The sequence below is a fragment of the Kogia breviceps genome, chromosome 14 (assembly GCF_026419965.1).
Source record: "Kogia breviceps isolate mKogBre1 chromosome 14, mKogBre1 haplotype 1, whole genome shotgun sequence".
NCBI classification, from domain to species: Eukaryota; Metazoa; Chordata; class Mammalia; order Artiodactyla; family Physeteridae; genus Kogia; species Kogia breviceps.
In genome coordinates this window covers 6,085,820-6,229,211 of record NC_081323.1, presented here as the reverse complement: position 1 = coordinate 6,229,211, position 143,392 = coordinate 6,085,820, and the positions used below count along the sequence as shown (strand labels likewise).

The 143,392-nt window shown below is 45.7% G+C and overlaps 4 protein-coding genes across 10 annotated transcripts; 3 read left to right on the top strand and 1 right to left on the bottom strand.

The window, feature by feature from the left end:
- Nucleotides 1-50,887: 50,887 nt before the first annotated feature.
- On the top strand, nt 50,888-72,369 carry FAM210B (family with sequence similarity 210 member B). 2 transcript variants are annotated; one of them, XM_059039194.2, is made up of 3 exons: nt 50,888-51,123; nt 58,749-58,924; nt 59,139-61,435. In XM_059039194.2, the coding sequence occupies exons 1-3, from the start codon at nt 50,938-50,940 to the stop codon at nt 59,353-59,355; spliced, it is 579 nt and encodes a 192-aa protein (XP_058895177.1). In that variant the 5' UTR covers nt 50,888-50,937; the 3' UTR covers nt 59,356-61,435. The 2 variants fall into 2 exon arrangements, with proteins under 2 accessions (XP_058895177.1, XP_066869657.1); XM_067013556.1 differs by lacking the exon at nt 59,139-61,435 and adding an exon at nt 72,045-72,369 and having other exon boundaries at nt 50,912-51,123.
- On the bottom strand, nt 62,670-81,400 carry AURKA (aurora kinase A). Of its 3 annotated transcripts, XM_059039186.2 has the most exons (9): nt 80,322-81,400; nt 76,544-76,587; nt 73,693-73,972; nt 71,833-71,887; nt 70,541-70,732; nt 69,607-69,745; nt 65,483-65,631; nt 63,459-63,633; nt 62,670-63,314 (listed from the first exon to the last, which is right to left on the bottom strand). In XM_059039186.2, the coding sequence occupies exons 2-9, from the start codon at nt 76,580-76,582 to the stop codon at nt 63,135-63,137; spliced, it is 1,209 nt and encodes a 402-aa protein (XP_058895169.1). In that variant the 5' UTR covers nt 76,583-76,587; nt 80,322-81,400; the 3' UTR covers nt 62,670-63,134. The 3 variants fall into 3 exon arrangements, with proteins under 3 accessions (XP_058895169.1, XP_066869654.1, XP_066869656.1); XM_067013553.1 differs by lacking the exon at nt 70,541-70,732 and having other exon boundaries at nt 62,671-63,314; nt 80,322-81,060; XM_067013555.1 differs by lacking the exons at nt 62,670-63,314; nt 65,483-65,631 and having other exon boundaries at nt 63,512-63,633; nt 80,322-81,060.
- Nucleotides 80,513-91,784, top strand: CSTF1 (cleavage stimulation factor subunit 1). Its single transcript, XM_059039184.2, has 6 exons — nt 80,513-80,875; nt 83,252-83,452; nt 85,173-85,450; nt 85,615-85,812; nt 86,576-86,966; nt 89,584-91,784. Exons 2-6 carry the CDS (start codon nt 83,284-83,286, stop codon nt 89,841-89,843), a joined length of 1,296 nt encoding a protein of 431 aa, XP_058895167.1. The 5' UTR covers nt 80,513-80,875; nt 83,252-83,283; the 3' UTR covers nt 89,844-91,784.
- Nucleotides 91,785-97,580: 5,796 nt separating this feature from the next.
- Nucleotides 97,581-140,003, top strand: CASS4 (Cas scaffold protein family member 4). 4 transcript variants are annotated; one of them, XM_059039170.2, is made up of 7 exons: nt 97,581-97,782; nt 120,312-120,734; nt 125,177-125,278; nt 130,386-130,469; nt 131,788-133,095; nt 134,318-134,395; nt 137,777-140,003. In XM_059039170.2, the coding sequence occupies exons 1-7, from the start codon at nt 97,747-97,749 to the stop codon at nt 138,185-138,187; spliced, it is 2,442 nt and encodes an 813-aa protein (XP_058895153.1). In that variant the 5' UTR covers nt 97,581-97,746; the 3' UTR covers nt 138,188-140,003. The 4 variants fall into 4 exon arrangements, with proteins under 4 accessions (XP_058895153.1, XP_058895155.1, XP_066868016.1 ...); XM_059039172.2 differs by lacking the exon at nt 131,788-133,095 and having other exon boundaries at nt 137,777-139,044; XM_067011915.1 differs by lacking the exon at nt 134,318-134,395 and having other exon boundaries at nt 137,777-138,988.
- Nucleotides 140,004-143,392: the final 3,389 nt, after the last annotated feature.

The following is a 143,392-nucleotide window of genomic DNA, read 5'->3' as shown; positions in this document are numbered from 1 at the left end:
CGCTCCGCGGCATGTGGGATCTTCCCGGACCGGGACACGAACCCGTGTCCCCTGCATCGGCAGGCGGACTCTCAACCACTGCGCCACCAGGGAAGCCCCTATTACTCCCATTTTAAAGAGAAGGAAAGACTTCCCTGGTGGTGCAGTGGCTAAGAATCAGCCTGTCAATGCAGGGAACACAGGTTCGAGCCCTGGTCCAGGAAGATGCCACGTGCCGCGGAGCAACTAAGCCCGTGCGCTCTAGAGCCCGCGAGCCACAACTACTGAAGCCCGCGCGCCTAGAGTCCGCGCTCCACAGCAGGAGAAGCCACCGCAATGAGAAGCCCGCGCACCGCAACGAAGAGTGGCCCCCGCTCGCCGCAGCCAGAGAAAGCCTGCGCGCAGCAACGGAGACCCAACGCAGCCAAAAATAAATAAATAAATTTATTTTTAAAAAATAAAGAAAAGGAGACAGAACCTGAGGAATATCTGAGGGACTTTAACAAAGTTATGGGGAATGTGAATGGCCAAAGCAGGGCTTGAACAGTGAACTAAAGCGACCACATACCCCAGTTTCTCTAGGACCATCTCAGTTTGGTCTCCTGCACCAGGGTAATTATCAATAGCCCCCTCTTTCACTCTGGAAATTGTCCCGTTTGAGGTATAAATACAGAATGAGGGAAGGCAAGGACAAACTATGTGGGGTGAACTGGAATTTGAGGTATTGATAGGAACTCATGATTTCTAAAGAGTGTGTGTGTGTGTGTGTGTGTGTGTGTGTGCATACATATGTGTGTGTCAGGATCAGGTGGTCACAAACCACACTCTCCAACACGAATTTCACAATGCAAGTCATCACCGCTATGTAGCCTCCAGGGCTCTGTGGGATATAACTGAGGCCCCTTTCTTGGCGGTGGCTAAGATGCCACCTTGTCTTGAACACTCGGCATCGGAACATAGTAAGACTTCACACACTCCTTTCAGTTAATCTAAAAACTATCAACAAGTGAGCTTTTTATTTTACTTTTTAAAACGACTTTATTGAGTTATGACTGACATTTGAAACACCATGCGTATGGAATGTATACCACTCTATGAGTTTGGGGATAAGTATGTGACCATGAAACCATCACTATCATCAAGGCCGATAACATTTCCATCACCTCCCAAAGTTCCCTCGCACCCCTTTAGCATTATTATTGTGTGTGTGCTAAGAACACTTAATCTAAGATCGACCCTGTAGCCAATTTTATATATACAATACATACTGTTAGCTCCAGGCACCGTGCTATACATTAGATCTCCAGAACTTATCCTGTATAACTGAAACTTTGTACCTTTTGACCAACATTTCTCCTCTTCCTCCTCCCCCCAGCCCCTGGCAAACGCCATTCTACCCTCTGCTTCTATGAGTTTGACTATTCTATATCCTACATATAAATAAGATCACATAGTACTTGTCTTTCTGTGTCTGGCTTCCAGGAGCATTCATATTGTTGTAAACGGTAGGAGTTCCTTCTTTTCTAAGGCTGAATGATTTTCCATTTTCAAATATCCTGTATAATAAATATATGTAATATATTATATTAATAACTTACATAATATGTAAATGTATAGATTATTTACATAATTATGTATGTATGTGTATCACATTTTCTTCATTTTCTTTACCCATTCGCCTTTCAGTGGACATTCAGGTTGTTTCCATACCTTGGCTACTGTGAATAAGGCTGCAGTGAACACGGGAGTGCAGATCTCTCTTTGAGATTTTGATTTCAATTCCTTTGGATAAATATCTAGAAGTGCGATTGCTGGATCATACGGTAGCTCTATTTATAATATTTCGAGGAACCTCTATAGTGTTTTCCGTAATGGCTATACCAATTTATATTCCCACCAACAGCACACGAGGGACCCTTTCCTCCACATCCCTGCCAACACTTGTTATTTGTTGCCTTTTTGATGACAGCCATTCTGACAGGTGTGAAGTGGCATCTCATTGTGGTTTTAATTTGTGGCAATTTTTGTATCAGACCATTCGCTGCAGCCTTTAAAAATGGGGTACATCTGTTTGTTGACATGCAAAGGGCAACAGTTTGGCTGGTTGTCAGGGACATGGGCTTTGAAATCACACAAATGTGGATTCAAATGCCAGCCAGGTCACTTGTAGGCTGTGTGCCTTGGGTAAATTAAGCCCAAATGCTTTTATCTGAAAAACGGCGATAAAAGTACTACACATCCATGTAACAGGGCCATTTTATGATACTACTTTTTTTTAAGTGTAAATATATAGGGAAAAAAGTTGAGAATCTGTTTTTACAAAATGCTTCTGTGTATTTTCCATATTGATTATACATTACTTTAGAAAAACCATAACTGTAAAATGTAAGAAAACTTGCACTTTTCGCTTTATACATTTGGGTAATAGTTGAATATTTTGACAAGCATGTACATGTTATTGCTTTTTTTACAATTTTATTGGAGTATAGTTGATTTACAATGTTGTGTTAGTTTCAGGTATACAGCAAAGCATATCTGACAGTTATACATATACATCTATATATATATCCACTATATTTTAGATTCTTTTCCCATATAGGCCATTACAGAGTATTGAGTAGAGTTCCCTGTGCTATACACAGGGAACTTTTTTTTTTTTTGCTTTTTAATTCCAAAAATATGAAGGGGCAATATTAAAAAATGTAATTAGCATCTTTGTCACTGGAGCTTCAGTGACTAAGGGCATTTGCAGCAAATGATGGCCTTGACCATCCTGCCTCTGCTAACTGAATTCTCTGAAAGGCTTCAACATCACTCAGGCATTTTTGTCCCTGAAATGCTCAGCTTTAACAAAATTCTAAGTAGAAGCATGACCATGAGTCACAATTACAGGAAGGTTTTATAAATATTATGTAAAAATTACCTAAGGCAACTTGGCTAAAACTTGAGCAAGTGGGAATGGATTCACCCAAAACAATTATTGGGCGAAGGGAAAAGAGCAGAAACCCTGACAGGTCCTTTTGTTTAAAATCTTCCCACGTTGCCTATATGTAGAATGTTTGGATAAATCTTCACTTTCTGATTAAATAAGCTTACATGTGTCACCACAGTCATGTTCAGTTCCAACAGCCCAGTGCCAAGACCTTTCCTGATTCTGACATATGGAGGTCGCCATTTTGAAGAATGGTTTTTCCCCTGCATCCAAGTGTATGTTTAAAGAAACTACATCAAGCACAATTTGGGGGCTTCTCTGGTGGCGCAGTGGTTGAGAGTCCGCCTGCCGATGCCGGGGACGCGGGTTCGTGCCCCGGTCCGGGAGGATCCCACGTGCCGCGGAGCGGCTGGGCCCGTGAGCCATGGCCGCTGAGCCTGCGCGTCCGGAGCCTGTGCTCCGCAACGGGAGAGGCCACAACAGTGAGAGGCCCGCGTACCGCAAAAAAAAAAAAAAGAGAGAGAGGTCTGAGATTTATAGATTCTAAGTGCCTGACTCATGCTGTACAGCCAGTTACTGGAAGAGCTGAGATCTCAACACAAGTCTGTTTGATGCTCAAGCCTGGGCCAGAAAGAGACTGTTTTCATTTCCAGGGTGACTCGCCCCTCTCCAAAAACTCAGATATGCAAAACACATTGTACATCTTTATTTGCTTACATTGATTTTTGAATCCAAGCCCTCATTCTGCTGGGCTGGTAAAAAATTCAGCCCTGCCTATTCTTAGTGTTTCACTAAAATCACTACCATTAACCACAATTACCTGCTCCTTCAGGGTGGCGCACAGGCACTAAGAACTTTCTAGCACCAATCAGGAAGCTGCCCAGAATCTGGCCACCTATCCAGAGTAGCTGCAGCCAAGGAGACCATTCCTGGTGTTCACTGCCTTCAGATTCCCTCACTCTGCTTCTTCCACGCCAAGGACCGCACCAGGCACCTCTGGTGACGCCCGTGGGCCCTGCCTGGGATGTGCTCCCCCTGTGGTAAAAGTGGCCACCCTCCCTAAGACCTGCTGAAAGGTCCTGCCATATTTGGGGGTTTTCCAGGGTGCACGGCTCAGGATCTCACTGAGACCCAAGGATTTCTTCCTCCTGCCCCAGCCTATGGCATTCCTTCTTATACCTGGGGAAATGCTCCCGTCTCTTTTAACACCTCTCCTATCAGCTTTCCTTCTTCTCTCCTCAAACCCCATTCTTCTTCATGGGCTTAGACCAGGAGCCATGAAGTCCAATGGCTTCAGGGCCCAGGAGGGCATGTAAATGAGTGAAATCAGCAGGGTATAAGGCAAAAGGGAGTGGTGAGAGCGTGGCAAACTGTGGGCCATGTGGTCCATCTAAAGAAGAGAGTTGCTATTCAGCACCAAGAGCTGCCATATGGGAATTTTAGGACCAGAGTTGCCTGATAATCTGATTTTCCTGGGGATCTCAGAAATCCAGATGTTTAGGTGAAATTGCCCAATTTTTAAAATACTATACAGGTCAACCAAAAATGCCTTCTAGGCCACAGTGGACCCTGTGAGGGCCAGTTACACCTGGTGGCAAGATGGCAGCAGCCTGTAGCCAGTTGGCTTCCAGATTCAAGTATGAATGAGAGTCTCCTTCCCAGAATTCCCATCCCAAGCCTCCTTGCATTTGATTGGCTCTGATTGGGTCACATGTCATCCCTGAACCAATCACTAAGGTCAAGAGATTATGATGTGGTGATTGACCTCCCTCTGGGTGGTGGGCCACTGGTTGAGTTATGAGCTACCCAAGCACATGGTGGGAGAGTGGAGGGAAGATTGTCAAAAGAAAACTGAAAACTGGAGAAATGGATGCTGAGAAGGCAGATGCTCACGACATAAGACACTTCTAAAAGCCCTCACTCAGTACCCTGTTTTGCACAGCTGCTTCAGAGGAGCTTAACAATTCTGAAGCCAGTGCAGAAAGACAACCCCCAATTACTGACATTTTTTAGCATAATAATTCAAATAGGGCCAGCTATGTAATTTGCAGGACCCAGTGGGGTGCCTTTTTCAAAGAGTAGGGGGGAAATGCTGTTAAAGGTACTAAAACATAAAGTTTTTTCCTTTTTTCCGTGGTCTCTCAACTTATCATGGTATCTTTTATTTGCTACGTAATGTCCTAAGGAAAAATTACAATTTTAAATTACGAGCATGAATTTCACTGTTTATACTATGCAATGCCAGTTTAAATGCAAATGAAAGGGCATTTAACTCCTCTGTAGACTTACCAGAATTACACAAGTTGTATTTTGTAGTTCATATGTGCATCTGCAATTCATCCTTACCAGAACAGCAGAAACACTGCGCAAAACTAGCTTGGCTGTTTTTATTTCACTTATTGATAAATGCACATTCTACCAACACTGTTACCTTCAGCTACTGATGGGTAAGGAAGACAGAAAGGAAAGGATCTCTGGGGTACCCTCATCCTTCTCTTTCCTCCTGTAGCATCATTTTCTTTTTCTTTTTCTTTTCTTTTTTATTTTTTTAGCACAACACGGGTCTTTTTTAAAATTTTTTAAACAAAGTGCTCAAATCCAGGAAAAATCTCACAGATGAACTAGAAAAGGAAAGTGATCATTAGAGCCTAACTGAGGAATACATCCTTGGAATTTGTCATTCTTTCTTTGGTAAACATTGTTTACCATATATATTCCCCCATCTGAAAAAGCCTGTAGATGCAGATGAAATACCATTTCTCTTTCTAGTTAAGTGCCTTAAACTTCCAGGTGTTGAAATTAGATAGGCTACAGACATCATATCAAACTAAATGGTAGCAAAATTGACACGATCAGCCCAAAGGTAAAACATGCAGCTTAATTCATCCAAAAATCCTTCCTTCCAGATGACTCAAAACCAGTCATGTGGGGCTTCCCTGGTGGCGCAGTGGTTGGGAATCCGCCTGCCGATGCAGGAGACACGGGTTCGTGCCCTGGTCCGGGAGGATCCCACATGCCGCGGAGCGGCTGGGCCCGTGAGCCATGGCCGCTGGGCCTGCGCGTCCGGAGCCTGTGCTCCGCAACGGGAGAGGCCACAACAGTGAGAGGCCCGCATACCGCAAAAAAAAAAAAAAAAAAAAACCAGTCATGACACTAAACCTATACTGCATTCTAATGCGGCAGCATATTTTTATCTAATTTTAAAATTCCTCCAGGTGGTAATTGTCTTGGTGTCATGAAGAAAAAAATTATAGTGAAAATCATAGGGTGCTTTTCAGTAATTCTTCAAAAACAAATGTGTCTCAAAGGAGAGAGATAACCAAGATTTCAAGATGTCGAGGAAACAAATAATATGTACACATATAGTTGCTTGCAAGCAAAAATGGAGACACTTAAGAAAACTGTATACGAAAAAATTAAGTTCAACACAGCTACAATCTAGCTCCTAATAGTATACCAAAGGAAATGTTCGTACATAATTTTTATTTTTAGAAAAAGTTTTAAAGGGTAGACCCATCTGGAGCCCATGAGAAAATTGTGTTAATTCTTCATAAAAAGAACAGTCGGCTCATACAGGGAAGTGAAAAAGGATAAGACAGGATCGCTTGGTCATTTGTGTTTCTTAGAACAACACTGTCTGCCTTTTCCGCCTTCAAAGCGGGTTCTGGTTTGAATAGAAAAATTGGCCTCTCAAGGCTGTCGGTGTCCCTGGCTATTCAGACGCACGCTGCTTATCTTGTACTCTGAGTCGTGCTGAATTCCCATGCACCGGGTCCGCTGGAATTCATAGGGCATCGTGGAAGCTGTGTGCGAATGGGGCAGCTAGGAACTGCAGCTGCTGTGCACATTATATGTGTCTCCTCTACTCACAGACGTGTGATTGCCCCATCAGACTTCACTTGCAAAACGAAAGCTCAAAGACGGAATTATTAAAGGGTTTCAAGATGGTGAGAGCAGGGCATTAAAGTCAGTGCAGAGCCCCTCTGGACAGCTGCCCATGAAGCTGGCCCTGGCTTCAGGAGATACAGCATCCCTCATGTTGACACAGACACTGTATTATTCCCGATATTTCAACCCCATCATCACCACCCAAAACAACAGACTCCCAAAAGGTAGTAGTTTAAAATAGGTTGGCAAAAATAGACAGGAAAATAAAAGCTCTGTAAAAGCTGACGCTAAGTCCAACAGCATTGCCTCTCCGTCTAATTATATGTTGTTCTGCTCCGAATGCTCCTTTTATACCCATCATGATCAAGTCGGTACAGACTGAGCTGTGCCGCCTGCTTGTTTTCTCACGGAAAAATGTCCAGAAATAAATCAAGCCACCCTGTGTACCGTTGCTAAAGAAGTTTGCTAAAGGAGCCTGGGTCCATGAATCAAGGCCCTGGGGGATCTATCACTGACCGGCTGTCCTCAAAGAAATGACTCACGCTGAGTGCATTTGGAACAAATTGTCTCTTATTTATAAAGCACCTATGGAGCCCTTGATCAATGCCAGCAACTCTTTTCAAATTCTCTTATTAATCCCCAGGACAACTCTAAAAGGTAAGAAACGACTATCGTGTCCACTGTATAGATGGGCAAACCGAGGTACGGAGAGATTCATTAACACCTGGCAACACAGCTAGTAGGCAGTTGTCCAAAAGGTCATTGCAATGGTCAGAAAGTCCAAGGTCTAAGAGAATCATTTAGTCCTGTTTTTCTCACCAGGCATAACACAACCCAGTCAAAGAAAATAAACCTCTACCCAGCTTGTCGGAAGCTAATGGAGGGTTCCTCTAGTCCCCTGGTTCCCAGCCCCGACTATATATTGTAATAACCTGGGCTGCTCTTAAATATCCAGATGCCCTGGCTTCACCCCAGACACAATGTCTGTGGGCGGAGCGGACCCAGGCATCAGTATTCTGTAATGCTGCCCCCTGGTTCCAGGGTGTTGCCACGGTTGAGACCCCGAGGGGCCTGGACCGCTCTCCCTGGTCGGTGGTGAATGATCGGGCGCCAGTGCATGAGAAGAGCCACCGTTTGGGAATGACTTATATTTTAATATAACCTGCCTACCTCCTCCTCTTCTTTTTTTTTTAAAGAAATTATTTATTGCACCAGTGATAGCTCTGACCCTAACACTGGCATGACCTAAGGCAAACAAGAGTCCAAATTGAGGTCCACATACCATAAGTCTCAGTATTTAAGTTATAAATCAAGGTAATACATTGTTAAATAAATACATTCTATCCTCCTACCTTGACAAATATATCCACCTAACAACAAAATGGAAAAACAAGACAAAACACACGTAAAGCAACAGTTCATCCAAACAATCGCGGACATGGACAAATTTGAAATAAATTTCATTTTCTACCAAAGACCAAAGACTGTGATTTGCTCTGGAGCAGGCCTGGGAACCTGCAAGTGCATTACAAAGAATTTCTCCCTCCCTCGCTGGGCTGCCATCTGGCCCCCTCAACTAATCACACGTGCAACCCATAGACACCATTTTCTTTTCCTCTCTTCGAGAAGGGAGGTCTTTCATCCACCACCAAGGCTCATCTGCTCTCCCAGCCCCACTGGTACCACCTGGGTACCTACAAAGGGCACCCCACATGGAAGCCGTAAGGTCTCTCCTGACTTCCTTCTGGCCGGGCCTAGAATCTGCTGCCCTCGAGATGCCCCAGCTCCCAACCCCACTGACAATACCCATGGCCCTGGCCACCCTTCACCCCTTCCTAGACTCAATCGTGTACCCCAAAGGGCCTTGGCCAACCCTCAGGCTGATGGGGTACCCACTGACGGCACCCGGGGAGGGTGGACCCAGGGCAGAGACACATGCAGGCCCCGTGAGAAGACCTGGGGACTTGTGTCCAGGGTACCCTGGGGATTCTCTGGTACCAAGGGTCCTGGCACCCCAGGGTGGTACAAAAGAGAGAGGGCTGGGGTGGACCTGCCCCCTCGTCCCCAGGGACTCCTTACCTCAGTGCAGCCAGAAGTCCCCTCCCTTAGAATGAAAGTATGTTGCTGAGGACAGGGACCATCCTTTTCCCCTATTTTGCACGTGAGCAACAGAGGCTGATAAATGTAAGGAACCCCCAAAAGTTTATACCCACGAGGTGGCGCCGGGATTTGAACTGAGTTCTAGCTCCAAAGCCCATGTTTCCAACCTATTCCTTTTCTCCCTCTCCCCACTGTCAGAGTGCACCCCCTTTACATGGGTTCTGCAAAGCCCAGCTACCCCGACAAATGTCCCAAGCCCCCCACTGACCATGACCTTCCCAGCTCTGACCCAACATGGTCTCTAACAGGGATCAAACTAGGATGTGAGCACCTCAAAATCCCTGGGGTCAGCCTTAGACGAGAGTTTTAAAAGAATCCATTTCCAAGCTCTCAAATGTCAAGGGTGGTCTTTCCAAACCTGGATCTGAACCCATTCCTGGTGCCCGCCCAGGAGGGCTCTGAGCAACCCGCTAACCCGCTTCCCCTACCTTGCCTGTCTTAACCCCTCTCCTCGCACTCTACAGCAAGAAAAGCCCACATCTCCCCACCCTGAACTTCACTCTGGTGCAGCACCCCGATGTCCAAACCATCAGGGGCGTCACACACAAAAAAAGAACATTCTTGATCCTGGAGCAAGTGTTGAGAAAACAAGGAACCAAAAAGCCTGGGGATAAATCCTTCCCCGAGTCCAGTAGCTTCCAGCTCTCTGCTTGCAACAATATTACAGCAGGACTTAATCGAGTTGTCAGCTCGCAGATCATTAAAAATAAATGTTCTGACAAACCAACGTGTGATTTTGGGCACATAACTCAGAAGAAGTTTAAATGATTGAGTGACATTTGCTGTAACAAAACCCTTTCATTTCCATCCATGCAGTGTGAACAAGTTTTCTCAGAACTTACATCTATAAAAAAGGAAAACTAAGAACAGAATTAATGCTGAACTCTGTATCATTATGGTAATAAGTAATTTCCTCCTTCTAAACAGCCTTTCTAAAAAGCCCTATCCATCTTATTAAGAGATGCAGTCCAATAAAATGTTAGGTTTTTTTTGTGGTTTTTTTTTGCGGTACGCGGGCCTCTCACTGTTGTGGCCTCTCCCGTTGGGGAGCACAGGCTCCGGACGCGCAGGCTCAGCGGCCATGGCTCACGGGCTTAGTTGCTCCGCGGCACGTGGGATCTTCCCGGACCGGGGCACGAACCCGTGTCCCCCTCATCGGCAGGTGGACTCCCAACCACTGCGCCACCAGGGAAGCCCAAAAATGTTAGTTTTTATGCACAATAATTATTTCTCATATTTTAAAAGGAAGTTGTGTTATGTGGACCAATTATATTAATATTAATTAAATTGCAAATTCAATCTAGAATTTTTTTAAGCCCTAAAATCCTTATGGTGCTAACAGACCATGATTTTCTTCAGTGTATATATATGTCTGCTTGCAGAGAACTATGATAATCAATAAACTTTCTGAAGCATAAAAAAAAAATTTCATTACAATAAAACTCTCTGTGGAAATGAAAAGAAAGATTGTAAATTCAAGGAGAAAAAGGGACAATGTAAAACCTTAAAGAATTGGTTCATCCATTTTTAAATAAATCATGGTGGGTATCAAATTGTTATGGTGTTTAGATTCCATTAGGCACAATTTTTTAAAACATGTAACATTTCTATTTTAGAACATCAATATTTATAATATGCCAGAAGGAATATTCTCTGCAACCATTTACACTTGCAAAGAAAATATGAATGTCAACCTCAAAATGTGCGAGGGGAATTCACCGTTTTTCAAAATGCTTTTGGGTGGCGTGCAAGAAAAAAACCACGGAAACCGCCGGCCTGTACCATTCGCTCGGTCGCCAGTGCCACCTCCTTGGCACATGGCTCGGTTTGAACGGCTACTTTGTGCTGCATTGTTTGCATCTCCTCACGGCAGCCTTGTTTCTCCAGCTCAACTCGAAGCGGAGTCGCAGGCTGTTTTGTGTCCCCAGTGTTGGCAAAGTATAGAATAAAGCTGAGCCTTGACGTCAGTGTCTCTTGATCGGCCTCTTTTAACTCACAGGTGAAGATGTGAGTTGCCTGTGGGCTATTGCACATGCCCCATGGTCACTTCATAAGCCCCTCTGGGTCTTAACTTCCTCATCTGTAAAACAGGGTCGAGGCCACACGCCTATGGTATTGATGTTACAGGATGTTTACAAGGCTCAAATAGAATCATCTTCCCTCCTAGCTTTAACTCCAATTTTTCAAATATTACCTTGCAGCCTATCTGCTTGTACTGAGCTTACAAACCCCCCTAAAACAGAAGAGCCAAAAGCCCTCCCCCCAAAAACTCAATGTCCCTAACGACCGCCACCCCAAACAGGGGAACCTATTCCATCTTCCCTCCCCAATGAGCCAGACACGGCCTAAAATTCCTTCACAAAACTCCCAGCTCTCTAAGCCACCGCCGACTGATCTGTGAGGCCAATTTCCCTCTGCTGTGTTTGACTATTGATTGTTGAGTGTCGGGTATATTGATTATTGAGCTTTCGATGTCACCTCCCTCCCGGGAATTCAGAGGTCTCATAGTCGAGCCCTTGGTCCTAGAGACCCACCCCCTCTCCAGCACTGGCCTGGAGAGCAAGGAAGGCGTGACGGTACCAGGAAAAAGGAAGCCACAGAAGTGATGCCTCCCCCTCCCCTCCAAAAGAGAAGCTGGGAAATGTCTCCACGTGATTACAGACACTATGCGGCGTCTCTGTTCCTTTTGTGACTCTTTCGTCAGTGCTATTCCAGAGCTGCCTTCCTGTGGTTTGTTTCAAGAATCTGACTAGGGCAGAATCGCTGGCCTGCCTGCTGCTGCTGTTATACAAGAGGCTGGGTTGGGTTTTCTTTTCTTTTCTTTTTTTATAGAATTTTTAAAGGTTACTTTCTATTCACAGTTATTACAAAATATTGGCTCTATTGCCCGTGTTGTACAATACATCCGTGAGCTTATCTTACACCCAATAGTTTGTGCCTTCCACTCTCCCACACCTCTATTGCTCCTCCGCCTTCCCTCTCCCCACTGGTAACCACTAGTTTGTTCTCTATATCTGTGAGTCTGCTTCTTTTTTGTTATACTCACTAGTTTGCTGTATTTTTTTAGATTCCACTTATAAGTGATATCATCAGTATCTGTCTTTCTCTGTCTGACTTATTTCACTTGGCATAATGCCCTCCAAGTCCACCCATGTTGTTGCAAATGACAAAACTTCGTTCTTTTTTATGGCTGAGTAGTATTCCAGTGTGTGTGTGTGTGTGTGTGTGTGTGTGTGTGTACACATATACATATACATATATATTTTATTTATTTATTTTTGTGTGTGTGGTACACGGGCCTCTCACTGTTGTGGCCTCTCCCATTGCGGAGCGCAGGCTCTGGACGCACAGGCTCAGCGGCCATGGCTCACAGGCCCAGCCGCTCTGTGGCATGTGGGATCTTCCCAGACTGGGGCGCGAACCCGTGTCCCCTGCGTCGGCAGGCGGATTCTCAACCACTGCACCACCAGGGAAGCCCCATATACATATTATATACATACCACATCTTCTTTATCCATTCATCTCCTGATGGACACTTAGGTTGCTTCCACATCTTGGCAATTGTAAATAATGCTCCTATGAATATTGGGGTGCATGTATCTTTTTGAATTCGTGTTTTTGGTTTTTTTCAAATATATACCGAGGAGTGGAACTGCTGGGTCTCATGGTAGCTCTATCTTTAGTTTTTTGAGAAATCTCCATACTCTTTTCCACAACAGCTGCACCAATTTACATTCCCACCAGCACAAGGGTTCCCTTGTCTCCACAGCCTCACCAACACTTGTTATTTGTGTTCTTTCTTATGATGGCCATTCTGACAGCTGTAAGGTGATATCTCATTGTGGTTTTGATTTGCATTTCCCTGACGATTAGCGATGTTGAGCAGCTCTCATGTGCCCATCGGCCATCTGCATTTCCTCTTTGGAAAAACGTCTATTCAGTTCTTCTGCCCATTTTTTAATCGAGTTGTTTGTTTTTTGGATGTTGATTGTAAGAGCTGTTTATATATGTTGACTAATCCCTTATCAGTCGTATCATTTGCAAATATTTTATACCATGCAGTCTCTTCAATAAATGGTGCTGGGAGAACTGGGCAACTACATGTAAAAGAATGAAATCAGAACATTCTCTAATGCCACACACAAACATAAACTCAAAATGGATTAAAGGCATAACTGTAAGACCAGATACTATGAAAATCCTAGAGGAAAACAGAGAGAGAACCCTCCTGACATAAATCACAGCAATATTTTCTTTGGATCCATCTCCTAAAGTAAACGAAATAGAAGCAAAAATAAACAAATGGGACTTAATTAAACTTAAAAGCTTTTGCACAGCAAAGGAAACCTTTGACAAAACGAAAAGACAGGAGGTTTTTTTTGTTTTGTTTTTGCGGTACGCGGGCCTCTCACCGTTGTGGCCTCTCCTGTTGTGGAGCACAGGCTCCGGATGCGCGCGGCACGTGCAGATCTTCCCGGACCGGGGCACGAACCCGCGTCCGCTGCATCGGCAGGCGGACTCTCTACCGCCGCGCCACCAGGGAAGCCCAGGAGGTTTGTTTCATTAATGAAAAGACGTCTCATCCTGGGAAGCCCCAGGAAGGTAGACAAGTGAGGCAGAGTGGCTCAGTCAATAAGCCAGGGAAGGGTCTTGGTAACTGTTCCAATTCACCCAGAAAATGAAGAACACACACCAACCTGTGTTTCAAGAAGGCAAAGCTGCTCTGGGTGTGGGACTGGTCCTCAAGTCCACAGCCGCCACCACAGGTGAAAGTCAAGACAGGATTGGGCTTGGACGCCAAACCTGCCACGTCTCAGTATAACCCCAGTTCTCTGTCCTGCTGGTGAAGAACAGGGCTGTACTGCCCTCCCCAAATGGTCTCACTATTTGCACAGAGTCCAGAAGGACTTGCACACTGGACTTTACTGTCATTCGAGACTTAGTCTAACCAATACAGAAACCTCAGGATAGAGGGAGGTTAAGGAGCCCCCAGGGCCAGTTGGGAAGCTGCCAATCTTTGTTAGGCTGAAGCTATAGAGCTGGTTACACTGCAGCAGGTCGCCTCTGAGGCTCAGACCATGAGCCTCCCCAGGCCACAGCCTTAGAAGGCATGGAAGGAAGCGGAGGGTTCCTACACTGGAGGGTGCTGGCTCCTCCATGCCAGGCACTGGTCTCGGGGCCAAGGGATAGAGCAGTGAACCACAGACAAAAGTCTTAGTGGGACTTCCCTGGCGGTCCAGTGGTTAAGACTCTGCACTTCCACTGCAGGGGACACGGGTTCGATCCCTGGTCGGGGAACTAAGATCTCACAGGCCACGCGGCCAAAAAAAAAATCCTAGCTGGGAACACAGATAATAAACAAGCTAAATAAAATATATTATATATCCAATAGCAAAAAGAGAAAAGGAGAAGAATACAGCAGAGAGGGTATATGGTTAGGGAGTGTGTGTGTTGCGATCTGACATCGTGAGGTCAGCAAAGACCGTGCTGAGAAGTTACTGAGTCAGACGTGAAGGAAATGAGGGCGGGAGCTATGCAGTTACCTGGGAAAAGAGCAATCTGGACAGAAAGAACATAAGTGTGAAGGTCCCAAATAAGACCCTTCATGCATTTCTTCTCGGTTACAAAACCTAACACAGCGTCATCAGTTGAGAGAATGATGATGAAAATTGAAAAAAATCTTCCTCTCTTAGGTCCTACAATGCATTTATTCATTGTTTTCCAGAAGATATGGTATCACAGTCACCATTCCAATGGTGAATATTTGCCTCACTACTAAGAAATGTACACCCACCGCACTGTGTCCAAGCCTTTCTGTGGATACAGTAACTTTTCATTGCCATTTGCCAACTTATGATGATTTCAAAGACCTTTTAAATGGCAATTAAACCTGCGGTAACAACAATGCCCATTGCTCAATGCCCGTCATTCAAGTGACAACAATATGAACAGTTATACAGACCATATATAATTTCACTATTTTATTCAAAGAAATCTGATATGTGCTATCCTTTCCTGACACATAAATTGAATAACTCGTTTTTTAGCAGCTGTTTTTTTCAAATTTAGTCTAGAAACAAATCGCATCAAGCTTGGTGCCAAAAGTCTATCTGATGAGGATCTTTCCACATCCAGACAATAACAACCGTGTCATATCTGTTGCCAGCAACCTTAAAACTCCAGCTCGAGACCACAAGACTCATGTTTTCAGAGCTTTTCTAATGAGATGTGACTGATTAGCATGAAGACTGAATAAAAGAGTAGTATACAAAAGCCAACCCTGGTCTCAACAGCAAAAACCTGGAAACAACCGAAATAATTGGCCACCACCTAGAGAATGGATGAGTGAACTGTGATGTACTCAACACGACGTGATACGAGACGAAAGTAAAAATCTACTCCTTAGAGCAACATGTCATGTCGTTACAGCACGAAGCATGGCGTAGGCAAGTGAAAGAAGTCCAGAGACACTACAAAAGGCATGATATCCTTTTATAAAGTTAAAAATTAGCAAAATAATTAATAAACAAATAAAAATGGGCCATGATTGGACCAATATAAGGGTGTTTCATGAACTAGCTCTAGAGCTGTAACAGTCTCTGGTAGTTGCTACCTCTATGATACCTTAATATTCCCCCTTTACTCTTCCAGGTACCTAGTTAGTTATTCTATACCTGGTTAGCTTTTTTGTTTATTTCTAATTGTCTCTGTTCAAATAACTGGTATGACTTCTGTCTCCCGACTCTGATTGGTACAGGCCCTCTCTGCCTGCCGTTTGAAATCTATGACACACTGAGGTGTCTTGATCAGTTGTGAGGTAGATTGTAACAGCTCCAAAGTTTGTGTTTGACTTATCATTTTTCCCAAATTCCATCAGATGCAAGATTTTCCTTATAAGAACATCTCCCCCGTGATGAAGAGCGGCCCCCGCTCGCCGCAACTGGAGAAAGCCCTCGCACAGAAACAAAGACCCAACACAGCCAAAGATAAATAAATAAATGAATAAATTTAAATTTAAAAAAAAAAGGAAAGAAAGAACATCTCCCCTTGGTGCTGGGTATCCACCTCCAGGAGAGTTCATATGGATGAGCACTCCCCAGTGCACTTGCCACCGGCTTTTGTGTCCCCAGGGGGGTGGGTCATGGCTACACACACACACACACACACTGACTCCAGGAGGCCCTCCAAGACCAGAAGATTACTGAGTTGTTTTTCAAAGAAAACAGAACAAATACATAAATCATGCAGCAAGCACACGTGCAGAGGAGAAAATTTTGACTCAACACCTGCAACCAAAGTTTCGTCTCTCCCATGGAACCAAAGGACCTGAATATGACCAGAACTTGAATGCCAGATCCCTCTCAGAAGCAAAGTGTCCCTTGTACAAGAAGATGCTGTCTTGCAGAAAAACAAATATCATATGATATTGCTTATATGTAGCATCTTAAAAAAAAAAAATGGGGGTACGGATGAACTTATTTACAAAACAGAAGTAGAGTCACGGATGTAGGAAACAAACTTATGGTTACCAGGGGATAAGGGTGGGGAGGGATGAATTGGGAGATTGAGACTGACATATACCCACTACTATCTATAAAATAGATAACAAATAAGAACCTGCTGTAGAGCACAGGGAACTCTACTCGATACTCTGTAATGGCCTATATGGGAATAGAATCTAAAAAAAAGTGGATGTATGTACAGGTATAACTGATTCACTTTGCTGTACACCTGAAACTAACACAACATTGTCAATCAATTATACTCCAATAAAAATTTTTTTTTAAAAACCAGAAGACACTATGTAGAAGCCCCTTTACTACCTTACCATAGATGGCTGGATTCCAAAGGCGTCCAACCGAAACCTGCACCACCAGCACTCCAGCATAACAACCCTCCTCCCGAACTCATGAATATTTGAACAAACCCTCGATCAGGGAGGTGAATTTGAGCCCTGCCTCCTGTCTTCTTTCCTGTCCACCTTGCAATAAAGCTCGCTCTTTGGGCTTCCCTGGTGGCGCAGTGGTTAAGAGTCCGCCTGCCGATGCAGGAGACACGGGTTCGTGCCCTGGTCCGGGAAGATCCCACATGCCGCGGAGCAACTAAGCCCGTGAGCCATGGCCGCTGAGCCTGCGCGTCCGGAGCCTGTGCTCCGCAATGGGAGAGGCCACAACAGTGAGAGGCCCGCGTACCGCAAAAAAAAAAAAAAAAAAAACTCCCATCCTCACTTGCATTCAAACACGCTTCCTCAGATAGGAAAAGGGGGAGTGACATGACAGCGAGAGTCCCTCAAACAAAACATAAACCCTGTGATGGAGCAGAGACCTTCATTCGCCACCGAAGATCCACATCCTCTTCCTTACTTCCCAGCCCCCTCGCAGTAGGTGACAGCAACGTGACCAGTTCTGGACAACAGGCTGGGAGCAGACGTGGCGTGTGGCACTCCACAACCAAAGCATGTAAGACCTTCCAGATGATGCAGCTGCAAGACCATGAAGCCCCTCTCAGCCTGAGTCACCAGGGACTGCAAGAAGCAAAGGCTCCCCACCAACCCGTGTCGGACACGTGGAGCTAGAGAAAAATCAACTTTCACGGTGTTAAGCCATCGAAACAGAGATTGCTTGTTCCCTCAGCGTAGCCTTGCCTGTCCTGACTGGTGCCACGATGTGGGATGTCCTGCTAGAGGCTCAGGCGCGTGGTCGACACCACTCCCTAACTATGAGTGCTAGGAATTGTTTTGCCAGCAATCTTGGGTTTTAGGAAACGTTTCTTTAGAAACATTTTGTGATTATGACAGATGTTCTACATGCAGAAAATAACATAACAGGGTGCCAACCACACACATTTGAAAAAAGTGCACATTTTGCCATATTAGCTTCAACTCTTTTAATTAGTGAAACATTACAGCTATAGCTAATGCCCCACTCCACACCCATCCCATTCGCCTCCCAGAGATAACCACCTACCTATGTGTCTGTGTATGTCCTTTGAGGAAAGTTCACTCTACGCATAAACAGAGTAAACTTGGCATAAACATAGCAATCTGATACCTGAGCTTTCTGCTTCAGGGGGAAAAAATGAGAAAACATTATGCTCTTATGCTTTTCTTTTACAAAAGAAGGATTGGTGACATTAACTACCCTTCCTTTTTTTCCATTGTTTTCCTTCTTTCTCCTGGTTTGCAAAACTATCTTAAGGTAAAAACATGTGACTGTTTTATTTTTAAACACTGGCCTCTTAAGTCAAGGGTATTCTATTAGTTTCCGTTTTCTCGAGGAGAAAAAATACCAGTTTCTGTTTTTGTTTTTGATTTTAGTGGAACCTCTATTTAGCTCTTGAATCCACTGCTTCGGTTCTAATCCCCACATGGCCTCCTATGAGCTGAGTAAACCTTGGCCAATTTCCCTAACGTTTCTGTGCTTCAGCCCCCTTGTGTATCACTCAAGGTCCAGGATGAAATAAATGGCACACTTGAGAGAGGCCACTGAAGAGAATTTAATAAAGGACCGACTGACGAAGGCAAAGGCATGGCAAAGAGAAATCAGTAAGAAATGGGAAGATTCCCCCAGAGCTGGTAGCAGAAAGCAGAAAGCCATCATTAGCCTGAACAGAGAGGCAAGGGAAAGCAGTGGGGTCCAGAATCTTCTGTGACCCTCGGCCGGAGGAGAGAACCACTGGCCAGGAGCTGTGGCCTTAGGTGAGGAGCTCAGCCTTTGCCCTCTTATGACATTATGACTTAACCTCCAGCCTCCTGAAGGCTGCCATTGGAGAAACACAACTAGAATCCAGAGGACAAAGGAGCATGGTGGACGCTGCCTCACGGGCCATGCCACCACAGCACCAAGCATGGTAAGGAAGACCTGAAGGGCACACAGAAAATCGAGCACAGCCCGCCTGTACAATTAGGACAATAATAGCACCTTTGTCATAGAGCTACTCTGATGATTACATGGAAAAACATATAAAGGACAGTTTCTGGCACATATAAATGCTCAACAAATGATACCTTATAGCAGAATTATTAACTAGCCCACACAATCACTATATATCTGAAGTACTGAATATGCCTACTGATATTAAATAACTAGAGAAGTGAATTCTTTCTGCAAACCTGGGGGATTTATTTGTTTATTTATATGTTTGTAGCAAGAAATTTGCCAAAGAAGTCATTTCCAAGCTGAATGTTTTCACCACACGCTCAAAAAGAAAATCTTCACTTACTTTCACTAGGTCTGTACTGTGATCTAATATCCATTGCCCTTCAGGGAAAGAACAGCTCTTACAATATGGAGATGATTTTTCTTCAAAGAAGTGGCCACTCCAGATTTGTTGAAAGTGATTCAATATTTGGTTCAACATTTGTCCCCGTGCCTGTGGCAAAATCTGGTTAGAAGAGAAGTTTTAGGTTTAACTATGGCCTGAGGAATGCAATGCTGGCAGGCGTTTCAGTATAAAGGATTCCTGCAGAAACTTTCACTTGGTCTTCTCCCCTTGAAAGCAAAGGGTGAGTTTTCAAAAACCAAAATACTGATCAAGATCTCAACCCTAAAATGCAAAATGGAAGACTGCCGTCAATATCAATATATAATATATATTATGCTATATTATCTAGAATACATAATCCAATATTAACTCAACATATAAAACATATCATCTAATATGTAACATATAATCCAATATTAAATATTGGAGGGTTGTCATATCTTGTGGCCCATGACTTTGCACCAGGTATAACCAGCGATTTGTGTAAGCCTGTAGCAACTCTAGGTATACAGCTTGAGCAATTCATTCATAGCACTCAAAACCTAGTTGCATAACTTTACTCTCCACTTGTCCTTGGGCAAACCACCTCGATTCTCTCCACCTCCCTCTGGATTGCGGGGGCAGGCAGAGTGCCCACTTCAACCTGTAGCTCTACCACTTATTAACTAAATGACCTTGAGCAAATTATTTAAATATGAAATGTGACAGAAAGAGGAGTTGAGAGGATTCTGAGGTTTTCGTCTTGAAAAAGTATACAGGATGGTGTTTGCCCTTTCCTGTGCCATTGAGTCAGCAGCCTGTTCTTTTTTATTAGTTTATAACGAAAAGTTCCAGGCCTCGATCTGGACTCTCATCTAATGCCAAAGCCCGTGCACTTTGCTCCTTTATCCCACATTCCCGTCATGTTGGCAAGTAAGCCTGGACATTGAGCCTGAGCTAATAAATCAGTCAACTGCAAGCTCTGAGGACACTCCCCACTCAGCATCAGTTTCTGGACTCAGCAAGACGGAAGTGATTTGCCAAGGGCCCCACAGCAAGTCAGAACTGGTGCTTTAGGCTTGGACAAACTTATCCTGCTTGCCCTGGGTGAAGCTTCATCTCTGAAGCAGCAATTACTAACCTTCTAGAGATCCTGGACCACTCTGAGAATCTGATGAAAATGATGCATCCCATCCCCTTAAAAAGCTAGGCATACACAGCTACACAGACAATTTCTGGAGGTTCACAGACCCTCCCTTTAAAGCTCATCTGTAAACCCACTCGGGAACACTGGGCTAAGAATCCCTGCCTTAGAAGCAAAGTTGAAAATAAGTAAATTATTACCAAGATACTTTTAATTATTTTGAATAGGTAATAGACACACCTGGGGAAGAATACTAAAATAAAAGAGTACAAATGAGTATTAGATCGTCTCTCTCCTAGTTCTATCTTTTAGCATCTCAATTCCCCTGACCGGATGCATCCACTCCTAACAGATTCTCCTACAGACATCCAGAGATGGAGTGTGTATGTGTGTGTGTGTGTGTCACCTATCTTTTCACACACAAAGTAGCATACTGTACACATTATTCTGCTTCTTGTTGCCTTAGCCTCCTATGCTTGCATAGCTGGCTCTTCCTGATGAACACTTAGGGATGTTTTCATCTTTTCCCATAAAGAAAATACCACCCTGGATACCCCTGAGCTTCCCTGTTTGTGCTCATTTCGGAGTATATCTGTAGCAAAAGCTCCCAGAAGTGGGACTGAGGGTCCAAGGACACCTGCGTTTTACATTTAATAGACTTTCCAAGTTGCCCTCCAAAGGGATTCTACCAATTCACACTCTCACCAACAAAATCACCAAGTATTTTAATAACACTGCCCCGTTTTCCCCAGGACTAGAAGTATTCATTTTTTTCAATTTAAAAAAAGAAATCCACTACATGAAGTGCTTTCTGGCTTCTCTTGACTAATCCAAGTTATTCCACAAATTATTCTCACAAACAATAACAAATAATCTAATCCATACGTTCACATTTAGCACAGGCCAAAACAGCAAAGGCAAGCCACAGATAAGCCTTCAGAACCCTTATCTATCAATGTGGGGCTATTTCTTGATAATAACCCTTTCATCCCATAACTAATGGATAGACAGACCGATGTCTGATCAGAATCAAAATTTGTTTCAATTCCAAAGGAACCTCATATGAACAATTCAGAACAGAGAGAAAAGTTTAAAAGATCAAAATCCCCAGGGAAATTTAAAATGCCAAGGCCAGAATCCATTCTCATTTCAATTAGTTCCAGCAAAGAACTACTGAATCAGAGTTTCCAATGCTGCTAAAGCAATTGCTCATTAAGGCAAATTGAGAGAAGGCTCAACCTTGCCATTTTCCCTTCATGACGAGCAGAACATCCCATGCGTTCCGAATTGGACACATGGTACCAAGTACGTATAAAAATGAACAAGAAATTTTATTCAAGTACAATATGGGGGAGAAAAATAAACTTGAAACTGGATATAGGGGTCAAGATTCTGTCCACGAGGTGCAAGGGACTGAAGCTCTAACTGGCTTCAGGAGAAAAAGTTAAAAACTCAGAAAGAGAATGTGCCCCCTCACCCTCTCTTAAGGCCCTCTGACATTGCACCGTTGCCCAATGGGGTTTATGACTTCCTGTCTTGCCCCAGGGTTACCTCCCTGGGATCCCTTGCCCCGGGTGCTGTCTCAACGGGACACACACTCAGCTACCTTCCGCAGCCTCCTCTTGACCCCCGTCGATGTGCATTGAGTCCCTCCAAGCTGAGCAAATATAGTCAGCTTCCTCTGCTGCCCCTGCCTTCAGGCTCCTCCAGGCCAGAGAGGGGCACGTGTCCAAATGCCCACATGGCAAAGCTCCCCCAAGCCCTCCCTTGTGTTCTGCTGCTGCAGCATTCCGGGGGTTGGGGGGAATGAGGGTGGTCTGCAGGTTTGAAAGCTCAGCAAGGATCCAGCCAGCGACGAGATGCCAGGATCCCTCGAGGATGCACCATTAGCAGATACGTCAGTGCCCTGCCCCCACCCCCCCAGCCTTTCCATTTCTGTGCTCTCTGGTACGACTTACAACTGCACACATGCAACTCTTTTCTCTGTTTGTGAAAGCCTGCTCAGCCTGCACGTGGCATGCTGGAAACTTATTAAAGAATTAACATCCCTGGGAAGCAGACTCCAGTCAACGACTGACAGGGGTTGGTGGATAAGTCCCCCTTCCCCCTCAGCCCTCGGGTGGATAACTCTGAAGTTGGTGGTCTGTACTATCTCGCGCACTGCCCACCACGGTAACTTGTTTGATGACACACCCTGTATTGACTGTCTTTTCCTCCCAGTTCTACCTCGCCACGCCCTACCAATGTTTTCTGAGATGACCTCTCAGATAAACTACTTGCACTTGAATCCGTGCCTCAGGCTCTGCCTCTAGTAGAGCCGATGTCGGGAAATCAAAACTTTCCCAGAAGACCCCACAGGCATAATTCTGCTTCTGTCCCACTGGCCAGAAGTGAGTCACATGACCACCAGCTGCAAAGCACTCTGAGAGAAGGTCGAGGTTTTTAGCTGGTGACACTGCATTGCAAACAAAATCAGTGTTGTCCTTCTGTGTTTGGCTTATTTCACCTGGCATAATGTCCTCTTGGCTGATCTATGTTGTTACCGGTGACAGGATTTCCTTCTTTTATGGCTGAATAATATTCCATTGTGTGTGGGGTGTGTGTGGGGGGGTGTATGTATATATATTCATCTGTTGATTCATGTCATCTGTTGATGGACATTTAAGTTGTTTCCATATCTTGGCTATTGTAAATAATGCTGCAATGAACATGGGAGTGCAGGCAGTGATTTCATTTCCTTTGGATGAAAATGCCCGTAAGTGGCATGACTGGATCATAGGGTAGTTAATTTTAATTTCATGAGAACCCCCATACTGTTTTCCATAATAACTGCATCAATTTACATTCCCACCAACAGCACAGTAGGGCTCCTTTTTTTCCACATCCCCATCAATACTTGTTATCTCTTATCTTTTTGGTAATAGCCATCCTACCAGGTGTGGGGTGATATCTCACTGTGGCTTGGAAGTGCATTTACCCATGATTAGCGGTACTGAGCACCGCTAAGCTTGTGGTGATCTGTTCCACCGCAATGGAAAGCTAGCCTTTGAGAAGCAGGAGAGGCTGCCTGATGGCTCTGTGCATCTCTGAGCTCCCAGTCAGCTGAGGAGGAGAGGCTACCTGTTGGTTAGAATGAGCCTGGGAGAAAGTGTCTGAGCCCAACAGGTAATGGACGCGAGCTGAAAGGCAGCCACCACAAACAGGATGAAAATGGAGACCACCGAGCCACACAGCTGGTCAGGTGACACAAGGAAAACTGTAAGCTCAGATGTACTGCGGAGGCTGGAATATCCAGATCCTCCCCTGTCTTTCTTTTGCCTCTAGTTTATTCTAAGGCAAGACTCCTTACCATGCCCACAAGCCCCTGCGAGGGCTTACCCTGCTGACCTCCCTGAACTCCTTCCTCTCCACACTGCCCCTTCACAGATGTACTATTATTTATTTGTTTGTTTGTTTGTTTGTTTATTTTTGCTGCATTGGGTCTTCATTGCTGCGCGCGGGCTTTCTCCAATTGCGGTGAGCCGGGGCTACTCTTGGTTGCGGTGCGCGGGCTTCTCATTGCCATGGCTTCCCTTGTTGCAGAGCACGGGCTCTAAGCACACAGGCTCAGTAGTTGTGGCACGCAGGCTCAGTAGCTGTGGCACACGGGCTCAGTCGCTCCGTGGCATGCGGGATCTTCCTGGACCAGGGCTCGAACCCGTGTCCCCTGCATCGGCAGGTGGATTCTCAGCCATTGCACCAAGAGGGAAGTCCCCACAGATACATTCTTATCTCATCAGCTTTATTTCAGTGCCTGCAACATACCAATCTCTTCCCACATCTAGGCCTTTGCAATGTATGTTCCCTCTTCCTGGGATGCTCTTCTCTTGGCTCTTGCTTTGAGTGGCTCCTCAGTTAGGTCCAGCAGAAATGTCACTTCTTTGATTAGAAGGCTTTCAAGAAGCCTTCTCTAAATGCTCCATCCAAAGGAGGTCCCTCCATCTCATACTCTATCTCTGCACCCTGTTTCTTTCCACTGCAGCACTCATGAGAATTTGCATTTAGATTATGTATTCGGTTGTTTGCTTTTTCACTATCTTTATCACTAGGAAGTACGCACCTGTGGCAGCTGAGATTGTGTCTGCCTATTTAATCTCTGCTTCCCCAGGACCTAGCAGGGTGCCAGGCCCCAGAAGACACTCGATCATTTTCAGTGGACAAATGGGCTTCCTACCTGAGCAGAAGTGCTCCCCTGCCATCCCTTTTCCCTCCTCTCATAAGACCAGCAAGTCCCAGAGCCTTCGAAGTTCTGCTTTCTGAATCCCAGACAGGCTCTTCCCAAGCCTTGGTGACCGTTCACCAAGGTGGAACTATTGATTAGCCCCATTTTACAGATGAAGAAAACGAGTCTCAGAGAAATGAAGCGATCACAGAGCACCTGAAATAGCAGACCCAAGACTTGGACCCACTTCCGTCGAACTCCAAAATGCATGTACCTCCCATGAGCGTCTGTCACCTCCAGTTTTCCAGAGAAGGCATCTCGAGAAATCTTAACATCCTGAGTGCTCACAGCAGCCAGTCCCTGCCAACGCAGGTGGAGGAGAAAAGGGTAAGAGAAATCTGGCTGAAGGGAATTTGAGGTATGTTCCAAGGCAGCAGGCAGAGAAGGAGTCCTCACCAGAGAAACGTGCTCCCTGGGGACTGTGGGCTCCGTTCAGACACCGGCTTGGTCTTGTTCAAGGCTGCACCTTCAGAGGTAAGAACAGTGCCTGGTATGTGGTGGGCATTCAGTAAATATGGTTGAAAGAACTTAAAATGCTAATATCAAACTGTTAGGAGGTCATAGGCAGGTCCACCGCAAGGTTCTCAACTTGAGTCGAGTCCCCACACATACGGGCAGGCTTGCCAAGCCATCTCAGTTATATTGGGGTTTCTCAACCTTGACGCTATGGACGGTTGATGCCAGAACATCCTCGTCATGGGGGCTGCCCTGTGCACCACGGGAAGTGAGCGGCATCCCTGGCCTCTACTTCAGAGGCCAGCACACCCCCCCCGCCACGTGGTAACAGCCACCAATGTCTCCAGACATTCCCAAAAGTCCCCTCCAAGGGCAAAACCACCTTCCTAACTCATGAGAACCACTGACTTACGTGCAGTTGAGCCTCATCCTTATTGAAACATGAGCTTAAGCCCTCAGAGATTTTTGCCAGAACAAGGAAATAAGCTACCAGGATGCTTGGCTTGCCTTCCTTTCTTGTATAAAATTGACAACCTCTGTTTCAGGAGAAATAAGGGGAGGGAATCAAGAAGACGCTGCAGGTCACCACGAGGCAACTGACTCAGGACACCGCTGGGGCTAGTGGGGGGCTTGGAGCTGCAGTCATGTTGGTTCCTGGAGAAGCTGCCAAGGTAAATTTTCCAAGTGTGTGGCTAGGTAACATCTGGACTTAATCTGAAATGAGGTTTCACTGCCTTCTCTCACCTTGGGATAAAAAAAAAAAATTTTTTTTTTTTTTGTTCAGCTTAAATCGGAGTCTCTAACACTTAAAATGAGAGATTCTCGAACAGGAGGAGTAAGCCATACTACAAAGCACAAGAAGATAGTGGGGGAAGGGTACTTCCTCCATCTGAAATGCTGCCCGATTAAAAAAAAACAAAGATCAAGGTTTCTCTTACTTTGGGGGTGTGATCTTTCTAGGAACAAGCAGTGCAGAAAACATGCATAAATCAAAAGAATTTTCTAAGTGGCACCGTGAAAGCTCTGTGCACTTAGAATCTCATTCTCCCAAGAGTTTCTTATCTGAATTGTTAAATACGCTAAGCAGTCCAGCAGAACTGATGCCACCTTCCCCGTGAACCTTGAGGAAAAGCACAGACTCTGAGTCCCGAACAAACTTTCACACCTGCCCTTCCTGCACTCTTTCGAATGTAAAGAGGAATGAACATGTTTTCATCTTAAATGTCAGGCCTGCTCCGTGGGGGGCATCAACTCGGCAGCACATCAGAGGAAACACCAATCACAGGAGGGTTTTCTCTTCCAGGTTGTGAAAGAAAAGCTCAGGTTCGAGTTCACAGAGCATTTTGCTTAAACGTGACCTGTTACTTATAGGCAACGGAGCAGGTGACGGTGAGAGGGCTCTCGAGGGTGATTTTTTAAATAGGCTTCTGATATCTGGAACATTTTCTTCTGACAAAAAATCTTAAGGAGGATCTCAATAAAAAGCAGATACAAGAGGAGCCTCTGGGACTTCCGTGGTGGTCCAGCGGTTAGGACGCCGCGCTTCCAATGCAGGGGGCGAGGGTTCTATCCCTGGTTGGGGAGGAAGTTCCACATGCCACACAATGCGACCAAAAAGAAAAAAAAGGAGGCTTTTTCAGAGAAATGGGAGGTCTAGAAATCCACCCCAGGCAACACTTCGCACCAGCATCTTCCCCAAAACCTCACCATGGGCTTCCCTGGTGGCGCAGTGGTTGAGTGTCCTCCTGCCGATGCAGGGGACACGGGTTCGTGACCCGGTCCGGGAGGATCCCACGTGCCGCGGAGCGGCTGGGCCCGTGAGCCGTGGCCGCTGAGCCTGCGCGTCCGGAGCCTGTGCTCCGCAACGGGAGAGGCCACAACAGTGAGAGGCCCGCGTACAGCAAAAAAACCAAAAAAACAAAAAACCTCACCATGATCTGCCGAAACAACTTGGAGCTCTGTGCTCTGGGGGACTGGGTTTTCCCTTTGGCACTGGGTTGCTCCATGGATTTACAATAAACTGTCCTTTGCAACTTGAGCTCGTTTCTCTGTCCACCTGCTCCTGTCCCGCGGCCTGGGAGCTGATTCTACAGACTGGCTTTCGAAAGTCCCGTCACAGCCAATGGGAGGCAACAGCAGGAGGTCCAAGGGCAGGAGGAGAGAGCAGTCAGGACATTTCTTCCCCACGGGCTCCCAGGATTAGTCAGCTCAGGCTAGCTTTGAACATGGCTATCTAAGCCCAATTTTCTGAGTCTGTTTCCATTTCAAACACCGTGGTTCAGATTTGGGGCTGAGAAATGTGGTCCCTGATATAAATGTGCCTTAAGTTCGATCCTTCCCTGAAGAACAGTCACATTTTTTTTTACCTGGAAGTGGAATCTACTTTGTTGGTTGCCTGAGAGACAAAATGCACTGCTTAAGGGGACTTCCCTGGTGGTCCAGTGGTAAAGAATCCGCCTTTCAATGCAGGGGACGTGGGTTCGATCCCTGGTCAGGGAACTAAGATCCCACATGCTGTGCAGCGTGGCAAAAAAAAAATTAAATGTTAAGAAGGCTCAGATATTTTTCTGCAAAAAGCCTATTTACCTGGCACTGAGCTCCCCAGGTCTCACAGTTTCACAGGTTAGGGAGTTCTCTTTCATTAGAAAATTTTCTAGAAAATGTGAGCGATGGATTTCATTTATATCAATTTCTTGCTGTGCTTTCTACTAAATTCCAAATTAATGCCCAGGGTTTAATAGATCAGATCCCCGAGGTCACCGTGACTTTATATCTTACATTAAGTCTGACCGCTATTAACTGAGCACTAGCTTTGTGCAAGGCATGTTTTTTGTTTTTTTTTTTTTTTTTCGGTACGCGGGCCTCTGACTGCTGTGGCCTCTTCCGTTGCGGAGCACAGGCTCCGGACGCGCAGGCTCAGCGGCCATGGCTCACGGGCCCAACCTCTCCGCGGCACGTGGGATACTTCCCAGACCGGGGCACGAACCCGCGTCCCCTGCATCGGCAGGCGGACTCTCAACCACTGCGCCACCAGGGAAGCCCAAGGCATGTTCTATTCACTGTCTCTAATGCTCCTAAAACCCCCAAGGTAAGCAGCATTCTTCCCAATGGAAAAACTGAGGCTTCCGAATAAGTGAAGAGTCACTTAGAAGAGCTAGGATTTGAACTTTTATGGTCCTGAAGCCCGAATCTTTTGTACATCTGGGGAATGACTATTAAGAGGTACGAGGGTTCTTTTTAGGGGGATGAAAATATTCTGAAGCTAGATCGTGGTAATGATTGTACAACTTTCTGAACAGAAGAAAACCACTGAATTGTATACTTTATAAGGGTGAATCTCATGGCATACGAATTATGTCTCAAAAATATATTTTGAACAGCACTCAGAACAATGCTTGGCTAAGTGCTAAGGAAGTTTTCATTAAATAAATTAAAATAAATTGCAAAAACAATAAATTCTTATTTCAGATTTAAAATATTTATTCATCAAATCCTTCAGCCACCCCACCACACGAGATTTTTCAGAATTGTCTTCAAATCCTTCAGAGCCTTCACTCTCTTCCCCGCTTTCCCATATTCTCTGCGAACCCTCCCTCCCAGTTGGCTCCTTTCCAACTCCAAATTTCCCTCTTCCTGTTATACGAAGAAATCCTGCTTTATGTAAGTTGGTGCAGCCACTGTGGAAAACAGTATGGAAGTTACTCAGAAAACTAAAAATAGAACTATCATATGATCCAGCAGTCCCACTCCTGGGCATATATCCAGACAAAACTATAGTTCAAACAGATACCTGCAAAAGATGGCGGAGTAGAAGGACGTGCGTTCACTTCCTCTTGCGAGAGCACCAGAATCACAGCTAACTGCTGAGCAATCATTGAGAGGAAGACACTGGGACTCACTAAAAAAGACACCCCACATCCAAAGACAAAGGAGAAGCCGCAAAGAGATGGTAGGAGGGGCGCAGTCACAATAAAATCAAATCCCATAACCGCTGGGTGGGTGACTCACAAACTGGAGAACAATTATACCATAGAAGTCCACCCACCGGAGTAAAGGTTCTGAGCCCCATGTCAGGCTTCCCAACCTGGGGGTCCGGCAACGGGAGGAGGAATTCCTAGAGAATCAGACTTTGAAGGCTAGTGGGATTTGACGGCAGGACTTTGACAGGACTGGGGGAAACAGAGACTCCACTCTTGGAGGGCACACACAGAGTAGTGTGAGCATCGGGACCCAGGGGAAGGAGCAGTGACCCCACAGGAGACCAAACCAGACCTACCTGATAGTGTTGGAGGGTCTCCTGCAGAGGCAGGGTGGCTGTGTCTCACCATGAGGACAAGGACACTGGTAGCAGAAGTTCTGGGAAGTACTCCTTGGCGTGAGAGCTCCCAGAGTCTGGCATTAGCCCCACCAAAGAGCCAGGTAGGCTCCAGTGTTGGGTCGGTCTCAGGCCAAACAACCAACAGGGAGGGAACCCAGCCCCACCCATCAGCAGACAAACAGATTAAAGTTTTACTGAGCTCTGCCCACCAGAGCAACAGCCAGCTCTACCCACCACCATTCCCTCCCATCAGGAAACTTGCACAAGCCTCTTAGATAGCCTCATCCACCATAGGGCAGACAGCAGAAACAAGAACTACAGTCCTACAGCCTCTGGAACAAAAACCACATTCACAGAAAGATAGACAGAATGAAAAGGCAGAGGGCTATATATCAGATGAAGGGACAAGATAAAACCCCAGAAAAACAACTAAATGAAGTGGAGATAGGCAACCTTCCAGAAAAAGAATTCACAATAATCATAGTGAGGATGATCCAGGACCTCAGAAAAAGAATGGAGGCAAAGATCGAGAAGGGGCAAGAAATGTTTAACAGAGACCTATAAGAATTAAAGAACAAACACCTAGAAGAATTAAAGAACAAACAAATAGAGATGAACAATACAATAACTGAAATGAAAAATACACTAGAAGGAATCAATAGCAGAATAACTGAGGCAGAAGAACGGATAAGTGACCTGGAAGACAGAATGGTGGAATTCACTGCTGCAGAACAGAATAAAGAGAAAAAAATGAAAAGAAATGAAGACAGCCTAAGAGACCTCTGGGACAACATTAAACACAACAACATTTGCATTATAGGGGTCACAGCAGGAGGAGAGAGAGAGAAAGGACCCAAGAAAATATTTGAAGAGATTATAGTCGAAAACTTCCCTAACATGGGAAAGGAAATAGCCACCCAAGTCCAGGAAGCGCAGAGAGTCTCATACAGGAAAAACTCAAGGAGAAATATGCCAAGACACATAATAATCAAACTGGCAAAAAAATTAAAGACAAAGAAAAATTATTGAAAGCAGCAAGGGAAGAACAACAAATAACATACAAGGGAACTCCCATAAGGTTAACAGCTGATTTCTCAGCAGAAACTCTACAAGCCAGAAGGGAGTGGCATGACATATTTAAAGTGATGAAAGGGAAGAACTTACAATCAAGATTACTCTAGCCGGCAAGGATCTCATTCAGATTCGATGGAGAAATCAAAAGCTTTCAAGACAAGCAAAAGCTAAGAGAATTCAGCACCACCAAACCAGCTCTACAACAAATGCTAAAGGAACTTCTCTAAGTGGGAAACACAAGAGAAGAAAAGGACCTACAAAAACAAACCCAAAACAATTAAGAAAATGGTATTAGGAATGTACATATCGATAATTACCTTAAACATGAATGGATTAAATGCTCCAACCAAAAGACACAGGCTCACTGAACGGATACAAAAATGAGACCCATGCATATGCTGTCTAAAAGAGACCCACTTCAGACCTAGGGACACATACACTGAAAGTGAGGGGATGGAACAAGATATTCAATGCAAATGGAAATCAAAAGAAAGCTAGAGTAGCAATACTCATATCAGATAAAATAGACTTTAAAATAAAGAATGTTACAAGAGACAAAGAAGGACACTACATAATGATCAAGGGATCAATCCAAGAAGAAGATATAACAATTATAAATATATATGCACCCAACATAGGAGCACCTCAATACATAAGGCAACTGCTAACAGCTATAAAAGAGGATATTGACAGTAACACAATAATAATGGGGGACTTTAACACCTCACTTACACCAATGGACAGATCATCCAAACAGAAAATTAATAGGGAAAAACAAGCTTTAAATGACACAACACAGTAGATAGATTTAACTGATATTTATAGGACATTCCATCCAAAAACAGCAGATTACACTACTTTCTCTCATGTGCACACAGAACATTCTCCAGGATAGATCACATCCTGGGTCACAAATCAAGCCTCAGTAAATTTAAGAAAATTGAAATCATATCAAGCATCTTTTCTGACCACAACGCTATGAGATTAGAAATCAATTACAGGGGAAAAAATGTAAAAAACACAAACACATGGAGGCTGAACAATACGTTACTAAATAACCAAGAGATCACTGAAGAAATCAAAGAGGAAATCAAAAAATACCTAGAGACAAATGACAATGAAAACACGACAATCCAAAACCTATGAGATGCAGCAAAAGCAGTTCTAAGAGGGAAGTTTATAGCAATACAAGCCTACCTCAAGAAACAAGAAACATCTCAAATAAATAATCTAACCTTACACCTAAAGGAACTAGAGAAAGAAGAACAAACAAAATCCAAAGTTAGCAGAAGGAAAGAATCACAATGATCAGAGCAGAAATAATGAAATAGAAACAAAGAAAACAATAGCAAAGATCAATAAAATTAAAAGCTAGTTCTTTGAGAAGATAAACAAAATTGATAAACCATTAGCCAGACTCATCAAGAAAAAGAGGGAGAGGACTCAAATTAGTAAAATTAGAAATGAAAAAGGAGAAGTTACAACAGATACTGCAGGAATACAAAGCATCCTAAGAGACTACTACAAGCAACTCTATGCCAATAAAACAGACAACCAGGAAGAAATAGAAAATATGAACAGACCAATCACAAGTAATGAAATTGAAACTGTGATTAAAAATCTTCCAACAAACAAAAGTCCAGGACCAGATGGCTTCACAGGTGAATTCTATCAAACATTTAAAGAAGAGCTAACACCCAACCTTCTCAAACTCTTCCAAAAAACTGCAGAGGAAGGAACACTCCCAAACTCATTCTATGAGGCCACCATCACCCTGATACCAAAACAAGACAAAGATACTACAAAAAAAGAAAATTAAAGACCAATATCACTGATGAATATAGATGTAAAAATCCTCAACAAAATACTAACAAACAGAATGCAACAAAACATTAAAAGGATCATACACCATGATCAAGTGGGATTTATCCCAGGGATGCAAGGATTCTTCAATATATGCAAATCAATCAATGTGATACACCATATTAACAAACTGAAGAATAAAAGCCATATGATCATCTCAATAGATGCAGAAAAAGCTTTTGACAAAATTCAATACCCATTTATGATAAAAACTCTCTAGAAAGTGGGCATAGAGGGAACCTACCTCAACATAATAAAGGCCATATATGACAAACCCACAGCCAACATCATTCCCAATGGTGAAAAACTGAAAGCATTTCCTCTAAGATCAGAAAGAAGACAAGGATGTCCACTCTCACCACTATTATTCAACATAGTTTTGGAAGTCCTAGCCATGGCAATCAGAAAAGAAAATGAAATAAAAGGAATACAAATTGGAAATGAAGAAGTAAAACTGTCACTGTTTGCAGATGACATGATACTATACATAGAGAATCCTAAAGATACCACCAGAAAAGTACTAGAGGTAATCAATGAATATGGTAAAGTTGCAGGATACAAAATTAATGCACAGAAATCACTTGCATTCCTATACACTAATGATGAAAAATCTGAAAGAGAAATTATGGAAACACTCCCATTTACCACTGCAACAGAAAGTATAAAATACCTAGGGAGACGAAAGACCTGTATGCAGAAAACTATAAGACACTGATGAAAGAAATTAAAGATAACACAAACAGATAGAGAGATATACCATGTTCTTGGATTGGAAGAATCAATATTGTGAAAATGACTATACTACCCAAAGCAATCCACAGATTCAATGCAATCCCTATCAAATTACCAATGGCTTTTTTACAGAACTAGAACAAAAAAATCTTAAAATGTGTATGGAGACATAAAAGACCCTGAATAGCCAAAGCAGTCTTGAGGGAAAACACGGAGCTGGAGGAATCTGACTCCCTGACTTCAGACTATACAAGCTACAGTAATCAAGACAATATGGTACTGGCACAAAAACAGAAATATAGATCAATCAAACAAGATAGAAAGCCCAGAGATAAACCCATGCACCTATGGTCAACTAATCTATGACAAAGGAGGCAAGGATATACAATGAAGAAAAGACAGTCTCTTCAATAAGTGGTGCTGGGAAAACTGGATAGCCACATGTAAAAGAATGAAATTAGAACACTCCCTAACACCATACACAAAAATAAACTCAAAATGGATTAAAGATCTAAATGTAAGACCGGACACTATAAAACTCTTAGAGGAAAACATAGGAAGAACACTCTTTGACATAAATCACAGCAAGACCTTTTTTGACCCACCTCCTAGAGTAATAGAAATAAAAACAAAAATAAACAAATGGGACCTAATGAAAGTTAAAAGCTTTTGCACAGCAAAGGAAACTATAAACAAGATGAACAGATAACCCTCAGAATGGGAGAAAATATTTTCAAATGAATCAAAAGACAAAGGATTAATCTCCAAAATATATAAATAGCTCATGCGGCTCAATATTAAAAATCAAACAACCCAATTAAAAAATGGGCAGAAGACCTAAATAGACATTTTTCCAAAGAAGATATACAGATAGCCAAGAGGCACATGAAAGGCTGCTCAACGTCACTAATTACTAGAGAAATGCAAATCAAAACTACAATGAGGTATCACCTCACAGCAGTTAGAATGGGCATCATCAGAAAATCTACAAATAACAAATGTTGGAGAGGGTGTGGAGAAAAGGGAACCCTCTTGCACTGTTGGTGGGAATGTAAATTGATACAGCCACTATGGAGAACAGTACGGCGGTTCGTTAAAAAACTAAAAACAGGGGCTTCCCTGGTGGCGCGGTGGTTGAGAATCCGCCTCCCAATGCAGGGGACACGGGTTCGAGCCCTGGTCTGGGAGGATCCCACATGCCGCAGAGCAACTAGGCCCGTGAGCCACAGCTACTGAGCCTGCGCGTCTGGAGCCTGTGCTCCGAAACAAGAGAGGCCGCGATAGTGAGAGGCCCACGCACCGCGATGAAGAGTGGCCCCCGCTCGCTGCAACTACGGAAAGCCCTCGGACAGAAACGAAGACCCAACACAGCCAAAATAAATAAATAAAATTAAACATCATTCTGTAAAAAAAATAAATAAAAAATAAAGAGGGGAATTCACTACTGATGACCTTCTTAAAAAAAAAAAAAAAAAAAAAAAAAAAAAAAAAAAAAAACTAAAAACAGAATTACCATATGACCCAGCAATCCCACTACAGGGCATATACTCAGAGAAAACCATAATTCAAAAAGACACATGAACCCCAATGTTCACTGCAGCTCTATTTACAGTAGCCAGGTCATGGAAGCAACCTAACTATCCATCAACAGACAAATGGATAAAGAAGATGTGTTACATATATAAAATGGAATATTATTACTCAGCCAAAAAAAGGAATGAAATTGAGTCATTTGTAGATACGTGGATGGACCTAGAGACTGTCATACAGAGTGCAGTAAGTCAGAAAGAGAAAAACAAATATCATATATTAACACATATATGTGTAATTTAGAAAAATGGTACAAATGAACTGGTTTGCAAGGCAGAAATAGAGACACAGATGTAGAGAACAAACGTATGGACACCAAGGGGGTAAAGGGAGGTGCGGGGGGGATGAACTGGGAGATTGGGATTGACATGTATACACTGATGTGTATAAAACAGATAACTAATAAGAACCTGCTGTATAAAAAAATAATATAAAATAAAATTCAAAAAAAAAAAGATACATGCACCCCTATGTTTAGCAGCAGTATTTACAGTAGCCAGGACATGGAAACAACCCAAATGTTCATCGGCACATGAGTGGACAAAGAAGACATGGTACATATATACAGTGGAATACTACTCAGTGATTAAAAAAAAAATGAAATAATGTCATTTGCAGCAACATGGATGCAACTAGAGGTTATTATACTAGGTGAAGTCAGAAAGACAAAGACGAATACCATATGATATCACTTATATGTGGAATCTAAAAGATGACACAAATGAACTCATCTATGAAACAGGAACAGAATCACGGACATAGAGAACAGATTGGTAGTTGTGAAGGGGGAGGGGGTGGGGGAGGGATGGAGTGAGAGGCTGGGGTCAGCAGATGTCAGCTATTATAGAGAAAACGGATAAACAACAAGGTCCTACTGTATAGAACAGAGAACTATATTCAATATCCTATGATAAACCATAATGGAAAAGACTATTTTTTAAAAGAATGTATATATATATATATATGTGTGTGTGTGTGTGTGTAACTGACTCACTTTGCTGTACAGCAGAAATTAACACAACATTGTAAATCAACTATACTTCAATAAAAAAATTTTTTTAATTAGAAAAAAGAAATCCTGCTTTCCCGAGACCCTTCGCTCCAATCCAGTACCATGCTCATTTTTGTGTATCCAAACCAAGAATCAGGGCTTCCCTGGTGGCGCAGTGGTTGAGAATCCGCCTGCCGATGCAGGAGACACGGGTTCGTGCCCTGGTCCGGGAAGATCCCACGTGCCGCGGAGCAACTAAGCCCGTGAGCCATGGCCGCTGGGCCTGTGCGTCCGGAGCCTGTGCTCCGCAACGGGAGAGGCCACAACAGTGAGAGGCCCGCGTGCCGCAAAAAAAAAAAAAAAAAAAAAAAAACCAAGAATCAAAGCGCTTTCCATTTAACAAGATTCCACCCTGATTAAAATGCAATTATGATTTATGTTTTTTCTCTTTTTCTTATGCAACTTATTGTAACAGAGACAATAATACATGTCTTCTCTTATTCTTTTTTTTTTCTTTTAAGAATTCAGAGGATAGAGTGGAAAAGGAAAACATGAGTCAGTAAGCCAGAGACTAAGGAAGCACAGATGGGACTGAAAAACTACGAACTTTTTTCTTCCCGTTCACCTTTTCTCCCCATCGATGACAAATTTCAGACACCTTTTGGCCTCAGGACTTTGTATTTACTGTTCCCTCTACATAGAATGCTTTTCCCGCAGGAAGCCACATGGCTTCGCTACCATAATCCACGCAGATCTCTGATCAAACGTCCCCACTTTGTGACATTCCCAGGGTCCCCTGATTGCATCTCATCCCTGACACCCACGATCCCTCTCGCCTGCCTTCTTTCCTCTCAATAGCTTGCATTATGATCGGCCATCCTATGTATTTCAGCATTTGCTTGTTTAGGGTCCCTCGCCGCACTAAAATGTCAGCCCTCTCAAGGCAGTCTTTCATTTTTCTTATTCACAACGGTATCCCCAGCACCAAGAACAGTGTCTGGTACCTAGTAAGACGCCCAGTAAATACTATTTGGGTGAATGAATGAATGATCAAATAAACGAATGACACAAGAAGCTCATTTTCAACAGGTGTTCTAGACGAGGGGTCATATTTTGCACAGATGGCAGGTATTACTCTACACTGGGGGGTATTCCAGTTCATCTGTATTATTTCCCTGGGTACCATGGAGACCTCTAAGAAGCCATTGTTCTGAAATACAATTACAGGGGAAAATTAGTCACTTAATTCAAAAGTATTCATGCTTCTGTATAATAATTTGATGTGAAAAGAAAGACATGGAAAGATATCAGTCTTATTGTCAGCACACTGTTTTAAGTTTTTAAAAATCAAGTCTCCTCTGTGCTTGTCTTGCCATGTCATCCATCGGGTTGAGAACTCCCCAAGGGAAGGGCTAGGTGGGAGGGGGTTTCAGGACAGCGCTGAGTGTCTGGGGAGGGGGTGGGTGTCAGCTTTTCCCTGAGTTCTGTAAGCTGTCCCAGCAAATTATCAAGCCCAAGGAGGGAGTCATGGGAACCCTGATTTGTAGCCGGTTGGTCAGAAGTACAGCTGACAACCTGGGATTTGCGATTTGGCATCTGACGTGGGGTCAGTCTCGTGGGACGGAACCCTGAACTTGTGGGATCTGACACTAACCTTAGGTAGACAGAGGCAGAACTGAATTGAGTTCTAGGACATCCAGTTGAGAATTGGTTGGTGTGGGCAGGGAAATACCTACACTTCTGGACCCAGAGGTGAGTAGTAGAAGAAAAACACGAGAGCCTTTTTCTCTCAGACCAGCCGGGGCCACCGAAGCAGAAACTGGGCATGGGGCCCAGCAGTCCCGGTCTCACAACCCCAGCAGGTGACTCTGGTACGAACTCAAGTCTGAGACCATTGCTTGCTTCCCCCTGGGAAGTGCCCGAGGGTCTAACCCTCCTCCGGCTAGTCTAGTATCCATGACTCTCCCTGGGCAGCATCGTCCCATCTGGGCTCACAGCACCAATCTCCAACTAACCCCAGCGTTCGCCTCCAGAGCTCAAAATAATATGTTGGTACCATTAATGGTTCCTGATTTAGGTAACACATATTACCTCCCCACCAAGAGGACTTAGTCCAGAACTTCCCCTCTCCATCTCAATTTTTGATATTTATAGTTCTGTGACTCTCTAGAATTTTAGATGATACGCTCAATCCTCTATTTCTTGTTCCATCAACAAGGGGATCCTGGACCCCCTGCTTTATAAGATGCTCATTAGCGCCCATCCCCTCCCCGCCCTTCTCTCTCCAATCCATGTCACAACTTCTGCCCAAGACTCCTTTGCTTTCATGTTTCTAAACAGATCTTAGTTACAGTTCATTCCCTCTCAAGGCAGTCTTTTGTCTTTCTTATTCACAGAAGTACCCCCAGCACCGAAAACAGTATCTGGTACATAGTAAGATGGCCGGTAAATATTTATTGGGTGAATGAATACATGTACAAATAAACGAATGACATGAGAAGCTAATTTTCAATAGGTATTCTAGACGAGGGATCATATTTTGCACAGATGGCAGGTATTACTCTACGTTGGGTGGTATTTCAATGTAGAGTAACACCTGCCATCAGGTATTACTAAACTTATAAGCTAAGTCTAAATACTGAAAACCAGTAAATAGCCTTTATAGTCTCACGAGAGTATGTGTGTAAAGAGCATGGCACAGTGATTGGCAAGAGTAAGGCCTCCATCAGTGGTAGTTGATTATCATTTTTATGACAAGCTAAATATCGTTCAGGTTGGTAGCCAGACTCCAAAGTGGTCCCCAGTGATGCTCACCTCCTAGTATTCACGTTTGTGTGTAATCTCCTCCTACACTGAATAGGGTTGACCTGTTTGACAAATGGGATGTTGCAGCAGCGACAGAGTGTAATTTCCAAAGCTAGGCTACAAAGGGCATCGTAACTTCTGCCTTGTTCTCTTGGGATTCTTGGGCTGGGAAAAGCCAGCCACCATATTGTGAGGACACTCAAGCTGCTCTGTGGAGAGGAACCTCCAGCAGTCGACACCAACTGGCCTGCCATGTGAGTGAGCTACTTGGGAAGGGGATCACCCAGCCCCAGTGAAATCTTCACATGATGCTATAGCCCTAGCCCACGTGTTGACAGCAACCTCATGAAAAATTCTGAGTCAGAACCGCCCAGTTATGAATCCCTGACCCAAAGAAACTAGAAGCGATAATAAATGTTTGTTATTGTTTTAAGCCACTAAGCATTGGGGTAACTTGTTACGTAGCAATAGATGACTACTACACTTTACTGTAGTGTCAGCCATCCTACTGAAGGGCCATATTTCACAGTACATGACGAATTCCAAATGACATTATTCGAAGTCAGATAAAAAGATGTGTCTCGGGGGCTTCCCTGGTGGTGCAGTGGTTGAGAGTCCGCCTGTCGATGCAGGGGACGCGAGTTCGTGTCCCGGTCCGGGAAGATCCCACGTGCCGCGGAGCGGCTGGGCCCGTGAGCCACGGCCACTGAGCCTGCGCGTCCGGAGCCTGTGCTCCGCAATGGGAGAGGCCACAACGGTGAGAGGCCCGCGTACCACAAAACAACAACAACAACAAAGATGCATCTCGGGACTTCCCTGGTGGTCCAGTGGTAAAGAATCTGCCTTCCAATGCAGGGGATGAGGGTTCGATCCCTGGTCAGGGAACTAAGACCCCACATGCCATGGGGCAACTAAGCCCGCATGCCACAAGTACTGAGCTCGTGCACCTCAACTAGAGCCCGTGAGCCACAAACTACAGAGCCCATGCACTCTGGAGCCTGCGCGCCACAACTAGAGAAAAGAAAACCCACACGCCACAACTAGAGGGAAGCCCACACACCACAACGAAAGATCTAGCATGCCTCAACACAGACCCCGCGTGCTGCAACTGAGACCCGACGCAGCTGAAAATAAATTAAATAAATACATACAAAAACATAGGGGGGAAAAAGAAAATAAAAACACAAAACACGGGTCTCTTTCAACCAGAGTGGTCCTTTCAGCCTGTGCTAAGACATGGTTTTAATTATCTACAAAATTCTTTCTTGATCCTAGTGGCAAAAATCAAAGCCAATTCTCTATTCTAAGTTACAGGTCAGCATCTCACTGAGAGCTTTCAGCTTAGACATTTTAACAAAGGGGAAGGCTTTCCAGAGCTCAGCCTTGCACCACACTGCCAGCTCCCTCCCACCTCTAAAGCACTGCAGAAAATCACCTAAGTATTGATAGCTTGCTAAACTATAGATTCCCAGACCCCATTCCCAGGGATTCTGAATCAGTGGCTGTAGCCTGGACCCAGGAATCTGCTTTATAAAGAAATAGTCCCCCGGGCGATCCCGATATAGCTAGAGATGCTCTGAGATAAAAGATGCTCTAAAGGTTGGCGTCTCCCCTTCCCTGATCCATTAGCTGAGCTGTCAGAGCTGGTGAGATGGGAATAACACTGAAAGCATTTGCCAGCATGCTTTCGAGCCAGGCCTTCTCCAAGTCTGAAGTCAGGGGACGGCAAGCTGAGAGCCACTGTGTAAAACGTATACAATCACAATCCTTTTCTCTGTCTCAGAGAAGATCCACCAGTGAATAACTCAGAGAAAAATTCCTCTGGAAGAATCAGTAGCCATTCCTACCTCTTGTAGGCTTTTTTATTTTCTTTCCCCATTTTGCAAATCTGAGGGAATTACATCAGTTTCATTATATCAGATTCGGGACCAAGATTGTTTTTTTTTTTTTTTTTTTTTTGCGGTACGCGGGCCTCTCACTGTTGTGGCCTCTCCCGTTGCAGAGCACAGGCTCCGGACGCGCAGGCCTAGCGGCCATGGCTCACGGGCTTAGTTGCTCCGCGGCATGTGGGATCTTCCCGGACCAGAGCACGAACCCGTGTCTCCTGCATCGGCAGGCAGATTCTCAACCACTGCGCCACCAGGGAAGCCCCAAGATTGTTTTTTAATAGCTCTTTAGAGTCTCATGGACAATGCAAGCAAAACAATATGGAAACCTTGAAAATCTAAAGTGTGAAAAGAAGAGCTGGTTCTTTCCTGCTACCTCGCTTACCTCTCTCAGGGACGTCGATTCAAAATAATCATTTCCCGGCCCTAGTCAATACCCATTGATTATTCACCACTGCAATTATTAAAGCAGGTTGATGTGAGAAAGCTACAGCTTGGCTGGTGCGAAGCATAAAGACAAGACCAGAGATAATCTTGATCAAAGAAGCCCATGGATGCAAAACTGAAAGTCTGCACCCCAAGAGGCAAGCCCGCATAGATGCAGGCCCTTTGAGAGTAGCCACAATAAATCATTCTCTACACTCACATTCAATCAGTATCTATAAATTCTCTAAGATTTACATGTGCCAAGATTGCTGCAAGCAGAAAACCAGGATTTGTTTCCATTCCATAGTCTTTATCGCATTGTTTGCAAACTGGTGATTCCTGGGGCCCCATCTGGAGCTCAGAAATATTTGGTTACACCTGCAGAGCTTCTTTTTTGTTTGTTTGAATCCATTGCCAACGTTTTAAAATCAGGAGATTTTACACTCAACGCAGATGGCCGGCCTGGGTCAGTTAGCATTTTCTGTGTAATAACCATTTATTGTCCCATGATTCTGGGGTTCGGGAATTTGGGCTGGGCTCAGCCAGGCGGCTCTGCTGGTCTGGGCTGGCTTGACTGATCTCTGCCAGCCATGTTCATGTGTTTGTGGTCAGCTGCCGGATCAGATGGGGGCTGGCTGGTCTAGGGGGGCCTCAGCTGGGACAACTGGCTCTGTTCCTCCATCAGGCTAGCCCGGGGTTGTTCACAAGGCAATCATGGGTTCCAAGATCAGGAGCAGGTGTACAAGGTCTCAATGCCTGGGCTCAAAACTCACACACCATTACTTAAGCTGAATTCTATTGCCCAAAGCAAGTCACAGGCCAGCCTAGATTCAAAGGGTGGAAAAACAGACTCCACCTCTGGATAGGAGGGGAAGAAGTTGAGGCCAATTTTGCAATTTTACACACAGCTTATCCTAAGAAATCAACAGATGGAACCACACAGTGTGCTAGAGTATAGAGGCACCTGCCCCCTTAAGGGCTATGTCAGCGCCCTTCTGCACAAGCCTTGCCCTTGTGAATCATTTACACAATGGTCTGGCCTGAGGGCATGGCAGGGTTTACCATTCCTGATCCCAGAAGAAGCTCCCACCCTGTGTATCCCAAAGATCCGTCCCCAGCCATGACTGTACCCACTGTCAGTACCCTGGAATCACTTTTCACTTCTCAGAAAACATCTCCTTTCTGTTTACCGTGTCTCCCTTCCCCCAATAAATATCCCATTTTCTGCTGGGAGAATTAATGGGGGAAGGGGATGTGAAAGGGGGAAGGATGGTGACTCTTCAGTAGTTGGAAGACTCAGGAAAAGAGCAGCTTTGGAGCCAACAGACTTGGGTTCTCCTCGTAGCTCCAAGACCCCATGAACTTAGTGTCTCTAAGCCTGTTTCTCGTCTGTAAAACCGTACCTGCTATGTTTGCTTACTTCTCCTTGAAAATGAATTATGTTCGTTGATCCATACATTTTGCATAAATATGGACCCATTTCTGATGTAACAAAGTTAGACAAAAAAAACAAAAACAAAAAGAAAACAAAAGCAACAACGACCCAGAAAAGTACTCAGAGAAACGAGTGGTTAAGGTTATTTCCTGGCTCAGCTGTGAGTTTACACCAGGCTTCCTACAAAAATCAATTCAGGACTCATGTGCAGAAGCGATTTGCTGAAAGATCCAGAGACTTAATGGCCCAGGGAGCTGTTTTATGTCCTTGCATTTACAAACTGTAACTTGCCTCAAAGCTCAGAATCCCTGGCAATGCCTGCCTCTCCTTGGTGGGAGCCTTGGGAGGGCCCGCAGCGCCCCCTGCTGGGTGAGGGAGCCTGGGACAGGGTCACCCGGGGCTCAGAGCAGGGTTATTGAGGTAAGTCCCGGACAGATCCTCACCCTAAGGGGCCTGCAAGCATCAGTCAGCTGCAAGCCGGTGAAGCCAGGGTCCCCTAACACCCACTTCCGAGGCCCAGCTCTGCAGCGCCTGCCACCTTCAGAGCCCCAGACCACCTTCCCCTTAACCTCCCTAAGCCTCAATTCCCTCATTTGCAAAATGTAGATGATGAGAATGCCGACCCCATGAGGTGCCTTTTAGGTGCAAATGTGACAATCCAGAGGAAGCCCTCAAAGCCTGGAAGCAGAGTGCACAACAAGTAGCAGCTATTAAGGTTAGGCCTGAATCCCCTCTGAACGAGAGTAACATAACAAGAATAAACTAGAGCGGTCCCCTTCCCCGCCCACCAGGACTGTGGTAACAAGTACCAGAGATTTACCATCTGCCAGGCTCCGAGACCCTTCGGTGTACTGAACGTTTTTTAAACCTCAAGCATTTCCATAAAGTCCATAACATTATTATCCCCATTTCACAGATAAGGAAAACTCAGATTAAGTAACGTGGCCAAACTCAGCTAGAAGCAAGCAGCAGGACTAAAATTCAAAAGCCAGCAACCTGTGTCTAGAAGTAATAAAAAATTTTCTTATAAAGTCCATAACATTATTATCCCCATTTCACAGATAAGGAAAACTCAGATTAAGTAACGTGGCCAAACTCAGCTAGAAGCAAGTAGCAGGACTAAAATTCAAAAGCCAGCAACCTGGGCTTCCCTGGTGGCGCAGTGGTTGAGAATCCGCCTGCCGATGCAGGAAACACGGGTTCGTGCCCTGGTCCGGGAAGATCCCACGTGCCGCGGAGCGGCTGGGCCCGTGAGCCATGGCCGCTGAGCCTGCGCGTCGGGAGCCTGTGCTCCGCAACGGGAGAGGCCACAACGGTGAGAGGCCCGCGTACCGCAAAAAAAAAAAAAAAAAAAAAAAAGCCAGCAACCTGTGTCTAGAAGTAATAAAAAATTTTCTCCCTGGATAGATATTAGCAAGTCAAAACTCTCCCCACCTCCCCCCTTTTTTCCTTGATAATCTATTAAAAAAGGGAAACTAAGTGAATCGAATGGCTTTGTTTTCCCCCAAAGACCCTCCGTGACGCGTTTACTACCTGCAGAGCCCCTCATTGGCCTGGCGGCCCTGGGTATTTATCCTCGTCTTACAGAAAGAAAATGGAGAAGCCAGGTCAGGCTAAGCAGTTCCAATCACTTGCTTGTCACTCCCAGAAGCCAGGCGCGGGTGCCCAGGCTAGAACCCCGTGGTCTAGGCCACACTGGCCTGGCTCAAGACCCCAGTCATGGGGCACAAAGCTCGCCAGGGCGTTAGCTTTCATCGCCTCATTGAAGCCAATTGAGGAGGCTGAGGAGAAATGCCTCCAAACTGCCGGGAGACAGATGAGAGACTGGTGAGCACACACACACCCCCCACACCACACACACTTCACACTTACCACACACACACACCACACATACCTCACACTCACAACACACACAAAACGCACACACATCTCACACACACACCACACACACAACTCACACACACCACACATACAACACACACAACACACACGACTCACACACACAGCTCACACACACCACACATACCTCACACTCACAACACACACAAAACGCACACACATCTCACACACACACCACACACACAACTCACACACACCACACATACAACACACACAACACACACGACTCACACACACAGCTCACACACACCACACATACCTCACACTCACAACACACACAAAACGCACACACATCTCACACACACACCACACACACAACTCACACACACCACACATACAACACACACAACACACACGACTCACACACACAGCTCACACACACCACACATACCTCACACTCACAACACACACAAAACGCACACACATCTCACACACACACCACACACACCACACATACAACACACACAACACACACGACTCACACACACAGCTCACACACACCACACATACCTCACACTCACAACACACACAAAACGCACACACATCTCACACACACACCACACACACAACTCACACATACCACACATACAACACACACAACACACACGACACACACACACACCACACACACCACACATACCTCACACTCACAACACACACAAAACGCACACACACCACACACACAACTCACACACACCACACATACAACACACACAACACACACAACTCACACACATCCAAAACATCAAAGAAAACAACAGCCAGATGTGACTGTTCACACACAGAAGCGTGGCTGGAAGGACACACAAACCTGGCTGATGCTGGCTACTGCTGGGAGGGCTTCCCAGGTCTCTCGCTCCAGGCTCTAGGCGCATGGAACTCTCCCTTGAGACCTAGCAGGCTGCCCCATCCACAGTCACAGAGCCCCAACTCCCCAGCCCCTTACTTGGCTTCTACCCTGCATTTGCTGCCGCCTGACACCAGAGGGCACACTTATTTGTTTGATGCCCCAAAAAAGAGGAGAACCTTCGCATTCCCACTCTCCCTTTCTCAGAGCATGTGATTCTTTCTCTGCCCCTTTAAGATGTATGTAAATCTTTTTAAAGGCGAAATAAGCCGCTTGCAGGTTTTTAAGACCCAGGAATGTGTTAAGAGTCTGAGCTGTCCCCTTGAAATGTAGACGTCAAGGAAGATAGCAGCCTATCTCCTAGGCCAGGTGAGGGTTTAACTTCGGTGACTAGCTCTGTGCTATAATTACATGCTTGTCACAGAGGCACGGGAAGTGTATTATTCCTTTGGATAAAGACAATTAGCAAAGTACAAATGAGGGTGAACTGTGTGTGACAAACGGTGCTGTCAAGTCCTCTTACCTGAGAACTAGTTATTTTTTGTCTTTGGATGGAGCATGTGCTCAGCTGCATAAAACGAGGCGCTTTCTTCCTGTCTTTGAGATCTCTTTAGTGAATTGTCCGTGATCTGCATCATGTTCTAGCTTAATGTTTACTCAATAATAAAACTCTTTTCTTTCTCTTCTCCGTTTGTGGAAAGGTTTTCTGTCAGCAGATTTTGTTTTGAATTCTCCCAACCACCCCTCCCCGCCAGCTTCTCTTCCCCAGTAGAACATAAGCTCTAGAGGACCTTGTCTTCCTACTTCACGGCTGTGTGCCCCGCACTGAGGAGGTGCTTAAAACCTGTTTATTGAATGAATAAATGAAGTTGCCGGCTGTGTCCTTTGAGTTTTCGGTTTTTACAATGATCAAATGTTACCTATGACAATAATTTTGTTAAAAAACAATTAAACTTTTGAAGACTCCACAGGTGTGCATACAAAAGGCAGCCGCTGGTGTGCGTAACAGATATTGATTTTATTTCCTATTAATTCCCATGCTTCTGAGGCATGAGTCAGCGGTCTTTAGATCGTTATTACCAAGTACTTAAGACATTCTTATTAGCAACATATTGAGACATCGAACAAACGAGAAAATCTTCAAACATCATAGTTCCAGCTAATCCAGACCCTTCCCGAGTACTGAGAAGTGATCGTTTCTATCTCCAAGGCAGTCGAGAGGAGATTCTCGGAAAACCAAACCATATCAGCACGTTCATCCTCAACAAGCTACCGCTTTTCTTGGCGGTGGTTTTACAAGTAGCATCTCTCTCCCTGAGTCGCCTCATTGGACCGCACAGCTCAGGTTCTACTCCCTGTGCCCGCCACCCCGAAGCTTTTATTTGTGTCCAGCCCACACCATTCATACTCTTCTCGGAACGAATGAATGAAAAGGAACAATAATAATAATGGCCACTGTGCTCACCACGATCAGTTTTCGGGAAGGCACCGTATGTGCTGGTCCCTGTGCCGAGCATACACACGTGCATGAAATTTCTCTTGTTCTTCACAGCAACCTTGTGATATGGTGCTATTATTATTCCCATCTTACAGGTGAGAAAACTGAGGTCCCAAGATGTTGAGTGACTTGACCCATCACACAGTCAGTGCACCGTAATGGAGGGACACACCCCCGGGCCATCTGACCCCAAAGCCCCAGCTCTTGGCCCCAAGCCATAAAACACCATTTGTTTCAAAGCATTGGACTAATCTTCTACCTTATTTGTGGAAACAAGAGAAAACCCAGCCAGGCAGTAACCTGGGGCAGGAGGAACCCGAATTCCTCTTAATAACCCACATTTTTCTGAGCTCCTGCCATCAGCCAGGCACTAGGCACAGCACTCAGAAGGTGTCGTCCCACTTAAGCCTCACAGCAAACTAAGGGGGGGTTCACTCCACAACCCAGAGGTGAAGCCTGAGAAACAGAGAGGTGTCGTGACTTTGCCAAGGTGCCACAGTCAGTCAGCGGCTGAGTTGGAATCATACCCAGGTCTCTCCACCTCCACGGCCCATGTTCTTACTGACGATTTTTTCCCCCAAATGAGGAAGAAAAGCAGAGGTGATGATCCAAGGTCAGCCCAAGTTCAGACAAGGACAGAGCTCCCACAGGGTGGGCCACGAGGAGAAAGAGGTCGCTCGGAAGTGGGTGGTGGCAGCTACCACGGGTGACATTCCCCACGCCCCCCTTGGTGCCTAGCAGAGCCCCGAGCATGGCGCGGATGCTGAGTTAATAGTGACTGAACACCTGAGAGCGAATGCACCTCTCCCTACAGAGACCTACAGCGCGTGGCCTCCATGGTTCCCAGTTCACACGTGGTCTGTGGGGTGTGGAAGCCCGTTTTCTCCTCAGCCCTCCTCCTCCCTTCGCTGTGCCCCACAGGCCATCTGTGTCGTGGTGAAGGGAAGGGGGGTGGGGAGTGAAGCCTTTGTGGGGACTGATACCATGTGCGCCCGTCGTGCACACATTTTTTCAGGAAGTCACAGACACATGTGTCGTTATTCCCATATCACAGGAAAAGAAAGCTGAGGTTAAAGCAGGTTACATACTTTCCTTGGGGCCGCACGGCTAGCGTCACGAGCTCCCAAACTCCACCCTGACCGTTTGCCTCCAAAGACCCTGCCTCACAGAGGGAGAAGAGTCAGTATTGCCACACGATGGAAGAAAATGTGCACACGTAGTCGGCACCGAGTAAGTGCATGCTGATAAGTGAATGGGTGAGACTCTTTCAAGGAGAGGGTTACTAACAGGATCTACTGCTACAAGAAGTCGCTAACAATAGTTCAAGTTATAGTAGAGAAAAAACTGGAAATCACGTATATATTTTTTATAACCTATATTAGTCAGCTCGGGCTCCCATAACAAAATACCACAAACTGGGTGGCTTAAACAACAGAAATTTATTTTCTCACAGTTCTGGAGGCTGGAAGTCCAAGATCAGGGTGCCAACGTGGTCCAGTTCTTGTGGGCATCCTCTTCCTGGCTTGCTGATTGCTTCTTGCTGGGTCCTCACGTGGCACAGAGAAAGAGTTCTGGTGTTTCTTCCACTTCCGATAAGGGCACTAATCCCATCATGAGGAACCCACCCTTACGACCTAATCTAACCGTATTTACCTCCCAAAGGCCCCATCTCCAAACACTATCATACTGAGAATTAGTGCTTTAACATATGAATTTGGGGGGAGACACAAACATTCAGTCCATAACACCCATTACCGGGACACTGGATTAAATAAATCATGGAGCACCTATACTATAGAATGCTCTGTAGCTTTTAGATAATAATATTGCACAACTATGGTTTCAACAGGAAAGACATTAGTGACAGATGAAGTGAAAAAGTCACATTATGATGCATATGTACAACATCACCCCATTTCTACCAATACTAGGGGTGTACCAGGGGCATGGGGTACTTTGGCAAGACCTGGATCTCACACCCATACCCTGACCAGAGGGCCACCAACCACTGAGATTGGACAGCTTCATACGAACTACAATAGGGAGGGAGGGGCATCTCCAATAGAAAGAGGGAGCTGGGCAGACAAAAAAGACAGAAACGCCAGCCACACTGCCACGTCTTGAGTCCTCACTGTGCCACGCCTGGTTCTACAGGCACTGAAATATATTATCTCCTTTAACTTTCACAATAACCCTTTGAGATGGGTATTATTACTCTCACTTCTTGCAAGTGAGGAAACAAGAGACTTAGATCACTGGAGTCACTTAACAAAGATTCTAAACAGGGCCTGCACCACACCAGAGCTGTGATATGCTAACCAACAGATCATGAAACCACAAAGTCTTACTTTTACTGCATCGGCCACTGCTGGCACATAGCAGGTGTTCAGAATAATGAATGCTGATTGGAAATGAACGGAGAGGAGGCAAGGAGTGATGTATGGGCACGGGTAGTTGGATTTGCTTTGGGAAAAGGGACAGAAGCAGGAGGTGGGGAATGGTGGAGGGAAACAGGGACGTGGGCTGGGGCCTGAGTCAGGCTTCCCCTGAGAAGTAAGAGGCCAGGGTATGTGCCAGGGGAGAAGGCATCAGGGCAGGAAGGAGGACTCCAGGTGGGCAGAAACTGTTTAGAGCAGGCACTGCGGAATCTGACAGAGAAAGAGAACCGGAAGAGAACTGCTCTCGTCCTCAGGAAGACTCAGGTACAACCAGAGAATATGTAATGGCAGAAAACGTGGCAATGTGTCCCAAACACTGTCCACTTTCTATTTTAACACAGTTTATCTGCTTGTGTTCCAGAATTTACCTTCCCACATTCTTATAGAAATGAGCCACAGTGAGTAACCGCGAGGCCCTGGACCCCTGAACAGATTAACCATGGTTCCCTTGGAAACTGGGGAGAAGTAGTTCCTCCTCCACCAGAAGGGAAAACTTTTTCTTCCTCCAGCACCCTGGCCCCCTTTAGGTTTCAGCCCCCTCACACACACACACACACACACACTGATGTGTGCCCCTTCCCCCGGTACACGTGCACTTCCCGTGTGACACTCACCGCCGCGCACGGGCACACAGCCCTGGAGTTACCACCCCCGTCCCCCGGCAGCCACCCCCTCTACCTCCCGGCCAACAGAACTCCGATCGTGTTCAGGAAGACGATGTGCCGGCTCTGACCTAAGCCAGGCCTATTTCTTTTGCCGGATCCTCAAATTCCAGACTCCCCTGCAGCTAAGAGTGTCCTGTGACTCAGCTGTAGCCAGTGAGACAGAAGGGGCTTCTCAAGGTAGGGGGGAGGGTCCTGAGGTACTGAATTTGGGCACATCGATTCCCACCTCTTCCCAGTGGAGAACGGCTGAACGGCTGGCAGAACGGCTATAATTTCCCTTTGCACCTAGGTTTCTGGATACGAAGTCATTTCTGCCAACTGAATGCACTCGCAGAATATTTCGAAGGCAGAAAGGAGGCGGGGGCATCCTCCTGCGGTTTGGGCGTTTTGCTACTGGTAAACAAATGTGCGGAGACGTGGGGTTTTCTGCAGCAGAATTCAGGTGTGCAGTCGCCAGTCCATGGGTGTGGACCCGTCAGCTGTGGCCGAGGCAGCCGCCTGACCCTGCTTTCCTGTGTCCAGTGATCTGTCTGTAGAAGCTGGAAAGCAGCTGCAGTGGCAGTTTCCTGACCCTGGGGTCACAGCTCTGGCAGTGTGCTCTAGAATTCATTCATTCTACTGGCCGACCCCTGACACCCACCTAACGGCTTGTGGCTTGTGTCCCCCCTCTTGCCGGCCCGTGTTGCTCTGTCCAGAGAGCCTTTCCTGGGGGGCCAGCCTAATGTCCACTCCTTCAGCTTTTCCGATGGTTTTCCAAGCAACTGTTCCCTGTGGTAAAAAAAAAAACACTTTTTTCTGCTTAAAATAGCAAAGCTCTAGAAACATTCTGGATCCTCTAGTTTGTCATGCCTTTTGTCAGGCATGACAAAAGGATGAGGATAAGGGGCCTCTGGGAAGGTTTCATTTCTGTGAGCCACAGTTTCTTCTTCTGCAGAATGGAGACCAAAGATTATTATCTTTATTACAGTTAATAGTTGACTACTGTGGTAGATTGCATTTCCCAAACAGGGTCACGACAACATTTCCCATTCCACAAGCCCTTCCACACGTGACCTTGTCACTTCCCGTCAAGTCGGAGGAATCTGACCCCCTCACTACTGAATCAGGGCTGGGCTGACCTCTGACTCGCTTGTAACCAACATGATGAGTCAGGATCCGCCTACTGGAATTCGCAGGCTGTCGGAAGGGGTGCATGTCTCCAGCCCCGCCCATTTCTCGCGGGGCTCCAGCTCCGGCCCCGCCCCCGCCGCTCAGGCGGCGAAGGGGCGGGGGTTGGTGGGCGGGGCCAAGGACGGCGCGCGGCCCCGGCCCCACCCCGCCGCTCCGGGCTCGGGCTCCCGCGGGCCCCGCCCACCGCACTGCTCCCTCTGCTGTCCGCTGTGCGGGCGGCGGCGCAGGGCTGCGCACCATGGCCGGGCTGCTGGCGCTGCTGTGCCCCACGGGCAGGGTGGGCGCCCGGGTCCGGTCTCGCGCCACCTGGCTCCTGGGCGCTGCCGCCCCCCGCGCCCCGCCGCCCGTGTTTCTGCCGCTGCTCGGGCCCGGGCTGGACGTCCCGCTGCTGCGCGCGGCCCGCGGGAACTGCCACGGCCGCCAGGTAAGCCTCCCCGCCCCCACCCCGAACCCCGGGCGCCCCGATCGTCGGCCCATCTCCGCCGAAGGAGAGCCTGACTCGCGCAGCTGCCCGAGACCGAGCACCTCCAGGGTCCCCAGGCTTCAGATCTCTACAAGTCAAGGAAGCGAGTTCCCAGTTGACAGCCGGGGAAACTGAGGCTCAGGGAGGTGTGGTGACTGCACAAGGTCACAGCCTCCGGGGGATCCCAGGATCCCAGAGCGTCAGGCTGTATTGTGGTGGTGGCCGAGAGGATTGGAGATGGGGCCTGGGCTTGGTATCGACGTTCTCAGTGGGCGGTAGAGTTGTTCCCTTTGAAGTCGCGCCGGGGCCTCCTTCCTGGGCCGAGGAGAAAGGCTTGGTGGGTGCTGCGGTCTCTCACACCCCCCAGCACTTGCTGCCACTCCCTTTTTATCTAACCCAGAGGGCAGGCCTCCCTGTCAGACTGCAGGCAGGACGCGCGCAAGAAAGCCAGGGTTACTTCATTGCATCAATATTTCACTTCGGTTGCTTCTGTGTATGCTAACCGAAAACTGGATTCCATTCAGAATGGTAATGCAGACTATCCCTTTTTGAAAGTTTTGAAGTGGGTCTTTGAAGAAAAAAGGTGGTAAGCAGTGACGTCTGGAGATCCAGAGCTAACAAGCTGGGACAAGCAGTGCCTGGAGCTTTGCACCTTTGGTCCCTTTGCCTACCTGCATCCACACTCAGCAGCGGTGCAGCCCTACCCCAAGTGCTGAAGTCCTCTGAGCCTGTCTGCTGACGTTGCAGGCGTTTAAAATAGCACCTTCCCAACAATCGTTTGGGGAACAGTTCCATGAGCTGATGCCGGCCTCAGCATGGTGCCACCGGGAGCCGCGCTTCCTGAATGTTGCATAGGCATTTGACCCATGACCTTACCACGCCTCTGCCACAGGTGGAGAAACGTCCTTCCCTGCCTTCTACTCCCCCATGGGACAGGCGGTAGGTCTTGTCTCTGCCTCCTGAGCCCAGTTAGGGGGTCCTCATGCGTTTGGCACCCTCCGCGCACACCCAGCTGTCTCCTGGTGATTCTTTGTGGATGAGCCCAGCTGTCCCTTCCTCCTGGAAGCCTTCCCTGACCACCAGTGATTCCTTGGGTGCCTCCACTGGCCCCTCCTCAGCCCCATGGGTGTGCCTCTTCTATGTGCTCATCATATGGAATGTCCTCCTGACTTGCTGGTCTGTCTTGTGAGCCTGGCACTGGCATGTGTGTGTGTGTGTGTGTGTGTGTGTGTGTGTGTGTACGTGTATGTGTGTGTACTGCTCCCCCACCCCATATTTATTAAAGTAAGAAGGCTGTATTAGAAGGGTCAGGAAGGTTTGAGGAATGAGCCAAAAATCTTGCTCACAAGTTCAGACTGTTTGGAGTGACACCTGTTTTCATTCATGCAATAAGTAATATTAATAATAAACACTATATTGTGTTTACTTTGTACCAGGCACTGTTCTGAGTACTTGGAAAATATTAATTCACGTAATTCTCACAACAACCCTGTGATATAAGCAATACTGTCATCCCCCACCTTAAACCCAGAGAGGTTGAGTAACTTTCTGAGAATCACACAGAGGTTACCTGTCAGATCCAAACCAGTCTCGTTCCAAGGCTTCTGCCCTCAACAGCTGTGCTGTGTTCCTCACTTATTCGTGAGTGTCTGCACTGTGCTAGGCACTGCTCTAAGGGCAGGGGGTGGGGATAGAGCAATGAACAAAACAGACACAACCCACCCTCAGGAAGCCTGACGTCTAGTGGGAGGGGAGGGACAATAAACAGAAAAGGAAAATATCAGGCTTGTTGATGTGACAGGTGCTACTGAGAAATGCCAAGGGGGGGGGCGGTGCAGATGGGCAGGGCTGCAGGGAGGGATGCTGCCAGTTTAATAAATAAGGTCATCAGGGAAGGGCTCCCTGAAAAGGCAGCATGTGAGCGAGAACTGGGAGGTGAGGAGGACACTGGGGCTCAGAGAGCAAGCCACCTGCAGGTATATGAAAGCACTTATCTAAGAACAGACACCGGGGGAGGTACGATGTCGTCTGCATCCAGGGCAGCGACTAGGCATACATCTCACGTTCTTAAGGTGATATTTCACGAAGAAATGAATGTCTGAAAAGTTTCCATCCATTCCTTGCAGGTCATCGCCTCATAAATTCCTTTTTTTCAGTCTCTTTATTCTCCTCCAGGGTTAGGAAGAAAAATGAGTGACCCACAATGATTAAAGAGATTTCCAAGATAAAAGGAGGAAAATTGTCCGTATAAGAGTCTAACTCTAGAAAGTTAAAAACTAACTGCAGCACTGGCTAACAGGAAATTGTCTGTTGTGTCTGAATATTTTGTCCCTCCCATTGTCTTGCAGTAGATACTGGTTATTCAGTAGCTGGAAGTCTGGCTGCCTTTTTATTTTTCTTTTCTGGCCAAAAGGACTTTTGCCAAAATAGAGGTCGTACAGAAAAGGGCTCTCAAGAGAGAGAGGCAGTTCAGCCCGGTCCTGGCAAGTAGACAGAGGGGACATAATGAAGTCTGGTTGGGCCAGGTGTCCAGGGTGGGAAGTGAAAGGGGCTTTCACCCGTCATCAGCCTCAGGGTGTTGTTTGGCTCTTGGAACCGGGGGCTGTCCAGGACTCCTCCAATCAGGGCCTGGCAGATCTCCCGTCTGGGGCACTTCATCCGCAGCCAAAAGGCGGGTGGGGAGCTGTTTATCAGAAGGAGCCTTCTGGCTGCTGGGCGTCAGAGAACAGGGAGGGCGCGGAGCTGGCCAAACCGAAGGGTACTGGTGACAGTTTTCCTTCTCCCCTCCAGAGCCTTGACGTTCTGGAACAGGCTCTTCCTTGAGGAATGTTCAGCTCTTGGGAGACATGAAGGGGAGCCTGCAGCACAGAACTCAGTCTGGGCGCTGCCAGCCAGCCAGCTCACAGCTTTGCCCCAAACCTTGGTCTCCCATCTGTCAAAGCGAGAGCGACAGAGGTGCCCGCGTCGTAGGGTTGTGAGCGTTTTTATGGGATGGCGCCTTTAAAGTGCTAAGCCCGGTACCTGGCTCACTAGAAGGGGCCTCTCTTGAGGACACTGGTGGTTTTCCTAAAACCTTTCAAAAAATGTTATGCTTTCCTGCCTATCAGAACCAGGCTCTGGGACCCCATAAATGGATACTGGATTTTAGTAGCCTCTCCCCTTTTTTTAAGTGTTTGCTTTCATAAGTCTGAAAAAAGCCCGCAAAAGTGAAAGCTAAAGGCAGAGAGGAAATACAGCTTGTCCCCCGCCTTAGGACCTTAACACTGAATTCCCAGGGACTGAGCAGCCTTTGATGAAACAGATTTAATTTTAATTTAAGCTTTAATTTAAAGCTTCCAGGTGTTTGGGGGTTTTGTTTGGTTGGGTTTTTTTTTTCAGTCCCAACTGCAGTTTGGGAACAAAAGAGATGCTCTTTCAGTTGGGAGGTAATGAAAAGACTCTTTCAACTAATAAATCTGAGTTTTGTACCAACTTCTTTGGGAGCAGGGGCAAATGAGTAGCTGCTGTGTATGATTAAAAATCAAGGATGATTCTGGGAAAGGTTTTTTTTTTTTTTTTTTTTTGGCCACGCTGCACGACTTGTGAGATCTTAGTTCCCAGACCAGGGACTGAACTCGCGCCCTCGGCAGTGAAAGCGCAGAGTCCTAACTACTAGACCACCAGGGGATTCCCAATTCTGGGCAAGTTTTAATCCAAGACTGAATTCCACCCGCTCCTCGCCGTGCGTGGAATGTGGCCCTTCACTGAGCCTTACTTAGTTCTTTTGGGGACAGTAGGAGAGTCTGCTTTTGTGCATTCTTATCTTCTACGTACGTGCAACAGCCACGGTTTATCTTCCATTCTGGCGGCTGGTCCAGAGCCAAGCCCTCCTGTCCAGCATGAAACCAAGCTGAGAGGCTGCCCCAGGGGTTACCAGACACCACAGGGCTCCAGACACTGCAGACATTCTTTGTAGGGCAAAATGTACTGTGGCTTCCGGCTTGCCCCGAAGAGTAAATTTTAGAATCTGTACTTTGTATTTCAGTTGAATCAAATCCTGCTTCATAAAAAGGAATGAAGTTTGATACCTGCTACAGCGTGGATGAACCTTGAAAACATGATAAGTGAAGAAAGCTGCCATAGTCTGTTCGGGCTGCTCTAACACCATAGACTGAGCGGCTTAAACGGCAGACATTCGTTTCTCACAGTCCTGGAGTCCAGAAGTCCAAGGTCAAGACACGGGCAGATTCAGTGTCTGGTGAGGGCCTGCTTCCGAGTTCATAGCCAGCTGTCTTCTGTCTTCTTGCCATGTCCTCACATGGTAGAAGGTTCAAGGGAGCGCTCTGGGGTCTCTTTTATAAGGGCCCTGACCCCATTCATGAGGGCTCCACCTTCATGACCTAGTCACCTCCCACCTCCACATACCATCCTGGTGGGGATTCGGTTTCAACATACGAATTTGGGGTGGGGGGGGGCGGTTTCCACAAACATTCAGTCTGTAGCAGAAGCCAGTCACAAAAGGCCCTATGCTGTATGGCCCCGTTTACATGAAACGTCCAGAAAGGGCAAATCCACAGACAGAAAGGAGTTTCGTGTCTGCCTTCCCCCCATCAGGATGGGGGAGAGAGGAATGAGGAGTGACTGCTAACTGGGTGACAGAAATGTTCCAGGATTAGATCCTTGTGATGGCTGCACAACTGCAAACACACACAAACCATCTGACTGTATGTCTTAAACCTCAAGACGGACTTTATGGCCTGTAATCTATATACCAGCAAAACTGTTACCAAAGTGGATGGGCCTCCCTGGGGAGGAGGAAGAAACGCGCGCGGGGCATTAGGTGGTGACCTCCCGATGGAGGGACCTGCACAGGGGCGGGCCGTGTGAGGGTCTGGGTTTTAAAGAGGGTGCTCCGGGGAGGGCCTCCCTGAGGTGACATCGGAATAAAGGCCTGGAGGCGGGGCTGTGAGGACGTCTGGGGAGGAGCATTCAGGCTGAGGGAGAAGCAGATGCCAAGGCCTGGAGCCGCCCCCGGCCTGTCCTGCTTAAAGCAGCAAGAAGGCCCCGTGGCCCGAATGGGTAGCGGGAAGGAGAACGGGGGCGCTCGTGCTCCCAGGAGGCCTCTGACGGGGGTGGTGCTGTAACCCCACCTCGGTTTTTACAGGCTCCCTCTGGCCACTGTGTTGAGTGCTCCAGAGTGGGATTGGGAGGCCAGCTGGGAGGGAGGCCATCACCGTAACCCAGGGGAGAGGTGAGGGGCCTGGGCCAGGTGGTCCTGAAGCACCAGTCCCTAAGGCCACCTAGGCTGGCACCGCTCAGCGCCCCTCCGGTCAGTAGCCCCGGTGGAGGGCGGGGCAGTGGACTCTGATGAGCCGACACCACCACGTCCTGAGGGCGGAGGGGCAGCGGTGGGCCACCAGGGCTGCTGGCTTGGGGGACGGCACGGACGAGCGCGAGGGATGGAGGACGCGGTGCGGGCCTGGCGGGCAAGGGGGGGACGAGGCTTGGGTGGGCAATGGAAGTATCTGAGGAGGGAGGGGACCTGCTGCACTTAAAACTCTTTACCAGGGGGCTCCCTGGCAGTCCAGTGGCTAGGGCTTCGCGCTTTTAGTGCCGAGGGCGCGGGTTTAATCCCCGGACGGGGAACGAAGATCCCAAGGCGCAGCTGTGTGGCGTGGCCAAAAAAATTAAAAATAAAAAAGTAAAAACTCTCCATCACATCCTAGTACCTGTGCATGCAATCCAGCTCGACCCCTAATACACTCTGGGCAGAGGTAGTCCCTTCACCCTCCCAGTGCTAGGAGCCGGGCAGGACGACCGGGTCCCTGCTCCCTGGAACCACACGTTCCGGGCCTCTGGCCAACAGCAAACAAGCGAAGAACGGAATGCTTACATACATGTACTTGTCGTATTTGTTACATTATAAGCAGGACAACTCCTGAAGACAGAAATCTCAAGAGAGGGAAGTAGAGATGTGATAGCATGGCTGCCACTGAAGGCAGGCAGCTAAGGTGGTCAAGGAGGGCCTACTGGAGGAGGTGACGTTTGTGTTTCCGGCTTAGGAAGTGGCGTCACTCCAGTCTGTGGCAAGGCAGGTACATCTGAGAAGGGAAGGCCACGTGGAGGGCCTGCTGAGAGCGGGCAGGAGCAGGGCAAGGGGAGGCGAGAGTGCTGAGCAGGCGTTTACCTGGCAATGCTGGCGGGTCACTTAGAAGCACCAGGGAAACTGATATCTAATCGCAGCACCCAGGCCTCACCCCAGATCTGTGAAATCAGAGGCTGGGCTCCTGGGCATAGACAGATGGGTCAGCAGCATCCGGGTCCCCTGGGAGCTCTTGAGAAAGGCAGCGTCTAGGGCCTCCCCGCAGACGGGCTTGGTCAAAACTCCCGCCTGCCCGCCCGGCAGGGGCTCCGAAGCAGGGCAGGGCCCAGAGGAGGACCTGTGCCTCGTTGCAGTTGGAGGCTGCTGCCCTGGGCACCTGTGTGGGGATGCCACGCTGCATGTCCTGTGTCCCCCCCCCCCCCCCACCACAGCCTTTGAAGCATGGCTCCACTGCAGCATGTTCTAAAAATACAAGAAAGCAGCCGTCCCGCTGCAAAGTCAGTAGCCGGAGCTGACTGACCCAGATGCTGCCTGTGAGAAGAGCTCTGAGGTCTGTCGTTAGAGCTGAAGAAATCCTTTGATGAAAAAGGCACTCTCCATATTGAGGAGTTTTGTCTTTTTAATCCAAGGTCGTTGTTTTTATTTCTCCCAAACATTCCAGGCCTTGTAGATGCTCAGTGATTGTTAACAAACACCCCACACAATGAATACTTTCTGTACTAACCCTGCCGCTGCATCTATGACCCGGGAGCTAGCCCTCCCTTTCTCCGTTCAGATCTCAGGGGTAAATCTTGATTCCAGAAGTAAATGTGTCACGGCTTCTGCTCCGTTTTATTTCGTGCCCACTGTCTTGTAGAGTCTAGCATGGATGTCACGTCACCACAAACCTGGTGGCATGGAACAACTCATTTATTCTTTTACAGCCCTGGAGGTCAGAAACCCAAACGGGGTCTCCCAGGGCTAAAGTCAGTGTGTGGGCAGGGCTGGTTCCTTCCGGTGGCTCTACGGGAGAATCCATTTCCTGCCTGCATTCCTTGGCTCGTGGCCTTTTCCTTGTCTTCGGAGCCAGCAGCACAAATCTCTGCAAATCTGACTCTGCTTCTGTCCTCACATCTGCTTCTCTGACCCTCCTGCCCACCTCTGTCCACTCACAGGACCCCGATTTAAGGTTAAGGTCCCACTGGTCCCATTCAGAAAATCCAGGATGATTTGCCCATCTCAAGATCCTTAACTTAACCCCACCTGCAAAACCCTTCTGCCACGGAAGGTTAACATATTCACGGGTTCTGGGGACCAGGACCTAGACATCTTTGGCGCCACCGTTCTGCCCACTGTAGCTGGTACCCAGCCCTTCGCTGCACTCAGTGGCTTAGCGGGCATTAGCCTCAGCTGACAAAGATAGTAGCTCATCTCTCACTGGGCAGGAAAGAGCGGAGCGCTGCTAGCAGAACTGGCATCCTTGCTCCTGCCCTAAAGTGTCTCCCCTTCTCTGGCTTGTGCGCAGGACACCAGCAAAATCACTGTGACAACAGGCGGCAGCGTGAGCAGTACGGAGGAGAAAAAGCAAAGCAAGTCGCAGCAGCTGAAAAAGATTTTTCAAGAATATGGTGCCGTGGGCGTGTCACTGCACATTGGAATCTCGTTAATCTCTTTGGGCATGTTTTACACGGTTGTTTCAAGGTAAGATGTTGACAGTAATAGATATTTGTTTTTCGTTGTCATCCAAGTGTCTTTGGGAATAGGAACTTTTTTCCTAAGACTTTATATTCATCTAGCTACTTTCATCACATTTTTTAAAGTACTGTAAATGTCATAGCCAAATTGATCGGTTAACTCCATCCCTTGCTGTAGTAAACATCTTTTGTGTTTGTCTGTTTGCCTCTCTCCCCTCCAGTGGTGTGGACATGTCAGCCATCCTGCTTAAACTCGGGTTTAAAGAGTCACTGGTACAGTCGAAAATGGCAGCAGGCACAAGTACTTTCGTGGTGGCCTATGCCATCCACAAGCTGTTTGCACCCGTGAGAATCAGCATTACCTTGTTTTCCGTGCCCCTGATTGTCAGATATTTTCGGAAAGTGGGAATTTTTAAACCTCCAGCTGCAAAGCCTTGATGAACTCTTCCATTGTGGGCCTGAAAACCTATTTCTTTGAAATGACACATTTTGGACTGGTTTTATGACGTAGGGTTTATGGTGGCGGTGAGGCAGGGCCTAGCTGCTGTCTTCTCATGAATAGCATTTACTTTTGCCAGCAAAAATTCAGGGTTTCAAGTCACTGTAATTTTTTTGCTTTATAAGTTTTGGTGATGCTATTCATCATAGGGCTTGTCTGCATCATCTAAAATGTCAGCAAAGCATCACCACTGAGTTATAATCTGAAACAACACTGTCAGCCAGGAAATGTTCCTTCTGGAAGATCATTGGTGAGGGTCTGCGTGCAGAAGCCTCAGGGGATGTTAATCTTTGCTCAAGTTCTTAAAGGGCAGCGATTCATTAAGCTGGTTTTTAAAATCCCCCTTCCTCCGATATTTGCTGTCAGGCTGCCTTCGTTTTAATATGCACTATTGTGCAAAACAGCTGCCAGTGCTACAATTAATGAAGCAGAATCTGAGACTTCACAATATGGAATCAGGATCTTAATTAGCATCAACACTTTGACATTCATTACACTTGTTTGGGGGGAAAGAAAAACAAGCATTTCTGGTACGTTTCACTGATCCCAAGACACCTTCAAATCTGGACATGATGGGGCCTGCCTCAGCTGATTTTTCCCAAACTTCATTAAAGTAGGTCAGAATCATTTGTCTCTGTTTCGGTAAAATACGGAAACTTCATCCAACAGTAATGGCATCAGCTGGCCCCGGACGCCTGTGTCCTCAGAGGAATCTGGATAATGCACATATACGCAAAGCTGAAACAATCTTGGCCTAACTGACTCTCTCTCAGACTTCAGGCATTCCAGAACTAACTAGTGTCACAGTGTTTACATTGTGTTGCTACTTATATTTTTTAACTGAGTTAAAATTATGTATGCAAAAAAAGATTTTGTATCACTCTCTAAAAAAGGAAAATTACTAGCAGTTGCTGTAAATGGGAGACAACCGCAAAATAATAATGCAAGCTGGGCAGGGACTGAGCTAGTTTACCAGATAACGGGCGTGTGACTTTAGGCCCCTCATTCTGTTTGGGACACTGGTTAAGAATAGAAATGCAAGCACACAGATCCCAGTTGAGACTTTCTCCTCGAGACAGTCAGGGGCAAGCGATGGAGAAGGAGTATATTCCTGTGAGCTCCAGCATCGCTGACGGGACACTGGCTGCACCCCAGGAACCCCAGTGTAACCGATCTGCCCTGCCACCATGGTTGAGGGGTTGCATTTATCTTTCTGGCTCCCAGATTTATTTTTTATTTTAGTTTTTTGGTTTGATTAACTACATTTGTGACAATCAGAAAACTCAAGAACTATAAACTGATCATCCTGGTTTTACTGAGATCTATTGACAGTTTCCTCGTTAGTCCGAAGTAACCCATGTCAATCAGTTATTTCAGTTAACTTTTATGAGAATCTTTGTGAGACAGATTCTCCACTTGCAAGATCTTTAAAGTGGATCCGTTATTCCACCACCCCCCGCCGACCCCCCTTTTTAAAGCAGTTAGCCCAATGCCAAAAGGTTCTAGCGATTTAAAGTTGGAATTAGACTGCCTTTCTGGGGTCTAATTCCCAGGACACGTCCACAGCAGAGAGAGATGACACCAGTGCTAGGGAATTCCTCGGGAGGGCAGGACCAGCACTTCTGTGTTGCTGTCGGTGTGTGAACAGTTGGCTCTGGGCTCCTAACCACCTTCCTCACTGGCCTCCCAACCATTCCGATCGCGAGTAATGCCTATGCAAAAAAGCCGACAGGGATTCCTAACAGGTTTAAGGGCTTGAATGGGAGTGGACTGAAAGGGCAAGCAATAAAACAAATTATCATACCAAATAGCCATAGTTCTCTTGTAAGCCCCAACTCCAGTCCACCCCAGTGGCCAGCTGTCTGAACAGAACCGAGTAACTAGAGAGGAGAGGTAATCAAAGGATCAGGGAGTTACAGCATTATGTGAATTCACCAGCAAGATGTACAGATCACTTGTATTTACATTGTTTTTATGGAACTATGGGAATAAAACTGATGATCTATTTTAAACACGTAAGCCATTGTTCACCTCTGATTTTTTTATCTGACAAAATGAGTAGCTTAACTTCCGTGGAACAAATAAACACCTTTGTAAAATTTATGAAGAACTTTTTGTTGTTAAAAAGCCATCACTGCTGCTGATTATGAAGCAGCCGTGCGTGTGACTAGTTTATTAATGCTGTGCGGCTACAGTGAGCTCCTTTCTGTGCTTGTGTGGGATTGTTTGGGGAAATGACAGCTTAGCTCGTATCACTGGTGGGGTCAGTCATGTTGTGTTGACTACAGCCGGGGTGGATGGATGAACTACTGCTCTGGGATGTAAAAGCTCAAGACTGTGGGAACCAAAAGCTCCTTTGTCCCAAGGGGGCTAACTGGACATGGCAGTTTCACTCAGTTCTTAAGCTTCCACGACGACTTCGGCAACTCTGACGTGGAAGCGTATAGCCACCTCCTTCTGTGGAGACGTTTCTGATCTCTGTGTGCCTCTTGCACTGAAAGTCGGCCATGAAAGCATATTTCCTCTCCTAGTTCTCAGTAAGTTCAGCACTTCCACCTTTGCCTTCATCATGGTCAAGTTCACCATCTTTGGTTGATGTGCAGATGTTGGCAGCTAGAAATACGTCATTTTACGTGATAGGAACACACAGAACCTGAGACCAGCTCCTCTCATGGCACCTCCTCATTTCTAGGCCAAGAGTGAACAGGTGGTGAAAAGAATTACCCAAGCACTGCAGACAGGTGTATCTGTGGACTCAGGTTTCAAGTTCACACAGATGCCACAACTCCAGTGTGTCCCATGGGAACCAGGTGACAAGGGGAGGAAGGGAAGCCTCTGCCAGCTGTGCTGAAGGGGCAGCAGGCGTCCACTTTATAAGCCACGATGAACACTGACAGCGCCCAGATCCAAGTACGGCTGGGGGGGAGGTATTCCGTTTAGGCCAACTCTCCTTCACCAGAGAATCAAGACAAAAGCCCCACTTGGAAAATCCATTTGCCAAGAACTGGTTCACCCCCCGTGTGAAGCTCTTTGCCATCCTGTTGAGAACACAGTCAGAGGCCAGAGATGGGCGGGTGTGGCTGTGGAGGACTCCTCCCCTCTGTCCTGACCTCCTGCAGCTCTGGTGGTCCCCCAGAGGCCCCCCGCTCAGTCTCACCAGGAGGTTAAGTGGCTGAGGACCCACAAGCAGGCTCGGCGGGGGTACTGGACAGACACTGAGAGCGGTCCTAAAGGAATGCCATGGAGGTAAAAATACAAGTCTATACAAGTCTTTATTTTAACATTTAAAAGAAAGAATCACATGTTCATTCCGACAGCTTTACCAGACTGGGCCACCCGATAAGTTACACGCACACAGGGACTTGGAAAGTTATTGCACAGCATTTCAACAGGTCGAGTCAGGACCAAGCAGCCGCCCTTGCCCACAGCCAGGCTGCGAGGCCATCTTCCACAAGGACACCTTACTCGAAACGGGCCGCGGGGTGGCTGCACGTGAACCTTGCCTCCAGACTGATTAAATAACCACGGCTACTCCCACTGCAGAGTGTCAGGTCTGCGGAGGTGGAGCTCTGAACCGGGAGGCCGAGCACTGCCCGCTCATAAACAGTATTTCCTGTAGCATCTCGACGGCGGGCAGGCAGCAGGGAGATATGCCAGCAGCCTGTTCCAGGCGGATTATCAGCAGCCCTGTCTCGAGGATTTCTGCCCCCAAAGATTCTTAAGATTGTTTGCTAGCCGATTCTTTTTTTTGACTACTCGATGGTTTTGAATTTGCCGTGATCCAGGGATGTTCAAGCACTTCTTTGAGGGTGGGCCGCTGGCTGGGATTATGCTTCAGCAGTCTGGAAATGAGGTCCCTGGCTCCCTCTGGCACAAAGTCAGGGAATGTGAATTCCACCTGGGTAAGTGTACAATAAGTGACAGAGTCACAAACGTGGCTAAGAGAGAACAGGATAAATATTCAGATCGTAGCCTTTTAAAGTCAAGGCTGATAAAGAAGGAATTCTAACAGAATGATGGGTCCTTTCTAGTGATGTCTTACCCGTGATATTCTTTTGTAGGTCTCTTGGTATGTGTTTGCCTCAAAAGGAGGCTTCCCAACTAGAAACTCATAGCAAAGCACCCCAAGGCTCCAGAGATCCACCTTCTCGTCATGCATCCGGCCTTCAATCATCTCAGGCGGCAAGTAGTCCAGGGTTCCGCAGAGGGTGGTTCTCCTAAAAACGAAGCCACGTTCAGGTGGACGTGCTTCTGCTTCCGATGCACAACAGCTGCTCAGAATCACCAACCGTTACACTAACGTTGAGTGCTTTTCCTAGGCTAGATCCTGTGCTACGAAGCAGGTACTGTTATAAATCCCCACTTTTAGACAGACGTACAAGATCTCACAGCAAGCAATCAAGCTGCGCTCCAAATCTGTCCAACTCCAGAACTTCCTTAAATGATATAAAATATAGGATTTAAAGTATCACCACTATAAAATTTTGTGGACAACTAGGGAAATTTGAACGTGGACTAAATAGTAGATATTAACAAGGCTGTTAATTTTCTTAGGTGTGATAATGGTTGTGATTATACAGGACAATGTCCTTATTTTTAGGACATGCACACTGACGCACTCAAAGGACAAAGCACGCTGTCTGCAACTTATAAGTAGACGACACACCCAACATGGCAAAATGTTAACAACTGTCTGAGTGTAGGCACTGGACAGACAGGTGACCAATTCAGCAAGTCTGTATGTTGTTTTTGTAACAGAGGTTGGAAACAAACATCAAAACAGGAGCAAAGACCACGCAGGTGTTGCTGGTTTATATCAGTTATTCTTTGCCTGGTGCCCAGTGAGCACACAAGCGCTCGCTCGACTGCATGGTGACCCAGGATTAAGGAGCTACTTCTCCAGACATCTAGCCTCTCATCACCACTGAGATTCAGGAGACGGCCCGAATGAGGGGGTTCTCAAATGACAGCACAGTATCACAGGAGCTCTTACAGTTATCAAGGTACGGGAGGCGAGGAGAAGTGACCAACGTTTACATAGCGTCCTCTTCAGAAGAGGATCGGCTACCTTTCCTGTCACGATGACACCACTGGGAGGGTTAAGGTACAGTTTAGCCCTGCGATGCCACGAAGCCAGGTACCAACAGCTCCCACCCGCGGCAGACCACCAGACTTTTTTTTTTTTAAAAACAGAGATTGCAGCAGCAGATTCGGTGCCTTGCTGGAAACAATCAGGAGTGGTAACAAAAACAAAGCTCCCCACACCCAATGGCATCTATTTTAGACGATACAATTTTTTCCAACTGGCTTTAACGTAATCTGGCTAAAACTTTTTAAAGACCTACCCCAAAGTTGACAAACTCTTACTGGTGGATGTATGCTTTCAAATGCCCTACGTCACACGTGGTTCCAAAAGCTCATTTAAACGCCACTTACATTTTAAAAAGGAGAAAATGTTTTAGCTCTGTTGGCGAAGTTCACTTAAATTGTTTCATTAGGTTGATCTCTCCACTTTAAGAGGAGACAGGAAAGGACTGTTCTGTTGACAAACAGAGGACGAAAGAATCTCTGCCCCCCACCCTGAAAGCTCCATCCAAACCAGTTTGGCTCCTTTAAGCTCCCTGAAGAACTGTGCTCTTGGTTCTAGATCTTTGCAAGCGATGCCCTCAGAAACTTCTATCTCCTGGTCCGGGAAGCAGTGGCGTCTCCCTCACACCAGTCAGTCAGGTGTTACTGCCCCTGTGCACATGCCACACCTCACCTGTCATACATTTGTCATATCTTGTACTTGTGTCCCCTTCATTAGTCTCTAAGGACATTACGCATCTTTTAACGCCAGGCTTAGGACAGGATAAACAGCCCAAAATGGCTGCAGAATAAAAATGTTCTTGAAGACACTAGTTTACTATCAGGCCTAAATTTCACCAAAGTACATGTGTCAGTTACCTGCCCCAACTCAGCACACATCTATACTTTACATATTTTTTTTTTTACTATTTAGCTCATGATTAGCCCCTGGGCTTTTGCTAAACCAAACAAACAAGTTCCACATCTGAAGTTACATACCTGGAGGATGGGGCATGTACTGACCACCCAAAATCTGCAATCTTAAGCTCTCCAGATGATCCAAGGAGCAGGTTCTCTGGCTTAATGTCTCTATGAATAACTCTCTTTGAATGACAGTAAGACAGGGCATTTGCCAATTCTGTGATATACTATTCAAAAAAAAAAGTATTGAAAGTCTGTGTTTTAGATTTATATAACACAATTTTAGACATCTCTTCTGAAAGGAAACCCAACATAGATTTTAACATGTTTCGTAGATTTTTAAAGCCAAAACTAGAGACAATGGATGACTCTACAAGAAAACAAACCAATTTAGTGTGCAGCATTAAGTACAAGTGATTCTGGGCTACGTTGTTTGCTAACACAGCAGATGTGATATTGAAAGACAGGAAAACACCAAGACAGCACTATATCCCCACGTGGCAATATATGGCCCAGCAGCAATGAATTAAGACAATATTGAAAAACTGGTATAAATTAGGGAGTCAGACGTGTAAACGGTTTTTAACATTTAAAACAAAAACTCTTAAGTACAGACCATTCCCATTTTTAAACCAAGGTCAATTTACAACAAAAGGATTTGTCTGAAGCTAAAACTTTACTCTAAGAGCACCGGAGGAAAAACATCCTGAACAATAAACTAAGAGCAGTTGTCCTGGCATGTTAAGTAGTGGGCTAAATTTGGGCACACACTACATAGTAATTCATTAGTCAGCTTCAAAGTACACAAGCAAGTCAGTCCTTTCGTTCGTTTTGTTTCCATTTCAACTAAAAGATCTAGCAAGCAGGTCCAGAATTCGCTTTAACATACAAATAAGAATTGTTTTATAGTATACTGCAAGAATATATTTAGCTCTGACTTAAGTTAGAGAAGTGTTTGTTTCCCAAAAGTAATTCTAGACAGGACTGAACATTATTTTATACCAAAAAAGGTTTCCTGAACAAATGGGTAGAAACCAGATGTTATCATCAGAAAGGACATTTTTCATTATTTTCAGCCAAAGCCAGAGACCAAAATTTAGACCATAACAAACTGAAAGCGAAGGCAAAGAGAGCTCGTCCCCTGCACCAAAGCTGCGTTGATGATATGCTCCAGGAGCACACGTCACAATTCCAGAGGCAACAGGCTGTCCCTGCTCAAACCTCGGCAAGAGCCAGAGCTCTCTGGCACCCAACTCCCTCCATGCCTCCCACATTAGATTGTGGGTACATGTAAAGGTCCCTAACACTCCTCTAGAATTAGTTTTACTTTAATTAATCAGAAAAGAAAAATAGGTGCATATATATATGTATATCTCCAAACTACTAAGGAATCTAGAAAGAACCAATCTTTTCTTTCAAATAGCTATCTGGTTACATCAAAGTAAACTCCATCTGGACTGAGGAAGACTGAGTACTACAAATATTAATTGCCAATTAAATAAGAAACTAGTTTGGTTAACTAATATTTAAAAAGCAAATAAAATAGATTTCTACTTATCCAAAGGGCAAATATTTAAGTTTAAAATAGTACGTCCTCGTTGCACAGACAGGACCAGAGGGTCATTCACCAATAGTGCTGTGATTTCATCAGAAGATAAATGTAAAACCACCTGAACTTAATGCCATTTTATATCAATGCCAAAAAGAAAATGAGTGTACATACTACCCAGAGAAACAGAACAAAGTAACCACCATTCAACAGGCCCATCGTCGGCTAATTCAACAAAAAGCAGCCCAAATTAAGACTCAGCTTCTTCAAACAATTTTCACACAATAAAGGGGAGTAGAATTCGGCGGGGGGGGGGTGGGGGGGGGCAAAACAAAAACCTGATAATGTTGAACTTTATAAGATTTTAAATGTCTGCCCCTGAAAAACACAGTTAAGAGAATGAAAACACAAGCCACAGACTGGGAGAAAACGTGATAAAGGACACATATCACAAATACACACGAACCCTTAAAACTCAGTAAGACAACAACAAAAATTTTTAATGGGCAAAAGATCTGAAGAAACACCTCAAAGATGATATACAGATGACAAACACATGAAAAGATGCTCAACATTGTACGTCATTAGAGAACTGCAAATTAAAACAGTGAGGCACCACTGTACACCTGCTGAAATGACTGAAATGCAAAAAGCTCAACACCACCAGCTGCTGGTGAGGAGCAACAGGAACTCTCGTTCCTGGGTGGGAACGCCAAGATGGCGTATCCATCTCGGAAGACAGTTTAACAGTTTCTTAAAAGCTCCATGTGCTCTTACCATACAAGCCAGCAATCACACCCCTAAGTATTTACCCAGCCAATTTGAAAACCTATGTCCCACAAAAACCTGCATGCAATCGTTTATAGCAGCGTTACTCGTAATCACCGAAAACTGGAAGAAACCAAGATGCCCTTCAGTAGATGAAGAGATAATAATGGAATAGTATTCACCAATAAAAAGAAATGAGCTATCAAACCCTAAACAGATACAGATGAATCTCAAAGGCATACAGTTGTTTTCCACAGGGTAACTGGTTAACAATGCTACCACTACACATGAACACTGGAATTGAACAGATAAATGGATGGCGGAGGGTGGAACCCAAGTTTCTCAATGGTGGGGTGGAGGTTACAGATAAGCAAGGGAGGAGGGTAAAATGATCCATGTGATAATGGACTCGTGTTTTGCTTAATATAGATACGGATGGATAAATAGAGAAATACTTCTAGATACATGCATTTACATGGATTACTATACACATATTTCCTTGCTCTCTGTCAGCTGAAAGCCTAGAAGTAATAACACTTGGTAGCAATGATTATATGCAGCGCCCAGATCTTGGTTTCTAATAACATTTTCCAATAAAAGGAACCAAAGCTCCATGGAGAAATAACGAATTCTAAGACTGGGATAGGAAATGTACAAGATGAAGCTGGAACATCTCATAGCACCAGAAAACAAGAAAGTGCTTTCACGTGCACACACACACGACAGGGACATATCCAAAGGACACAGGAACCATGAGAGAGTTCCCAGTGGCCAAAGCTGGAACAATGAGAGCAAAGTGGTATTAGATTATACTCAAAGTATAAAATAATCCATGAGTCCATATTAATAAATGATTGACTACATTTTCTGACTATTTTAACATCATTTTGCCTTTGTTGTTATACGTCTTTTATGTCTATGGATTAATTTTGTCTGGTGAATCAAGGGATTTATATCATTTATCAAATTTGGAAAATTTCCAGCCATTATCACTTCAAACATTACCTTCTGCCCAATTTCTCTATTTTTTTTTCTTCAGGATTACAAAATTTATTACTAAATTTATATAAGAAACATTACTTCCAAATGTCAAAAATTAATTAATTAATTAAAATGAGTGAGTAAATAAATAATGGGGAATAGAGAAATATCTGGTACAGAATTCCAAATAACTTATGTCAATACCCTGCCCTACAGGAGATGAAACATAACCCCCCATGGGCTGTTCCTCTGAAAGGACAGAGCATGCAAAGGTAGAAAAAGAGTAACTTTACAGTGGAGAAACCTGACAAACACTACCTCCGCCAGGTGGTCAAGGCCGACACTCAAGGATGAGTCAGGTTAATAGTATGTATCCTTGATACGAGAATGCATTTTACATCTGATCTTCCTCTCGAAAACCCATGACCCTAATCTAATCATGAGAAAGTAAAGAAATCTGAATGAAGTATGGATTTCAGTCAATAGTTATGTACCAATATTGGTTCATTAGTTATGACAACTGTACCGCACTGATAAAATATAAATAGGAGAAATCTGGTGTGTATTAATAGGAGAAAGTAAGTCTGTAGTATCTTCAGTTATTCTCTAAGTCTAAAACTAATCTAAAACAAATTTTTCTTTTTTTTTTTTTTTAAGAGAGCAACTATACATTCCCACAGCAACAGCTGTGGAAACCAACCACAATATTCCATTTGGTACCTGATTTTATCTGTATATAAAAGGTGCACCTAAGCTATTTTGATTTTTCCATTTCAAATATTTGATCTGATTAAGCTATCTTCCCATGAGACAGAACCCCCTCTATTATATAATGAAAGGTACACTGCAGGTAGGACAGGTATAGAGGAAACAGAATTAGTCTGGACAACAAATGAAAACTTACAGTAGCAGTTCTCTGCTCATCAAACTTTGACAGTTTCTGAAGTTCTCTATAGACAGCTCCGAGGGGTGCATATTCCAGAATTAGGTAGACTCTGGTAGCATCATGGAAATAACCATACAGCCTGAGAATATTTGGATGCCTGCAACGAAGGACGAACACTCTAACACCTGGTTCTGGAGCTCATAGGTACTGAGTATCAGACAAATCCTCATGTGAAACCAGTGGTGAAAACTGCTGCTGGCCACAGATCCCACCTTCCACCCACCTTGAGAATTTGAAACTACAGACCCGCTGTAAGAAAAAGATGTACACTGCTGTCAATTTACATGCATTTCAAGGTATTAATGGACCTTGGGTTTAGTTAAGACTATTGCCTTCCTTTAGGCCATCTATATTCTTAGGTGGGGAAAGAATTCAGATAAATATTAAGTTTCTGCAAATTGGAAAAAAAAAAAAAAAAGACATGGCATTCCCACAGTAGTTGAGACCCAAACACCATGAGGCAGACAACACAGGCAGTGCTCACTAGTGGCAGGGGACGAGCTGCTGACACCTCTGCGCACAGCCGAGCACAGCCTGTCTGTTTGTTTTGCTTTTTTTTTTTTTTTTTTTTAATTCACTGAAAGCAAAAAGAAAAAGAGCCACTGGCCAAAGTCAACCTGTAGGCTGCCAGTTTGCAACCTGAACTCAAAATAAAAGGTATCATTCCCTTTAATTATCCACCAAAACAAAACAAAACAAGAACACCTCCGGTAGATTACTCCATCGACAAAACAAACCTTCAAGCAATTGTTCAGGACCGTGGCACTTAAGTCTAGTGAATTTAGTCACTCTCTGCAGCACCACGGAGCCAGCCTTCTACAAAGAAGTTTACAATCATTTAACTCTTCCAGTTCTGTACACCACTCTCCTGGACATCAATCTGAAAACTTACCTAAGGTGGGACTGTATTTCTACTTCCCTCCTCAGCTGATGCTCGACTCCCGCTTTCTCCAACTGAGCTTTAAATAATACCTTAAGAGCCAGGATAAACTTGCTTTGTTTTTCTCTCGCCAAATAAACATTACCAAACTTTCCTTTACCCAGCGGGCGGCCAATTTCAAAATCTTCCAAAGCCCACTGCCTTCTAGGAAAGAATTGAACATTTTAAAATGTGAAGAAAACACATCTTTTCTAACAACGTATATTAGTGAGTAATAGACATCTATAAATTTTATATCCAAAGTTGTATCGAGTATGTACCCTCTGCAAGAACCAAACCAATAACCACAGTTAATGAGTCACCACAGACATTAAGCCCCGCATGCCCCACCCGCCATCAGCTGAGTGACTCTGTGACAAGGAACGCCCTGGACTGTTAGAGCTGCAGCGCTCACTGGGAAGCGTCCCAAGGCTGCTGCATCATAAGCACTATGCTCTGGAGCGCAGACCTATTAACAACAACACTTGGGACCCGAAGAAGGATTAGATGAGTAACTGGAGAGGGAAAAATGCTGCGGAACCACCTGTGAGCCTCTTTCAAACCAAGCACAGCCTCCTCCAGAGCCCGAGATGCCAACGTTCTCCACCTGAGAACGACCACTCTGGTTAAGCAAGCGGGATGGAGCCTGCAGGGCAGTGGGGTGAGAACCATTGGCTGTAGATGCTCAGAAAGCCTCCGGTAGGCGCTAGAGCAAAAAAAGGCTGTGGGTTCATTCCTGGCTCCTATCACATTCTAGAATCTAGACAGTTCAGAGACTGAGAGCAGGGGAAAATACAGGCAAGCTTTATCATGAGAAACAAGTATAATAATCCTATCAATGCTTTCAAAATACTCAGTCATGTATTAGTCCATAGCTCTGCAATAGGACCACATTTTGTTGTTTTTTTAACTTCCACCTCTTTACTAGAATAGAAAAAAGTATAGAAGCATATATAAACCATATGTAGTAGTTACTCCTGAAGGTAGAGAGGAACTTTTACTTCACACGTTTCTGTAACAGATTCATATAAGTCATTTCTAAATTTGGAAAGCAATAAGAAAAACTCAAGCCCCTAATAAACATCCATCATTAAAATTCCTTCTCCCTTTTTATAAAGATTGGAAATTTGAAACATCTATATTTTCTAAGTGAAAATACAGTATAAAGACCTATGTTTAAAGTGTTCCCATAACTAAATTTGTGATTAAATGGTGTACTCTAGTAGAATGATGGCACAGAACTCCGTAAACAAGATAAAACTTACCTTTTTGATTCTTCATTTTTCTGTTTTGATGCCACTTCCTTTTCAGGGTTATTTCCTGGATAGAGTAAGTTAAAAACCTGTTTTTAGAATAACTATACAGAATAAGTTAAAAATCTTTGATTAGAGATGAATCAAAGAATAGCCACCAAAATATTAATGTATGTCCAGAATGATAGATCTGAACTATTTCTGGTTTTATTTTTTTAAAAAAGGGACTTCCCTGGTGATCCAGTGGTAAAGAATTCGCCTTACAGTGCAGGGGATGCGGGTTCTATCCCTGGTCAGGAAACTAAGATCCCACATGCCAAGGGGCAACTAAGCCCATGCACCACAACTACTGAGTTCGCGTGCCTCAACTAGAGAGCCTGCACGCCACAACTACAGAGCCCATGCGACCTGGAGCCCATGCACCACTACTAGAGAAGAGAAAACCAGCGTGCCGCAACGAAAGATCCCGCATGCCTCAACGAAGATCCCACGTGCCAAAACTAAGACCCAACACAGCCAAAATAAATAAGCAAATAATAAATAAATAAATAAAATGTTAAAAAAAAGACTACACTGTAACCCGACTCCTGCCATTTGAAGTCCTTATAGAACTTCGAGAGTAAAGACAAGCAGATACACATAGCTAGGCCCTTAGATAATCTCCCTGAAGCCTCAGTTTCTAAATGAAGAGCTTCTAAAGCAGCATTACCAACCTTCCCATCCATTACAAGCTCCCACCTGGTCACCTTTTCCCCAGGAGGTGGGCCAGCCAGCTGTCCATTTGCTACAGACAACGTGCAACAAAACATAAGCCAACCACCACCCTCCTTCCACTGTATTAGTGGCCAAAGGGAAATTACATGGGACATTTCTACTTGTCTATTTCCAGCACTTCAAACTCTTAACAGCAGCACATTTTGCTCTGGTCAGACATTTGAATTCAGGCCCCAACTGGACTCTTCCCCTCCCTGGTTCACAATCTCAGTTAAGGCTACCAGTAAAACCACCATCCCCATGTCCGGTTTCTTGCCCAGTTCTGTCAAGTCTGCATCCCAAGTGAGCTCTCGGATTTGTCTGCACCACTCCATCCTGGCTGTCTTCGAATAAGTTAACACTTCGAAGTCTTAGCTTCCTCCTCCACAAAACCAAGTTAAAAACTATGGCTGCCTCTGTAGAGTGGTTACGAGGACAGAATGACACAGCGTGGATGAGGGAAGCTTGCTGTGTGAGCACTCACATCTGGTAAATGATAATTATTAACACCGACCCTGCCCCACCTCGTTCAGGTCACTGCCATATTGGCCCCAAACCACAATGGCTTCCCTCCCATCTGGTACCCCTGAGTCCAGCAATGCTACTCTCCAATTCATGCCCCACATTCAGATGAGCTTTCTATAAAGGCAAGTCAGCCCGTCCTCCGCTCAAAAACCTTTCAGCAGCTTCCCAGTGCACACGGGATGAAGCCCCACTCACTGCGGCCAGCAGTGCCCGCCTCGACCTGATCCGGCCTGCCTCAGTCTACCCACTCCCCACGCCCGGCGCTTCCCTCCACGCTCCAGAACCCTGGAGTTGTTCAGCTCCAAGAGTACCTGCTACAAGAACCCCATCCCTCCCCTCCGCCCCTAATATGCAATCAAAGAACACGGCACTGGTGCTATGTCCTCCCTGGCTGCCAACTCTTCCTTGAGGGTGGGGGTCTGGCCTGGCCCACAGAAGACACTGGTTCTTCACCCGGACACCAGATTTTCTCCCCATCCTCAGCAGAAAATGACGTAAAAGCTAGGGTTCCAAACAATAAACACACGTCTACACACTTGCTTTTTCAGCAACTAAAAAGAACGGCTCTCCAATGAGCCTCAGAGCGCTGATTACCAGGTGGTGGGAGCCGGGGCTGCTCGCCCTGCTGGGTATTACTCAGCGGCCTGGAGACGGGACGAGGGGCGCTGGCTGCCTGCGCCGGCTTCTGCTTCAGGGGCTGTACGGGTTTTTGGCTGGAGACAAGCTTTTGCACTTGGGAAGGAACACGCTGCGAGGAATTTGAAGGACACAAGACCCGCTGAGCCTGGCCACTGTTTGCAGACACCGGATTCTGAGAAGGAAATTGCTGAGTCACCGGAACACGTTTGGGGCCATCACCAAGTGGAACTGTAGTCTAGATTGGGGAGGAAAAAGGAACTTTATGGTCTCCATGAACGAAAGCTGAATATCATGAGAATATTCCAAAAGTTTGTTTTCCAATATAAGAAAATGAGTGTCACTCACTGATAACAGACGGAAGGGGAAAGCGATTTTAATCAGCACTTCCAGAGGATACAGTTAGTATATGGCTGAAATACCTGAATGATACCTCCTCCCCTTCCCCAACACCCCACCCCTAAAAACCACGCCCCATAAACAAATGTTCATTAACAAACTTTCATCTAAAAAGGGAGGCATTAAACACTAAGAATTCACAATGACTTGGGAATTATTATTTAGCAAGAAGCTGCAATTTGGAAACTTTATACCAAAATCCCAATTCCAACGACATTTCTTTGACAATACCTATGTTTAGAAAAAAAGACTGAAAGAAATACATCAAAATATTCAATAGTGATTATCTTTTTTTAAAAATTATTATTTATTTATTTTTGCTGTGTTGGGTCTTTGTTTCTGTGCGAGGGCTTTCTCTAGTTGTGGCAGGCAGGGGCCACTCTTCATCGCGGTGCACGGGCCTCTCAGTATCGTGGCCCCTCTTGTTGCGGAGCGCAGGCTCCCGACGCGCAGGCTCAGTAGTTGTGGCTCACGGTCCTAGTTGCTCCGTGGGATCACGGAGACCAGGGATCTGGGACCTGGGATCTTCCCAGACCAGGGCTCAAACCCGTGTCCCCTGCATTGGCAGGCAGATTCTCAACCACTGCGCCACCAGGGAAGCCCTCAACAGTGATTATCTTTGAGTAAAGAAGTTTTGGAGGATTTCTGTACTTGCCAGATTTTCCACAAAAGCTAATTACTACTTTTTTTTTTTTTTTTTTTACAATAATGACCACAGTTTTAATAGTCCAAAAAGTTAATTACTCCTGATTTAGTAGTGTTTCAATTTCCAAGTGTTCAATACTAACAAAATGCATCTGAGGCAAAAGACAAAATAAACATAGGCTCTTCAAAAAGTATATTATTAAAATATATTATTAAATATATTAAAATATATTATTTACATGCCTGTAAGTTGGATGTCACAAGTTTTTAAAATACTTAAATTCTAAGGCCCTGAGCTAATCAAACACAGGGCAGGGGACACTTCCTCTAGCTTCAATGGAGGAAATTTCCTCATAAGGAAACAGTGCCAGAAGAGAAGCCTCAGAATCCATCACCAGCTTGCTGGTACAAGTACTTTCCAAGAAAGGGTTTCCAACTTACAGGAAAAAGAGATTGCTTCTGAAATTAGCAGCATCCACAACACAGCAGACATTCAGGCAGCAAAAAACATTTTAAACATCGAGCAATTTTTAATATAAATTTATTTATTTATTTTTGGCTATGTTGGGTTTTCATTGTTGCACATGGCCTTTCTCTAGTTGCAGTGCACGGGCTTCTCATTGCGGTGGCTTCTCTTGTTGCAGAGCACGGGCTCTAGAGCGTAGCCTCAGTAGTTGTGGCACACGGGCTTAGTTGCTCTGCGGCATGCGGGATCTTCCCAGACCAGGGCTCGAACCCGTGTCCCCTGCATTGGCAGGAGGATTCTTACACTGTGCCACCAGGGAAGTCCCTAGAGCAATTTTTTTTAATGATTTTTATCATCAGAATTGAGAATCAAATACAGTGAACCAACTTAACCTTTTTCTGGTTGGTCATTTTTACACTTTCAGCCAGTAAAAAAGGCTAAGTATCCATTTTTCGAAGATGAAGACTTCTAAAAACAAACCCCTCCCCTCAAAAAAGAAAAAAACAAGCAGTATTTATATTCTTCTAATTTCCTAGAAGGAAAAAAAACCCGGGGATTACTTATATTAAAAGGATCTTTCTGTGAGAGACCCATTCACCTAACTGCTCCACAAATATTCATTAAATGCTAAGTAAGGGCCAGGGAGTCTCTCCTCCTGGATTCCAATCTACCCCAAGCTGAACTGAGCACCCCTCCTCGGAATTACTCAGGTTATATGTATATATAGTAGGGTACTGGCTCACACACCTACCCAGAAGGGCTCTAAGTTCTTTAAAGTCAAAGACCACGTGCTTCTCACCACTGTGATCCCTGCACCTGACACAGAACCTGCCTCCAAGTGGGCTCCCAGGAAATGCCCACTGAACTGCTGCTCGACATTCCTCTAAAGCGTGAGCAGGACCAACCATGGCAAAGAAATTAATTTCTGGCAAGCAAGGAAGTACGGGCAAGTATTAAGCACCTACTACATACATCATTATCCTGCATGCAATGGAGCAATACAGATACTTAAACAGCTAAGTGTAAGACAAAGCAGAGGAGATAAAAGTTACGGTGAAAGAAGCAACAAAGTGTTATTGAATGCGTAGAAAAATAACTAATTCCCACCCAGGAACGTGGTAGAGGGATCTAAAGTTACAACCCAAAGTAAAGGTAAAAAGAATTCTAGGTTTAAAACCCAAACTCAAACAACTATACCCCAATAAAAAATAATAATAATATAAATAAATAATAAAATAAAACCCTATCTCCCTTTGGGTTTTATAAATGTGACTTGATATTACAGATTATTCGATTTACCTTAGGCCCCGAGATGCTGTTTTCTTTACATTTGTCCATGATGCCTGAAAAGAAAAACGAACCACCTTTAATTTGTAAAAATCCACCTGGTTCCAAGTGTTATGCTGCATGAGGATTATAAATCCTGATGAAAAAGCCTCAACATCACACGAATTTTACATGTTTTGTCATCCAAACGACGCTGATAAGGGAGCAGTGTTTTCTCGCCTGATACCACGTGCAGGCGTGGGGCCTTCCCCACACTCCACACACTGCAGCCGGCCCCTCCCCGATACTCAGACTTCTCTCCTGAACCACCCTCTCCTGCCCCATCGTCTAACGGACCACTTCCATCACTGTACAAGCCAGCTTCCACACCTGCTGCCTTCAGAATAAAAGAAAGGTCCTCTTTACCCCAAAACTGACTCAAGCCAAGACCACATCTCTGGCCTCCCCTTTCAACAGCAAAGCTCTGCACGTCTCTACCACTGCCCTCACGCTGCCACAAGCTCCCTCCCACAGGGCTTTTAGCCCCACCGCCAGCCCAGCTCCAGACTGACCCCTGCTGTTGCTAAACCCAAAGGTCAATTCGTGGCCTTCCTCTAACGTGCATTCCCTGCATTCCAGGGGATCCTGCACTCTTTTTCCACTCCCATCTTTGCTTAGCTCGCCTTACTGCTGTCCCATCGCAACGATCAGCCTCACTTACAGCACCAATCTCAGCGTCTGGGGCGACGCCGGAATGCACTCCCCGGGTCTCCATCCACACCGGCCTAGGGCCCCAGGACTCTAAACATCTTTATCAGGAGAACTCGAATTTGCCTCTCCTGCCCTCCCCTCTCCTGCGACTGCCAGGCTCTCTAACAACCTGCTCGGGATCCCCCAGGAAGGGCTGCCAGGCGTCTCAACCCAACACACCAAATGAAACCTCGTCTCTCCGCACACTTCTTTTCCCCTTTGCCATGGGGGGTGCCCAGAAACACTTCTTTCCCAACTACACTCACTCCCTCGGTGAGCTCATCCCGTCTCCTGGCTTTCAGTCCCATCCACAGGCTGAGGACCCGCAAATTCCCATCCGAACTCTGACCACCTGGTAATCTGAGAGGCATCTCAATCTTAACCTGTTCCCCAACTGAAGTCCTGCTCCCCTCCCCACCGCCATCTCTGACAACCCGCTCTCTCAGACTGCGGACTGGGCTGCCCCCATCTCAGTAGACGGTAAATCCATCCTGCCAGTTGCTCAAATCTAAAGTCTCAGCATAATCTTTCACACGGTTCTCCCTCAAACCCCTTATCTGACCCATCAGCATATCTCACAGGCTCTGTCTTCAAAATCACTGCTCACAGCCTTTCCTACTCCCACCTCATCAAACCACAGTCTTCTCTCCCCGCGATTATGTGCTGAAGGCTCCCAGTGGTCACTCTGCTTCCACCCTTCTCCCGTTAAGTCCATCCGCAACTCTGTGCCCTGTGATCCCAGTAACAAGTCACATATATGGTCCTTGGTTCAGAGGCCCCTCATGGTTCCTCAACTCAAATTCAAAATCTTACTTGCACAACTAGGCCTATAAAGTCTCACAAAATGTGGATCTTGACCACCTCTGTGACTGAATCTCCTCCTCTTGTCTATTGCACACCAGCCTTTCAGGGCTCCTCCCTTTCCCTGGCAGAGAAGTCCCCTGCCACAGCGCCTCTGCACTTCCTGTTCCCTCTACCTACAAGGCTCCTCCCTATAACAGAAGTGTGGCTGTTCCTTCATTTCATTCATGCTGAGATGCCCCTTTCAGATCATCTCTCTTTTATTTTTACTTAACACCTTACATAACATTATTTGTACTTGTTTACCGTCTGAGTCCCCAGACTCAGATACCCAGCTACCTGCTCAGTATCTCTAAAGAAAGTAAGCTCCACAGGAGGAAGAGCTTAGTCCCATTTTGTTCACTGTTACCTCCCCAGAACATGCCTGGCACACAGTATGTACGCTTATCTTTTGGGAATGAATCAATCCATTAACAAAGCAGATCAGTAATAAAAAATAGTTTCTAGCACTTAGGAAGTATTAGAATCACTTCCTGTGAGTCAGGCACAACAACCTACCGAGTAAGTAGAACATAAACTCCAAGAAAGCAGAAACCTTTCTCTATTTCTCTTACTCAGATGCTCCCTATATTCTAGAATCCAATCAGAAAGCAGTCTTCGGGCTTCCCTGGTGGCGCAGTGGTTGAGAATCCGCCTGCCGATGCGGGAAACACGGGTTCGTGCCCCAGTCCGGGAAGATCCCACATGCCGCGGAGCAACTAAGCCCGTGAGCCATGGCCGCTAGGCCTGCGCGTCCGGAGCCTGTGCTCCGCAACGGGAGAGGCCACAACAGTGAGAGGCCCGCATAAGGCAAAAAAAAAAAAAAAAGAAAGCAGTCTTCAACAGAAACTACAGACATTACTCCAATGTAATGCACTTTCCTTTTCAGGAAGAACAATAACAGAATGGAACATGATTCTGATCCAGAAATTCTGGAGAAAGCCGCAAGAAGACTGCTTCTCAGGTGATTCTGACCTGCAGCCAAGTTCAGGAGTCACATGTCCAGACGACCTGCAGAAGATCCCTGCAGTTCAAACCAGAGGTCCTACTAATCTAAACAGCAAAACAGATTTATTTATTTTATTTTTAATATTTTGGTCGCACTGCACGGCATGTGGGATCTTAGTACCCTGACCAGGGATCAAACCCGCGTCCCCTGCATTAGAAGTGCGGAGTCTTAACCACTGGACCGCCAGGGAAGTCCCAGCAAAACAGATTTAATGGCACTGTGGGTTGAGACTTTTCCTTCCTTCGTTAAACCTGCAAATGTCTGCACAAATGCACGAGAGTGGAGAGGAAATATGTTGCTGAGAAGCATTTAATTCAAAGGACGTTAAGGATGAGAAGGAAACAGTGAAAGTCAAGGGTGATGGCTACATCTACATCAGGACATTTGCTAGAAATGGAGACTTTCAGGCCCAACCCCAGACCTAACAACTAGATCCTGCATTTCAAAAACACCCCCAGGTGACCAGTACGTGGCTGGGCTAGACCACTAGTTCTCAGCGAAACATCAGAATCACCTGCAGAGCTTGATAAAAATACAGACACCTGAGTCCTACACCCAAGCGCTTCTGATCCCTTAGGTGGGTTCACATTTTTAACAAGGACGCTCAAGTAATCCCGATAAGCGTAGTCCAAGGTCTACGGTTTAAGAAGCACTGGCCCAGGAAGGCCTCTTTAAGGAAGTTAGTTATTTATTCACCCACTCATCCGTCCCGCCCGGACAAGGGCCTTTCCTGGCTAGTCTATCCAAAGTAGCCCCCGGTTCCTAGCGCTCGTCCCTAGTGGAAGTTACCTTGATAGTTCATCGTCTGTCTCCCCACCCACCAGAACGTAAACTCCAAGACAGCAAAAACCTTCTGTACTTCCTTACCCAGGTGCTCACTGAACACGAAAATCCCATCAGAAAGCACCCCCCAGGCCCCACCACCACCACGCCACACAACCCAACGCACTCCAGGTGTTTAATAAGCACCAGGCGGCATGTTACAGGGCGTCCGGGGACGCAGGAGCTGATGGGAGGGCGCTGGAAAAGCACGGGGGGACGCAGAGAGGACGGGGGGGCGCAGGGAGGAACTAGGGGACCAAGTGAGGCTTTCTCGCCCCGACCCCCCCTCGCCGGCCCAGCGGCCCCAAAGTCCGCTTCCCTCCCACCCACCCCCAAAGGCCACCCAGGGTCCTCCCGCCCGCCTCACAGAGATGCCCCAGGTCTACGTACCTACGGTCTCTCGCCTCCGACCCAAAGCCTCCGAGTCCTCCCGCGAGCTCAGCCGTTAGGAGTCAAAGTCTTCATTTTAAATAGGAGTTAAACCCTCGACCCCGAAAGCTGATTGGTCGGGGCTAGAAAGGCGCTGCCTTTTCATTGGTTCAAAACCAACTCGACGGCTTGAGTCACGGCCCGGCGGAGACGGCGCGCAGGCGCACTTGCTTCGTAAGGACCGGAAGTGATGGAGGCAACGGCCCGCCACATCTGCGGCCGTTCTAGCGCCCGCGGTGCTCTCCGGATCTGACATTTGTCCGTGAGGCAGCAGTACCTTGGCGTCAGGGTTGTCGCGTCGGAGATAAAGTCGGAGGAGGTGAACGAATCTCTAGAACGCGCCCGTAAGATGGCGAGAAGGGCAGGAGCGAGTAGGGTCAATCGATAGCGCAGCGCTCGGCGCGTTGCCCTTTGTGCGTGCGCAGTGAAGGTGCGCCCGGAGCGATCGATCAGGGAGGATTCGCGTCTCCATTTTTCTAGGAGAGAGCGGGAGACCAAGAGAGCAGGACGATCCGGTATGGGGGAACCCGGGTTGCGTGGAATGGCGGGTGCGGTCGGCTAGCGCCTTTGGGGCACCACAGGAAAGACGCGGGCGAGGCGGGAAGAGTCAATAGTGAGCGGGGCGGCATGCGCCCTGCGTTGCCAGGCTGGGCCTGCACTGTCCCTCCTCTTCCTCAAAGGCCTCTCTTTCACCCTCACTCCATTCTTCGCTGGCCTCTAGTTCGGGGTCATAGCGGAGAGTACGGTGAGGCGGCGTTTGTGTTCTCTCCCTGGTCTTCCTTCCGACTACGGGTGCAACCAGTCCTGGACTGGGTTCTTCCTGTCTTCGGGCCGCAGACCCTTCACCTGCAAATGAGGGACGGTAATTAGGCGCTCTCTAGCCCAGCGAGCGGACGTTCTATGGGAGTTGAGAAGCAGGGCTCGTCCTCTCTTTTCCTGTTTTAATCTCTTGGTAGCCCTATGATGCGCCTGGCACGAGTGAAGGACGGAATAGTGGTTAAGCTCTGAGCTCTGGGGTGGGTAATCCTCGTGGCCACTTTAACTGTGGACGAGTTACGCAGCCACGTTTTTCTTGCCGTATTTCCTAACCTCTTTGAGCCGGTTTCATCATCTCTGTTGTGCCCTAGTGTTGTGTACACAAGGATGGATTTATATATATTTGCTTAATGCCCATCAGTAGAGCACAGTAAGAGCTCAGGCTCTGGGTTAGGATCCAGGCTCTGCCATTTACAAGCTGTTGGATCCTGGGTGAGTTAACCTTCCTGTGCCTCCGGTTGCCCACCTCTAAAATGGGATAAGCTGAAGATTGAATGAGGTAATGCATATTAGCTGCTTACTTCATGTGTGTTATATGCGGAATGTCTAATGAATTTTAGCTCGTTTATCATTAAGTTTTTAAGGAGTAGTACATGCAGCGATTAGAGTAACACCATCTCTGGAGTCAAACCGTCTGCGTTCTAATGCTGGTTCCTCCAGGCACTAGTTCTGAGACCTTGGGCAAGTTGTTTCCCCTCCTCAACTGTAAACAAGATTACTGGACCTCCTTTCTTGGATGTTGTTGAGGATTGAGATGAAACATGGTAAACACTTAGGAAACATTGGCTATTCTTATGATCAGTAGCCTCAGCAATTCTCCAAGAGGGCCTTGGGTAGTTAAAAACACTGTTCCCCGCCCCTTTCCTACAGCTCCTCCCACTTTCAGAATCACCCCTGTGAAGTGGTGTTAGTTAACTGCCCACTCGCCGCCCTTCTTTCTTATATTCTTCTCTCCCTCCTGTGCTCTGCCTTCCAATTTTCTTCTGTGCCACAGCTACCTGTCTGCCTGTGACTTTTATTCTTTATTGCTGTTCCCCAGTTCCTGCAGCCTTCCGATACCTGTACAGATCTACACGTGTACAGACATTGATTTTTATAATCAGATTATCTAATCATGTCAACCAGTTAGAGGTTTGTTTTTGGGGGGTTTTTTTTTTTTGCAAAAACTGGAAACTATCTGTAATCTTCTCTTTTGCTTTCTGAGCCTGAGAGAAAACGTAAACACTTGTAAATCAATCTAAATGCACAGTCCTTCCAATTTTTCCATTTTTTATAGTTATTTTGGCCATATCCTATTTGCCAATATTTTATTCAGCAATGCTTTCCAGCGTATTCTGTAATTAAATTATGTGATGTAACAAGCACGGTTGCCTTGAAACATGCTTTAAGAATGACCATAGGACTTCTCTGGTGGCACAGTGGTTGAGAATCCGCCTGCCGATGCAGGGAACGCGGGTTCGTGCCCCGGTCGGGGAAGATCCCACATGCCGCGGAGCAGCTGGGCCCGTGAGCCATGGCCACTGAGCCTGCGCGTCCGGAGCCTGTGCTCCACAACAGGAGAGGCCACAGAACTGAGAGGCCCGCGTACCGCAAAAAAAAAGAATGAACATAACTGACATTAGTAAACATCACAGCTTAGCTGGTGGAAACGGTAGTATCTAGACATCCAACAGCAGCAGCAGCTGTTGTACCTATTGCAAACATTAGCCAGGGTTTCATTAACAGAAGAAATGGAAGTTTCTGGGATAGCAGTAAAGAATAAAAATTGCAGGTGGGTAATTTAGCAGAGAAAAGATGTTCATGAAGAGAGGTTCTTTTGTAAATATTGGCTAACATGATTTGAACCATTTCTGTGTACCACTGGGCTTAATGCTCTACATGTATCATCTTGTTTAGCCTTCACTGACTTATTTAACAGCTGAGGACCCTGATCTCAGAGAAACATAGTTGCTGACCAAAGATCATGCTGGTAGAGCTGGGATTCAAGCCCTGGAAAGGCTGACCAGATTCCTGGGTTGCTTCTGTGCTTTCCTGGTGCCTGTGTCCCTCCCCGTCACCTGCTTTCTCTCTTGCAGCTGGCACGGAAACTACCTTCGTCTTCTCCACGATGTACAGAACCAAAGTGGGCTTGAAGGATCGCCAGCAGCTCTACAAGCTGATCATTAGCCAGCTGCTCTATGATGGCTACATCAGCATTGCTAATGGCCTCATCAATGAAATCAAGCCTCAGTCTGTCTGTGCACCCTCAGAGCAGCTCCTGCACCTCATCAAACTAGGTAACTTGTGAATGCAAATTCATTGAGCCCATGGCAAGGTTTCAGATGTTTTTCAAGATGACTGCCCTTGAGTTTTAGTGCCTAGTATGTGTCCAGCACTGTGCTAGATACTGAAGGAGAAAGCAAAGTCCAGATTGTGAAGGTTTTGAGCAGGTTCTGGCCTTAGGGTCTTACGTGAATTATCTGGAGCTTTCTGCCTCTGTATTATTGACTTCAAGTCTCAGCTCAGATGTCATCTCAGAGTCCTCCTCATTTCTTCTAAAATAACCCAAACATCTTCCCCTTACCTCCCCAAGTGTTCTAAAACAACAATCCCATTTCCTTCATAACAGAATCACTGTCTGAAATTTTCTATATTGTTTTGAGTTTCCCACACAATCCATACCACCTGCCAAAAGACTGCAAGTTGTTTGGATTTGGGTTTGGGTTTTATTTTTTTGGCTGCATCAGGTCTTAGTTGTGGCACACAGGCTCTTTGTTGTGATGTGCAGGCTTCTCTCTAGTTGTGGCGTGCGGGTTTTCTCTCTCTAGTTGTGGCGCGAGGGCTCTGTAGTTTGCAGCACGTGGGCTGTCTGGTTGCGGCTTGTGAGCTCAGTAGTTGTGGTGCCCGGGCTTAGTTGCCCCGCGGCATGTGCGATCTTAGTTCTCCAACCAGGGATAGAACCCTCATCCCCTGCATTGGAAGGCGGATTCTTTACGACTGGACCGCTGGGCAAGTCCCAGACTGCAAGTTTAATAAAAATATTGAACCTTGTCTTGTTCAACAGTGTGTCCAGGTGCTCGCCTGTGTCACAGAAAGCACTCAGTAGAATACTGAACTGCCAAACGCATTTATACTTTTTGACTCGGCAGTGTCAACTGTTCGAATTTGCCTGAGGAAATAAAATGAATTCCACTGAAATGCCCAACAACGTGGAATTGGTTGTACGTGTTCTCGTATTCATAAAGTTGGATCCAACAACATGATGTGGGTGAACGTTTATGACACTGGCCAGGTGTTTATTCCATAGGAGTAAATGACCGAGTGTGTCACACCACATTACATATTGTGACTTTATTTGCATTTTAAGAAATGAAACAACTGTGTGTGTGGAGAAAGGTCCAGAAGAATTCATACCACCGTGTTAACAGTAATTATCTCTGGGTGATATAATACAAGGTTATGTTTATTTTTTATCTGCATTTCTGATTTTTCTGTACTAATAAAAATTGTTTATATGATACATCAAGTTATTTCTCAATTTAAAATGCATTTTCTTGATAAACTTCAGTTTAAACCTCAACATTCTTTCAAAGATGTTTCACTAATGTTATTACTAACAATATATCTGACTTAATGAGCTTCTGAGCTGCTACTAACAGATCTCAACACTAAAAATATTAAAATTCGGAATGGGGAAAAATGGACAGTTTAACTACACAACTGCTGTTTTTCAGTTTCTGTAGTTGTGGTTAAAGTAGAAACTTTCGGAGGCAAGTATCTGGGGAGGTGCCTTTACCTGTTGGAGCCTAACCTGCCACAGCGCCTGTTGCCTTACAGCGTTGTCACTGTGTGTGCGCCCAGGTCACAGTACATAACTGTCTACAGTATTGAGTACCATGCAGCTCCAAGAAAGAGCAAGTTGACATCAGCAAACACCTTTCCCAGTTTGGATCCAGAACTTTGTCCTGTCTTTTTCAAATAACGGTTTTTCATGCCCTTAATTTTTATTCCTTTCAGGAATGGAAAACGATGATACTGCAGTTCAGTATGCAATTGGTCGGTCAGATACAGTTGCCCCTGGCACAGGAATTGACCTGGAGTTTGATGCAGATGTCCAGACTATGTCCCCAGAGGCTTCAGAGTATGAAACATGCTATGTCACATCCCATAAAGGACCATGTCGTGTAGCTACCTATAGTAGAGATGGGCAGTTAATAGCTACTGGATCTGCTGACGCTTCCATAAAAATACTTGACACAGAAAGAATGTTGGCCAAAAGTGCCATGCCAATAGAGGTAAAAATCCTGGTACTATACTTAACGTCTGCCTTTTGTTGTTCATTCTTGGGAGAATGAGAGCATAGTTTAAACCAGTTTTAACTTAGCATAGCTGTAGAATGTATCCTTTGAGCCAGACAGATTTTACGCTTTGAGACTCTCTTCTCTTCTTGCTGGCCTAGGTCATGATGAATGAGACCGCACAGCAGAACATGGAAAACCACCCAGTGATTCGAACTCTCTATGACCACGTGGATGAAGTCACGTGCCTCGCGTTCCACCCGACGGAGCAGATCCTCGCCTCGGGCTCGAGGGACTACACTCTCAAACTGTTTGATTACTCCAAGCCGTCCGCAAAAAGAGCCTTCAAGTACATTCAGGTTAGGGGTGTGTGGAAAGGGGCTGTGTGTATTTATTTCCCTAAATACAGTGAGCCGTTGTGTGGCTCTTCTCTTGTTAAGAGTCGTCTCCGTGGTCACATCCTGTAGATAAAGAGAGTGGCAGCCAGGATGCAGCGCCCGTTGCAAATGGCGCGGCTCTCGTGCTCTCACGCGCCCCCTGCCTCTGGCCGGTCAGGACGGCTGCCGCCGGCCACAGATACAGTTCAGGATCCACATCACTCTTCAGAGGTTGCAGATTCCTGTTTAAAGACAAAGCACAATGAACTTCTCTAACTTAGGGGAATTAAACAGTTATTCAGTTGAAATTCTCAGGTGTTAGCTGGAAAAGCGACATTTGGTGCTCTGTTTTGAATATGCAGTTCCAAAATACTAATGTTTTAGTAGTGGCTTCCACCTCAATATTTGGAGCCCTGGGACAAATTAGAGAAACTATTCTGATAGTTTATTTTTATTCATTAATTGTATGTGAATGTGTCATAGATTGATAGTACTCCTTTCTGAGTTCACCCACTGTTTATGTGCAAATGATGAAGCTCACCTGTGATCTTTGGAATAATCTCACCAGTAGATAGTTTCGGAAATCTTTGTTCAGATGGTCCTTTTGTATACTCCCGAAAGTTCTGTGTTCTTCTCTTACCTGTGTAATATCTAGTCACTGTTTTACGGATTCTTTGCATCAGCCGAATATTTTCCACGTTTCCTCTGGGTTTAATTGTTCACCACTTGGTCTGTTTCCCGACAGGAGGCTGAAATGTTACGCTCCATCTCTTTTCATCCTTCTGGAGACTTTATACTTGTTGGAACTCAGCATCCTACTCTTCGACTTTATGATATCAACACATTTCAGTGCTTTGTCTCTTGTAATCCTCAAGATCAACACACCGATGCCATATGTTCTGTTAATTACAACCCTAGCGCCAACATGTATGTGACTGGCAGCAAGGACGGCTGCATCAAGCTGTGGGACGGCGTCTCCAACCGGTGCATCACCACCTTTGAGAAAGCACACGACGGCGCTGAGGTCTGCTCTGCCATCTTCTCCAAAAACTCCAAATACATTCTGTCAAGTGGAAAAGACTCTGTAGCCAAACTTTGGGAAATATCAACAGGACGAACCCTGGTCAGATACACAGGTATGTGAGAAGTTGATATCACTTCACGCTTCTGAGGCATTTTCGTTTCCAGAACTCTCTTTTAGATCCTCGAACTAGATCCACACCATAAATCTATGTGAGTCAAGCAAGAGGCAGAGCTGGAAATAGAACCACAGTTTCTTAACTTTGCCCTTCTCAATATGTTAACAGCTGAAATTAGATCTGATTCCATGCAAGTAACACTTGAGAATTAGGTGGTCCGTTTGTAGACCCATGGCCTGCCCACTTCCCACGAAAACATGAAAGCAGTCCAGAGAAGAGACTCAGTAAGTGAGAGGAAAGATCTTGGCTCATGCCTGAGAGAGGAGAAGGAGCCCCCAAGAGGGACCCCAAGTGTTCTGAACCTAGATATAAAGTGGGCCCTTCAGACAGAAACACAAAATTGTTAGTCTGATTGTCTAATTCATGTTGGTCTCTAATTGTAACAGTTGTGCCTGTGAGCTCTTTTTATGAGATCTGTTTAATTTATCCTATCACTAGTAGTCAGTGTTTGTCGAATTATTTGATAGTAGGTATTAAAATATTGTGTTTCATTCTTCTGTTCCTTGTAGCAGCAAAGGCTGTTTGGTAGAAAACTTCAGCTAGTTTCCTCTGTTGTGAGGTGTTTGTGTCATACGCTGCAATTGCCATGACCAGAACTGTAAAACGCACAAGAAAACAACAGATTGTGAGGGCCTGCTGGGATGTTAATGAGGGAAGAAAATTGAGGAGTTGGTGACATCTGAACCACTAGGGTGCAGCATAACCTACCATCGGTTTATCTCATTGTAACCAGTTTGCTTCCTGCCGTCTCTCTGGCTTCTGGTGTAGATGGTCTAGCTAGCAAGTCTTGGGAAGAGTCATTTTTGTTTTATGAATGTTTGGGGTGTTTTATGGTTATATGTGGCTGATTGGTTTGTTTTTCTGGAGAATTGGGATTTGAGTTTAAAATGAGATGATAATGAATTTATATGCAAATTCCCTCTTTCTAATTCACAGTTTAAGACCCCTTCATGTCAGCACTTTGGGATCTGCTTTTCCAGTTTTAATCTTTAGTTAGAATTCAGAGGGCTCTTGAAATAATGAAAGAAAAGGAAAAACTATCAAGTAAACATTAGAAATTTTGATGTTAAAAGTTAATTTAAAACACTATAAACAAAATTAAATACTGGCTAGGGAAAAAAAAAAACTCATAGCATAGGTAATAAACATAGGTCAGACACTGCTCAGGGAACCCAAGAAAGATGACCAACTTCACTGTAAACCTAAGAAATTAATATGGAAGTATCTTTTTGCTCATCCGATTTCAGGCATTTAAAAGATTGGTATTATATAGTATTGATAAACGTTTCAGGAAATCACATATTGTTAGGAGTATGATTGGTAAAATATTTCTGAAGGGCAGCTTGGTGTCATAGTATCAAAATTTTAAATATATATATTTTTGGCTTGCTATTTCCACTGTTAGAAATTTAACCTAAAAAGATTCTTGGGAAGCATGCACATGCACACACAAAAAGATATTCATCCCAGCATTATCGGGAGTAGTGGAAACTTAGATAGAATATAAATGTCCGGAAGAAGCATTGAGTAAATTGTTACATAGGCTTTCACGGCATGCATCTTTTAAAAAGAAATACTCACAGTAATGTTTGTTGAACACTTATACTGCAAAGCTCAATGGGCATTACACCTCATTTTAATACCTGCAACATCTTGGGGGCAGGTGCTGTAATTATCCCTGCAGAGTAGAGGAGTCAGTTAAGGCCCCCGGATGTTAAGTCATTTGTTCAAAGTCACATCGCTAATAAGTACTGAGTACAGATCCAGCACCAAAGTGTGTATTTTTATCCGTTAAGCTATATTCCCTCTTTGTAGGTCTCCACCACAAACTGTTGAATAAAAACTGTATGCCGTATGCCCTGATTTATATAAATTACGAATGAGTATACAATGCACGGAGATATTTGGAAAAGATATTCATCAAAATGTTGACTCTGTAAAATTATCAGGCAGATTTTTTTAATAGTTCATATAATACTTGAAACATAAAATATGTTTTTTTTAAATTCATGGTCAAAGAAAAAAGCATAGAGTTTCCTCTTGGAGGGTGGCTGTTCATCCATCCCAGTGATTCTAGTCACTGGGAATTGGAATTTAGGAATTTAGTCCTAAAGAAATAACGTGTTCTGTACAAAGAATGTTGGTCACAATATTACAGTTGGAAACAAACTAACTGCCTAGCAGGGAAAGAATCATTGCCTAATGGTGCTTCCAAACAATGGGATACTTTGCAGCCCGTAAAAACACAACCTATCCAACATGAAGTTAGATGATGTGGCACCACTTTTGTATTTTTTTAAGGTGTTTTATGCCTAAAAATACATCAGAACATTAACAGAGTTGCATTAGGTGGTGGGCCCAAAGGAGATTCTCTTTTTCATACTTTTTTTAGAGTTACCAAAATTACACAATAAATGTGTATTACTTCAACAATTTTAAAGTGCAGTTTTTACATCAGCAGAGCTAACACCAAAAGTAGGACAGTCTGGGCTCTAAGTTGTGAACTGGAAAGCTAGCCCTGGCGCCAGGCCGTAACCTCTCGGTCTCTGCACAGGTGCCGGCTTGAGCGGACGGCAGGTGCACCGGACGCAGGCCGTTTTCAACCACACGGAGGACTACGTGCTGCTGCCCGACGAGAGGACCATCAGCCTCTGCTGCTGGGACTCGAGGACGGCTGAGCGCCGGAACCTGCTCTCGCTGGGCCACAACAATATCGTGCGCTGTATCGTGCACTCGCCCACCAACCCCGGCTTCATGACCTGCAGCGACGACTTCAGGGCACGGTTTTGGTACCGGAGGTCAACCACAGACTAGAGCCGCCGGCGTTAAATAGGGTTCTTTTCTCGAGGACTCTGCCCCTCCTTGCCCTTGTGTCCCGTCATCAGCTTCAGTAGTAAGTCATTGTACCGTCTTTGGCAGTTGTGCTGCCACCTCTGCGTCCTTCTGGGATTTGTATGAAAGAATCTTTTTTTACCTTGATGGAGAATCATGGTGGAAAAAGTTGGAGACACAGATCTGTGCGATTGTTCTGCAGTCACTGATTATTACAGTGTGATTTTCATCGGTTTTGTAAATACGGGACTTGCTGTTTCCCTTGATCATTTGAAGAAGGATAGAGTATTCAGATGCTTTCTAGATCTCAAGTGGATCTGTCATGAGGAATGTTCATTTGGATATTTTGTCAACTTTTGTGCCTGTTTTACATCCCCTTTGTACATTTCCTTTCAAAATACATTTTGGCAGATGTGGAGGCATATGGCTCTGAGAATCAAGAGTTTTATGCCATATTAAAACCATTTTAGAAAATCGATAGTATCAATTCTATCCTAAAGTGACATCATTCTGATAATAAAGTTCAGATCTGCGATGTTACTGTTGACACATTTTTCACTTCAGTGAAACTAATGGCCAGCTTTTCCTGAAGATACATAGGAGGTGTATCTCCCATCACACGTCCCACATTATCCTTGCACAGCCTAAAATGCTTGTCTTTGGTAAATGTGTTTCTGGTGAGATTATTACCATTTGATAGGAAACACTGAAAATACGCGCAGTGTAATCATGTGAGCTGTTGCTCTCCGGGGTTGCTCATCTTCAGGAATGATCACTATTGATTGACTTCGTTCTTATGTCATTTTAAATCTAATTTTTCAGTTCCCTTCAGCATGAGCCATAACTACTCATCATGGATACATCCAGCAGCTGCATTCTCAGAAGATTTTTTTTTTTTTTTTTCAATTAACAAACTCATACAGGTTTTCTTGTTCTTGAAACTTTCTAGGCAGTGACAGTGGTTCTCTGGATTCAACTCTAGCTAGGTCAGAGAGCCCTGAGCCTCCCCTTACAGAGAGAAACTTTGGTGTATCATTATCTCCCGATACAAATACCTCATGGTCTGGGTACGAGTACCTAGAAATACAGTCTGGGATCATTTGATAAAGATATTAAATATATTAAAGTAATTATGTTATAGGAATTGTATAGTCTTTTGAAGTTTATAAAATTTCTGCTTTTGACATCATCCTTAAGGATCATTTTAACTCTTTGGTCTATAAAACCATTTTCAGCATTCTTAACATGTTAAGTCACAGGTTTTAGTTCAGATTTCAAGAGAGCTATACTTTTTGGTCCGTAGTGAGTTTAAATTTATTTTGTGTTCTCATTTTGTGGTATTTGAGCTTGGCCATCTGTGGGTGCTTTTCTTGTACGACCGAAAGAAACCTATTGAATAGAAACAAGGATAACCAGTTCTACCCCAAAATTACCAACCAAAACTACCCACGTTTTCCAGCTTTCAGCCTATGAAACTGTAAAGCAAAGGTTCAACTTTTCTGCTTATTCTCTCTGGCACATGTGCTGGGATGACCACACTGCCCTCCTGATACAAGTTCCATTGGACCTTTTTAACTGTTCATGAATTTAAAGGATACTGCCTGCTTTTTCCAGCTTTTGGAATAGTCTCAGCAATAGATCTGTAGTTTCAGGACTTCTGTTTACAAGATCAAGATGCTTTTGTGTGTTTCCAAAATGGACTTCTTTTTAAATTTGTTTTCTTTTCAAAATCACATTAATGTTTGAAACTGGTGTAAATGCCAGGGATGTTACATGGACTTGGTTTCATCACATCATTAATTGTACCACTTAATTAACAGCCTGACATTCAGATGGTGAGTAATCTCCAGTTAAGAGAAGAACTTATAACTTGTATGTTATTTTTTAAAGACGTGATTTCTAAAATAAACTTTTTGTATATAACGATAATTTAAAGCTAGTGTTTTGTTTTGTTTTGTTTTGGGAGCTTGCCTTGAGTGTTTCTGCATTTGAACGTAAGCTCGCGAAGAGCAGTTGTGACTTTGGACTGACGCTTTTCACGCTGTTTCTTTGGTGCTTTGTTCAAGAAGCCTGATTTTCGTAGCTTAATCACCTTTAGCTGTGTATCTTTGCTCTTCTATGAATGTACAATTTTTAGTATAATCTATTTCTTTAAATCATTCAGAGATATCTGGCTTTTGCCTGAAGCTTTCTTTTTTTTTTTTTTTGCGGTATGCGGGCCTCTCACTGTTGTGGCCTCTCCCGTTGCGGAGCACAGGCTCCGGACGCGCAGGCTCAGCGGCCACGGCTCACGGGCCCAGCCGCTCCGCGGCACGTGGGATCCTCCCGGACCGGGGCACGAACCCGCGTCCCCTGCATCGGCAGGCGGATTCTCAACCACTGCGCCACCAGGGAAGCCCTTGCCTGAAGCTTTGGTTTCTCTTAGGAAAGGAGATGTTGGGGGCATCTAAGTCTCAGCTCTGTTGAGGCAAGTCATTTCCGGGCGATAGCTTCCTTTTCTGTGATTGAAGAACTTTTATCAGAATCATCCCTAACATGGACTTCAATCACTGAACCTCCTTTTTAAAGACACATGATAGAAACAATTGGTGAAGGGGAAAAACATTTACTCCTTGGGGGACACTTCTACTGAAAAAAACAGCAGGCCAGACGCTTGAGAACACTTTCAGTACGAACCTGGATAGAATTCGTTTTTAATCACTAAGTAGAGAGCTGAGCTAACAAAGTGAGGGGGTTTCTGAGGCAGACCCCACACAAAGCACAAATCCGGAGGATTAACAGTGACCGAGCTGCCGCTTGCACCAGGGACATTTGTCAGTCCCTTGTAGCCTAAAGATTTCTGGGCTCTTGAGTCTTTACGGGGTTAGGAACTTTGATCAAGACCCAGAAAGAAAACCCAGAGCCCAAAAGGTGGCCCCCTCAGCCAAAGGGTGAACTGGACAAAATCTCCACCTCAGAGAAAGAGGAGTCCGGCGCAACACCACTGGCTCGGGTTTGCAGGGAAGGGTCTGGGGTGTTGGCACAGGGGAGGGTCTCCGAGAATCCCATCCACAAGCAAGGTTGAACCAATCCACACTACCTATGTGGTTTGCAGAAAAGCAAGCTGAGGATTTCAAGCAACTCCAGCTGGTAGTGGCCATGAGTGCCAGAGACAGGCCAGCACCAGTTCTCTATGGATGAGCACATCTTAACGCCAGGCCTCAATTGTTCCTTCTCCCAGAGAAAGCGCTGAGAATCACGTGTTCACAAGTGAACGCAGGAAACAGCCACTGCGATGAGAATCAGAAATGAGTCAGACTTAGTGGAATTAGCAGATGCACAATATATATATATGTAGAATATGTTTGAAGAACTAAAACAATAACTAAAATGGGGCCAAGGATGAAGACACGTCAAAAGTAACCAAGTGGGTTTGAACAACAACAGCTATAAAACATTCAACACGTCCGTAGCTTTCGTACCTTATGTTTTTGCCCTTTTTCTAGAGCCTTTGCCTTTGCCTTCCTACTCCCTTAGTGGGTGTTTTCATCTATGAAGCCTCTCTCGCAGTCATTTTCGGGCCAATTTACTTTTCTCTTCCTGGCTGCTCATGCACAATTACTGGCCCGTAGTGTCATTTTCTGCCCCGGTTTTTCTTGCTCTCCCTGTCTGCATTCAGCCTTCTCCTCCAGCTTTACACCCCCTCTCCACCTGCAGTGTTTCCTTTGCATCCTTTTTTTCAAGTCTTGCTCTCATTCTTTTTCCCTCTCGACCTTGGGATCAAAATTCAGGCTCTTAAGCGTGAGTTCTCACTAATAATTATAGTAGCTGTAGAATCCCAGTCCTCCCTGTATTATCCCTATACTAGGGTATTTAGATGAATTTGTTGGCAATTTATGAAATCCGACTTTGACCAAAGGAGCTGTTTTGAGTTATGTTCATGAGGTTAAAATCTGCCAGATAATCAGGTGATTTTAAAGCAGCACAGTCTGAAATGTCCTGCTAGGCCTTTCAGGCTTTGGGCATTCTGAGTGGTGTTTGGCTGGACTTTAATAAGTCAGGTATTGAACTACCACTCATGGAGCTGAATGGCTGAAAACAGTATAAAAAAAACCACGAAAACAGTATAAAAGCATATAAAGAGCAGTACACAAAAGCCATCTGCCTTCTTGCACATTTATTTATTTTTAGTTTATTTATTTGGCAGTGTCGGGTCTTAGTTGAGGCAAGCAGGATCTTTAGTTGCGGCACGTGGGATCTAGTTCCCTGACAGGTATCAAACCCGGGCCCCCTGCATTGGGAGCATGGCGTCTTAGCCACTGGACCACCAGGGAAGTCCCTGCCTTCTTGCACATTTATTGGGAGCTGTGGAGGTGATCTGACTCCCTAGGTTCTGAAAAGAAAATCAATTCAACATACGGTTCTCGGGAATTCCCTGGCGGTCCAGTAGTTAAGACAGAACTCTGCGCTTTCACTGCTGAGGGTCTAGGTTCAATCCCTGGTTGGGGAACTAAGATCCCGCATCATACGCAGCCAAAAACAAAAAGAACTGTTCTCAGTGGTACATAAGAGAGGAGGGGTGGGAATTACCTTATTAGAAGCTCTCTCACTTGGTTCTTTTGAATTCTGTTTCAAACTTCTGCCTGCAGTATATTGCAAAAACCACCCAATTTTCTAGAATGATCAACTCTCACAATATTTGTGCACATAAGAGGCTCATTTGCCTTAAGATGTAAATATGAATGGATTGCAGCAAAATGTCTACAGCCTTTCATTCAGAAAAATCTTAGCAGGGTCAAATAGGAGTCTGAGAACTCAAGCCCCTTGTTCACAAAATACTACACTAAATATCTATGTAGGGGTGAGTATTTAATTTCAGAGCCAAATCCTATTACTTTTGTGTCTTGGATTTTGGTTCTGATTGTTTTTCCTTAAAAAGACATGCAGGGGGCTTCCCTGGTGGCGCAGTGGTTGAGAGTCCGCCTGCCAATGCAGGGGACACGGGTTCATGTCCTGGTCCGGGAAGATCCCACATGCCGCGGAGCGGCTGGGCCCGTGAGCCGTGGCCGCTGAGCCTGCGCGTCCGGAGCCTGTGCTCCGCAACGGGAGAGGCCACAACAGTGAGAGGCCCGCGTACCACAAAAAAAAAAAAAAAGACATGCAGGGACTTCCCTGGTGGCACAGTGGTCGAGAATATGCCTGCCAATGCAGGGGACACGGGTTCGATCCCTGGTCTGGGAAGATCCCACATGCCACAGAGCAACTAGGCCCATGCACCACACTACTAAGCCTGTGCCACAATTACTGAAGCCCACGTGCCTAGAGCCTGTGCTGCAAAACAAAGCCACCGCAATGAGAAGCCCGCGCACGGCACTAGAGAAAGCTCGTGCACAGCAACGAAGACCCAACACAGCCAAAAATAAATAAATAAATAAATGAAATAACTTTTTTAATAAGATGCAAATTACAGCATTCTAATCTGTATAGGGACCTTTGAGGTCAGCCCTTCAGTATAGGGAAGAATTACTGTCTGGAGTTTGAGAAGGTGATAGGAACCGTCCAAACTTGAATTGGTGTGAAATCTGTTGTCTTTTTTTGTTCATCACTGTGTGACCTTGAGCGAGTATGTCCATCCTTTCTTTTTACTTTTTTCCAAATATATACGAAAGTCAATAATACAGTAGAAACAATGGTTGCCAGGGGCGGGGGGAGAGGAGAGCAAGGAATGACAGCTGACGGCTACGGGCTTCCTCACTGGGGTGACGAAAACGTTCTGGAATTAGTGGTGATGGTTGCACAACTCTGAATATACGAAAAAGCACTGAATCGTACTTTTGCGGTATGTGAATTCTATCTTAATAAAGCTGTTCTTTTTTAAACTTCAGTAGCAGCGGTGCAGTGCAGTGAATCCCCGTGGACTCTGACTCCCCAATTTTCAACTCATATGCCCAGTATTGTTCTGCCTATACTTCTATCTACTTTCCCCTTGAATTATTTTGAATTTTCAAATTTTATCTGTACCTATTTCAGTATATATCTCTGAGAGACAAGGATTTGAAAAATGCAATCATAACATTTTTCTGTCTCAATGTATACGTGGAAACATTGAATCTTGGTTTAATAAATTCCCACTCTGGAAACCTGAACCTCAGCCTTAGCTGGACAGTGCTTGCCTCTCCCTCATCTGAGGTGCTGCGTGGCCCATGGCCACCGACACAGAGGAGCTGCTAGAGCCAGAAGAAAAAGCAGGAGGGAAGGGGTGCACCCAAGAGAAACACGCAGATTCACATTTCACAACGTGGAAATCACCTGCTAATTTGCAGCGGCCTTTGCCTCACCAATATCACCTGTTACATGCATTGCAGTGGTACTACTTTAACGATCTGTCTCATCTGTAAAGAGTAACAGGATAAGATACTTCTGTCAGTCCAGGCTCTATACTGCTCTGCCCCCTGCTTCTCCTACCTTGCCTTCCTCGTGAAGCCTTCCCTAAATTACTCCCCCACTCTTCCATCTCTGTCCTCCTCTCTACGGATCTCCACCTTGAACTTGTTGTGCAGTTTGTGATCTGTTCTGTGCCATCACTGTTCCCTTCCTGTTATCTGCTCCCATCAACAACATGTCAATTACTTGGCCCTGCAGGTTAACTTCCAACACTGGTGAACAATTTAAAACATAGATCGTGGGGACTTCCCTAGTGGTCAGGTGGTTAAGACTCTACACTCCCAATGCAGGGGACCCAGGTTCAATCCCGGTCAGGGAACTAGATCCCACATGCCACAACTAAGAGTTCGCATGCTGCAACTAAAAGATCCTGCATGCTGCAGCTAAGACCTGACACAGCTAAATAAAGATTTTTTTAAATAAATAAATAAAATAAAATATAGATTGTCTCAGCCAGAAATCAGTCAGCTATTTCCACCTGTAAGTCCTTCCCGGTGCCCAGACTTGTAGGGGCTACGTGCGGGACAGCCAGCAGACAAGACAGTAAGTGCTGGAATCACAGGAGAGCGATGAGAGAGACAGCCCACTGGAGGTGGAAGCTGACCCCGCTGGGAAGGATGGGTAGCAGTTTGTTTATGTGAAATAAAAGTGTGAACATGCCTAGCAAGGAATCTGCTCTCCTGTAGTCCTCTCTGGATGTTTAGTCTGAATTTAAGGAAAGTGGAAAGACTTAGCAAGTCGAACTGTGTGAACTAGTGTGGCGTCAAGTGGGTGGGTCGGTGAGATTTGAGAGAGAACGTATTGATAAGCGCTCAGCATAGCCCTGCTGCAGAGCCAGCACTCAAAGACCAGGGGGTGAGTATGGGGGTCAGAACAGGGGAAGCGGAAGAGTGCACCTGACGGGGAAAGATGTGGGACGAGGTCCCTTGGGCACGTCCCCCGCCCCCGCTGGACTCATTTTCTCCGGCTGTTGCAGGGTAAGTTTCAGGGGGCAGGAAGGAAGAAACACTGACCGCTATCACAAATTTGTCCTGGCGGCCTCTCATCAGAGAAATATGCTTGGTCTGTCCAGGGGGAGTTGTTCCACAACGTTCAAGGGATGAGAATGCCGTGCGTTCATAACTAGGAACTTCACCCTATAAAGCAGAAGACTTTTTTTTTTTTTCCTTTTGCGGTTTCTTGTAGCAAATGTGTGACCATTTATACTTATAGACATCACACATTGAGGAGTGAGTGTGGCCTGGATTTCTGGTCTCCCTTCCTTCACCTCTTTTCTTTTCTTCTCGTCCTTTCCAGAAAGTTTGACTGCTGGGAGAATCATTCTGACAATTTCCTGTGCTGTCAGCTCCATAGAATTCAGTTTCTGAGAACCAGCCAGAGGCACGCGGTGACATTGCGTAACCACCTCTGAAGTCGGAGATATCAGCCGTGGAGCTCAAAGGAGCCATTTCACACCAGCAACATGAAAGGAGCTAGCATCACGGACGGGGCGCCCAAGGTGAGTGGCGGGGCTGTCTGCAGGGGCAGGAGATGGAGCAGCCTGTTTGGGTTAAGGACAGAGGTCGATTTCAGGGCTGAGTTTCTGAGGAAGCCAAAGATGAATACTGCTAACATCTAAGTTTGAGAGGAGAAAGTTTCACGTGAATTTAAGTATAGAAACGATATGTGCCGTAAAGCTCCTGACCAATCTGACTCAGAGATGGTTGCAAATTACTTTCTAGCAAAACCCAGTCTATGCGGCTGATAACACAACCCATCCCTTTGTGTCCGTGTCCGTTCACCTTCTAACAAACTTCTGAGCGAGACATGGGTCTCTGCCCAGCCCTGAGTCCTCAGCGGGCCTTCCTCGTGCTGTTTTCACATTACCTCCTGTACTGACATGCGTGCGTGGAGCTCAAGTCTGTGACAGGAATCGAAAAGGATTTGCTGCTTAGAATGTTGAAATGGCTGCTAAAAGAAAACCGCTTGGACACAAGGAAAAGTGAAGGTCGGGGTTATTTTGCTACATCTTTTAAAAATTTTAAGTAGAACAGGAAAAAAAAATGAAACAGTTATGAAATGGGGAGCTTCCTTACATGATTAAATATGTGTTATTTATTATTATAATAAATACCATAGGTGTCACTGGTGGAATGTACAGTTGAATAACCCATGACAGTCTCTCTTATGTAGATTGCTACCCTAGAATTTTGTACCCATTTTCTTTGAAAAATTTTAAACCATTGGGAAAATAGAAAAAAAAAAAAATTCAGTAAACCTGTCCATATCTTTTACCCAGAGTCACCGATTCCTGGCACTTTGTCACATTTGTGTTCATCTATTTGTATATATTTAGACACAGGCTACATTCACATTTTCCAAAAATCCAAAAACATCCTTTCTAGCTTTTTTGGCTGTTATTATTTCTTTGCGTGTTTATTTGTTTTTTTTTTTCCAACCCAGGACTCATTCCAGGATCACACATTTTGTTTGTTAGGTCTCTGTCATCCTTAATCTAGAACAGTCCGCTGCTTTTTTATTTCTTTCATAACACTGACATTCTCTAAGAATATCCAGATTTTTATGATTTATACTTTTTTTTTAATGGGCCACTTATTCTGCCCAATTTCTATAGCACTTTACAATGTGCAATTGTAACATGTATATGTGTAATTAACATGTATATATACATATAACATATATTTGATAGTCCCAGCATCCCCATGAATTTCTATTATTGATATTATACAGATAATAGCAGCTGACCCTTACTGACTGTCCATCTGTCAGGCCCGTTGCTGAGTGCTCTTCTTGCTTTTTCTCATTACAGCCTCTTGACACCTCCATAAGGTAGACGTGTTACTCTTATCCCCATTTGACAGATGAGGAAAGTAGGGTTCCTTGACTTGCCAAGGTCATTTGCTAGTAAGTGGAATGCCAGGAGCCAAACCCAGACAGACCGACGCAGACCCAGACTTAACCAGCTCACTATATGCTGACGCTTAGGCCAGAGGTCCACAGTCTTTTCATAAAGAGCCAAGCTAGTATTTTATGCTCTGTGGTCCACCTCTGATCTCTGGTGCATATTCTTGTTTTTATTTTTTATTTCTGGCCACACCTCGGGTTTCGGGATCTTAGTTCCCGGACCAGGGATCAAACCTGTGCCCCCTGCTGTGGAAGATCAAAGTCCTACCCACTGGACTGCCAGGGAAGTCCCTCTGGTGCATATTCTTTGCTGTTTTTACAACCCTTTAAAAATATGAAATCATTCTTAAGTCTTGGACTGGTCATGTGGATTCAGCCCACAGGCCCTAGTTTGCCGACCCAAGTCTTAGATGAATGATGTCTCAGCTCGTACAGATGCCCCCCCGCCACCCAGTAACAGCAGCAGCAGGGCAAGAACCCAAATCTTCCATTCCTAGCCCAGAGGCAACCTCAGTTCATGCTTTCTTGGGTATCCCTACAGAACTGCCAATGCACATATAAGATGATATGATTTTTTTTAAGGTTTTTCAAGAACAGGAGCAGTAACTGAACAACTGTTGAGCCTCTTGTCTTTCACAGTGAACAGTACATATTAGAGCTCCATCTGTTTTAGCACCACTGACCTACCTCAGTGTTTTCAATGCCTACGTTGTCATTTAGGTGCTTTTGATTAAATGGTAACACAGTGCTTGAAGGAGTCATACCATGTGAGAGGTTCTCAGCATTGGTGCATTTGACTTGAAAGCAACCCGGACTTTCACTTAGGGGCACCCAGACTCCTTTCATGCTCCGAGGTCAGCCTGTGTGCGTCAGGTGGTGAACTGTGCCTGCCCTTTCAGGCTGTTCCCCAGTGCTGCTGCTTTGTCAAACAACCAAGAGTTCCTTGTCAGTAGACTTTCACCTTTGTGCACAGCGGATTTTGTGTAATTGTCTGACTTCTATTAGGTTTCCGCAAACTGTCTTACAAAATGAAGAGAAAACTGAAAAATAAACGTGATGATATTAGAGCTAGGAAACACTGGTCTCAAACAGTGTAATTGCAAAAGGTAGAGACCGTTGTGTGTTGCCAAGGTGGTAAATCCAACATCTCATTGGACTGTAGCTGATTGACTCCATGTTCAACTCCATTCACGAAATGCTGGAAAATTAGGTCTGAAAGACAAGGTGAATAACTGGTTTTACTATATGTAAGTCCTTGCTTTGGATTTTTGGTTGTTTCAAAAGTGCCTTATTTATGAAAATAGAGTCTGCATGTATTTTAGTGATTCGGTCCCGTTTGTTGCACACTGTGTTTACTTCTGAGCGGATGTGTCTGTGTGTGCGTGCATCTGTCCACACCATTAGAGGTGATGCTGAAAATAGCACCTTTGTGTACAGGCATCTTTGTCTCCCTGGAGTGAATGGCCAGGAATTGAAAGAGGAATCCTGGGTCAAATAAGCATGGTGTCTTGTTTTCCATCACTTTCTGAGAACTTCTAAAATTTGAAAACTTAGTTTCCATAGTATTTTCTCTACACTCTATATTTTCTCTCTTTTATAAATAGAGACATAGGCTGTTTGCTCACTTGGTTTTCTGACCGGGAGTTTTCAAACCAAGTGTCTTTATCATGTTAATGAAGGGTGGATGTTCCAGAGCACTGATCAAAATAATATTTATGTTTTAAGAACGTTTAAACGTCCTGAAACGTTCTCAACATTTCAGATTCAGCTTCAGTTAAAAAGCAAATATCCTGGGCTTCCCTGGTGGCGCAGTGGTTGAGAATCCGCCTGCCGATGCAGGGGACACGGGTTCGTGCCCCGGTCCGGGAAGATCCCACGTGCCGCGGAGCGGCTGGGCCCATGAGCCGTGGCCGCTGCGCCTGCGCGTCCGGAGCCTGTGCTCCGCAACGGGAGAGGCCACGGCAGTGAGAGGCCCGCGTACAGCAAGAAAAAAAAAAAAAAAAGCAAATATCCTGTAGTCCTCTCTTCCATCTCAACTCTGAGTGGAATGATCCTAGATTCACTCAAGGAGGGAGGTAAAGACTTAGAATAAAAAATAAATAAATCACCAACACTCCCAGGGTTAGTTTAGACCCTGACAGGCTGCAGTGTCATCGGATGAGTCTGCTGCTCTCCAAGACTCTTCTGCTCTGGTGCTTCTGGGCAAGAACGCTCGTGAGGCTTCGTTCGTGAGTGAGGGGCAATTTCAGGCTCTCCTTGTACCTTTAAAGCTCTCAGATGGTAAGCCAGGCGCTTAAAACTCAGTCTTTGCCGAAGAAGGGCAAGTGCGGTCACGGCGGGGGACTCTCCATCCCCCACCAGGTCTCTCCCTGTGGCTTGACCACTGGGTCCTCCTCTCAAGCATCTCCCCATCCAGAGGCCTCTCTGGACCACCCTGTCTAAACCACCTCCCTTTTCCACACCCATCGCATCATTCTCATCATCTAGCTCAGCCTCACTTATCAAGATTGGAAATTGTCTTGCCTTTGTTTCGCCCTTTGGAAAGTCAGCTCCATGAGGGACACATCTGGCCTTTCTTATCCAGTGCTGCATCTTTAGTGCCTACAGCAATGCCTGCACATAGTAGGTGTTCAAGAAACACTTCGGTCGGTGTGCATGTGTGAAAGAATGGGAGGTTACCGGGAGTGCAGATAGAGCCCTTGCAACATGGCCACGAGGACAGGAATGGTACTTCCTGCTTACCAGATGTCTGGAAACAGAGGTCACCCCTGACTCTCAGCTCTTCTAACCCCTATCTGGCCCCGTCCTGACCCGCCTCTCAACCTAGATGCTTGAGAATTACCTCCCTCCTTCTCCCACGGTCAGATGTTCCTTTAGATCTGAGCCTGTGCGATTGAAGTCACGGCCACAGGGACCTGTGGTCTCCCTCTGACCTCATCCAACAACCTCGTCCCTTCACCTGCCTCCCGACGCAAAACAAGTATGCACAGCACCCAGCTTAAAAACACAACTCATGGTCCACTGTTTAGCCTCTCACCCAAGACAGAGTCATTGAGCTCTGGGGGGTTCGGGCGATCAACACAGAGCCGACATTCCCGTGGGATCAGACAGTCGGTAAATAAGTAAATGGACACAATGATCTTGGGTGTTGACAACTGCTCTAAAGCAAAGAAAACAGGGCTTCCTGGTGGCGCAGTGGTTAAGAATCTGCCTGCCAACGTAGGGGACACGGGTTCGAGCCCTGGTCCGGGAAGATCCCACATGCCGCGAAGCAACTAAGCCTGCGCGCCACAACTACTGAGCCTGCGCTCTAGAGCCAGTGAGCCATAACTACTGAGCCCGTGTGCCACAACTACTGAAGCCTGTGTGCCTAGAGCCTGTGCTCTGCAACAAGAGAATCCACAGCAATGAGAAAAGCCCGCACACCGCAACAAGGAGTAGCCCCTGCTCGCCACAACTAGAGAAAGCCCCCACACAGCAATGAAGACCCAACGCCACCAAAAGTAAATAAATAAATTTACTTTTTAAAAAATTAGTATAAAATTTTTTTTTTTTAAATGGAAAACAGGGTGACCTGATAGAAGTGATCCACAGAAAGGGCCTCTCTGGAAACAAGAACAACGGGAAAAGCTTTCCAGGCAGAGGGAACAGGAAATGCAAGGGCAGGAATGAATTCAGCAGAGCAGAGCATCCATGGAATCGCCAGTGTTGTCAGAGCAGAGTTAACAAGGGGAGAAAGTGTCAGAAACAAGATTTTTTTTTTTTTTTTTTTTTTTTTTTTTTTTTTGCGGTATGCGGGCCTCTCACTGTTGTGGCCTCTCCCATTGCGGAGCACAGGCTGCGGACGCGCAGGCTCAGCGGCCATGGCTCACGGGGCCAGCCGCTCCGCGGCATGTGGGATCTTCGCGGACTGGGGCACGAACCTGTGTCCCCTGCATCGGCAGGCGGATTCTCAACCACTGTGCCACCAGGGAAGCCCCCCAGAAACAAGATTTGAGGGCTAAGCAGGGTCTGTTCACATAGGGCCTCGTTGACGCTGTAAGAACTCTGAAGTGCATTCTAACTGCAGAATGCACTCTAACTGCATTCAAACTGCTACTTTACGCAAGCCACTGGCCTGTGTAAAGTAGGAGATGACATGGGCTGATTTACGTCTTTTAAGACATATTGAGGCTGCTGTGCAGACACAGACAGTCAGTAGGAAAGAGCAGAAGCGGGGAGGTGAGTCAGGAGACAGGGCCAGGGCTTCATTTTCCATTTTGGATGGTACCGTGCTGTTCTCAACGCACATGGAGAAGAACAGTTTGCTCTGTCTTTTGAAAAAAATAAAACGTTTGGTGTTTGAGGGTGTCAGGAGATGTGAGCAGAAAGAAGAGTAAATAAAGATATAAATAGCTTTTATTGAGCACATGTGCTATAGGCTTTATTTTTTGAAGAAACGGATGTTTATTTTCCACCAACTTTATTTCCATTTTCTTTCATTCGTTCCACAAATACATTGAGCCAGACGCTGCTCTAAATGCCACAGAAGACAAAAGTCTAGTCCCTTTTCTCAATATTTAATAAACTGTCCTTAGTGTTAAAAATCCATTACCTTCTATTATTCCTTCCCCTGTTCGATAACCTTTATTCTCTCTTTTTTTAATATCAATTTATTTTATTTTTATGTATTTATTTTTGGCTGTGTTGGGTCTTCGTTGCTGCGCGCGGGCTTTTCTCTAGTTGCGGCGAGCGGGAGCTACTCTTGGTTGCAGTGCACAGGCTTCTTATTGCAGTGGCTTCTCTTGTTGTAGAGCCCGGAGTCTAGGCATGCGGGCTCAGAAGTTATGGCTTGCGGGCTCTAGAGCGCAGGCTCAGTAGCTGTGGCGCACAGCCTCAGTTGCTCCTCGGCATGTGGGATCTTCCCGGACCACAGCTCAAACCGGTGTCCCCTGCATTGGCAGGCGGATTCTTAACCACTGTGCCACCAGGGAAGTCCATAACCTTTATCCTCTTAACATTGTATTTGCTATAGAGCTCACTTTGTGTGTGTGTGGGGGGGGGGGGGGGGACGGCCAGACAGAGCACCAACTGCTTATACTACAAGTTTAAAAAGTTGCCAGGAGACTTTTCAGAGGAGAGTGGCCTGCATGATAATGGAATGAGGAAGCGACCGTAGAAACGTGTGTGGTCATGTTAGAACTGTGATGACTCAGGGGGGAAATGACAAGAGCCTGGAGGGGAAATAACTTCAAAGGAGGAAGGTGGGAGGCTGGTAACAAAGAAAAGAAAGATACCACTACAAGTGATATTCGAAGACTCCAACATGAGTTGCAAAAAGAGGAAATAAGTATTTTAGGAACCATTTCCAAACGTATTGCTCATAAACCATGTGTTTATTGGAATGGAAGAGGGTTCCTGTGTGCACGTGGCGAGGACAGAGATAGGAACGAGAAGGCGGAGTGCGCGCCTGCGCCTGGGACGGCATCTCCTGGCTCTTTGCGGGGAGGCTTTGCCAGCTCTTAAAACTCCTCTAGGAAATGTTAGTCCTGGTCAAGTCTGGGCTCTGCATCGGCCCACTCACTCCAGGGTGAATCCATTGTTCTTTTTCTTTAAACCGTTGCTTCTCCTTCTAATCAAGAGCAGTTTTGTTTATTACACATTTGTTACAGGCTTGGAGGGGGTGAGAATTGGGGTAAGAAAGCAGTAGGGTGCCTCTCCCTTGGAGACGCTTGCCATCTGGTTAACAAAATGTAAAAAGGGCCTGTGGAATGTTCTCTTGGGTTCAGAATTTAAACTCAGAGGAGGCTGAAAGGGCACGAGAGTCAATTACTAATAGCGAGAATGTCAAGTTGCTTCTGTCCTTCACGGATGTGTCCCAACATGGAGGGGATCAACAGCCCTGGGGAAATCAACAGAGACAGTTACAGAGCACATGCTCTATAACCTTCCTTGTGGTATCGCGTGTAACGCTAGCGGTGGGTTTATCTGTGGCTCATTATTGACAACAAAATGAATAAACCCAGTCAACTGGAATAAATGCCCACCAACAGACTGAGAGAAGAACTTAATGAACAGGTGGCTCGTTGCTTTCCTAAAAGCCCTAAAAATGACCCTAGCAAATGGAGAATTCGGTGAACAAGTATGAACTTTCACTCATTTCTCTGTGATCCATTAAACAGCTTGGACCAGTTTTGAATTCTTCCTGATCAATCAAATGGAAAATAATCACACCCTGCAGGGACTTTGACCTCATTCATACAAGATGAATTTAGGTGTGGTACACAGATAGAACATTTTTTAATGTTAGCTCTGTATTGTCATGTGCGTTGGAAAAAACTAAAACTAGCTCATCAAATTTGTAATTTCATAGGTCATATTGCTTTGGGAGACTCTTTTTTTTTAATTGGCTTAATTTAATATTTTCCTTGAAGTTAAAAATGTACAGACAGCACATGGCTATGACAGGAAGCATGCAGTTAATAGACACAGGAAGTTTAAGAAACACAGTCTTAGACAAAGCTTCCTCCTAGTTGGCGGTGGTATAATTGCTTAAGACCAATCAAAGGACGCGAAACACCTTCTTTTGTCTCCATGCCTTTGATCCCCTTTACTCTTCAAAACAAGAAAAAGGGAAGGAAGGAAAAGATGAGAAAGGAAAAGATCCCACCTGTCATTTTCTTTAATACCTCTGATAGCTTTCATGAAGTAGGAGATAGAGCAAGACAAGAAACCATGCAAAATGCAGGGGGTTGCAGCTGGATGGGAACCCTACACTTTCAGATGAGGATACTGAGGCCCTGGAAGATTCTCAGCTACTTGCCCTCCTCCCTCCATGTGTTTCTCACAAGAGAGGGCTGAATTCTCAACCACTTACCTTGGCCCAAGTGTGCTCTCAACTCCTCTTTTCCCCAAACCAAATATCTGAAACGAGAATTCAGAGACTTGTCTAGCAAGGAGTAAACTTGGAGGTGGGGAGGGGGTTTGGGGGACGGATGAATAAATATGCTGGATCTCTAGGGCACTACAAGCTACAGAAACAGTTTGGTATAACATGGACCTGTCTTGGGCCACATCCAAAAATATCAATTACTTAGGAGACCTGGGAGATCTTTATTGTTGCATCATTTCAACCCTGAGCTTAGACTAACAGAACCTTGTTCACCTTCCTCCCCCAAGCACACGTTGTCAGATATACAGTAGATGCTTAAGAAATAACTGTCAAATCAGTGAAGCACTGAAAGTGCATTTTAGCAAGGGTCCCATGAATAGGGGAAGTATATTCAAACAATATACCTTCCAGTAGGACCCAAACCTATTGGAAACCACAGTATTCAGGCATCAGGGAAGAAAACGTTTCATTTCCACCGGGTGGCTTTGGAATTTTTTTCTGACCACAGCCTCTTCCTCAAAGTCTCATTAGTCGGCAGTGCCTTCTGCGGCTACCCAAGTCCCCGTGGTGAGAGGCCTTTTCACTCTGAACCGTTAGGAAGAATTCAAAGCTGGAAGGATCAGAGTTCAATGTTATCATGGAGAAATCAGTTAAGGTTTGTGCATGTTCACAGACAAAGCCATGGTCAGGATCATTTTTAGAGGTGTTGGGAAAACAAGGAATCCTTCTTTTATTTAAGTTTTTCTTTTTCTCTTATATCCCTTCTCATTTCCAAGTTCACCAGGTTTATTCCCTTCTTAGTCCCCAGTGCCCACAGCTAAGCCAGAGACAATGGCTATTTGCATCCAGATGGGTGGAAGGGAACCGATGTGTTAGGTAACCGGCCCCAACCTTTCCCACCCATGGCTGTTGGTTTCAGCCCAGATCTCCCCACCCCCCAGCCCGGGAAGGACAGCTGCAGAAAGAGCAGTGCTCAGGTACAAGTGTTCTAGACCCCAAACCTCACAGCATGCCAGCACCAACTACTACAGAAGGAGCTCCCTTCTGAAGTGATTTCTGCTAGTGTTTTCCAGGGTATGGACTAATCACCTTTAAAAATAATTTCTTGGGCTTCCCTGGTGGCGCAGTGGTTGAGAGTCCGCCTGCCGATGCAGGGGACACGAGTTCGTGCCCCGGTCCGGGAGGATCCCACGTGCCGCGGAGCGGCTGGGCCCGTGAGCCGTGGCCGCTGAGCCTGCGCGTCCGGAGCCTGTGCTCCGCAACCGGAGAGGCCACAACAGTGAGAGGCTCGCGTACTACAGAAAAAAAAAATTAATTAATTAAAAATAATAATAATAATTTCTTTAAAGGATCAAGATGAAGGTGAATGTGAGTATCTGAGTTTGTCTCTTCTGGAATCCATTTCCTGCAAGAGTTCAATTGCTTAGGACTCAGAGTGAACTGTGTAAATGCATCCATTACTTGTTATTCTGCATTTTTTCCACTAAGTTAAGGAAGTAGGTAATGATGTTTCCCAAGCAACTATCCCATCAGTGGAAATTATCAAAAGTTGTTTTATGTCCCACGTTTTGAAGCAAAAAAGAGCGAATTTTGTTTAGAAAGCTCTATTGTACTCAGTTAAGTTTTTTTTTTTTTTTTTTTTTAAAGCTTAAAGGTGACTCTAAATATAAAAGTAATCTGGAAAAGGGCATTTCAGTATCTCAGTTAAATGACTTCAGATCACTTTCTACACATTCTGGAGGCTTTTAGTCCAGAACTTTTCAACTTTTTCAAAAGCGGAGCTGAAGCTAAAACTCAGTTATTTTCTAGCCTATCTGGCAAATTAATATTAACCACAAGAAAGACAGCAGTTTTCCCTCAGCCTCTCTCATTTAACTGCTTTGCTAAGTTTAAAAAAAAAAAATAGCTCCAAGAGAAGCAGCTCTTCGTTATGCTGTGGGATGATACAAGAAATTACTTAGCTGTCACCTCATTTAAAAAAAAATTCTAAGTATTTCTGAAAATGAAATGCAGATCATTGCAGCCAAGCTGTGTCAGGTTCTACAGCACCATGTTAGGCATGATACGTTGAAAGGAAATAATTTAACATAGTTGCAAATCTCAAGGCAAGTTCTGGTTGTGAAATATACCATTTTGCTGAGTTAAGTGACCCTCAGTTCCCTGTAACTTGTGGAATTTCACTTTTCAATGTAAATGTGGCTATGGAAAGCTACTGAAATTCATGAAAGGAAAGAAAAGTTAACTTAGAGAAGAGAAAGAGGAGGAGGCCTGGTGGCCTGGTGGCCCGTCTCAGCTGCAGACCTCATAATACAACTCCATGTGGCAGGAAAGCGTCAGGAAAGCGTCAGGCGGTTATCCCAACGCCTTCCCCTGTGTTACGCGAGTGCCAGGCACAGCCACAGTGTCCTGCGGCTGCTGGTCCTAATTTCTGGTCTTGGGAACAGTCCCCTCGCGGGTGGCCCTCCCACCTGGCCCAGGTGTTTGTGCCCAGGACCATGTCATTCTGCAGCTGACCACAGGGGAGGGGGCAAAGGCACCCAGCCTCCCCTGTTTACCTCGAGACTTATTCGATGCCTCTCTAACTTGCCTGGGCCAGGCCAGAAAAACCCTTAAAGCTTCACCCCGCCTAAACTTGTGTGATTCTTAATACACCTGCGGTTAGACCCTGTTGCATTTAAGTGGTAGGTTTCTGTTGCCTTCTCTGGATGTCTTCTGTGGCCCTACTCTCAAGGAGCTGGGGAGAAAGAAACACTCACAAAATCAGCTGGTTCTCAACAACTGTCCAAGCACTTCTCAGCATTTTTCATGCTGTAAAGGGTCCTCTGATGGATGGGCAATGAGAGTTCCATCAATGGTGTGAGTTATCCCGGAAGTACACAAAGGGTTTCCCCAGATGCCAGATGCTTTTGTGTGGCAAACTGCTTCTGGCCGAGATGAAGACTGACTGGGTCAAGGTTCCCCTCTCTCAAATCTGGGAGTAGAACAGGCTTAAGTGATCAAGGCAAGCAGGAGCTCAAGATCACCAACACAGAAGCAATTCTCTTCTAACAGAACAGAATCTTTTTTAAACACTAGATTTTCATATTGAAAAAGCAAAACATGTACATATGGCTTTAAAAATTCAAACTGTACCAATGAACATGGACTGAAAGCATGTTTTCCTTTAATCCCAGAGCTCTATAGTTTCCTGGTCTCCGGTTCAGCTAGCCAGAGGGGGAGCCCCAATGACTTATGTCATCTTCCAGAAAGATGCTGTACTCATAAAAGCATACATGGGGACATACTGTCTGCACAGTTTCTCATCTTGCTTTTTAAAATATTAATCCTTGGGGATTCCCTGGTGGTCCAGTGGTTAGGACTCCACACTTTCACTTCCCAGGGCCCAGGTTCAATCCCTAGTCGGGGAACTAAGATCCCACAAGCCTCATGATGCAGCCAAAAAAAGAAAAAATTAATACTCTATTTTAGAGAATGTTCCACTTCAGCAAATTTAAACTCTACCTCATTATTTCTAATGGCTGTATAGTACTCCATTATACAAATGTGTCATTATTTGCCAGTAATTACATTGAAGCCATTTCCCAAATTCTTAATGGAGAATCTAATTCTGATCCTCTAACCATACAACTTACGCAGCTGAGTTAAAAATGTTTTTATCAGCTTACCATGCCTCTCTCCAGAGGCACACTTTGTCATTTGCCCATCCATCGAAACGCACATGCCATCTCCTGAAGGACAGCATGCTAAACGCTATGATTTGTAGGTTAAAAGGGCAGACTCCAGGGTCAGAACTGCCTGTGTGCCAATCTTGGTTCTATTCGTTACCCTCGGAGCAACCTTAGGCTAACTCAGTCACCCTCTCTGTGCCTTAACTTTTCATCTCTTAAATGGGACATTAGTCACAGTCCCTGCTTTATGGGATTGCGACTATCAAGAGAGATAATCAATGCGAATTACTTATCCCAGTGCCTGGAACAGAGTTGAAAGGCTGTGAGCAACCCTTATTAATGAGGCACTGGCTACATAGGGAACGACAATACAAACGTGACTCAATCTGCATCCGAAAGATTAGAGAGGATTTTTTTTCTCTTTGATTAATTATGGGAACTTTAATATTAGTTGACACATACAGTGTAAGAAGTCTGCGTTGTTATGTGGGGTTTGCAAAGTGGGGAGCCTTCCCAGGTAGTCCTTGCTGTGACTCCTTAAACGCCCATTGACCCCTCCCTTATCTCTCCGGAGATTGCCTTTCAGAATGCTGTCACCCACCCACATCTCTCATTAAAAAAGTGTCATGTGGATACTTTCTTTCTTCCTCAGGGCTGTCCTCCTTCCTCTGTCTTTCTTCCCTTTTCGGAGAATGTGGGTGGGAAAGGGAAAATGGAGGTGGTGAGAGGATTTCTCTTATGCTCTTGGAAACTTTTCTTTCTCTCTCTCCTCTCTCTTTTTTTTTTTTTTTTTTTGCGGTATACGGGCCTCTCACTGTAGTGGCCTCTCCCGTTGCGGAGCACAGGCTCCGCGGCCATGGCTCACGGGCCCAGCCGCTCCGCGGCATGTGGGATCTTCCTGGACCGGGGCACGAACCCGTGTCCCCTGCATCGGCAGGCGGACTCTCAACCACTGCGCCACCAGGGAAGCCCTCTCCTCTCTCTATTTTGTTTAACATAATATGCTTTAAAATATGATGGAAAATAAACATTCACGAGCCAACAGATAGCACCATTCTCTCTGCTTTGATCTTTCTAAGCCTATCTATGTATTTATATAATATGAAATACTTCCAAGTACATTGAAGCGGAGACCTTTGTCTTCAAAGATGATCAAAGAGCTTTCTCCGTTCTGCATTTACTCCTGACGTTCTGAGTCTGGGCTCAGCAGCCTCATAAAAGATGTATAAGAGAATATCTCATTGATCTCAAAGAAGAAGTTCCTCCATCCAGGGAAAACCTTCATGAACTTCAAGGGTTCACATTTCCCATACATCACAGGATTTGAAATATTTACAGTGCATGCATTTTTAAAAAATTGTGGCTTATGTATAACTATTCTCTCTCATGGCCTTCAGAGGGGCAGTATCATTCATTCCATCACCTTCCCCTAAAACTAACTAAGAATTTTTGGAAGTAAGTCATGGAATCTGTGAGAAGGAAGCTAAAATGCTAAACATGGATGCTTTTCAAAGAAGGATTTTAGTCGAAGAAAAATGCCCGTCTTGTTAATGGGGTTCCACGATGCCGTACAGAGCAGGGACCCAGCAACGGCTTACTGCTCAGGGCTCCTTCCACATTTATGATCTCTATCTCTTCCTGTGTGGGACACTTATTTATTTACTACTTCCTGCCGTGAGCTGGTGACCCTGTGGTATGATTTACCTTCCCAAGGAAATGAAGATTTTCTGGCTACTTTAATGGAAAACATTCCAGGATCTCTACTCTCCTATCCCCTGGCCACTAACTCTGTAATTTCAAGAATACAAGAGTCTGGGAGTGGGGGGAGCACTTGTGAAGGAGAAAGCAAGGAGGAAGCAGGATTGGGTTGTGATGCTGATCTGACCCTTGTGAAGGGAAAGAGGGGAGCAAGCGGGGGAGGGTAGAGAGAGCCTCAGACTGTGAGCATTTTGCACATAGTCTTGGGTAACATAATGGTGGTGGTGACGGGGGGGCTTCAGAACAGATTGCCCAGTAGAGGAGTCCTGCACTGGGCAGAAATGCTCCAGCCCCTGCTCGTTAACTTCCAGTTTGCAAAGGAAACCAGTGTGGGGCCTCTAAGAGCCCAGCAGGGGGCTGGACTCAGCCGCAGAGTACTTCATTTGGCCCAAGTAGTCATCTTTTGAAATCTGCCTGAGCATGCTGCAGTCTCCACCGCTCCCAAACGTCTGACACCTGGCCTGCCTCCCTGACATATACTGCTTGCCCGGCTCCTATGACCATTCGAGTTTGCCTGTCCCGCCTATAGATGTCGTTAACCCAACTCCTTCTAAGTTTACATGCATCTAGACTTTAGCAGATTAGAGTAGGAAACTGACTTGGACTCGGGAAGGCTGTGCACTGAATTGGCGATAGCAGGCTTCAGAGTCCGACAGACTCGAGTTTGAATCCCCACTCTACTGAGTGCTGCTGTGTGACCTTAACCTCTCCTAGTCTCGGGCACCACAGAGCTCTAAAATGAGGCCAACACAGCAAGTGAGCCCCCCACCCCCACCCCATCCAGCTGGAACACTCTGAGTTTCTGCAGCTTTGCTCTTTCAAGTGAACTGAAGAAAAGGGGAAAGTAAAGCGGGAAGGCAAGCCAGGCCCTTGGAGAACCAGCATGGGGCAGTCACTGAGGAGCTGTGCCCACCCTCCCGGCCTGGAGAGGGGATAACCCTCCTGGCGGCGGGAATGATGCGGAAGCCCCAAAAGAAGCTTCAGCAGGTGCCATTTCTACAGGCTCATCTAATGGGGCTCTGCTTAGAACTGCAGCTGCTGGCTCTTCACATCACCGCAGAAGACAGAGTATGAGAACCAAATCTGTCTCTCTGCATCTTGCTTCCCTTGGTCCACAGCGCGCCTCTCTTCCCTTCTCCGGCCGTTACAATCCTGCCCTTCTTTCAAGACTCACCTCAGGGTTGCCCGCCATCCCTCGCCAACCCCTCCTGGCAGCCAACTGCCACCCTCATCTGAGCCTCAGGCATGTCCCGCCTGGACTGGACCACTGCCGTCGATGAACCTCTTTGGCTTCACACTGGCTCCGTGGAATCCCCTTTCCACCCAGCAGTCAGAGATAAACATCACCCAACATGGAAACCAAGCCCCAGGTTTCTGTTTACTTCTCTCCAGACAACCTGGTCTTCTTTCAGTTTCCCCGATTCACAATGCACTTCGCATAGACACACAAATTCAGTCCCTCCCTCCCTCACGCACTTCTCTTACTCTGCCTGGATGATCTGTCCCCCTTTCTTGATCTGAGTAACTTCTACTCACTCCCAGATTGCAATTTCCATGGCCCGTTTCTCAAGGGAACGTTCCCTAAGCCCTCATCCATCCCCACTTCCCAAGCGCACTCATAATTCCTCATAAGTTTCTGTATCTTCCTTCATTGCACTTAAGAGAAGTAGAAACCCTACGTTTATTTCTGATGTGGCTGGAATGTGTCTCCTCTGCTAGGACGTACACCGGCACGAGATCAGGAACTGTTTTCGTTCACCGCTGTATCTCTAGCAGAGTGCTGGGCATATAATCGACGCTCAATGCAATCTTGAGGTGTGAATGACCGAATGACTGAATGAATGAAGCTAGCTAGTTACTCCCATGACTCATTGCTGATTCAGTATAGATTAGCACATTGCATCTGGCCATTGTGTGAACGTCTCCCCGGAGAGGGAATCTCTTTTTTGCCTTCGTTTCCCCAGTCTCCTTTCCCTTCTCCAAGCTGTCGTATGAAGATGGTCATTTGGGGGAAACGTCCTTTTTGGAAATTGGTTAAGAAGGTTTCTTCTGTTGTACCTAGAACCTAACTGTCTTTGTGCCCAAAGAGAATAAAAATATAAACATATGCCCTCTTTCATCTCTTAAATATCTACACGAATGTTTCCAAATTATCACCCTGGTAAAAAATAACTTGGGGCTTCCCTGGTGGCGCAGTGGTTGAGAACCCGCCTGCCGATGCCGGGGTCACGGGTTCGTGCCCTGGTCCGGGAAGATCCCACATGCCGCGGAGCAACTAAGCCCGTGAGCCATGGCCGCTGGGCCTGCGCGTCCGGAGCCTGTGCTCCGCAACGGGAGAGGCCACAGCAGTGAGAGGCCCGCATACAGAAAAAAAAAAAAAAAAAGAAAGAAAATAACTTGCGAGTGGCCTCAGTGACAATTGCAGTTGTTATCAGGACGCTTTGCAGTCCTGTCAATCCCTTCCATCTGTTGTCCATAAAGCGTTTGGCGCAGTTCCGGGGCATGGGTTCATGATGCCTGTTTGCTGCGGCCGTTATTTCTTGTTCTCCCCACATGGCCGGCCTGTCCATAAAAGCCTCGGTTGCCCCGACTGGATTGTTTCTAGAACATGCCTAGAGGGTCATCATCTCCAAGCCCCGTGGATGCACGTGGAGGAGGAGCCCAGCCTCCAGCGTGTGGTCAGGGACGTTCTCTTCAGGAGGCGACTCAAGCTGAGATCGGAAGGAGGGTGGCATTCGGGCAAAGATCTGGCAGAAGAGTGTTCAGGGCAGAAGACTAGCAAGGGCAAAGGTCCTGCGGTGGAAGCAAGCTTAGTGCATCGGAGAAAAGTAAGAAAACGATGCAGCTGGAGGGAAATCAACGGGAGTAGTAGCGGCCCAGGAAGCCAATCAGGCAGGGCAATCTGGTAGGGAGTTTAGGTTTTGTTCTAACCGGGGTTCTAAGCAACTGGACTTTTTTTTTTTTTTGCGGTACGCGGGCCTCTCACTGTTGTGGCCTCTCCCGTTGTGGGGCACGGGCTCCGGACGCGCATGCTCAGTGGCCATGGCTCACGGGCCCAGCCGCTCCGCGGCACGTGGGATCCTCCCAGACCGGGGCACGAACCCGCGTCCCCCGCATCGGCAGGCGGACTCTCAACCACTGCGCCTCCAGGGAAGCCCGACATTTTTAAGCGAGAGACCAAAAGTCTGATTTATGTGTATAAAATACCATTCTATGCAAATCAAAACTACAATGAGGTATCACTTCACACCTGTCAGAATGGCCATCATCAAAAAGCCTACAAATAATAAGTGCTTGGAGAGGGTGTGGAGAGAAGGGAACCCTCTTGCACTGTTGGTGGGAATGTAAATTGATGTAGTCACTATGGAGAACAGTATGGAGGTTCCTCAAAAAACTAAAAATAGTGCTACCATGTGATCCACCAATCCCACTCCTGGGCATATATCTGGAGAAAACCATACTTTGAAAAGATACACGCACCACAATACTCACTGCAGCACTATTTACAATAGCCAAGACATGGAAGCACCCTAAATGTCCATAGACAGAGGAATGGATAAAGAAGATGTGGTGTATATATATATACACAATGGAATATTACTCAGCCATTGAAAAGAATGAAATAATTCCATTTGCAGCAACATGGATGGACCTAGAGATGATCATACCAAGTGAAGTAAGCCAGACAGAGAAAGACAAATACCATACAAAATATCATTCTGACTGGTGTCTAGAGACTGAATTGTAAGGGGAGGCGTGCAATAACGGTTGTGAGGAGAAGGCTTAGAGTCCACGTGACCTCGGACAGGTCATTTGATCTCTCTGACCCTCCATTTCCTCATCTGTAAGATGGGAATAAGAAAACCTACCTCTGACGCAGTTGAAAATTAAGTGATATAATGGCTTCAGTGCCCCCAACACAAAACAAGTCCCCATTCAATATAGTCCACTGTTACCTACCTTTTCTGGGAGAGGAACTCCCCAAGATTTCTCACCTTTAAAAAATTCTTTTACGACACAAATTTTGATAGTCTTTGTTATTAAAACTCTAAGACATTAATTGACTGCAGGAGATGTCTCTGGACCGATTATAATGAAATACTGTTCTGAAGGGAATCATGTTATAGCAACATATTTAGGACTTTCCTTTGCTGGGACCTTACATCCTTTAAGATGTTGGCTGCTGCTCTGAAGGCTTCAGGCTGTAAGTGCAAAGTAAACTGTGTCTCCATTTTGGACGGCTGTGGGTGCCTGATGGGGTGAGTGATCACACAAGCCCATTGTTCTCTGGACAAGCATCCCCTCCTTTTGCAAGGCAAATCCACCAGCTAAGCTGATGCCAATCTGGGCGCTTCAAAGCGACTGCCATGTTGAAGCAACTGCTCTAAAGATAGACACTATCTTATTGCTAGACAAGTGCAAGCACGTTTCAGATGACGGGCTTTTTCTTTTCAGACTATGTTAGATGTATTTCATGGGAACTGTGACTATGCGTTGGAGATTGTGTTTTGTTTTCCCATTTCTTCCCAGTGTGGACAGTTAAAGTATCATTTTCATAAAGGTAAAATCATGACTCTCATGCGAATATAAAATGAACTCATGTCAAAGATTTTATTAAACTGAGTAATTAATGAAGGAACCAGAAAAAAAGTTAAAATCAGGTCAGGGCTTCCCTGGTGGCGCAATGGTTGAGAATCCGCCTGCCGATGCAGGGGACATGGGTTCGTGCCCCGGTCCGGGAAGATCCCACATGCCGCGGAGCGGCTGGGCCCGTGAGCCATGGCCGCTGAGCCTGCGCGTCCGGAGCCTGTGCTCCGCAAGGGAGAGGCCACAACAGTGAGGCCCGCATACCACAAAAAAAAAAAAAAAAAAAAAAAAAAAAAAAATCAGGTCAAAGAGCATTTGAGGATCTAGGTATCTGGAGACAATTCAATACGGGAATATTAGGATAGGATTGCAGGGCCAGACACAAATCTGGTTAAAATCCAACCAACAAGATTATAAACCATTAATATTTCAGGTTATCTTTTCTTACTGAACAGAAGTTACTGGCTTCTTTAACTGGAAAAAAAAAAAATCCACAAGGTAGCAAGTAACTTTACTAAGTCTGGACCTTTAATCAATACCCTTTATAAGACTCTAAACCTGTCTTGCCTCTAAATGCTTCATCTCTGCTAGATTCTCCAAAGCTGAGCGCCCATATTCATGTGAAACCAACCCACAGCACATTGAAGGGACAGTACTAGAGCGGGCAGACTAGCCAGGCCTCGAGGTCCACCTTCTGGACGCCTCAGGGGTCGTTCGTACTGAAAGCCATCAAAAAGAGTGGCCAGAGAGTCAAGAGAGCTTCCTTCCTCTTAGACAGAAATAGGAGCTCTCACCTTGGTGCTGTGTGTCTCTTTACCTTCCAAAGACTTGAACATAAGGCATCGCATCACTCATCCTTACCCACCCATTAACTAACCAAGTAGCCAGTGAGCACCTACTGTGTGCTGGAATCTGGGATACAGTGAGAGCAGGAAAGTGTGGTCCCTGCTCTCCTGGACGTTACGCTCTGCAGGGAGACAGATACCAAATAGATGACTGCCCACTTAATGAATTAAATACAAGGGTCATAAACCCTGATATGGAAAGGTGTTAAGAAAAAAACACGGGGAGAACTAGCTTAGTCTGGAGGAATATGGGTAACAGGGCATCATCTTTCAAGGAAAGGACTCTTTACATTAATCTGGAAGTATGAGTGGGATTGCACGGGGAGTGGGGAGGGGAAGGTGCTAACTGTTTTGGGTAGAGGAAACAGCTTGTGTGAAGGATTCGAGGACCCCAAAAGGGTGGCGCTCCTGAGCGGCTGGTGAGGAAGTGATGCCATGAGGCTGGACAGGAGAGCAGGGGCCTGGAAGTTTGGGCAGAGTTGGGGCTTCATCCAAAGGGTGCTGGGGAGCCATCGAAGGGCCGTAGGGTGAGGAGTGACACGATCAAAATTTGTGTTCCTGGAAAGTCCAGCACTGGAAACAGTGCTGGTAAAGACTCAGTAAACGTTGGCTGAATTCGTGAAGGAACACAGGGCTGACCCGAGGGGATACTTCTCGGGATCCCTGGCTCTTAGCTCTAACTCAGCTCTTTGCTTTCCAATTTAATCTCATAAACTCACTCGACCTCAGACAAGTAAGGCTTCATACCATCCCTCTAGCTGAGGATCTGTGATTCGCCACGGATGACAGAGAAAATCTCCACAGGCAGCAATGGCCCTCACTGTACACCAGCCCATAACTCCTCAGGCCCTTCTTCCGTCTTTGAAAAATGAGTTAACAGTGGAGATGCCCCAGGGAGGTAACGCCCTTCCCAAATTGCAAAAACATTTCACGTTTTCTTGACAAAGATTTTAAAACGAATGCGCCATCCAACAAAGAGCTAATGCACAGGGTATGTTAGGGTGCGAGGAAACGGGCAGTTTCATTCAAGGGTCGGGGTGGGCAGGCGTGGAAATGACTCAGACCTCGCTGGAGGGCCCTGAGCAGCCCGGAAGGGGGAGCCCCAAGGATTTCCACCTGCAACTCCGCTCCCACGAATGTGTCTGTGGAAATAAAACAGGGGGAGTTGCAGATAGTTGCCTATCAAGGTAATCATTTCAGCATTGTTTGTAATCGCTAAAAACTGGAATTAGCTAAAATGTCCCCACATCAGGAAGTTCGAGTATGGGTCATTCATACAATGGAAAACCATTCTGCTATTTAAAAGGATAGTGAAGAAAACTGTTTATAGGCCGAGGAAGATTTTCACAATCTATTTTTAAGTGGGGAAAAGCAGATTATAAAACTGTATGTATCATAGATTCCTATTATGCTTTTTTAAACATCTTTATTGGAGTATAATTGCTTTACAATGGTGTGTTAGTTTCTGCTTTATAACAAAGTGAATTCGTTATACATATACACTTGTTCCCATATCTCTACCTTCTTGCGTCTCCTGCCCTCCCACCCTCCCTATCCCACCCCTCTGGGTGGTCACAAAGCACCGAGCTGATCTCCCTGTTCTATGTGGCTGCTTCCCACTAGCTATCTATTATTACATTTGGTAGTGTATATACGTCCATGCCACTCTCTCACTTCATCCCAGCTTACCCTTCCCCCTCCCCCGTGTCCTCAAGTCCATTCTCTGTGTCTGCGTCTTTATTCCCGTCCTGCCCCTAGGTTAAAATATAATTGTTACTCTAGGTATGTATATGAACATGTAGGTGCAAGAAAAGGTCTGGAAAGACACAACCAAAGAAATAACGGTAGTGACCTGTGGTTGGTGGCACTGTAGGTGTTTTTGTTTTTTTCTATTTTCTTATCATTATTTTGTATTCTTTCTCTTATGAACTGTCATCGCTTTTGTAGCAAGGAAAAAAAGGTTCATGTACAAAAATGTGCGTGATCTCCTAGGATCTCAGCTGCTGTAAATTTTATGGAGGATTTTCAGTGCCTATTTGCCTGCAAGGAGGATTTGATTCTACTTAGCCTCCTCAGATATACATACATGTGTTTCCCCAAATCCACAGACCTGATTGTGGGTTTAAGATGGTATTTTTCAGCAGTTGGCCATCCAATTCCATTTTTGTGACAGAAAATAAAAACATTATTATGCAAAAAGAAACTGCATCAGTTCTCAACCAATGTAATGGAAGGGTTGGTCGTTTTAGTTTTGTTTATAAACTGTATATATTAGGGGCTAGTGGGTATAAAAGGGATAATTAACTAAATTTGATTTTTTTAAAAAGGCAGCCAGAAGGATGAATACCAAAATGATGTAAATAGTTACCTCTGGGTGGTGGGATTGTAGGTAATTTTCATTTTCTTCTTTTTGTTTCTCTACATTTCCTAATTTTTCTGCAATGCATTGATATAATAAGGGAAGGAGCGATTACTTTAAAACCCACAGAAACAAACTGCATTCATTTATTTACAGCAGAAAGTTCCAGTAAGAAGGGGTTTTACCGTTGCTGTGGTTTTTCTTGTTTTGGAGGGCTGTGTGGCTTTTACAGAAAGAGCACGGGTCTGAGAACTAGGAGACTGCCCGTGTTGTGATCCTGGCTGTATAGACTAGTCACTCACCCCCTGCGTCTTTGTTTCGTTGCACGTGAATAAATGAACATTGACGGAGCCTTGCCTATGCGCCTGGGTACGTGCTTGATGCTGGGGAGACAGCAGCAAATCGGGTGAGATCTGGTCCCGGAAGTCATGGAATTTCCAGTTCCAGTCAGGAGAAGAATAACCACGAGGCAAAGAGCAGTAGAATCATTCTGACACTTTACGGCCAAGCTTTACTGAGCACTTAGCAAATGCCAGGCACTGTTCAATGAGCTTTCTACACTTACCAACCCGTTTAATTCTCACAATAACTCCATCAGGTAGATAGTACTATTATTCCCATTTTACAGACAAGGAAACTGAGGCCCAAAGAGAGTAGCTAATTTACTCAAGGGCACACAGCTAGGACTGACTCTGGCACAGAGTCAGGATCTCAACCCATGTCTGTGCTAGGCTGCCCTCTACCATATAACTATGGGGGTCATAAATTAAATCAGGACCATGAGAGGGGAGAGGCTGGACCTGGTCTCAGGGTGGAGGTAATACTTCCCGGAGGATCTGACGTTTCACCTGACACCACGCCCCACACTCCCCGAGGATGGGTAGAAATAAATCAGGCAAACAACAGGGACAAGGGCCTCTGGGGTCAAGGAAACAAGATAAGTGAGCAGCTGTGACTGGGTGCTAAGCGAGTGGTATGGCTGCAGTGGTCACTGGCAATGATAATGACCGTGAATTCTTTCGCCCCTGCCCCCAGATGCTCTTGGCCAGGGCACTTTATGACAACCACCCCGACTGCACCGATGAGCTGGCTTTCTGCAGAGGAGACATCCTGACCATTCTGGAACAAAATGTGCCAGAAAGTGAGGGCTGGTGGAGGTGTTTGCTTCACGGGAGGCAAGGCCTGGCCCCTGCCAACCGCCTTGAAATCCTCGTGGAGGCCCCCGCCGACAGGCCCTGTCCCCCTTTCCTGAGAGGCCCGGAAGATGCTTCCAGCAGCTCCCAGGAGGCCTATGACGTGCCCGCCCTGCTCAGGCGGTCATCCCCAGGCCCTGTGTACGAGCCGATGAAGACCTGGGTGGAGGGGCCTCCGCCGCCCACAGGCCAAGTCTATGAAGTCCCTGACCCACCTGCCAGCGCCAGAGTCGTCTGTGAAAAGACTCTAAGCTTTCCAAAGCAGGTAAGCCTGTTTCCAGACAGAAGAAATAGGTCAAGGGGTAGGTAGCACCCAGGGGCTTAACTACTCTTGAATGGTGCGTGTCCATCAGGAGATCAAACGTACAAGATGGGGGCTTCCCTGGTGGCGCAGTGGTTGGGGGTCCGCCTGCCGATGCAGGGGACACGGGTTCGTGCCCGGGTCCGGGAGGATCCCACGTGCCGCGGAGCGTCTGGGCCCGTGAGCCATGGCCGCTGCGCCTGCGCGTCCGGAGCCTGTGCTCCGCAACGGGGGAGGCCACGGCAGTGAGAGGCCCGCGTAACGCAAACAAACAAACAAAACAAAACAAAACAACGTACAAGATGAGAAGCAGATGGCCGTGGTGAGTGGATGAGCTTGTGTTTGGCTCCCACTTTGGCCGCGTCATTAACACTCGGGGTACCCTGGCGGTTCCTGGCTCGCCGAGACACCCACAATTTGCAGGAAACTAAATGCTTAGTCAAGCTGTGTGTGAAAGCATCTCAACATTCATAGTGGTCTTCTTTTACACCAGGAACACTAGGATGGCTAGTGGTAAATGGAGGGGTTGAATTTCCATGGGTCAAAGGCAAGAAATCACTCATCAGATTTAAAATATGTATTCCTTTCAATCCAGAAACTTTACTTCCAGAATTGCTGCAGAAATATACAAGAAGGCAGAAATATATCTGGATGAGGAGGCCATAGGCACTATAGCATTATTTGTTACAGGGAAAAATCCAAGATGCCTAAACGTGTGTGTATTCATGGGGTATTTGTTACATAAATTTCAGCATAACCCTATGAGGAGCTACTGTGCAGTTGTGAAAAAAAGATGAAGCAGTCCTATAAGGTATTTATAAGTGGGGAGAAAGAGCCATTTAAATAAAAACCAACCTAACAAAGAAAAACTCAAAAAAAAATTGTGTGTGTATGTGTGCATTGAAAAGAATACACACCAACAGTGATTACCCTTAGGAAGTGGACCTGGTTAAGGAGACAGTGAAAGAAGGCATTAAGCAGGGACCTTTATTTTATTTGCTCCTGTGTCCGCAGCATCTGGGACCATGCCTAGCATGGGGTGAGTACTTGATAAATATTTAATGAACAAAGAGAATAGGAAGTTGATCTGTGCGTTACGTAGAGCATGTGTTACCTCTGTAATTTTTTTAAAATAACAATTTTTTTAAAACAGAGGAAAAGAAGTGCTCAGTAAATGCAGAATGAAACTTTTTTTTTTTTAAAGAAGGAAAGGAATTAAAAGAAGAGAAAAATAATGTACTGTTTTTCCCCAAGCCCTGGCCTTCATGAAGTGTTGAGAATGTAGAACAGATTTCCATGGTCTTCAGTCACTGCAGGCATTTCCTGCCATCACACACTTTGCTTTCAGCTCAAATGACACACCCCACCCGACCCCAGCTCTGCATGGAAGTCCCCACGCGAGGAAAGGCCACTCCTCCCACGTTTGTGCTGGCCCCCACCTCCCAGCCCCCCAAGCAACATTCCACCTACCGTGCAGGCCTCCTCCACACTAGCTTCTGCAAACAAGAAGGTGTTGACTCCTTAAGAGGTTTTGAGTATTTCAGATTTCCTAGCTCCCTGGGGCTGCCAGGCAGAGAACCAGCTGTTACACAGAACAGCTGCCACCCGTAGGCACTGGCTGCAAACACCAGAAGGAGGCAGCTGAGTCTCCAGCAGCCATCCGTGAGGTGGACCCCAAGTCACTTTTCGGGAACAACTGGCCCAGATCTAGGCCTGGCACACTCAGCTGTCATCTGAGAAGCTGACTCGGTGCTGGCTTCTCTGAGAACAAGTGGGCTGAGCTGAAGTTAATTGAGTTGCTTTTCAAAGCCACTAAAAGAAACAAACAACAAAAAAAATCAAAGGCCCCCTAAAAGGACAGCAGCTTCAATGTCCACTGTTCACTGGGGATCCCAAACCCCCCAGCACAGTGCCAGGCTCCTGCAAGGTTCTCCGTAAATATTTACGGAATGAATGAAACGACCAGATCCAACCTAAGACTTCACGACCGTGGACTCACTGTCAACTTCTAGACTGACAATGGTATGAAAGGAGAGATGAGTTTACCATCCTAACTCAGAAAAGGGCCAGGGCATTAGCTGTAACATTTGTCCTTGACATGAAGCGTGGAGCTCTCACTGGTGCAGGCTGCGGCCATGGACAGAAACCACGGCTGCCAAAGGGGAATTTAGAAGTGAGGGACTCCTCACCACTCAAGCAGGTCTTGCTGTGGCCCCAATGAAACACCTGGGGAACTTTCCTGCCTTTCATTCCTGCTTAAGTTCCCTCCATCGCTGCCCTGTCTATATTTTTGCTCCCTCCCGCCTCCCTTTTTTATTGCCTTCTCCGTGCTTGGGAGTCTTTGAAAGCAAGAGATGCCATCTGTGGCTTAGAAATCAGGAGTCCAGGTTCACTTGGCTTTTGGGGCAGCCACAGCTATGCTGGGTGATTGGAGACATCCCAGCACCCCTCTGTACTTCTCTTTCTTGCTCTGTATCAAGAGAGGGTGGGGCTCCATCATTTCTAAGTTCACCTCAAGTTGTATCTTTTGGTGATTCTGAATAATTTTGCTTCTTCCTCTACTACAAGAAGGAAGGAGCTAGACAAATGCAAGATGATAATCAGTTAAGAATCTTCTGATTCACAGAAAAGGCAGATATCTTCTCCCCATTCTGGTAAGCTTAACGGTGAGCCTTGAGTCTGAGACCGCCGAGAAAATACTACATTCTGAGCAGAAGTGGACATTGGTAAAACCAAGCACGTCCAGACACTAGCTTTGAGCTGTTTTCCGATGGGCAGTTCACAGGGTTGGCACCCGGCCCGGGGGACCCATTTCAGAGATTCCCTGGGTTGAGTATCTCTAGATTAAGGTTGGCCAAAAATTAAAAACCAAGAAGGTAGAAATATGTCACTTGTCTCAAGTTGTCCTAATAAGGGATTCTCCATCTTTCTAGCTGGAAGAGACCCGTGTAGATTAGAACAACTCTTTGCTTTACAAATGAGGAAATTGATTCCGAGGGAGGTAAAGGCCCATTCAGGGTCACACCCTGATGAATACCAGAGACCAAAGTTTCTTTGTTGTGTCTGCTCTGTCTACACCCCTGGGCTGCCAACACCCAAGGCAGAGCCCTTGACCTACCCTTGATCTTGTTCACTGGCTCTGTGGCTGACGCTATCTATTTTGTTTTATTGAAGTTTAACCTATAGATCCTAAGGGTACATAGTGCAGTCGCTAGTATCTAGTATCCGGATCTAGAAAAAGAATGAAACTAACATCCCAGAAGGCCCCTCCCACCTCTCCCAGCCACTTCCCCCCAGGGTAACCCCTATCTTGAGCTTTGTTTTACTTTTTATTCCAACTTCCTTAAATAACATGCCAGCCTCTCTTAAAAAAATAATAAAATAAAATGACCATACAAAGAAGGTATTTGATTTTGGTTTAAATTCAGAGAGGGTAATCTTTTGTATTTCAAGTAAAAAGGTTAGATTTCCTGATGAAATTGCTTTCAGACCCTCTAGTTCTGGAACTGGCGTTTCCTTCTGTCCTACAAACCTTTCAAAACCACGTTTCTCAGAACAGGTTCCTTAACTGATTGCCCTCTACATTTTCCAAGAAACACTGGGCATTTTTGAACTGACTTCTTTCCACCTAAAATTCCAAACAGGAAACAGGAAAGTCCCCTTGTAGTCTGTAGGTTGTCTCTTGGGCAACCGTGACCCACAAAGTCAGGTGCATAAATAAAATGGACCCGTGGTGACTGGGGACCACGGGTAAGCAGTGGAACTGCATTTGGACAGGTTCTGCAGGTGGGAGGGAGCTCGGTGTGTTCCAGTAAGGAGGGGGGTGGGCAGGGAGGAAGGAAGGGGATGGCTGACAGCTGGGGACACAGCATGCATAGTGCCTGGAGACCAGCAGGGACCAAGTCCAGTTTACTTATCTGTGGCAGTGAAGGGGGTCACAGAGCGGAGGGTCAGGTAGCACCTGTAAAGCCCCCCTGCCTGCCTCATTCATGGCTGCATCCTCAGCATCCTTAGACAAATATCAATAACCCAGCATCCGAATCATGGCCTGGGATCCCTAGAGAACATCAGAATCACCCAGGAAACTTGATGATACTGCAGTTTCGCAGTTTCCCCATCAAGACTCAGAAATTCCTTACAACGGACTCAGAGCCCGGGAATCTGCATTCCAACCTGCTTCCCAGGTGAGGCTGATGCCGGCAGCTATGGGCCAGCATGGGAGGAAGACTGCCCTCCACCCTGGACCTCCCCGACAGCGTCCTGCTGTTCCCAGTCTCAGAGCGAAGGGCCTCCAATCAGAGGTGCCCAGAGAACGTCCCATTGCGTCAGAGCTGCCTTGGCTGTCTCATGACCCGTGGACTCAGCATTGACGTTTCTTTCCCTCAACTCTTCTTTTTCTCCCCAAGGCCCTCTTCACAATTCCCAGACCTGCTCGGATCTCGTTGCCAGCTCTGCCTTGCCAGGTGTACGATGTGCCTGCCCAGAGCCGGTGCCTCCCAGCCCTAAAGGTGAGCCTCATCCGTGGCCCTGCTCTTCCCACACCTCTCCATCCATCGTGGGGTCTCAGGGTCATGCAGAGCCTGCATTTCAGCATTACCACTGAGATATCTCCTGGAGCATCAGTCCTGACTGCAAAGGACACATCACCACTCAGAAAAGAGCTTTGTGCCCAGGGAGCCCAGACCTGCTCAGGAGAACGTTACTACTAGTTGAACTCTGAATATTTTAAAACTTTTTTCCTTTTCATTTGTAGTAGATACTTCACATCCACGAATATGTGCACACACAAACATACACATACACATATCTGCACTTATTATTATTTTTTTTTTTTGGTTTCCAAAGCACTTTTATTTTGGCAGACGTGATCTTAGTTCCCCTGCAGTGGGAGTGCAGAGTCTTTTTTTTTTTTTTAATAGATCTTTATTGGGGTATCATTGCTTCACAATACTGTGTTAGTTCTGTTGTACAACAAAGTGAATCAGCCATATGCATACATATATTCCCATATCCCCTCCCTCTAGAGCCTCCCTCCCACCCTCCCTATCAGACCCCTCTAGGTGGTCACGAAGCACCAAGCTGATCTCCCTGTGCTATGAGGCTGCTTCCCAATAGCTATTTTATTTTATTTTATTTTATTTTATTTATTTATTTTTTTTGCGGTACACGGGCCTCTCACTGTTGTGGCCTCTCCCGTGGCGGAGCACAGGCTCCGGACGCGCAGGCCCAGCAGCCATGGCTCACGGGTCCAGCTGCTCCGCCGCATGTGGGATCTTCCCGGACCGGGGCACGAACCCGTGTCCCCTGCATCGGCAGGAGGACGCTCAACCACTGCGCCACCAGGGAAGCCCCACCAATAGCTATTTTATATTCGGTAGTGTATATATGTCACTGCTACTCTCACTTTGCCCCAGCTTCCCCCCCCCCCATGTCCTCAAGTCCATTCTCTATGTCTACATCTTTATTCCTGCCCTGTAACTAGGTTCATCAGTACCTTTTTTTTTTTTTTAAGATTCCATATATATGTGTTAGCATACGGTATTTGCTCTTCTCTTTCTGACTTATTTTACTCTGTATGACAGGCTCTAGGTCCATCCACTTCACTACAAGTAACTCAATTTCATTTCTTTTTATGGCTGAGTAATATTCCATTGTATATATGTGCCACATCTTCCTTATCCATTCATCTGTTGATGGACACTTAGGTTGCTTCCATGTCCTGGCTATTGTAAATAGAGCTGCAATGAATATTGTGGTACATGACTCTTTTTGGATTATGGTTTTCTCAGGGTATATGCCCAGTAGTGGGATTGCTGGGTCCTATGGTAGGTCTATTTTTAGTTTTTAAGAAACCTCCATATTCTTCTCCATAGTGGCTGTATCAATTTACATTCCCACCAACAGTGCAGGAGGGTTCCCTTTTCACCGCACTCTTTCCAGCATTTATTGTTTCTAGATTTTTTGATAATGGCCATTTTGACCGGCATGAGGTGATACCTCATTGTAGTTTTGATTTGCATTTCTCTAATAATTAGTGATGCTGAGAATCTTTCCATGTGTCTCTTGGCCATCTGTATGTCTTCCTTGGTGAAAAGTCTATTTAGGTCTTCCACCCATTTTTTAACTGGATTGTTTGTCTTTTTGATATTGCGCTCCATGAGTTGTTTGTATATTTTGGAGATTAATCCTTTGTCTATTGTTTTATTTGCAAATATTTTCTCCCATTCTGAGGGTTGTCTTTTTGTCTTGTTTATGGTTTCCTTTGCTGTGCAAAAGTTTTTAAGTTTAATTAAGTCCCATTTGGTTATTTCTGTTTTTCTTTCCATCACTCTAGGAGGTGGGTCAAAAAAAATCTGCTGTGGTTTATGTCAAAGAGTGTTTTTCCTATGTTTTCCTTTAAGGGTTTTATAGTGTCTGGTCTTACATTTAAGTCTTTAATCCATTTTGAGTTTATTTTTGTGTGTGGTTTTAGGTAGTGTTCTAATTTCATTCTTTTACATGTAGCTATCCAGTTTTCCCAGCACCACTTATTGAAGAGGCTGTCTTTTCTCCATGGTATGTTCTTGCCTCCTTTGTCATAAATTAGGTGTCCATATGTGCGTGGGTTTATCTCTGGGCATTCTATCTTTTACCATTGATCTATATTTCTGTTTTGTTCCAGTACCATATTGTCTTGATTACTGTAGCTTTGTGGTATAGTTTGAGGTTGGGGAGCCTGATCCCTCCAACTACGTTTTTCTTTCTCAAGATTGCCTTGGCTATTTGGGGTCTTTTGTGTTTCCATACGAATTGTAAAGTTTTTTGTTCTAATTCTGTGAAGAATGCCATTGGTAGTTTGATAGGGATTGCATTGAATCTGTAAATTGCTTTGGGTAATATAGTCATTTTCACAATATTGATTCCTCCAATCCAAGAACATAGTATATTTCTCTATCTGTTTATGTCATCTTTGATTTCATTCATCAGTGTTTTTTAAAAAAATTTATTTATTTTTGGCTGCATTGGGTCTTCGTTGCTGTGCGTGGGTTTCTCATTGTGGTGGCTTCTCTTGTTGTGGAGCACAGGCTCTAGGCATGTGGGCTTCAGTAGTTGCAGCATGTGGTCTCATTAGTTACAGTACACGTGCCCTAGAGCGTGTGGGCTTCAGTAGTTGTGGCGCAGGGTCTTAGTTGCTCCATGGCATGTGGGATCTTCCTGGACCAGGGCTTGAACCCATGTCCCCTGCACTGGCAGGTGGATTCTTAGCCATTGCGCCACCAGGGAAGTCCCACATCACAGTCTTAACATTATCATTGGTTATCTTAACATTGATTATCTCTGGGGGAGGAAATTTTAGGTTTGGGTTTTTTTTTTAAACTTATTTGAATGCTACTAGTACATCATTTCTGTAAGACATGCTTCGTGTAATCAGAAAACAACTTCACTCACTTCTTAGCCCGTCAAAATTGCCCCGTGGCTGTGTTCTCCCCTGCCCATCAATGCACATCGGAATGGCCTGGGTGCTTCACCCACTCCTGCTTCCTGGAACCACACCCAGAGGCGCTGATGTTTGAGGTCTGGGTGGGCCCCAGGCAGCAGTAATTTTAAAGCTTCCAGATGGTTCTGGAGCACAGCCAGGGCTGAAGGCCACAGCTCTAGTCTAAATAAAAATTCAGGCCTGCTCTGTGACTTCCTGGTCACTCACAGGTAATAAGGAGTCTCAATGGAGGAATTTAATGTCCAGTGCAGGCAATACCCAAAGTTCCTACTATATTTAAAGCGAAAGCTCCTGCTCTCTCAGCTTGTTTGCAGGGCCTGGGCTCCTGCTGCAGGGACGGAGGGCTGGCTGGATTCTCTGCTAGTTCCCTACCTCGGGTTCCTTCTCAGTGGGTGACCTCAGGCTCCCACAGGGCTGAGGGGAAGCAGGGAGGGAGGGCAGAGGTGGAAAGATCCCGCATGCCTGGTTCTCTGGGAGGGATGTCGCAGTGTTACCCCATGGAAGTAGTGAGCACTGCAGGCTGATTCTTTCTCTTCAGGGACATTTTTGCTAGTGCCAACCCCTCCCCACCTCCCCTGATTGCCAGGTATCTCTCTCTCTCTCTCTCTCTCTTTATGGCTGCGTGGCTTTTGAGATCTTAGTTCCCAACCAGGGATTGAAGCTGGGCTCTCAGCAGTGAGAGTCTGGAGTCCTAATCACTGGACCACCAGGGAAGTCCCATGCTGGGTATCTCTTACCTGCAAGTTGCACAGGGTGGGCAGATGCTTCTCCTCTGGCCAGCGGCTGAGGGTTCCTCCATGAGCTCCAGGCAGCCGGCCATCTCCAGACTCACCCTCCTGAGATGCTCTCACCCTCTCGGCCTGGCTTCAGCTCCATGCAGCTCACGTCTGGTCCACAGAGAACGAACGCACGGGCTCCCTCAGCCGCAATGGACCCCAGGGCCAGGACGGGGGTGGGGGTGGGGGTGGGGAATGGAGAATGGGGCACCTTCTCCCCCAGAGTTTTAAACAAAGACACATTTGCAAGACTCACTTCACTTGCCTCGCCCTCATCCCGGCCCTGTGGATCATTTCTTTATTCAAAATGTTGAGATTTTGTTCATCACGATTTTTTCACATCAGTTGCGATTTTAAAGCGTATTGCATTAAAGTAGTATTTACCTTAGACACTGAGTTTGTTGGTGCACCTTTAAATGTTATGCCAAGGCAGGGGCTTCCCTTTGCTCCCCGTGGTCCCCGCCCTGAGAACAGACCCCCTCAGCCCAGCCACCACCCTGGGCTCTGTCAGAAGATTCTCACCTTTAACTTATCTCAAGCATAGTTAGACGCTGTGCAGCATGACCCCAAGCTCAGGTGGCACAGCTCAAATCTCGGAAGGTCCCGTGGGGCACCTTCCAGCTTGCCTGAAGGGAGTGAAAACATCCTTTCCTCCCCCCACTGAGAAGGGGAGAGCAGGACACTCACAGCCCAGCTCGCTCCAAAGAAAGCCCCTCTCCAAATTCCAGCTTTTTCTCTCTTTCTTTGCAAAACCTGTCTCGGTGCTCTCTCACCTCGCTTTGGAATATGGAACCTGTTTTTCTTATCCTAAAATATGTTATTTCCTAATTGTTGCACCAAAAAAAGGTCTATTATCTATAGAGGCGCCATGTCTTTTGCTCATTACTGGGTATGTCATATGGTTCAGCGTGTAGTCGTTAGTAGGCACTCTGTAAACATTTGCAGGATGAATACATAAGTTACAAGCACAGGAAAATTTCAGCTGAGAAAAACAAGAAAGATAAAAGACAGAGTAAGTCCCAATCTTATATTTATTCTTCTTTAATTCAATCTTAAGGTGAAATAACAGGAGGAAATGAACTACCGTTTTTAACTGCAACTGCAGCTCATTCTCTCTATAGTTGGTCCCCACCTTCAATCGAGAAGTCGCCTCTTCTAAAGCACAGAGTTCATTGTTGAAAATACACCCAGTAGACCACACACTTCCACCATAAAAGCATCATGACTGAAACGCCCCAAGTCTTCAGTGATTTGTGTTCTCATTTGGGAAAAAAAAAGAAACACTGGAGTGGAGAGAGTTTGTGATGTGTAGCCATCAGGAGGGAAAAATTCAAGTTCTCCCTCTTTGTGGTCTTTCCCCAGGAGCCAGGGAAGCAGCAGCAGCTATATGACATCCCCGCCAGCCCCCCAAAAGCAGCACTTGGTCCCCCTGCTAGCCAACCAAACGTAAGTATGACGGGCGCTGAGATCCGATGCTATGCAAACCGGAACGGCCTCTGGGAAATGTTGTTTGCTTGCTCAAAATTAGGGATGCAAATCCCTCGTAGCAGAACTTACTTCACTGGAGGCAAAACTTGTAACTGCAATGGTGTTCAGGAACAGAACAAGCTATGTGGTTTAGATACATCCTTTGACTTCCATATGCCTCCGTTTCTTATTACAAACTTATGTGAGAATTGACATAATCCCTGCAAAGGACCTAGTACAGTGCTTGGCACAGAGCAAGAGCTCAGTAGACTTTATTTTATTTTGTTTTATTTATTTATGTTAATTAATTAATTTACTTATTTATTTATGGCTGTGTTGGGTCTTTATTGCTACGGGCGGGCTTTCTCTAATTGTGGTGAGTGGGGGCTACTCTTCGCTGCGGTGCACGGGCTTCTCGTTGTGGTGGCTTCTCCTGCTGCAGAGCACGGGCTCTAGGCGTGCGGGCTTCAGTAGTTGTGGCGCATGGGCTCATTAGTTGTGGCGCACGGTCTTCTTGTTGTGGTGGCTTCTCTTGTTGTGGAGCATGGGCTCTAGAGCGCAGGCTCAGTAGTTGTGGCGCACAGGCTTAGTTGCTCTGCGGCGTGTGGGATCTTCCTGGACCAGGGCTCAAACCTGTCCCCTGCGTTGGCAGGCGAATTCTTAACCACTGCGCCACCAGGGAAGTCCCATGAAGCTCAGTAGACTTTAGATAAATGCGTCTTCTTATTGTATACCTTGGAGACATGTTGCATCAAGGTAGGTTTTTATTTGTATAAAAAGGAGGTGCCTTAATTTGAAATCTGTAATCCATGCTTATCCATGTTTATCATTGGATTCTGTCACATGTATAAATAAATATACCTATGCCCAAGGTGGCAACTCAGCAGTGTCACGAAGGATGCATAGGAGTTTGTTAGACGGAAAGCAAGGGGCTGGGAAGACATTTAGAGCAGAGAAACCAGTTTGGGCAAAATTAAATATAGTGGTTCAAGAGAGCATTCTGTGTTCAGGGGAAGATAAACAGCAAGAGTAACTGGACCTTTAAGGAGGGTTGTGGCAGAAGCGGAGAGCAAGGAGGCTCAAAAGGAGGTTGGAGCCCGACTGTGAAGGGCTTGAGTGATAAAAGCAGTGGGGACCCACAGAAGAAGCTTGAGTAGGGGAGTGTCGATCATATTTTTAAGAAGCGCAGTGCCCAGCACTTGGTGGGTCCTCAGTATAATACATATGTGTCACCTGAGTCGCTCATACTGTCTTTTTATTGCTCCTAAACTGGGTGACTTTGTGTGGTTTTTCACAGGGGCAGAGTGTTCCCCTGATGTCAAGCATTGCCTTAAGGAGAGGCAGCTGCAACATGTTGCCAAGCCCTCAGAAATCCGAATGGATTTATGACACGCCAGTGTCTCTGGAAAAAGCTGATGTAAGAAACGCATCTCTAAGCAGCTTTGTGGAAAAATCAGGGCACCGTGCTCTCCCCAGGTACATGTCCAGTTTTCACAGCCCTCAGAACAGCAGAGCAAGGACCCTCAGTCCACACCCGTGGAAAAATGTGCCCATGCAGAAAAAACTCAGCCTTCCAGAGATTCCTTCTTATGGTTTTCCACCACCCGGGGATGCATTCGCTTTGGATGAAGGTGTCAGCTACAAGGTCCCTTCAAGCTTTCTGATCTCCCGAGTGGAACAGCAGAACACCAAGCTGAACATTTACGACGTCCCTAAAGCAATGCGAAGTGTCCCCCATGCTGGGAAAGAGCTGGGAAAAGCCAATGGGCCTTCAGAGAATTCCATGGACCATAATTCCTCGTGGTTCTCCGGACGGGCAGCATCGCTGTCTCCTGAACCAGACGGCTTATCCGTTTCCAGTTCTGACAGCAGAGCCAGCGTCCTTTCCTCCTGCTCCTCCACGTCTAGCCACTCTTCTAGCTCCTTCTTGGAGGAGTCAGCCAAAGAGCTCCCCTTGGACCTGGACTTAGCCAAAGAGACAGTCACAGCTCTGCAGCACAAGGTGGACAGCTCTGCCGCGGACCTGATGCTCTTTGTCAGCAGGCAGTGGAGGTTCAGAGGCTACCTGGAGGCCAATATCCATGAGATCCGCAGGGCTGCCGGCGGCATAGAGGAATCCTTGAGGGAATTTCTGGATTTCGCCTGCGGCGTCCATGGGACCGCCTGTAACCTCACCGACAGTAAACTCCAGGCCAAAATTAGGGATCAGCTACAGACAATCTCCAACTCCTACCAAATCCTGCTTGAAACAAAGGCAAGTCTGGAGAGCTGCGATTGGTCCCTGGAAGTCCTTGTGACCAACAAAGTGCAAAACAGCCTGGATGACCTGGAGAGATTTGTCCTGACGGCACGGATGGTTCCAGAAGACATCAAGAGGTTCGCCTCTCTTGTCATTGCCAATGGGAGACTCCTTTTCAAGCCGAACTGTGAAAAGGAAGACCCCGTGCAATTGGCTCCAAATGCAGAATTTAAGCTTGCAAAATCCATCCGGCTTCCCCAAAAGGAGACTGAATCATACCAAAGCAACGCTCCTTTTCAGAAACAAAGGGAAAGCGAACACCCTCCTGAACTATTAAAGAAACATAGGACAAATGTTTGTGAACAGGTGAGTTCAGAGTGGTATACTATAAGGGCACTTTCCATTTTTATCTGGAGTGGTCACCAGTAAGTTAGATGATGAGAATCTGTTTTATTGTCTTTGGGGAGACAAGGGTTCCATTTTCCAGAAAATAAAATTCATGGAAGTAAAATTCTAGGTGAGCTCTTAGTAAGAAGTAAGATATGTATCTCAATATTAAGGCAGACAGGATGTCTTCTGGAAATTTTGGGGTTTCGCACTTACCTCTGATGCTAGGATTAGAAAGGATTTTGAAAACCTTGTGAAACCTGTTCTTTGAACAAAATTTTTCATCTCACCATCAAGTTTCTTTGCATTTTTGACAGTTATAAATGTAGTCATTGTCCGTGTGTTTCTTAGAAACAGAAGAGGAACTGTAAACACTCTTCCAAATTGTGCATGGTCCTAGCAGCCTCCAGACTCTAGCTACTCTTAGGAATACTTTGCTCTATGAGTCTAGACGCTATAGAAAGAGACCCTTAGTTCAAGAATTGCAAGTTGCAGGGCTTCCCTGGTGGCACAGTGGTTAAGAATCAGCCTGCCAGTGCAGGAGACACGGGTTCGAGCCCTGGTCTGGGAAGATCCCACATGCCTCAGAGCAACTAAGTCAGTGCGCCACAACTACTGAGCCTGTGCTCTAGAGCCCACGAGCCACAACTACTGAGCCTGCCATCTAGAGCCCGTGCACCAAGAGCCCGTGTTCCGCAACAAGCCACTGCAATGAGAAGCCCGAGCACAGCAACAAACAGTAGCCCCCCCTCGCTGTAGCTAGAGAAAGCCCACACGTGGCAAGGAAGACCCAATGCAGCCAAAAAAAAAAAAAAAAAAAAAAGAATTGCAAGTTGCAAGAAATGCAGCAGGTAACCTGGGGCCTGTGTCATGGAGATAACTCAGTGCTTTCAGCCCCAGTCTTGGTTTTCTGCTGACATGCCTGGAGGTGCAAGAGCTTTTAACACACTCTAGAGACGCTGGAAATTTGGATATTTTTCATTTCCCAATAAAACTGTGTGTCATTATATTAGGCCGTGTTGGTCTGCAAAATTGAGCCCTCGGGCTGCTGAAGTCTCCTTTGTTGGAAAAAGTCCTCACTAGGTAGAGCCATCAACGAAAACGTAAAGAGGAATGCTCAAGTTTTAAAGTGGACTTAAACAGCTATATAATAGTATAAAGACCATTCTAGTTGGTAATTTGAAGGGATTTTATGTTTCAGGAGTTGCCTAGCCTAGAAGAGAAAGAAAAACCCATCTTGGAACAAAGGTTGGGTGAAAACAAAGACTTAGAAACACAGGTAAGCAATGATGCTGGCTCTCCAATACTTCTGATTGACTAATAATAGGCTTTGTCCCCGGAGATGTTTCCTGCTGTGAATAATGCGGCATCACAGCCCTGACCCACATGGGAGGAAACTTGGTTTTGTGACAGTTCTTCCTTTTTTACAGTAGAAGGAACCCTGGAGATGAGCAAGTCCGATGAGCCCCAAAATGTGGAACATGGTCCTTTAACCATCAGTGAAATAATTCTAGGTGCTCTGCAAGTTTATCACAGGAGATACTGACATGGTGTGAAGTCACACGGATTCACATTCTTGTTGACATTTTTCTCCCTTTGGCTTACACAATAGAAATCTAGTTTCTCACAATTCTGGAGGCTAGAAATCCAAGATCAGGGTTCGTTTCTTCTGAGGTGTCTTTCCTTGGCTTGTATAAGGTTGTCTTCTCCCTGTGTCTTCACTTGATCTTCCCTCTGTGCGTGTATCTGTTTGACATTCCCTTTTAATGTTTCTGATTACAACAGAAAAAACATTTTGCTTTGGGGCCTGTGTATCTTCAACACCTCTTTGACATTTGCTATTCTTCCTTTTCTTTCAAATCAGAAATGTTGTCATTGTACTTATTTTTCATTGGTTAACCTCCTATTAGTGGCAAATGATAGTAGTTTTCCATTTACCAATTTTAAAAGTTTTAACTTAAGTAAAAACAGCTGATCACTTAAACACAAAGATGAAGCTGACCGAAGTTAAGAGGAAGGGAGAAAGGGCATAATGTGTGAAGGTTTTCTTTGAATAACTGAAGCCTGGGAACCAGTGAACCCATTCAACCTCCTCGCTGATGGGGTGTGGTGGGAGGGCAGCGTGGGTGAGAAGGGACAGAGCTATCCAGTGATGTGGACAAGATTGTTTGCCTTCTCAGAGGCCAACTAAGGTAATAACCCAGGCGTCCTGATGCTTCGTCCTGCAAACCCCAAACCCAAAACCCGGGGCCTGTCAGATTGCCAAAAGTCATGCTACTTTGTTCAGCATGAAGTATGCCTTGGACCAGTGGTTCTCAAACCTGAGAGTGTGTCATAGTTTCCTATAGGGCTTGTTAAAACCCAGAGGGCTGGACCCACCCCAGCGTCTCTGATTCAGCCGGTCTAGGGAAGGGCCTGAGAATTTTCTTTTCTAACAAGTTCCCAGGTGCTGGAGGTCCAAGGATCGCCCGTGGAAAAACCCTGCTTTAGACTGACTGCTTCTCGGTGGGGGTGGCAGGAGGACCACTGACCGTCAGGTGGACAGTTCTTCATTGCGTGGGATGGACTGTTCAGCATCCCTAGCCCCCCGTCCACTGGTAGCCTGTAGTGTTCCCTGGTCAATGTGACAACCAAAATTACCTCCAGAGATTTCCAACAGCCCAGAATAAACATCGTAGTACATTTTTGCTTACCTACAGGTAATACTCCCAAGCTAAGATGCCAACATTCCAGTGTCCAGATGGTTGCTCCTCATTTCTAGCCTCTGGTGCATTCTTCTCAGGCTCCCTGCCCCCCCGAGAGTCCATCTCAACCAACACCCCAGTCTTTTCTTCCCTTTACCTGCCTGTCTTAATCTGTTTGTGCTGCTACAACAAAGTACCATAGGCTGGGTGGCTTATAAACAACAGAAATTTATTTCTCACAGTCCTAGAGGCTAGGAATCCAAGATCAGGGTGCTAGCAGGGTCAGATTCCGGTGAGAGCCCTCTTCCAGGCTGCAGACTGCCCACTTCTCATTGTATCCTCACCTGGCAGAGAGCAGAGGGTGGAAGCAAGCTCTCGGGCCACCCTTGTAAGAGCACTAACCCCATTCCTGGGGGCCCCACCCATATGACCTCATCTAAGGCTGGTCACCTCCCAAAGGCCCCATCTCCCAGTAACTTCACACTGAGGGGTAGAGTTTCATGATATGAATTTGGGGGAGACATAGTCAGACTATAACACTGTCTGAGTGCTTCCGAGCTGGGTGTTTTAAGATCGTAGGTTGATAAGAGTGCACAGTTTAATAGAAAGAATGAGAGTTTCAGACTTGCTGACTAGGCTAAGAGCTCCAGACTTTTATTTTGCTAATAGAGGGACCCTAGGCAGCCTCTTCTTTTCTGGAAGCCTCAGTCTCCTCACCTATAACCTAACAAAGGGGCTTTTTAAACTTTTTAAACTTTTTTTTTTAAACTTTTTATTTTATATTGGAGTGTAGTTGATTGATAATGTTGTGTTAGTTTCAGGTATACACAAAGTGATTCAGTTATACATATACATGTATCTATTCTTTTTCAAATTCTTTTCCCATTTAGGTTGTTATATAATATTGAGCAGAGTTCCCCGTGCTCTACAGTCGGTCCTTGTGGGTTATCCAATTTAAATACAGCTGTGTGTTTGATTGTTACCTGGAGTAGGATTTCCACTATGTTTGATGCTGAGAATCTTTCAACAGTGAATAGGCTTTGGTTGCACATTCCAGAAAATAAAATTCACGAAAGTAAAATTCTAAATAAAACTTTAATTGGCAAGTAAGATAAATAATTTAATCTTAAAGCAGATGAGTCAGTATATTTTTATTTCTTCTGGAAATTTGGGGGATTCAGATTTACCTCTGATACTGGAACTAGGAAGGGTTTTTTATTGTTTTATTTTATTTTATTTTTTTTTAACATCTTTATTGGAGTATAATTGTTTTACAATAATGTGTTAGTTTTTCCTTTACAACAAACTGAATCAGTTATACATATACATATGTTCCCATATCTCTTCCCTCCTGCATCACCCTCTCTCCCACCCTCCCTATCCCACCCCTCTAGGTGGTCACAAAGCACAGAGGTGATCTCCCTGTGCTATGAAGCAGCTTCCCACTAGCTATCTAATTTACATTTGATAGTGTATATATGTCCCTGCCACTCTCTCACTTCGTCATAGCCCACCTTTCCCCCTCCCCATATCCTCAAGTCCATGCTCGAGTAGGAAGGGTTTTTTAAATGTTTTAAAACCTGTTCTTTGAGTAAATTTTTAAATCTCACCATCAAGTTTTCCGCATTTTTTTTTAAGTTATAAATTTAGTCATTGTCAACGAGTTTCTTAGAATGGGTTTCTAACAGTTTGTAGAGAGGATTGAATACGATTTTATATGTATCTAATAGAATGATTTTATATGTATAATGCAATATATAAAATTATATACCTGAGAGATAATTTATATGTAACGGTGCTTTGAAAACCTTAATATTAATTTCTTAGGCAAATGTTGCACTGTGGGGCTTCCCAAACAAAACTGTACTTTTTCTTACAAAAAGTCTAGCAAATTGAGCAAAAACAGGAAAAGAGAGACAACCACAGCCTGTCGATCGAATCTCTCTCTTATCCATCGTTTTCTTTCCCTTCTCTAGAACCCTAGCTCTCTTAGCCCCCGACCTTTGAGTCAGCAGAATCCTGAGAAGAAAATCCACCTTTCTGAACACTGCCGCCTCTATTTCGGGGCGCTCTTCAAAGCCATCGGCGTGTTGCACAGCAGTCTCGGCAACAGCCAGCCCCCCGAGATCTTCATCACGCAGAGCAAGCTAGTCATCATGGTCGGGCAGAAGCTGGTGGACACGCTGTGCCAGGAGACCCAGGAGAGGGACATGCGCAACGAGATCTTGCGCGGCAGCAGCTGCCTCTGCAGCCTGCTCAAGGACCTGGCGCTGGCCACCAAGCACGCCGTACTCCAGCATCCCAGCCCCACCGCCTTGCAGCACCTCCAGGCCGAGGTCAAGAAGCTGGAGCGGCACACGCAGCAATTCAGGGGGACGTTGGAATGAGCCTCCTTCCTCCCTCCTTCTCCCTGTTAACCTCTTCGCTTCAGCTTCACACCCGCAGCCTGTGCAAGTCTGTGCTCTGGGAAAAGCCAGCCTGGAGATACACCAAGGGGTGGCAACAGCCGTAGTGCCCAAACCTGGTATTACCAAGTGGCTGAGCAACCCCAGGACATTGGCTTATCCCACAGAGAGTCAGGGAAGAGAATCAGGTGTGAACTAAGGACCAAAGTTTTTAGCCTATCATGTAGGGCCAGAGTGTGAAATGAAGTTATAGAAATCAATTTTTATATTGGCTAAATGTGTGCCTGTTTTAAACTCATCCATTCAGTACTTACTTATTGGGTACCTATTATATGTCAAATTCTAGGAGCTGGGCATATAGCACTGAATCAGACTGAGGCTTTGCCCTCAAGGAGCTTACAATCTAATGGGGAGACAGACAAATGATGAAGAAGTACATACACAGTGTATTAGGTGCTAGGGAGAAAATAAGTAGGAGAAGCGGGGAGAGATTATTTTCAAACGATTAATTTCTGTTGCATCTGCTAGAAAATGTAATAAGTTTTTCATTTTGGATTAAAATAATTCTGTGAGATTGGTACAAATTATGTATCTGCATCTTACACCAAATATATATATATATATATTGCTATTTTATCTGAACCTAGTAAAACAGGCATGTTATAAATAGCAGTAAATTTGTAACATAAGATGTTCTGTTGGGTTCCCTATTAATTTATTTTGTACATTTTAGGTTCTGTGTTGATAAATTCAGTATGTTGGATGATAAAAGGTTTATGCCTCAGCGGTCTCAAATGTGTTACCATTTTTAATATTATATAAATACAGTCATGAATTGCAACATCCTTTGTAGCCATCTTTTCTTTGGAAAAGTCTTTGATCCGTGTCACTTGGGTTCTGGTACCAAAGCAACATGTTTACTTGTGTCATTTAAACGCTTCTCCCCAAAGTGCTCAAGGAGCTACAGAAGAGGCCAAGTTTGCAAGCGCAAGGCTAGCTCAGGAAAAGCAAAGCCAGGAAGTGTGGTATAAACAGGATCCCTATCGCCGGGCACAGATCTGAGAAGGGCCCAGAGCTCCCCCCGTCACCCCCACAAGTCAAACCACCTCCTCTTCCTCTCCTTGTAGCTGGGGCTTTAGCTTACATTGCTATGGTTACATCATCACTTCAAGTCTTCATGTCTCCTACGTGCACCTCAGCCACTAAGCATCTCCAGGCTGGAAATCACCGGAAATGGTACCAGCTCCGGTTCCTATCTGCTACTTAGTAAGCTCTTTTAAATTGTTGACTGCCGAAAGACTAATTGTTTTCATTGAGTTAGTCTCAGGATCCCTAAAGAAGGATCCCATCTTTGTGAGGCTTGGTTCCCTACACTAGAATGGAGAGATCCACATTCTGGAAGCAGCGGTGATCTGTATCAGCTACGACTCCTTCGGTTACAAGGGATCAAAAACCATATCCACTCTCTCTTAAGCAATAAAGGGAATTTATTGACTCAAGTATCTTAAAATAATCCAGGGGCAGGCTGGCTTCAAGAACAGCTGGTTTTAGCAATCCCACTACTGGGCCTATACCCAGAGAAAACCATAATTCAAAAGACACATGCGGGCTTCCCTGGTGGCGCAGCGGTTGAGAATCCGCCTGCTCATGCAGGGCACACGGGTTCAAGCCCCGGTCCGGGAAGATCCCACATGCAGCAGAGCGGCTGGGCCCGTGAGCCATGGCCGCTGAGCCTGCGCATCCGGAGCCTCTGCTCTGCAACGGGAGAGGCCACAACAGTGAGAGGCCCGCGTACCGCAAAAAAAAAAAAAAAAAAAAAAAAAAGACACATGCGCCCCAATGTTCACTGCAGCACTATTTACAATAGCCAGGTAGGTCATGGAAGCAACCTAAATGCCCATCGACAGACGAATGGATAAAGAAGGTGTGGTACATATATACAAGGGAATATTACTCAACCATAAAGAGGGACGAAATTGGGTCATTTGCAGAGACGTGGATGGACTTAGAGACTGTTATACAGAGTGAAGTAAGTCAGAAAGAGAAAAACAAATATTGTATATTAACGCATGTATGTGAAATCTAGAAAAATCGTACAGATGAACCATTTTGCAAGGCAGAAATAGAGCCACAGATGTAGAGAACAAACGTATGGACACCAAGGGGAGAAAGTGTGTGGGGGGGATGAACTGGGAGATTGGGATTGACATGTATACACTAATATATATAAAATAGATAACTAATAAGAACCTGCTGTATAAAAAAATTTTTTTTAATTAAAAAAAATTTTAGGCTTCCCTGGTGGTGCAGTGGTTGAGAGTCCACCTGCCGATGCAGGGGACACGGGTTCGTGCCCCGGTCCGGGAGGATCCCACATGCCACAGGGAGGCTGGGCCCGTGAGCCATGGCCGCTGAGCCTGCGCGTCCGGAGCCTGTGCTCCACAACCGGAGAGGCCACAACAGTGAGAGGCCCGCGTACCGCAAAAAAAAAAAAAAAAAAAAAAAAAAAAAAAAAAAAAAATTTAAAAAAAGAACAGCTGGTTTTGGGTCCTCCAGCAGAATCTTCAAGGCCCAGTTTCTCAGTCCCACTCTCTCTGTGTTAACTCTCATGGTTGCAAGGTGGCTGCCCTGAGTTATGTCCTTCTTGGTTTGTGGCCAGTGGGGAAGAGTCTTGATTTTTGCTTGGACTAGTTTAGATCAGATGCCTGCCCCCGAAAGCTCCATAATGAGAGGGGCATGTAATACCCAAGATGTCCTAGACCTGGAATTCACCCCTACACATACACGCACACACACGCGCACACACACACACACACACTCCCACGTGTCCCGAGAGAGGCAAGGGGATGGATCCGACGAGAACTGTGACATGTCTGAGAGTTTCTCCTACTTCAAATTCACAAGTTAGCCTGTGACAATTTCATGAATGCTGAGAGAAGACACGAGACTCTTGGGTCAGAGACTATGTTGGGGTCCCCAAGACCAGGTCCAGTGATTCGGTAGCAGGATTCACAGGTTCCCACACAGAGCTGTGCTCACAGCTCTGAGCCATCACGGTGAAAGGAGACAGAGCAAAATCGACAAAGGGAAAGCGCACAGCGGGGCGGGGCGGGGGGGTGAGGTAGCAAGGAAACCAGGCCCAAGCTGCTGAGGGTCCCCTCCCAGAGGTCGCACAGGACACCCTCAATTCCTCCAGCAGCGAGTTGTGACAAACACACGGGCAATGTTGCCGGTTAGGGAAACTCTTGAGAGCCTGGTCCCCTGGGTCTTCACTGGGGCTGATCATGCAGGCAGCCTCTGTGTGGCGTGGACCAAAATTCCAGAGTCTCCAAAGGAGAGCAGGCATCCGGCATGAATCACATCATTTGTACAAACAGTTTAGGCCCTGCACCATTCTTATCAACGCTGGGGATGGTGAAAACCCTCCTCAAATCCAAATTCCTAGCCAACCACAAAAGCCAACCTTGCAAGCAGGCCTTTCTAGGGACATTAGTCAGGCCTGTTATGTCAACTGTCCTGCACAGTCAAGGGGCTTTTCTTCCAGCCTCGCAAGCAGCTTATGTTTCACCTTTGCATCATTTCCTCACATCCCTCAAGTCCCAGGGGCAATGCAAAGGTGGGTGCGAGTGATGCTGTGCACACAGTGGGTTTGCATCAAAGCCAGAGGAAAAAAACCCTGAACATCGGAAGCCCCAATCTTTTATAATATCTGTCTAAACCTGAGCAAGCTTTGCCTCAGAGGGAGACCTTCTCTTTACAATATTGGATAGTAAACAATCCTGCCCTTCCGCTCTGGAGGGAGAGGTGATCTCTGTCTTTCAAGGGAGTTTGTTACAAACATCCTGGAAAAGATAGTCTAGGAAAAAATGTCAAGTCAATGCCTCTGCTCAGAAGATGTGCAGAAACACGAGAGACCCTTGCAGCGCTGTGTCCCAGCTGGAGGCCCTAGCAAAGTTAGCAATGGCATTAGAAGGAGGAGGGGTTGCTGCAGGGACACACCAATAAGTGTTTACTCCATGGGGCAAAATGATGTTTTACACATGAGTGATCACAACAGGATGTATCTATTAAGGGATTACTATATTCCAGACACTGTTCTAATGCTTCAGATGTTTTAACTCATTTAGTCCTTTATAAGTGACATAGTCTCCAATAGGTAATGAACAGGTCCCAAAAGGTTTCGGAATACTATGTATGTGTATGTATGTGAGTGGAGAGATCAAGCAATGGAGAGATAGAGCCAAAGAGAGAGAGAAAGACAGAGAGAGAAACACACACACACACACAGATCTGGAGCTATATCTATATCTATTTCTTTTTTTGAGAAGAGTTCAAACCAAGGACCTTTGTCAACAAAGTACAAAACCATTGGGTTTAAAATAATGAAAGCTGCTGCTCTTAGCTAAATGTGTTTCCTTCCTTTTTTTTTAAAGAGAGAAGTTGTGGAATGAGTGTCCACTGATTAATTCAATAGGATAATTACTTCTGAAAAAAAAAGTAAAGTAGGATAAAATCATATTTTTTAGCTTTCAGCAACTTTTGGTTAAGTATTTTTCTCTAATGCCCAGACTTCTGTACTGTTTCCTCTCCAGGTAGGAAGAGGAATGGTGGGTGGTATGGTGGTGATGGTGGTGGTAGCAACTTGACCTCAGTTAAGTTCAATTTCATCAGGAAGATGGAGGTGGTAAGAAGCCTTGTTTAGAGATCTCCTAGTGTGATAAGCACTGTGGACCCAAGCACCCAGTGGCAACTATTTTTCTTAACAAAGCATCTTTTAAAAACTTTATGTTCTCCCCAGGTATGCACCCCATGTCTCCTGAAGCTGCCCCTTTGCAAAAGTTGCCCATTTATGTAGGTTATTTGCTAATGCCCTTTTCCTTTCATTCATTCAACAAATATTTATTGAGCACCTCCTATCTGCTCAGGCCTCTGCTGATCAGTAGAGGTGCTGCAGGGGACAAAGCAAAGGCTCTGCATCACGCAGCTTTCATCCCAGCTGAGGGAGATGGAAAACCAGGGCCAGAATGGGGTGAGGCAAGTGAGGCACTCTCTTTGGATGGAAAATGTAAGGGGGCTCCCCCAAAACTTAGTAATCAAGATAAATTATACTTTGGTGCCATATTTTAAAAACTTAAATCAATGCAAAAAATCCATGGTGAACAAGATATCAAAATTTAAATCTATAGC

Excerpts from the sequence above, each read along its gene's own strand:
- CSTF1 (XM_059039184.2), top strand. The coding sequence starts at position 83,284 with ATGTACAGAACCAAAGTGGGCTTGAAGGATCGCCAGCAGCTCTACAAG. Across the intron at positions 83,453-85,172 it reads CCTGCACCTCATCAAACTAG|GAATGGAAAACGATGATACT; the intron begins GTAACTTGTGAA and ends TATTCCTTTCAG. Across the intron at positions 86,967-89,583 it reads AACCCTGGTCAGATACACAG|GTGCCGGCTTGAGCGGACGG; the intron begins GTATGTGAGAAG and ends GTCTCTGCACAG.
- AURKA (XM_059039186.2), bottom strand. The coding sequence starts at position 76,582 with ATGGACAAATGTAAAGAAAACAGCATCTCGGGGCCTAAG. Across the intron at positions 69,746-70,540 it reads GAAATACAGTCCCACCTTAG|GCATCCAAATATTCTCAGGC; the intron begins GTAAGTTTTCAG and ends CCTTCGTTGCAG. Across the intron at positions 63,634-65,482 it reads GTACATGCCCCATCCTCCAG|GAGAACCACCCTCTGCGGAA; the intron begins GTATGTAACTTC and ends CTTCGTTTTTAG.
- FAM210B (XM_059039194.2), top strand. The coding sequence starts at position 50,938 with ATGGCCGGGCTGCTGGCGCTGCTGTGCCCCACGGGCAGGGTGGGCGCC. Across the intron at positions 51,124-58,748 it reads GGAACTGCCACGGCCGCCAG|GACACCAGCAAAATCACTGT; the intron begins GTAAGCCTCCCC and ends GCTTGTGCGCAG. Across the intron at positions 58,925-59,138 it reads TTTTACACGGTTGTTTCAAG|TGGTGTGGACATGTCAGCCA; the intron begins GTAAGATGTTGA and ends TCTCCCCTCCAG.
- CASS4 (XM_059039169.2), top strand. The coding sequence starts at position 120,252 with ATGGCTGCAGTGGTCACTGGCAATGATAATGACCGTGAATTCTTTCGC. Across the intron at positions 130,470-131,787 it reads CCCCTGCTAGCCAACCAAAC|GGGCAGAGTGTTCCCCTGAT; the intron begins GTAAGTATGACG and ends GGTTTTTCACAG. Across the intron at positions 134,396-137,776 it reads ACAAAGACTTAGAAACACAG|AACCCTAGCTCTCTTAGCCC; the intron begins GTAAGCAATGAT and ends TCCCTTCTCTAG.